This window comes from Chenopodium album, chromosome 25 (genome assembly GCF_948465745.1).
Source record: "Chenopodium album chromosome 25, dcCheAlbu1.1, whole genome shotgun sequence".
Classification (NCBI taxonomy): Eukaryota; Viridiplantae; Streptophyta; class Magnoliopsida; order Caryophyllales; family Amaranthaceae; genus Chenopodium; species Chenopodium album.
In genome coordinates this window covers 17782385-17926563 of record NC_137858.1, presented here as the reverse complement: position 1 = coordinate 17926563, position 144179 = coordinate 17782385, and the positions used below count along the sequence as shown (strand labels likewise).

The 144179-nt window shown below is 36.5% G+C and overlaps 6 protein-coding genes across 7 annotated transcripts; 2 read left to right on the top strand and 4 right to left on the bottom strand.

Annotated features, from left to right (window-relative positions):
* Positions 1-11874: 11874 nt before the first annotated feature.
* Positions 11875-18663, bottom strand: LOC145613825 (putative transcription factor KAN4). Its single transcript, XM_081668872.1, has 6 exons — positions 18079-18663; positions 17771-17847; positions 17484-17532; positions 17094-17253; positions 12161-12233; positions 11875-12030 (listed from the first exon to the last, which is right to left on the bottom strand). The coding sequence occupies exons 1-6, from the start codon at positions 18575-18577 to the stop codon at positions 11875-11877; spliced, it is 1014 nt and encodes a 337-aa protein (XP_081524998.1). The 5' UTR covers positions 18578-18663.
* A 33706-nt stretch (positions 18664-52369) lies between these two features.
* Positions 52370-68128, top strand: LOC145615014 (uncharacterized). Its single transcript, XM_081670095.1, has 7 exons — positions 52370-52528; positions 54223-54292; positions 54387-54446; positions 55616-55730; positions 66318-66433; positions 66783-66907; positions 67606-68128. Exons 1-7 carry the CDS (start codon positions 52452-52454, stop codon positions 67727-67729), a joined length of 687 nt encoding a protein of 228 aa, XP_081526221.1. The 5' UTR covers positions 52370-52451; the 3' UTR covers positions 67730-68128.
* An 829-nt stretch (positions 68129-68957) lies between these two features.
* LOC145614797 (uncharacterized) lies at positions 68958-69859 on the bottom strand. Of its 2 annotated transcripts, none has more exons than XM_081669863.1 (2): positions 69701-69859; positions 68958-69497 (listed from the first exon to the last, which is right to left on the bottom strand). In XM_081669863.1, exon 2 carries the CDS (start codon positions 69476-69478, stop codon positions 69095-69097), a length of 384 nt encoding a protein of 127 aa, XP_081525989.1. In that variant the 5' UTR covers positions 69479-69497; positions 69701-69859; the 3' UTR covers positions 68958-69094. The 2 variants fall into 2 exon arrangements, with proteins under 2 accessions (XP_081525989.1, XP_081525990.1); XM_081669864.1 differs by having other exon boundaries at positions 69579-69703.
* Positions 69860-71847: 1988 nt separating this feature from the next.
* On the bottom strand, positions 71848-75384 carry LOC145614280 (uncharacterized). Its single transcript, XM_081669308.1, has 3 exons — positions 75220-75384; positions 72451-73960; positions 71848-72248 (listed from the first exon to the last, which is right to left on the bottom strand). The coding sequence occupies exon 2, from the start codon at positions 73868-73870 to the stop codon at positions 72488-72490; it is 1383 nt and encodes a 460-aa protein (XP_081525434.1). The 5' UTR covers positions 73871-73960; positions 75220-75384; the 3' UTR covers positions 71848-72248; positions 72451-72487.
* Positions 75385-79933: 4549 nt separating this feature from the next.
* On the top strand, positions 79934-81628 carry LOC145613824 (F-box protein SKIP23-like). The gene is made up of 2 exons (XM_081668871.1): positions 79934-80073; positions 80449-81628. The coding sequence occupies exon 2, from the start codon at positions 80486-80488 to the stop codon at positions 81626-81628; it is 1143 nt and encodes a 380-aa protein (XP_081524997.1). The 5' UTR covers positions 79934-80073; positions 80449-80485.
* A 35605-nt stretch (positions 81629-117233) lies between these two features.
* LOC145613822 (uncharacterized) lies at positions 117234-124144 on the bottom strand. Its single transcript, XM_081668869.1, has 2 exons — positions 123493-124144; positions 117234-117649 (listed from the first exon to the last, which is right to left on the bottom strand). The coding sequence occupies exons 1-2, from the start codon at positions 124142-124144 to the stop codon at positions 117234-117236; spliced, it is 1068 nt and encodes a 355-aa protein (XP_081524995.1).
* Positions 124145-144179: the final 20035 nt, after the last annotated feature.

The window sequence follows — 144179 nt, the reverse complement described above, 5'->3', positions numbered from 1 at the left end:
GAACACATACTATTGTGGAAAAATAGGTAACCTAATAAGCATATGCATATGTGACAATGCCAATTAAATCGCAGGAATACAATTCAAGAATCTTTCAAATCTCATCCACTCATCTCAATTAAATACCGATCACTCAAATCGATAAATAACCAAGAATCCTCCCCAGTGGAGTCGCCAAATTGTAGGAGTCGTTTGAAGTGCGCCTACGTTAAAGCATGTTGTGAATATGCTTGGCACTCATAGGAAGTGGGAATTGACATTACGATTAGGGACAAAGCAAAGTAGGGAGTCGCCAACAAGTTTTTAAGGAACTTGTAAACTGTTCACGGATCATAAAAGGCAACCACGAAAAGGGACAACGATAGGCAACAACGATTGACCCGTGAAGGTTACACCCCATTCATAATCCATGAGATTACTAACTCCATATGGTTCGGAACCACGAAAGGAGGATCGGGGATGATGGTACGAAGTGAGTCATGGAGTCACATTCGCCCGTATTGGCCTCTACTCGATTCTTATTGTGAAAAGTATTCATGCGATCTCAAAGGCATACAAACAAAGATTTAATTTGCTCTAAACTATTATTAAGCTAAATTGGTTGAATATTAATGCAACACATGATTCTAATTATTAGTGATCACTTGATTAAATAACAAGATTAAAAAGGAACCTAAACCGGTTGTCCAAATTATCTTATTAGTCGTGATTTTCAATTACATATTCCCTTTAACATGCAATATGATGATCATAAATAATAATAATAGAATCAACATTAATATTGAAAGCAATTCAACAATAATAGCGTTAGCCCAAATCAAATAAAAATAATCCTAATCATGATACTAGCAATAAGAAAATAAAATAAGTAATTAAATTAATTACTCACATTCCGCGCGTTCCTTTAAATTTCTACATCATGAATAAATTGTTAGTAACTTCAATAAAAAATAAATCAAATTGAAATTAAATTAACTAAAAAGTAGAGTTGATTTGGTCCAAACCCTCAGTTAATTATACCTTTCACGCCTTGGTTTAAGGACGGAACCTCATGTTAAATATGGACTCCTTGGAGTGCTTAGGGGAAGAATGATGTAATTAGGAATATAGGTTTGAGGCTTAGAATATAAGAGAAAGAGAAGAGAATGATTTTTGGTAGAAAAGAGAGAAAGAGAGAAGGATTTGATGATCAAGCTTGTTGATGATTGAAAAAGGGGAGATATAACCTCTATTTATAGGCAAAAAAGAGGGGTCGAATCAAGAAAAGATAAGAATTCGAATCGGATAAAACTCTTCCGATAGACAGCAGTTTTTGCGGTTTTTGTTTTTATCATATCTTTTGATCCAGAAATCAGAATAAGATGAATAAAATATAGTTGGAAAGCTCTTGAAGTCTAATTTCTAACTCAATTAGAACCAGATTAAAATATTATGTAGAATAAAAGATATGACCGAAATAGTGGGACGGTGTCAGTTTTGGATAGAGTTTCGTATTTCGCTCATATCTTTTTCGTTATAGCTCGGAATTAATATTATAATATATCATTGAAAAGATAATTTCAAGAGCTATCCAATCATATAAGAATTAGATAAAACTACGAAGCACGAAAATAATATCTGACTATCTTTGAACATCTTTCAATTCGAATAGATTTAGGACTTTCAAAAAGATTAGTTTTATTCAATTTTAAACTCTTTAATCTTATCTTTTCAAAAAGGATAATTAAGATCTTTTAGAAGCTTATAGAAGCTTCCAATTAATCCTAATTGGATTAGGAGTGGGATTAAATCCTTTGGACCCTCCACATGATCATTGGGTCGTAGGTAAGGTGGGCTTAGGTTCGGTTTGGACTCAGTTTAGTATTTTAGCCATAACTTATTCGTTATAACTCGGATTTGGGCTTATAATATATCGTTGGAAAGCTCTTTTGAAGCCCCATCTAACCATTTAACAATTGGACCCAGATTATGGACCAAAATAAACTGATCTAAACGTTTTTATAAAAAGGACACGAAATGAATGATTTTAATGGACACGAAATGAAATATTTTGGGTTTAAAGGCACGAAAAGAGGAAAATAAGTTATGATTTGGAAAAATGGGTTAGGAATTGGGTTGGTTTATGAAATGTATTGGGAATATGGATTTAAGCACTCCAAGGTTAAATACTCAACTCGACCAATAATGGCGGTGAAAGGTTGTTCATCATTGGGTTTGGTTTTGGGGAGATATTTTTAGGTGTCTACAGTTTACTTTTGTGATTTTTCAGTATATAGAAAACAATTGAGATTGTAGAATCTGAATTTCTTTTGGGTGGAATAGTATCTTATAGGACTGTCAATGTATCTATTTGAGCTACTTGAAATGATATAGAGTTCTTATCCCCTTATGAGTTTGCTACGTATATTGTATAGACATTTTGATTTACTTTTCATATTTTTGTATTTACTTTTTAAGTATTTTTATTTACTTTATAAGTAGTTTTATTTACTTTTACTTCAAATGTATAAGACTCACTAGCCTACTAGCTCAACCGGTAGAGCATTGTGCAATTGCACAAAGGATGTGGGTTCAAATCCCAAATTAGGTTCATTTGTCTACATGTTAGACTTCGCATTAAAGTTTAATTTATTTGTGTGTTTTACTAGATTTCTTTTTTTTTTTCTTTTGTTTACTTTTGTTAATATTTTATTTACTTTAAATTTCCAAACCTCTACACTTAATTAATATACTTTGTTTCTTATTTATTAGTTAAAATTATCTATAATTGTTTGATTAGTTTTCTACCAGAAAATAAAATTACTTGTATTTACTTATTACGTTGATTTATTTACTTTTGTATTGAAAAGCTTTACATTAATCTCAACTCATATGCTTCTCTCTTAGTTACAAACCGCTATCTTTTAGATATGAAAGATAATGACTCGGGTTTTTTGTTCTAATTAAAGTAACCATAGTCACTTTATTATTAAAAACCAAATAATTGTTCTTATCCCTTAAAGCTAATTTGCTTTACTTTTTAATCATTTTTGTCTACTTTTGAAATATATATTTTGAATAGCTTTAGTCTGTTATTTTTTATTTTCCAGAGTGTTTTATATTTTTTAAGATGTGAAAGGCAATGACTTGCATGGTTTTTGTGCTATAACAAAGTTTTCGTAGTCTTTTATCATTTCAAGTTAATTTATTGCTCGAATACTTTACAATTAATTTGATTTACTTTTTAGTTATTTTAATTTACTTTTAATACATCTTGAATAACTTTAAAATGTTTTCATATTACTTTTAGAGAACCTATGTAGGAATTGAACCTACAGCTCTATGCATCAACATAGTGCTCTACCGTTTGAGCTAATAGATTTAGTTTAACATTTTTTTATATTCAATTTAGATTCATTTTTATTTACATTAAACTCTTTTTTCTTTACTATAAAGGTAACGGTAGAAATGAATTAGGTGAGTGGCTTGGGGTTGGAATGGGTCTAGGGTCAAGTGACATGGACTTAAAGAATCTGCTTCAAGATGGCAACAAACTTCATGCCACAAGCATAAAAATCCAATATTAGGCCTCATGGGGGTGGAAAAAATATCTAGTTCACTAGAATAAAAATCCAGCCCTAAAACACTTCACACTCTCCTCTCCCCAATCTTACTGTCAGCTTATCCTACATTACTGCTGTAATAATAACCTACACCATACCATGACACCAACACACAACAACCCACAAGCATCTGCCCTTCTCTGAACCTTGCAAACCCCCAACCATCAATGCCACTGCAACAACCAGAGCAATAACAACAACACAGCTACTAGCTGCTACCCCCTTGCCAAGGTGCTATTGCAGCTGCTGCCGTGCCTGCCAAGGGTGCTGCTGCAGCTGCTGGCCTTACCAAGGGTGCTGCTGCAGCTTTTGCCCTGCATGCCAAGGGTGCTGCTGCAGCAGCTGGCCTTGCCAAGGATTTTTATGATACCCAAAACATCATGCAACAACAAACATCAAATATTCAACACCATAACCAGCAAATATACACCAAACCACCATCAAACCAGCAATATCTGTCAAATATCGATCATCAGATTAATTGAGCAAAGAAGAGACTTACAATCAAGCGATGAACATGCATAAATCGTGAAATTCCCCAAAACTCAAATTTGAACATAGCTTTGTCTTTGCCATTTCAGAACAACTACAATACACCCAATAGTGCCTCCCTTCAAGCTAATAATATTAGCAATTTATCATTCTTTATTAAGCCAACAATGAGGTAATTAAAACTTGATTGATAAAGACAAATAAACTTAGAGTCTTTTTAATTTACATTATCACATCAAAATACACTTGAGCTAATCTGATATGGTTGGATACAGTAAAGTGTATGGAACCTTAACCTTAATCGACTTACTTTTACTTAGTTTCTATCTACATTACAAAGTGATAATATGATTCATTGGGGCATTTTAACAAACAGTTGGTGTGCATTCAGTTAATATTTTTCTATATCTTAGATGAAATTAAACAAAAATTAGTGAAATACAAATACAAATATTAGTGAAAATACAAAATTAGTATATAATCCGGAATTACACTATTAAGAACCCTAAATTGACCCTACTAACAACAAAATAGACAAAAATAATAATTACATATATATACATATATACATATATACATAATATATATATATACATATATACATATACATATACATATATACATATACATATATACATATATACATATATATATATATACATATACATATATATATATATATATATATATATATATATATATATACATATACATATATACATATATATATATATATTCAATTCAAGTGATCGACAATAATAATTTTATTTGTGGACTAATATTCAACCAAAATAGATTAAACGAGTTTAGGGCTAATCTAAGGATTGAATGTTAGTTAGAAAGCGAACATGAATAGAGAAGAATAAAGTAGAGGCCTATTTTAGGGCGGGTTCTTTCTCTTTTAGATTGGATTTGTACCTTCATCCCCAGATATCCAGTTATGGATCCAGACCACTATGGAGTTAGAGATCTCATGGATCATCGTGAAGGGGTGTAACCTTCACCCTGTGACCAGTTTACAAATTCCTAAAATTTATTGGCAACTCTTTTGCTCTAGGTTCTTTCCCTTTGAACGCCACCATGCTTACGTGTATTTAGTCATATTCCTTACAGGGTTATACAATATTTTTAAGATATTCATTTGATAAGAAGAAAATTATTTTGGGTGTTTTTAGTCTCTCGGGAGAGTTACATCTCGAAAACTGGTCCGGTGGCACCTGTACCTGCAAAACAACAAAGACTCTGGGTGGTTGGGGATCCACCTTCGACGATCAAGTTAGAACGCATATATAGGAGAATGTAAAGAATGCGGAAAAGTAAAGTGAGATCTTCTCGGATTCCGAGATTATGTGATTACTCTAGTGAAAGAGAATGTAGGGTAGTGCAATAAATGAATGTGTCCCCAAAATGGGGGATATCTCCCTATTTACAAAGTCATGAGAATACGTGCTCATTAGGTCATTCTTACCTAATGGGTTGCGCCTTTGCGGCTTTCTCGGGGATTGGGCCCTAAAGGCCGCAATTCTAGCTAATATCTAAGGCTGACACGTGTCAGCTGGTAAGTAGCCCATGTTGGACCTGTCTAGGCTTGAAATGTGTCCCTCTCTGATTGGGCCACGTGTCTAGGGTATTTTTACACTAAACATTTGCCCCTCACAAGAGTGACGTGACAGGCCACATTGCGCCTATGACGAGGATGCACCTTTTACCCCTTTATAAATAGGGACTTCCTGAAGGATAAGGCGTTTCTTTCTTCCTGTGGTCTTAGCACCATGTTTCCAAAGGGTAGATTTACCATACATCCGGCAATTTGTCTCCTCTATTGATGCACTGACTGTTTTATCATTCTATTAAACTAACTGTATGTTCTCGTGTTTTTTTTGTAGAAGAAGCGCTAAACATGGTGGATGCCAACAAAACGTCTGCCAAGTCGGCTACCCGACTGAGGAAGGAGCAGCTGCTGCAGAAGAAGGCGGCCTTGGATGCCAAGGAGGCAAAGAAGGATGGGGTAAGGTACGTCTGCAATACTTTCTAGCTTTCTTACCTTAACTTAATTATTTGTCGGTTGTAACCCCTCTTCTTCCTTTGTAGAGTGGCAGTAGAGCCATTCCCCGCTTCATAAGCAAGATGCTCAATCGGCTAGGGGATGAACTGAATAAAACCCTGGCTAAGACAATAAAGAAGAATTCCTCACAATCTGTCTCTTTGGCCAACCCAGGTCGCTCTACAAACTGGTGTTAAAGGATCGGCTACAGTGAAAGCTCAGAATGCATTAAGAAATTGCTTATCGCCTCCACGGCGCTGAAGGGTGGCGAGCCACTCATTGTTGCAGTCGGCAAAGCAACGACAAAGAGGGGGAAACCTCTTAGCCAAATTCCTTTAAGTAAGGCTAATCGTATTGAACTTCCTTGGCTGTTTGACTTTATGCGAGTCAAGACTCGAGTCAGCCCCTCCGGAGGTTCGATCAGCAGTCGGCAAAGAATGGATACCACCTATGCTGCTTTCTCACCAAGTACTTCTTGTGCTGTAGATGCTTCCTCAGAGTCGTCTGATATCTAGGCGTTTGCCAAGAGGATGGTAGGGTCTCTGACCAAATCAGAGAAGAGCGTAGTGCCTGATCTGCAGGTGGTGGACTTTGACCGGATCCAGGGCATGCTGGCTGAGGTAACCTTAGAGTTCATTTTGCACTTCATTCATTTACCTTTCTTATTCAAGTGCTAATTTGCCGCCTGCTCCCTTTAAGCAATGCTGAGGGTAGACGGGCTAAGGGTCCCCTTCAGGCAGAGGTAAATGATGCTAAACAGAGGGCCTCTAAAGCTCTCAACTCAGCTGAATACAGAAATATAATGTGTGACATAGAAATTAAAGTAGTGGAGTTGAAACAGGAGGAGCTGGTCAAGAATTTGACGACTGTAGCAGACGTCGCCAACGCCAAAGCATCTAACCTTGAGTTGGAGTTAAAAAATGCCAAGTCTAATCTGAAGGCGTTGGAGCAGGCGAACAGGAGAATGCCCAGTTAAGGGAGGAGGCCATCCGGCTTAGGCTTGAGATTGTTCAAATGAGGAGCAATCACCAAGAGAAGCCTTCCAAGGAACAGAGCCGGCTGGTGGTGGAGAATGAGAGGGACACTGAGGCCCGCGTGAAACTTGCTTGGAAACTTCTCCACCTAGGCATTGACTTCGAGTATTTCAAGCTGAGGTATGATTACGCCACTGTGGTGTATGATGCTGAAGTCTTGAACGAGCAGGCACCGCCTCCATTCAAAGCATGGGCCTTGGAACAAGGCTTTGAGGTTTCTGATGGGGAAGAGGAGAAGGTAGAGGACCAAGCTGACCAGGTCCAAATTGAAGTCCTCCCCCCCCCCCCTAAGCAAACTGATGCAAACCTCACTGTTGGCCAATATACCAACCGGAGCAGACTCAGGAGCCTTAAGTTTTTTTTTTTTTTTTTTTTTTTTTTTTTTTTTTTTTGCGACAGTGTGCCAATCTTGTTTTCACCGGCTTGCGAGCTGTGTATGTTTGTATTTTACCGACTGAGGAGTCGGGTAACTCAACAATTTTTTCTTTTCTTGCTTTTCTCCGGATGTTTATCCGGTTAACAATATCACCAGGCCTTTTGGCTGGATTTGAATTAATGAAGTATGCCGACTGAGACGGTTTGTTCAATTTGTTTCAATTTTTGCACTTAAATTTATTTAAAGAAATTACTTTTAAATTTAATTACTATATAAATTCCTAAAAAAAAACCATAGAAAGTAGAATATAAAAATATTAGAAGATGTGAGTTTTGGCGAAAAAATCTATGCATATATACTTATTAATGATCATATATTGTCATGTCTTGTTTTTAGTCATTAACTTTTGTCTATCTCAATTGTACCCTTGAAGCAGATATTATGTATGCCGTACATAAACTTATAGTAGAAGATTGTATCTTTTTAAAAAGTATTACACAAAAATTATATTTTCCATATTAGTTAATGTCAATATAAAAAAAAAGGGTAAATGTCATTGCTATTTGTAAGGAATATTTCAAGCATTAACCCAAACTTGAACCCCACTGTGATCATACACTTAAGCATGGTGGCGTCCAAAGGGAAGAAAGCTAGAGCAAAAGAGTCGCCAACAAGTTTTAGGAACTTGTAAACCGTTCACAAGGTGAAGGTTACACCCCTTAACAATCCATGAGGTCGTAAACTCCAATAGGTCTGGAACCATGACTAGATGTTCGAGGATGAGGGTACGAATCCAATCTAAAGAGATTGAACCCGACCTAAAATAGGCCTCTACTTTATTCTTCTCATATTCATGTGCGTTTCTGACTAACATGCAATCATTAGGTTAACCCTAAACCTGTTTATCTGTGTTAGTTGAATATTAATGCACAAATAACACTATTATTGGCGATCACTTGAATTAAAATCATATTAGCCTAAACCAAATTATTAATTATCTTATTAAGCGTGATTTCAAGTACAAATTTCCTTTAAACCTGCAAAAAAGGCGTGATCAAGCAATAACAATAATATATCATCAAGCAACATGATAATAATAACAATCATAATAATGTCAATCATAAAGCTTAATAATAATAGGAAGATCCTAAGCATGATACTAACAAGCAGATGAATAACAAATCCTAGCATGTCACTAAACAATAAAGATCAAAGATTTAAACCCTAACATGATACTAGCATGATATTAGAAAGAATAGGAAGCAACCTAAACATGATACTAGAAAGCATTACAAACATCCTAACATGATACTAGGAATTAATATAAGCTAATAAGCATGCTTTCTACATCGAAATAATAGAAAAATAATTAAATTACTTATTTTGATGCCTCGTACCTCTTTCTAATAACAAAATACACGTGTTAGTAAACTTCAATAAAATATTAAACAATTAAATAATTGAAAAGAGTTTAGAAATTGGATTTGAGACCAATCCCTCAGAAATTATCAACCTTTCACGTCTAGGGCGAAAACAACTTCGAACTTGGCTAGGTGTGTCTAGAACTAATTTATGCGGTATGGTGTTTGTGAAAAAGCTAGTTTAGAAAAGCTAGCTTAGAAAAGCTAAAGGGAGAAAGAATAAGCTATATTGCTTAAGAGAGAGAATTAGAGAATTCTGGGTCATTGTTGATGATTGAAAACGAAGAGATATGACCTCTATTTATAGAGAAAATAGTTTGGAAATGATAGAAAAGACTTAGAATTCAAATCGGAATAAAATTGGTTCAATCGCAAAGCTGTCGCGCACGACAGAGCCTGTCGCCTGGCGCAGGTCTATCGTTTGACGCTCAAACAGTTTTTTGCGGATTTTGTTTTTATCATATTTTTTGATCCAGAAGTCCAAATAAGGCATATAATATGTCGTTGGAAATCTCTTAAATTCTATTTTCCAATTCAATTAGAATCAGATTAAAATATTTTGTAGATAAAAAGAAATGGCCGAAATAGTGAAAGGGTGTTAGTTTTGGATAGAGTTTCGTATTTCTTTTATATCTTTTTCGTTATAGCTCGGAATTACTATTATAATATATCATTGGAAATATAATTTCAAGATCTATCCAACCATATAAGATTTGGATAAAGATTATGAGGCACGATAATAATATCTGACTATATTCCATTTCGTATAGAACAAAGACTTAAAAAAGAGGAGTTTTGTTCAATTTCAAATTCTTTGATCATATCTTTTCAACAAGGATAATTAAAATCTTTTAAAAACTTATAGAAGCTTCTAATAAATCCTAATTAGTTTAGAAATAGGATTAAACCTTTGGACCCTCCTCATGATCATTGGGTCATAGGTAAAATCTGGTTTGGGCCCAGCTTAGTATTTTGGTCATAACTTCCTCATTATTCATCGGAATTGGGCTTATTATATATCATTGGAAAGGTCTTTTCAAGCCCCATCCAATTACACCATTATTGAACCCTTTTCATGGACCAAACTAGAATGGACTGTATATTTTTATAAATAGAGTAGATTTTCAAAAACAGAAAGAAGGTTATTTTTTATTTTTTTTATTAAAAACAACCGCATCACTAGACTTTTCACACTTGCACTTCGTTCGATAATCTAATGACGTGAAAATTATTCATCACTGGGTTTAGTTTTGGGGAGACACATTTGGGTGTCTACACTATTTATATAGTAATTAAATTTACAAATAATTTCTTTAAATAAATTATTTAATATTTTTTTAAAAAAAATACTAAGGACACACCAGAAACTAACATGTGTAATTATTGGTGTGTCTTTTAGTATATAGTTATTGATTGATTGATTAATTAATTGATTACATTGTACCTCACTTGCCTTATACCTTCACTCACCGGGTGAAAGTTCAAGGTTTCGCATATGAAGATTTTGAAGCACATTTTCTAAGACCCGAATTCTCCCATAATAGGGTGACATTGCCCAAACCCATCAGATGTGATATTAAGAGGCCGGTTTAGCTATTTTAATTGGTTTTTCGAGCTATTCATATAATAGGACTTGCATTACTTCATAATAAATACGAAGTATTCCTTTTCTTATTATTGTAGCATGGTTAGTATAGGCTCTTGGTGATGTCCAGTGTTCAGGCTTTGTTTTGGTGTGCTGGTGTTTTGTAGGCTGGTCTGCCATGCTTTTGTGGCATGTTCTTTGGTTTTTTAGTAAAATTTATTAATTGCCAAAAAAATTCCTCAAAACTTTTGTTTCTTACATGATGCACGGATCAAGTTTTATTCAATATCGTTTTAGAGGTAATTTTCATAATTAGGTCCTGTTCACATTTACTGAACTGAGCTGATATGAACTGATTGGAGTTGAACTGAACTGAACTGACTGGAGTTTAAATGAATATTTTATGAGAGAGGGAAATTAGGAGCTGAACTGAACTGAACTAATTGGAGCTGAACTGACTGTACTGAACTGATTGGAGATGAACTGAACTGAAATTAAGTAAATGTGAACAGGCCCTTAATTGTTCGTAATTCCAATCATTTAAGATCATTAATATTCAAAGATTCAATCTTTTATTATTTTGATTATATTTTCAATCATGTTTATTTAGGTAAATGGCTTAAAATATGGAATTTATATATTGCTGCGTTGAGTTTGAATTGTTTTATGCTATATCCTTATTCTTTGTTATAAATAACTGCTGGGTTTGATGAAATATATAAATTTGTAAACATTGTCAAGAGTTAGAAATATTGTGCTAGACTTGCAATAATAGGTTAAGCGAATCTAGTAAATTTAACCCACCCAAGACCCACTTATTTTTTTCCATTCCAAATTTCATTCAAAAAAAAATTATAAATGAACATGGCCTGTGGTAAACTGGTAATTAAGTAAAATTTTAACAAGGTGAATATGATGCAATAAGTATAACATAGTTGATAGTTAGATGCCTTAAAATGGTGTAGGTTTGTTTGGCTTCAACTTCTTGCTTGATCAATAGGTCAATATATATTACGTACTTTGTATTTTGGTCTTTTGGAAAAGACCTAAAAAGGGAAAAACATCATGTGTTCCACGCTTTATACTAACTAAGCTTGGGAAAGACCTAAAATATGTGTTATAATCATCAAATTCTGATAAACTTTACGGTAGCATAAGGAGCAAGTTAGTGAAAAATGTTCCAAGAACAAGGACCAATCGCCTCAACATATATAAGAACTACTACTAACTAATAAACACGACACTAACCCATCATCATCCATTAATCTTAACACTTTTTTTTTTTTTTTTTTTTTTTTTTTTTTTGAAGAAACATTAATCTCAACACTTAAGTAGATTGTTCTCGTTCGAACTCGGCCGTCCTAAGGTAAACTCTAAATTCAGCAAACTATGATCAGCTGATGAAAAACAGGCAGATGATCCAATCCTTTCTTGATCCATGTTTGATAATTTCACCCCATTTTTACAACCATTGACCTAGTAAAACACATAATTAGTAGTATATCAATCACATAATAAAACTCATACATAAAAATGTACAAAAATAAATTAATTTTGCATTATATATTCACAGTATTTAATGTAAAGTAATGAATGTAATGTCTACCTCAGTTTGAGAATATGGGCTGTTCAACAAGGGAATTCCGTCGTCTGCGTCTAAGGATGATAACCATGAACCTCTGCATATGTATAAATCGTACTATATCAATGTCATTGCATTATGAATGAATGAAAGAATGAATTAATAAATGATCAAGTCATCAACATCATATATCAGTAAACTTCATACAACTATTACTAAAAAATTGTACTGATTTATTCTGCACATACCTTATAGAGGAAATATAAATGTCCTATTAGAGTAAACTACCATTAATTAATACATACTATGGCTTTGTTGAAGGTGACGGTTTTGGGCTTGACCCAAGTCAAAGTAGAAACTGGCTTGTCAAAGATCACATCCCAGTATTACACATTTACACTCTCTTTTAGAGTTTTAGGGCATTATTTTCCATAAAGTTTTTTTTTTTTTTTTTTTTTTTTTTTTTTCAACAAGGTGCCTTTGTCAAGCTTAGCTCGATTATAGGAGAAAAAAATGCTTGCAATGTATCAAAAAATATTTCCTTTTAACTCATCTTCAAAGTTCAAATAATGCATTAATTGGATTTAATAGATCACTCTCTTTCTTATGCTCGATACTATAGTCAATGCGTATAGAGCACTAGATACAACCCGGCCCTTGACATGAAGAAAATTTCTCTTAGCAATTAAAAGCACAACTAAGTACTCCCTTAGTCCAAAAAAGTTGTGTTTCTTATCTTAATTAGCTACAGAGTCATTCGCAGATATAATAAGATTTGATAAATGCGGAATAGTATTATAAATCCATTTTAAAACAGTATAATTGGATCATCACTCTCACGCCCATCAATACTATGCGAGTTACAAGTAAGTGTTTACACGTAGCTATTGCTTTTGTAGCTATAGTTTTTATACGATGGAATCACATAATCTAAGCTAGTTGTCATTTGTCACGTCACTGGTTCAAGAGTGACATACTTTTTTCATGAACTTCTAGTTGTAACAATTTGACTAAATTAAATTATGAGACCTTTATTTTTTTTTTTCAGGCTATTACAACTAAAAGTAAACGAAAAACGTACTTGTACTATATAATTTTAGATAGAAGAAACACATACTTATGCATATACAAGATAAAATATGTGCAATAATTAATAATCCAAATATCCAAAGTGCTACCCTACATTAAATTTGCAAGCAATTTCCCACTTAAAAAAACCATTGAGATAGGGAGAAGTAAGACTAGCTTCATAGGATACCACCCGACAGTCCCGCAAAATCAAGTCAACAATTAACATTAAATACAAGACAACATTAGACGTTGCAATTTTTATTATTCGTTATTCACTCGTTCAAAGATTGATAATCTAGTAAAAAGCCTAAAAAATTTTAAAATTACTGCAACTTCTACAAAGTTATTACATTGAGATTCGAGCTAAACTACTACTTGACTTTTTATTTTCCGGACTTAGGGATCTGGACATTCATAAATCTGACGGATGGGAATAAACAAAGAGGATAATAATAATAGTTTAATTATTGTTATTATTATGTGGAAGAATAAAACAAAAAAGAACAAACACTTTATACACCTAAAAATCATAGATATGATCCCTTTTTCTTCTCCAAATTCAATGTTAGAGAAAAGATTTTTATTGAAAGATTAAATTCTAAATTCTAAATTAATGATTTTTTTTTTTTCTCATCTCTATTTATTACACCATTAACAAAGAGAGACATAATATGTTGGACCCAAAAACAATCACCACCACCAAGACAATTCTTGTGTATAGTGCTGTCAAATTTCAAACCGAAACCGTTTAACTGCCCGAAACCGACCGACCCAAATGAGAACCGAACCGATTAAAAACCGATTTTTTTGAAACCGAAAACCGACCCGAACCGTATTTTAGTAAACCCGAAACCGAATCGACCCGAATAATGTTAAACCGTATAAGAACCGAACCCGTTAACAAACCGAACCAAATATAAACCGAACTGAAAGAAAACCGAACCGAAAAAGAACCGAACTGTATCTAACCCGAAACCGATTCCAACCCGAAACCGTTTAAACTGGCAAAAAAACCGTTTACACCGAACCGTTAGCAAACTGCTACCCGTTTGCACCGAACCATTTAAAAACCGAACTGAATGTAAACCGAACTGGTTATAAACCGAACCGTTTATGAACCTAACCGCTTCTAAATCGAACCGTTTACAAACTTTTTTATATAATTAAATGGATTTTTTTTTTGACGGCCGGGAATATAGTTAAATGGATTAAATATTAGAATATTTTTTTTAAAATAGCAAGGCAAATCATTCATTAAGGTCTTAAGGTTAATCAGTGTTCACAAACAAGAGCAAAACAAGCCTCAGGTAGGGCGTAGGGGTGTTCAAATCCGGGTACCCGCTTTTTCGAGTAGTTCAAAAGTCGGCCCATGTCCCGACCCGAGAAAATCAGGTACATGGGGTACCCGATTTTATTAAATCCATTCTACTGAGATTATAATTAATTAAAACAAAATTATAAAAATAATACTAACAGGCAGACCAGCAACAATTACAAAGCCATATAATCCAAAAATCCAAAAAAATGAAGGATCTTGTAATATTTTATCATAGGAAAACCACATTAACAATTAATAATGAACATCTTCCTTAAAACTCATAGCTAAACTGGACCCATCTCAAACCATGAAAACATCTAAATTAACACTACAACTTGCAGTCATCGTCATGTGCTTGTTTGCGGCGAGATCTTGTACTCACGCAGTCACCGGCTTGCCGTTGCGGTAGGATATCCGTCGGACGTCATTTGACTATGTGAGAAAGGGAATGAGGGATGATTGTGGTCGACGGCAAAACTATAATGATTTTGGGGGTTTCAAAACTAGAAGAAATCAAGAAATTCGCTTGTCTGTCAAAGAATACACAAGAAATGAAGTAGAATTAGAGATAGGAGAGAGAGAGAGAGGAACAGCAAGAGAGGGAGAGAGAGAGAGAGAGAGAGAGAGAGGAACGGCGGAGAGAGAGAGAGAGGGGAAGATTGATAAGTGATAACCCTAATTCCTAATTGGGTTTCAAAAGGGTTTCATGTAAATCTAACCATTGATTTTTTAATCTATGGTTGAGAGTGGTGATCCGTGTGTGTTGTGGGAGAAAGAATCTAACCATTGATTTTTTAATCTATGGTTGAGAGTGGGGATCCGTGTGTGTTTGTGTGTTGTACATTCATCTACAAAAATATTATTCCCTCAATTCTTTAGTATTTTTTTTGCCCCATTTGATCGGGATCAGTGCCCAAGACACGTATTAAAACATCTACTGGTATATCTTTATTTTCATACACGTAAAAATTATAAAAACGTTATATTAATAAAATGTATAAATAGATAAATTTATAAAGATCACTAATGAGTCTATAACTTTGTACTAATACATACGAATAACGATGATACGAATATTTAACTATGAGATGGTTAGATGTCATGTGTTAATAATGTGTACATATGATCGGTTGAACTAATCAATATTACCTTGTTAATTAGTCATTAGTGTTTTCTTTCATTATACAAATCAAAGCACTTTGTAATATCTTCATAATTTCATGAAAATATATAATGATAAATGAGTCATAATTATCAGTCTTGTTGACTAATCAAGTATCGAATTACCAAATTGCAAATTTTCATTTCACAAGAAGTCAAGAACTCATCAAATCATGATTATGATACTATGCGTAGTATATAAATGATTAAATAAGAAGCATATAATAACCTAATTGTAAAACAATAATACATTAATACACTAACTCTTATAATCTACTTCGTAATAAACTAGTAAAATCAGTATGACTAAACTTGAAACAGAACATAGTATGTATTTATAAAATCAATGAGAATTTGTTTATAATATGATGCCTAAATAAGAAATGATTCGCGACTTGCCGACTTTATATAAAACTTGTGAACGCAAAAGGTTAGCAAGTACTATCAAATTTCAAACCAAAACCAATTAACTACCCGAATCCAAACAACTCGATAAACAATTTATTTTTTGAAACCGAAAACCGACCCGAACCGTAATTTAGTAAACTTGAAATGGAACCGATAAGAATAACGTTAAAGTGGTTAAACCATCAAAGAACCGAACCAGTTATAAACTGAACCGAAAAAAAACCGAACCAATTAAAAACTGAACCGAAAAAGATTCAAACCAGTTATAAACTGAACCAAAAAAGAACCGAACTGTTTCTGACCCGAAACCGTTTCCAACCCGAAACTGTTTGAACCTGGATAAAAACCGTTTACACCGCACCGTTAACAAACCGCAACCCGCCTGCACCGAACCGTTTACTACCCGGACTGTTTACAACCCGAACCGAATTAAAACCGCTTAAGAATAAACCGAAACCGAATCGAACTGATAACTATTTAAACCGAACCAAAACCGACCCGTGAGACAATTAAACCGATTCCAAACCGACCCGATTAACTACCGAACCGATTTCAAACCGAACCGAAACCGAACTGTCAAACCGTTTTGACAGTGCTACTTGTGTATATATGTACATTGTGTCTATTATGTCTATATGTGTTTGCATTCTTATTGTGTTTCCACTTTTTGTGGGTTTTACTCTTTTTGACCCATTAAAGGAAAATTAATTTATTTTGTTATTAAAATGAAAAATACAGTACCAAAAGCTCAAAGTATTCAACCCTAATATCAAATATAATATAGACTAAAAAAGTTAGTGAGGAAGTACATTTTCTATTCTCTACTCTATAGCAAGTGTCCACTCCCTATAATTACGTGTTTATTCCAAAGGTACCCTTAAAGAAACTCGTACACTCCACAATATGCAAAATACTTCTTATCACATAAATGTCACGACATAGTGGTATACAGAGATTGATTAATCACTACTCGATAAAGATGAAAAAAAAAATACTTACAAATTTGATGTTGGTGGAGGAGGTGATGGGTTGAGAGAATTAGAAGGATTGGAATCAGCTTTTTCACAAGAAAATCCTCTCTCTATTATTCCTTCTTGATCATCAAACATCCCTGACCTTTGGTTTGAGCCCATTATGTCTCCCTCATGTAATGTTAGACCTGCAAATTCAACCCCATTTTTTTCTTAGCTTTAATAAATTAGTCAGAAAACAAAAAAAAAATAAAAAATAAAAAATAAAAAAAAATTAATAATTATAATAATTATGTTCCCTTGGACTAAAATGTACTGAATGATATATAGAACTAACAGTCTATTTTTCAAAGAAATATAAGTAGGAAATAGAATAATAATACAAGAGAATGAGTACTAAAAAGAAATTCCAAATCACCTGATGATGATAATGTGGCTTTGTCAGTGCTCTTCACTGTTCTATACATCTACATGTAAATACACCAACAAATAGAACAAATTATTTCTAGAAATTTAAACCCAAGAAAATAAGAATAAAAAGGGTCCACGTTATAAAGATTATTTAGATTTTTTTCTTTCTATACTTGATTTTTCTTGTTTTTCACTTCCTTGTTTTCACCCTCCCACTAAAAATGTAATGAATAATCTTATTTTCATGAAAACATTTACAAAGTACAATCTTACTTAATTTTTCTAATATCTCACCTGTAAATGACTCTTGACATGAGCTAAGGTTAAATCCTTCACATTCATCAACTCGAGCACTGATTTTGGCGTAGCTCCTGATGATGATCAAATTCAACAAAAGAAAAAAATGATAATAAGATAACGATTAATTTTCATTATTTACAGATACAAAGCTAAACCGTTTTTGTTTAGCTTTGTATCTGTAGAAAAACCATTTTTGCTTTGAATCTACGACACATAGATACAAAGCAAAAATGGTTTTTACTTGATTTTATTAATCAAGTTTTTAATTATTGTGATATGATCGAAAAAGAAGGCAAGCTTACTTTCATGGCCACCAAGCAATTGAACAGCATGAACAAAATGAGCATGAAGAGTAGTAGTCCATCTCATCCTAGGAGCTCTAACACTCCTCTTAACGCCACAAATCGACGTCGCCATCCTCGAGTTCCGTTTGAATTCCCGGCCATAGATTTGAGGCTGATGATTAAGCTGATGGTGAAGACGATGATTATAAAAATTACTACTACTATTACCATTATTATTACCACTATACCCTCTAAATGATGACATACTCAAACCATTAAAATGACTCATGTGATCAAACCCTAAGCTCAAAATAGGCTGATCATTACTGATGATATTATTATTGTCATCGGTTATCTCACGACAGTTCATCTCACTACCTGCACTACTACTCCCCGACTCCGTAGTCGTAGAGCTCCGGTCACTGTAAAAGGTGACCGCCTTCGTAACAGCCGAGTCATCATCGGCTGTTAGAGTAATCGAAGGCGGGCTAATTTGAAGTGAGAGATCCATGTTCATAACAACACAGATCTAATAGATCAATGAAAGAATAAAAAGGGAAGGAAAAAAAAAAAAAAAGAGTGGTTGGTTGGTATAAGAACTTAGGATAGATAGATGATAATTAGATCATGAGTGGCTTATGATTTGCATGGGTTTTTAAAAACTCCAAGAAAAAGAAAGGAGTTTTTAATTTTATTTATAAATTAATAGTATTTATAAATGTAAGTATAATAAATATGTTAACAGAGGAAAAGAATTGCAGAGGATGATGAAAGGTTTGAATAGAGAGAAAGGTGTATTTAAGGATTCAGAAAAATTGAGGTGAGCAAATAAAAAGAGTGACTAACAGAGAAAGAAAAAGAGAGGGGTATAAATGAATAGGTGTTGGTGGGTATTTTGTTATATTTAGTTTTTGGAAATTTCTGCAGAGGGAATGGGTTGGAATACGAGAAAACAAATGGGGTACTGTTCAATGGAATATTTTTCAAGGAATTTTCAATTTTTGAGAGACTTTTTTTTATTTATTATTATTATGAATACTTGTGTTTGTATGTTAAATTGTTAATGTTCTCATCATCATCAATTCATCTTAGTTATCCCTTTCGTAGCTCCCACTCCTAGTCATGTTCTCTTTCATTAATTTAACCATGGTGTTGTGCCCAACTTGGACCATTTTATGTTCTTATTGTGTACTTGTTACTAGGTTATTCTCGTGGGTGCAACGAGTGTATTCAATACGAGTGGATATTTGTATTATGTGAGTAGTGTTTTTGTAATTAATAATCATACCCGTATTTATACAAACTGTCTTACGGAGAATGATAATATAAATATAATAGGAAAAAAACTTTGATAATCTAATTTTTTATTCTTTCTACTAGAATTCTCGGTATTACATTTGGAATGAATACAATTTTCAATTGATAATTATATTGTCAACTAGGTACATTAACCTATGATGGTTATGTATAGCTTATGTGCAATGTTATAATGTATATATCAATGTATAATTTTAATAAATAGCCATCATATAATCAAAGTTTTCTAATTCTTTTTCAGAAATCAAATAAATGTAAACAAAAAAATACATAAAATAGGAGTATTTTATTATTAGTCACCAAATAACAAGTTTCAAATTCCTAGGTTTGTTTTGCTTTTTCTTCAAATAATATCAATACGTGGATCTAATTATCTACAATATCTTCTGTATGTAGTTGCCTCTAAATTTTGTAGTAATGCTTTGTTAATTAAGTTTGTACCGTACATTTTAGTTTATTTATTTATTTTTATTTTTTTCACTTTTTTATTTTTGTGTTTGGGAGTTTCATGTAAAACTTTAATCTCCTTCTACCCTCTGATATAAAAACTAAAAAAAAATAAAATAAAATGATTAAATTTTTGATATTATGACTTGTGTTAGTTGTTATCGATCTTGTTCTACCCGACTTGACTTAAATTAAGCTGGATGCGTTATAAATTTTAAGATATACTACGGTAGCTAACGCGCGAGATGCGCGCACATAGCTAGTCAAATCTAGAGACTCTTTCGGCTTGGTCTCAAAATCATAAATTTAGTTGTTGACAGATTTAATGACAAAAAAAATATGTAAACAACTATGTTTATGAGTATATAAATGTCCAAGACAACTAACATTAAAGCATGAGAGCAAATAAGTACATAATTAAATATTTTAGAGGGTATAATTGTCCAACACTATTCATTAAAAAAACTTGTATACATTAATGAGGGTAAATATGTAAATACACATTTTAAAGGGTATACTTGGCATTACACTATTCATAAGAGTAACTTTCTACTTTTTATAAGGTAGGGAAATGTTACAATTGTTTGTGACCACTATGGTTACATTAAGGGTGGAAATTCACCCACACTATAATTACATTATTGTTTAATGATATTTAAATCTCTAAATAACTTTCTTTTCAGTATCACAAAAAGTTAAAAAAAAAAAAAATTAAATAAATAAAACCTGTTTTTCAGTAATTCTCTAATTTTTTTTATAATTTCAAATGATACAATAAGTAAGGTAAAAAATGGCCAAAGAGAGGTGTATCTATTAAGACAAGTTTAAGTGATCAATTAAGAGAAATATATAATACATGTGAATTATTGAGCTTTCAATTTGTCAAAAAGAATAAAGAATGTAATACCTTTTTGTCCTAATTCCAAAAAGCCAATAATTCCATATGAAATGGAGATCTATTAGGTTAATTGTCGGAGGATTAATATAATGAGAAAATCATGCAAAGGTGATTTGATTTTGATTAATGCAAGAGAGATCATGATGATACTTTAATTAATATTCTAAAAGTATATTATACGTTGTTTAATTATAGTTTCCAAAGTTGTGGTCAGCGCCTGATGCGCTCTAGATTCTGATGCGCTCGGGAAGTGGAAGTCTTTTATCTGTTTGTGCGAGGACTTGGCTGTAGGAAGCATACTAGGAGTAATACTTTATATTATACACCTATATAAATTACTATAAAGTTTTTTATATGTATAATATTGTATTGATTGAGTACAAATTGCTAACTTAGAGTGAAGTATTTCTGAAATTATGCTTATTACACACGGTCAACATGTCTCACTTTGGGCTTGCTCTCAAGGTTGTCAAATGCTTGTGCTCTATATTCCTTATTCCTTGCGTTTGTCTCATTCTTTGGCTCTCTCTCTCTCTTCTACTTTCTATTATATAACTTTAATTCTCCCTTCATCCTTTTTAATTACTCTTTCTAACGACTGCATCTTCTTGACATCTTGGTACACCAATTAAGCCTAAAAATCAGGTTATATATAAGTACTTTATATACATATGGGATGCTACGTTCGTTTTATTTTTAAGTGTTACATTTGATCCATGCACGGTGCTAGCGAACTTTAAATTACCCATAATATTATTACAGTTAGAGTAAATCCGTGTGTTGAGATAAATATTGTTCTTTACTGCTAAATTATATGCACAAAAGCTTGAAACTCTTATTTCATCATAGTACCATATTTATACAACTCTCGTCCCTCCTTGAACAGTGAGGCAGAGATATTATTATATATTATACTAGGAAAACATAACATATTTTCCTAAGATAAGCTTAACAATATAACAAATAAATATATCTTTGCCTAACAATTATATTCTATCATATCTTTTCCTAATACCCCCCTCAAGTTGGAGCACTCGGGTCAAAGATGTCCAACTTGTCAAGGAGATAATCAAATTGATGTTTGTCCAAGACTTTCGTGAAAATGTCAGCTAGCTACTCTAATGTAGGAACTGAGTCGTGGATATATAAGACCATTTTGTATGGCGTCTCGATCAAAGTGGAATTCCACTTCGATGTGCTTTGTTCCCTCGTGGAAAACGGGGTTGTGAGCAACGTGTATAGCAGCTTGGCTGTCACAATAGATAGGAATAGCATGCGGATGCTGATCACCTAAGCTTAAGAGCAAGCCTTTTAACCATTTTACCTCACACGTCATGGCTGCCATGGAGCCATACTCAGCCTCGGCAAATGAAGTAGCCAGTGTGGGTTGTTTCTTGGTTTTCCACGCTGTAGGGAATATTTCAAGCATCACCCCTAACTTGAATCCCACTGTGATCATACACTTAAATATGGTGGCGTCCAAATGGAAACAAGAGCAAAAGAGTCGCCAACAAGTTTTAGGAACTTGTAAACCGTTCACAGGGTGAAGGTAACACCCCTTAACGATCAGTGAGATCGTCAACTCTAATAGGTCTAGAACCAAGACTGGTGTTCGGGGATGAGGGTACGAATCCAATCTAAAATAGAAAGAACCCGCCCTTATAAATAAGCCACTAATTCATTCTACTCGTATTCATGTACGCTTTCTGACTAACATGCAATCATTAGGTTAACCCTAAACATGTTTAATCTATGTTAGTTGAATATTAATGCACAAACAAATCTATTATTAGCCTAAACCAAATTATTAATTATTTTATTTAGCGTGATTTCAAGTACAAATTCTCTTTAACATGCGTAAAAGGCCTGATCAAGCAATAACAATAATATATATCAAGCAACATAATAACAATAATCATCATATTAAATATAATCATGATAATAAAGCTTAATAATAATAGCAAGACCCTAGGCATGATACTAACAAGATTAATAACAAATCCTAGCATATCACTAAACATTAAAGATCAAAGCTTTAGACCTAACATGGTACTAACAAGCTATTAGAAAGAATAAAAGGCACCCTAAACATGATTTTAGAAAGCAATAAAAACATCCTAACATGATACTAGGAATTAGTAAAATCTAAGCATGTTTTCTACAAGAATAGAGCAATAAGATTACATACTTTGATGCCTCGTACCTCTTTCTAATAGCAAAATACACGGGTTAGTAAACTTCAATAAAATAATAAATCAAAGGATTAAATTAAATAATTGAAAGAAAGGGTTAAAAAGTTTAGTCTGGATTTGGGACCAAACCCTCAGAAATTATCAACCTTTCACATCTAGGTCGAAGGCAACTTCGAACTTGGCTAGGTGTGTCTAGATCTAATGAGTGCGGTATTGTGTTTGTAAAAGCTAGTTTAGAAAGAGAGAGAGAAAGAAAGCTATATTGCTCAAGAGAGAAGAGAGAATTAGATGATTGTAGATGATTTCAAAACGGAGGTCCAGAGGCCCTATTTATAGGAAAATAGTCCAAAATCCAATAGAAAATAGTTAGAATTTGAAGAGGAATAAAACACCACTTCGTCGCCAAAGACAAGCTTTGTCGTCTGGCGACGAAATATCGTCGCCAGGCGACAGGCTTTGTCGCGAGGCGACGAAACTGTCGTCTTGCGACGAAAGTGGTTTTCAACGCGCTTTCAGTACGAAGTCCCCTTATCAATAAAATTGAGTCGTAAAGTCCGTATGAAGGCTAAAACTGTATTTTCATAAAAAACATTATTTTATTCCAAGTAAAAGTCGTATACGCAATTATCAATCCTAATCCTACTTGGATAAAAAAAGAAACTTCTAGATGATTCTAGAAGACTATAATCAATCCTACTAGCTTTAGGAATAATAATAGGCCCTCCCCTAGATCATTGGGCCGTATGTAAGAATCAAACCGGGCCTAATTTAGTATTTTGGCTATAACTTCCTCATTATTCATCGGAATTGGGCTTATAATATATCGTTGGAAAGCTCTTTTTGAGCCCTATCTAACTACGCTATTATTGGACCCTTGTCATGGACCAAACTAAACTGGATTGGCTATTTTCATAAACAAAGTAGGTTTTCGAAAACAGATAAAAAGATTTTAATAAAAATTAACCGCAACACTAGACTTTTCACACTTTCACTTCGTTGGATTATGGTTCAAAGCAAAAGGTATTCATCAATGGGTTTGGTTTTGGGGAGACACAAATGGGTGTCTACAGAAGCCCCCACTTCGACTGAGTTTGGAGAAACTTAGGTTTCGAAAACAAAAGTCAAAGTATCGATAGGGATGGAGAATGATTCAAAACGTTCTGCGACCCTAAATCATTCTTGCAACGCCGATACCTGCAAACTAGCGTTAGTTAAATAGGTAAAAGAGAGTTAAGAAACGTGTATCTTGCATCGTCGAGCACACGTCTCTGGAGTAACCGATTTTGCGACGATCTTTCTCAAGCTTGGGGATACCGTCTGAAGACTGCTACGCTTGTAACTGCCTCCAATTTTTGCTGTGATAATCTTCTACAAGCCAGGGAACACTATCGAAGATTGCTTCGCTTGAAACGACCTTCTACCATTTTGTGACATCTTTTGCAAGTTAGAGAACATGATCGAAGATAACTTCGCTTGAAGCTATCCTCAGTTGTTTGTGACAACTCTCCACATCCTAGGGAACGCCGTCTATCATTGTTGCTATATCTCGAGCTTTTTCTTGAATCATGGTGACAACCTCCACAATCTTAGCGAATGCCGTCGAAGATCGCCCATCTTGTGCCATCTTCTCAAATCTTAGTGACAACCTCTACAATCTTAGCGAACGTCGTCGAAGACCGCCCAACTCGTGTCATCTTCTCAAATTTGGATGACAACCTCAACAATCTTAGAGAATGCCGTCGAAGATCACCAATCTCGTGCCATCTTCTCAAATCTTGGTGACGATCTCCACAATCTTAGCGAACGTCGTCGAAGACCGCCCATCTCGTGTCATCTTCTCAAATTTGGATGACAACCTCCACAATCTTAGCGAATGCCGTTGAAGATCGCCCATCTCGTGCCATCTTCTCAAATCTTGGTGACAACCTCCACATTCTTAGCGAACGTCGTCGAAGACCGCCCATCTCGTGTCATCTTCTCAAATTTGGATGACAACCTCCACAATCTTAGCGAATGCCGTCAAAGATTTTACAGATCCTGTTGTTCATTGTTCAGTTTCGCTATGAACCTTCAACTTGGTTGACTCCTTTCAACCAAAATTCGTTCAAATCTTTTGTAAATTAAAGCTCTTCAACTCTAATTTACTGATCCATGTAATTTTTCCTCAAATCCGGGAATGTTCTTGCTCGTTCGCTCTTTGGAAGTGATAACTTCCTGTACCTTGTAGTAAACCTTATCCTTTAAGATTTTACCGAGTCTGAACTAATTTTCGTGGAGATATTCTATCTTGGGAAATTCGTGATTATGACCGATTATTGCTTGATTATCGTTAGGCCGATCATCAATCCAAATGCAATCCGACCGACTCTAGTTGACTTGCTAAGCTGATTGGGTCCTTTTGCTTCAAATCTTTTGTAAAGGTTACTTATCCTAGTATACCTGCATTTATATTTGGACTATAAGACTTTGCTCATCTTTTTAATTATCTTAGGGTTAACCTAAGACCTAATGTGTTGCTCGACTCATTGACTTGCCATAACTCGACTCAAAGTGTTTGACACATGTGTTAGACTCAATTCAAGGTGATATGACATGACATGACTCAACGTACATGAGTCGTGTGTGCATTATAGTGTGATCGTGCGACTCGAAACATGCAAAAAAGCAAAAAAATTCCTTCATTTTTGTGGAGGGTACCGACTTTCTCCCAAAAAAGAAAGACGCAAAAGAATCGAAGTAAAGTGTTACGATGCATGTTGAATGAGCTTAAACAAATATATGCGTTTGATACTATTTCTCAAATTTCAAGGATTAATTCATCCTAGGCTATCCTAGTTGACTTGATAATGAAAGTATTTAGGTAACTTAGGCATAGAGGCTAAGCACTTCATACTTTGTGATGCAATGATAATTATAATTGACGAGTATTGAGTGATTTTGTTATATCAAGCTAAGGCATGGTTCAAAGTTATGTTAAGATTTCATGACAAAGGGTTCCTAATGGGAAGGACTATTTGGTCATGTATATGTGCAGTGTGTGAAAGTGACACTAAGGCTAAGCTGCAAAGGCTAAGTGTGCGAAAAAAAAAATATTATTTTAAGAAGAGTAAAATAATGATGACTCTTAGGCTAGGTAAGCTAACAATGTAGGGATCAAGCACCCAAGTCTAGCTCTAAATGAATAGGGATGAGCATTGGAGATCCCTTGACATGATCATAGCGTGAGTGTGTGAATGTGAATATGAATGCATTTTTATTACGGCCGCACCTCAATGTGAGATTGCCTACGTATCCGTTAGGAATCAGGCCAAACGTAGCTCTAACCGAACCTCGCACAAGTGTGTGTATACCTCAAAAAGGTATTTTTAAGGGTTGTAGCGTGGTTAGGCTAAAGGTTAAAGAAGAAGGGGATAAAGGCTCAAGACCCATAATAAGCCCCCAAGGTGTGTAACCTTGCTTTTGAATCTTCTTATTTTTATGCTTGAGGTTTTCTCACTTTTCTATTTATTTTTGCTATCTTTCTTTTTTTCTTTTGCATTTTTTTGTATTTTGATAAGTGTTGTCAATCCCGATCATGCGGTCTATCACTCACTTGGCATTCATGTTTCTTAGGCACGGTACCGAGCACTCGATAAGAGACGCAATCTGAGACGTGTTCTTATCAAAGATATTTTCATATCAGAGACATTGGAACACTTACCCTTTTGTACACTTTTATTATTTTTATTTGCTTATTTTTGCTATTTTAATCTTTTGAATCACTTAAGCGTTTGTTCTTTGAAAATTGCATAAGTTGTACACCATCCCATCCCAAGGTTATGTAGATGTGGGTTGAAGAAAGAAAGGTCTATCGTTAGACGAGGCTCAAAGTGGTTTATCAAGAAAGAATTGTATATTTGAAGGGTGAGAGGTGATATAATATGGCTACAAGAAGTGCCTCTAATCATGGGTATACCCTGTGCTTAATTCGGCCTTTTTTATGTTTTTTTTTTGGATTGACGAGGGTCGGAACTAGGTCGTTGAAGCTAATTCTACCCTAGGCCAAACAAAATTTGTAATCTCTCAACACACCCTTACACAAGTATAATGGTAAGTTGAGGGTCGAACCCAAAGGAATGGTGGGCGATTATCTATTATCAAGGGTCAAGCTATTCCGAAGTAGAGTGGTAGGGTGTGAATGCTAGGACAAGAATGACTAAACAACGAATTGAAATCAAGTATGTAAAACGCTAGGGCTAGGATCCGCATGTAATCGTAACGGATTCAACTAATTGGGAGGTGAAAGTGACTAAGTCAAGCAATGTGAGGGAAGACCAATCATGCAACCAAAAGAGCATATCAAGCTATTTTCCTAGAGGTCTAACTAGCGTCAACTACGATAAACTCTAGCTAGGAACGTCACAAGACACCTCAATCGTTAAATGCAAGCAACAAATCAATGGTCCGTATCAATGTGAACTTACAATGCAATCTAGCTAGTGCAACAAATCAATGGTTCATATCAATGTGAACTTACAATGCAATCTAGTGCAACAATCAAAGTTAGCTACTCTTTAATTAATCACACACATGCATATGATCATCAACCAAATTTAATCACATCATCAACCAAATTTAATCACATCATCAACTCCATCAATTTTCCCCAATCAGCATTAATCCATTACTCATACATGCTTCACCATTACCCTAGCAAGAAATTTACTCACTAGCCATAGAAATTAAGATCAAAACAACACTAAGCAACAAATTCAACATGATCAAATCAAACAATCTAAAATCAAATCACAAATCAATCAAACTTCAATCAAACTTGAACATTCAACAAAACAATTGAAATCAAACTAAAGATCAAACTAAAGATTGAATTAAAGAAAAGGAATTCTTACAAACTTGATCAAAGATCAAAGGAAATGAAGAAAGCTTCAATCATCAACAATCCACCATGAAATTCTCTCTCTAAAAACCTAGAGTTTCTCTCTCCAAAAATCCAACCTAAACTAATTCTAATTCTATTCTAATTCTTCTCTAATGATTTTCTCCCTAAAAATAGAAGGAAAGACTATATATAGAAAAGATACAAAAGAAGAGTTAGTTAGATCGTCCAAAAGAAACCCGGAAAGGCACGGTCGCATCAAGGAAGAGGCGCGGCCGCGGGGAAATGGGTACAGAACAGGGACCCAGGCAGGCGCGGCCGCACCACCCTGGTGCACGGCCGCACCACCCTCGTGCGCGGCCGCACCTGGCAGCAGGGGAAGCCTCCTTCTTCTTCGTCCTAGCTCATCCTCGTGCGCTCGTCTTGGTGATGATGATGAACACTAAGGTAGGCAGTCTTGAAATAGCTTCTTTGGTGGGTTCATGCCAAAGATGATGCCCCCACCGCATACATGCACCGATCTCATGAACTTGCTCCTTGCATTCCTTCAAAGTTGAGCTCCAAATGACAAGTAAGAGGCATCCAAAATGATGAGAAATATGAGAGGAATGCTCAGGAATCCTCGGAACACGATCACAACCTGAAAATACACAAAAACAAGCAAATAAAAGGGAAAAAGACCAAATAAACTAAGAAAAGCACAAAGATAGAAAACTAACTATGCAATGCACAAACTAAAGAAATAAAGAACAAAACTAAGAAAAACTAAAGAAAAGAGCTATAAAAGAGCATGATATTCATCCTAAAAGAAGCCAAATGAGTGCCATAAATGACACTCATCAAATTCCCCCAAGCTAAACTTTTGCTCGTCTTCGAGCAAAACAAAGCAAGAAAGAATAAGGATGAAAGACTTATTAAAAAAGAAAAAAAAAAGACTCAAGATGGGAATATACACTAAGACTCACTATCGTAGGAATCACGGTTGTTTTTAGCTACAACAAGCCATTTTAAACCCCTAGATTGCCCTAGAGGACGAGTAATGCTCTCGTAAGGGTATTCTAAGAGTTTACCCATAACTCTCCCCCAACATCCGAGAGGCGAAACCATAAAAAGAAAAGAAAAGGGATGAGGGAAAACAAAACCTATGCGAATTGGACTTACAAAAAGACTACACAACAAGTGAATGAACATCTTTCTCAAATAATCAAGGTATGCACGTTCCAAGATATCCAAGGTTGATTGAAACATAGAGTATGTTAAGCGTAGGAACTAGACATCACAATCCACGTTCATCCCATTCAATCATACCGCACTCTCCCCACTAGTCTCAAATTTCCCCTTACTGAGCATCCCAATGATTCCTCGAAGGAACCGGAAAAAGAGATTTATTTAGGCTACTCGACAATCTTGACTATGCATCCCCTTTCCTTAGGCAATGACCCATGATTCCCTCACCCGAATAGTGACTCAACTTTCTAGGTCGAAAGGGCTTTCCCAAAGGTTGTAACGTAAGGCATAAAGGGTGAAGGTAGGCTAAAATTTAAAATTTGGCGGTTTTCCTAAAAAGTGAAGCAAAAGGGTGATCATTCCTCAACATCACGATCAAGAAATCACCAAACAAAAACAACACCCCCAAGCGTATTCAAAGCTATACTCACAAGAAATATGTACATAAAGCGTAAATGCTTCCCCCCCAAGCTTAAATGAAGCATTGTCCTCAATGCTTAGAAGGAGAAAAGAATACATCAAAATATTTTTGAATTTTTCACTTTTTCAATTTTTTGGTTTTTCTTTTAATATGCTTTGTCCTTGCCTTTTTCTAATTTGGACGGATTTTTATGTATGCACTTATTTGTCCATGCCTTTTATAAAGTAGGATACGGCTTTTACTCATACTCATTTATTTGCCATTATTCACAAAGAAGATAAAATCACAAGCTTGCATCAATGGAACCACACATCCCAACTTTATCACCACAAACTCCATCAAGAATGATCAATTGCTTCACAAAAACAAGAAAAGAAAGAAAATGAAACAAAAGGCCAAAGATCCAAAGATGTGGCTTGAAAAGAAGGAAATAGGCTCAAATGGTTTCAAGAAAGCAAATGTAAACCCAAAAACAAAGATGAAACAAACTATCCTAAAAATGAAAAATACCACCCCGAAAAGATGCCTTTGTCCTCCCTAGATAGCTCGGTCTCGGGTTTAAGAATCATAAATCAAGCTTTATAGATTAGGTTTGCAATAGTCAAGGATCCACACCACTCATACAAATTAGGTTGAAAGCTTGAAAAACAATGAACTTCACATGGTTGTAGCAAAAACTCACTAGTGGTGTCAAATCAACTAGAGGGAGCAACTACCAAGCATGCCACAAACAAGTAGAATCCGGCTTCATGATCCTCCTAGTTCAAACAAACTACCTTAGCATACACCTATCCTAGAGTCAACCAAGCATACTCTCAAACCGTGCATACCTTTACTACCTAGGAAGAAATTCATTCAAAAGACAAAGTCCAATGTACAAAGTCCAATTCATAAGGAAAACAAAAATAGAAAACAAGCCTCAAAATCATACCATAAACCAAGACAAGAATAAAGGAAAAATAAGGGAAAAAAATAATAAAAGGAAAAGAAAAGAAAAGGAAATCCATAGATAAGGGAAGAATAGGAAAAATGGAGAAAGGAACTAGAAAGCAAGTTAAACACATATATCCCAATCGACATACAAGTGATCGAATGACAACATCGTCATCGATGCCAAACACATTAAGTGTTAACAAGCAATCATCCTCGAACCGTTCAACTTCCCCTAAACTAAACCTAATCTATGCATCCAAAGAAAATAAAGAGAAAAATTAGAAAGATCTCACCGGGATATCCATGCTTAGCTAGTAAAGAAAGGCGATAGAAAGAACCACCTTTGTTGCGCTCCAAAATCATAAGCATCATCATAAAGCCATGCGAGAACAAGAAAAGCAAAAGAAGCTCAATCACATCAAAAGCCGCAAAGCACCTTTCATTGCTCGTGCTTACTTTGATGAAATCCTACTCCAAGAATCCAACCTATAAATCTAAAAGAAAAACAAGTGAAAGAAAGAAAAGAAACTAAAAGAAAGAAAATTATGAAAAAGTGAAAATAGAAATAAAAGGGTTAGAAATCTCCGGTTGCCTCCCGGGAAGCTCTTGCATCAAGAACTCATCCTCTTTACTTATCCAAGTGTTTTGGATGTTGATCATAATCTAACGATCTATTACTTAGATTCAAGTTGATTGGTACATTTTACTTCCCATGCTCTAAGCATGTAAGTCGTGTAACGATTCCATATTGTAGCACACATGATGGATTCAATTGCAAAATTATTCCCAATTTTATTCCATTCATGTGACATTTTAGCTCATTTAGTTTCACCCAGTTTGTCTTGCTAAACTTTTTGCTATGTGATACGATTCCAAACATTTACTTAGTTTTATACGTATGGGTTAAAAGCCTTTCAAAGTCCTTCATGTTGAACACGGTAAACTCCTCTACACGTTTAAACACTTTATCAAGTCTATACAATAGATCTTAATTCCCAATATATACTAAGTATCGCCTTTTGCTTGGTCCATTGTCAAAAATACTTTCAAATCTAAGCATTTAGCATTTGATAGTCATTTCATAGTAGTGTTCGTTAACTTCTTTGTTGGACCTTTACTTAATTGACTTTTGCTCCCACTAAGCTGCTTATTCATAAGAATTTTTTTGTTTCTCCATAACCAATCCTTCAATTAACTTTGTGAGAAAACACGTTCCAATTCCTTCATCAATACTTCCCTCAATCCCACTATGGAATTCTTGAGCTCGCATTCAAATCTAGCATTATTTAGATTTTCAAAAACCCTTAGACTATTTTCATAGTCTCTTCCAAAATCTTATTTTAGGAAGGCGGTTTCTGTATCTATTTTGCTATATTTCATGTGCAATTTAGCCTGAATAATCTAAAAAAGACTTAAGCATTCCAATTGGTGAATAGGATTTTAAAATCAACTCCGTGAATTTAATTGTATCCTTTTCAACCAATCTAGCTATGTATGCATATACATTTCCATATTTGTTAGTTTTCTCCTTGAAAACTAATTTACGATTGATGGGTCATTACCCTTCATGCAAATTTAATCAAGTTTTAAACATGATTTTCAAACATGGAGTCTATTTTGGATTTTATGGCCTCTAACCAGTATTCGGAATTTGGATTTGTCGCAGCTAATTTACAAGACACTATTCCCTTACCATCTAATAGTAAATAGTATGCTTGTAAGTCTTAGGTTCATTTTTTACTTAATAGAAACTTATAGGATTCAATCCAAGCCTTTGGTGAATAGCATCAAACGCTGAGTTTTAAGGTGCTTTTAAAGACCTTTGATTATATTGATCTTACTCCAATACTTTGAAATTTTTATGAGTATTGAATTCTCTTTTAAGGCACTTGTAAAGTCCTTTTGAGTATATTCTCAGGAAGCTCTTCTAAAGTCTTTCGAGATTCTCAGTTCTAGTTTGTTGCTAATCTCAATGGTCATCAAGTTAATTTTCCTCCTACTTGTCGTTTTGGAAATGAAAGGAATGGTGTCCTTCGAACAAGTGTATTATTCAGATAGAGGGTTCAGAATCAATTACGGAGTTAATTATCTAGTGAAGTCAAGTGATCGAAAAGTCGTGCTAGAGGCCATCTTCGAGTAAGATTAATTAAATTATTCTCACATCTTTACCTAACTAAACCCTTCGAGTCACACCCAAGTGTGCAACCAAACTAAGGGGACAAATTAAGCCGAAGATTTTAATACGTCAAACAAGATGATTCGTATTCTGACGTCGGATTCCGAGCTTAGAGCGTCGAAGCCGAACATCAAACGTCGAGTTAAATTCTAAGACTTAACGAGACGTACAAATAAATTCATACAACAATATTAAAGTCAAAATGCATAGCCATAGCCTCGCATCGGCCTAGCGGTATGAGGGCTAGGCTAGCACATGCTGCCGCAAGCAAGCCACACGCACCAGCAGCCCGCAAAGGTGTGTGGGCTTGCAAGTGCAGCACCAGCAAGCACCAGCATGGCGAGCTCGTAGCAAGCTTACTGGCAAGGCACGCCTGCAAGCCCGCAGCAAGTTATGGCTTGCATGGCATGCTGGTTAGCCCGCCAAGGCAACCAATCACGCATAGCAGCCCATCAGCGTGCGTGGACCTACAATGCATGCTGGCAGGCCCATGGCAAGTGGCGCGCGCTTACGGCCTAACCGTGGGCTTGCGGTTTTGGTTGGAGGCCCCAATCGAGTCAGCATGGCCTTAGGGTATGGTGATTGGTGGATTAGGTAACTTGGGGAACAACGAGGCCATGTGGTCCTCCCTTATGGTCCTCACCTAATAACTCCCATATGATTGCCACTTGTTGCTTGACTATTTGTTGAATCTATTTAAGGAATTAAAGTAAATACTAGCTTTTCTCAACTTTGCAAAGTCTCACATTGATTGTAAATCAAAAGGGGTGGAGATCATTCTCCTATAAATAAGGTTGAGTGCTTGTCTTCTTAAACACACGAGTTTTGTGAGTTTGGGAGGGCATTTTCACAATAAAGGGGAGTGAAGAGTGTGTGAGCACTAGTTATGAATTCCATATACACTTGTGGTTAGCTTTGTTTGACAATTGTTAGGGTGGATGAGTTGTTTGATGGATTTGATTAGTTGACTTTGATGCATTTTTGTTGGATTTTCCATGAATTAATTATGCTAGGTTTTAGTTGATTTTGGGGTGAAATATGTTTTATTGGTTCATTGATGAGATCCTTGCTTTGGGACAAGCAAATGTTTAGCTTGGGGGAGTTTGTTGTGTCTATTTTATATAGTGATTTACCCCCTACTTAGGAGTATTTTTGGCTCTACGAAGCCACTTATGTTACTAATATGCATTTTCCACTGTTTTCGTAGCTTAGTTTTGGTATCATTTTATAGGAAATTGCAGGTTTGGAGCTTTTCCCGGACTTATTGGAGCCACTACGAGCATAGGATTAGGATTGCATCCATATAACCCCATTTCGAAGCCCAAGACCGCGTTGTAGTAGTCGAACTGGTGACTAAGGGCTCGGTGAAGAAGAAGAGTTCGAGGCATTGGACCAATTATAAAGACCCGAAGAGGAAATGCGGACTGGGCTAAGAAATAGCCCTATTGAAGAGTCCATGTTGCCCGAGAGCTCGCCCAACCGGGGAAGCCCTAGCCCTGAGGCGCGCCCAGCCGGTCGAGGCAAATAGAAGGAAGCACCCCTCTACCCTGATGAGCGCCCAACTGGGCGCAATGTTAGAAGCCCATCGCCCAAAAGCGGGCCCGACCGGGCGAGATGGCGCTCGACCAGGCCCGTGTTGTTAAAGGATGTTTAGCGGTTTTTAATCTTTGTTTAAGCTTAGGATTACTAGCTGAAGTATAAGTACAATTTTGTTAAGTGAGATTGAGAACGTCTTTCCAATAGTTAATTTCAGATTTTAGTTTTTAAGCTTTTGGTTAATACTTTTGTTCTCTCAACACTTTTGGTTTATGCAATTTTATATTTCCATTTATTTTGGTAGCGATTTCTTCCCCTTTTATTTTCAGTAATTTAATTGCTTTGATTGATCGATCATGTCTTGTTTTATTGCTTGTTTAGTTTAGATTTAATTATGTGTGAGTAGTTTGATTTCTAGGTTTCTTGGAATCCATAAATTATATGAAGGGGTAATATATTATTATTAATTATCAATGATTGATTAGTTTTTTATTGATTAATTTAATGTTATGCAATTAGATTTGGCCAGGTTTAATTGTATGAGTTATGCAATATTGATTCGAGATTCGACAGTTGAAAATTGATGTTTGGGCTTAGTTTCAGTAGGCATGTTAATTTATAAATTGTTAAGTTAAGATTCGAGAGATGTGATTTATTACCGGTAGATTAATTCTGTGATTGTAATACGTAGCGAAAGCCCGTTATGATCTAATTAATTGATGCATTGATGATTGATTGTTATGTTTTACCTTGAAATATTATTTATTGGTGAACTTATGATCCTTGGCTTTGTTCAATTGATTTCTCCACAGTATTATCTACTTTATTTATATATTTTACCTTATTTTAATTCCCATAAAAATATTTTGGTTACTTGATGATTTAGATTATAAGTATTATTTAGCAATAGAAAGACTTGTTTCCTTGTGGATTCGACCTTACTTCCCTATCTACTTTAGTTCGAGGACTTAGGTAATTCTTTTGATTAGGTGATACGACTAGATCCTGTCAGTTTTCAGGTGTGGGGCTGGTGTAAGGGGGTTGTTGGAGGTGGAGCTATGGTGGTGTTGGATGGGAGGGGAGAGAAAAGGAAAAAAAACAAAAAAAAAACCAATCATAGAGTGACACATGTCATGGGTAACTTATCTATAATATTATTAAAACTGAAAAGAACAACATGTAACTGCCACGTGTCACATATGACTTGGCGCCACATGAGCACTATGTGTCATCATTCATTACCCTAAACTCTTCATATGTGTAACCTTTCCGTTGGTACCACCCAGGTTTTGACTTTTCCCAGCGGTACCACGTTTTTTTTTTTTTTTTAACTTCCTGGTGATACACCTCAGTTTTTGACTTCTCGATAGAGGAAATAATTGTCTCGTTAACAACTATCCCTAAATCAAATAAAATTTATAACACTCAACTAACCTAATACGAGTGTATGGCAAGAAGAGGGGTCAAACCACAGGGAACAAATAAACACTACCTAATGTTATCAACAACAAAGCTAGTCCAAAATAAAGGAACATAAACTAAAAGTCTAAACAAACTAAAACTAGAGATAAAACATTAAGGGAAACGGTCTAGGAGTAGCAATCACTCAAGCATAACAAAGGCATAGAAGTTGAATTAATTATGAACTAAACATGCTCGAATATCGAAGTAAGGTCCAATAATCTAGCCACCTTCCGGGGTTAATTGGCTTCTCCTAACATAGCCTCTATGCTTCCACATTAGAACCATATACTAGGAGGTACTATCAAATAACAATCGATATAAATGAACCTGGCTAAGTCAACTTCCGTTTCATGTTAGCAAAGATTCACTCCCAATCAACTAACAACATGCATTTTGCAAGTAGATTTAAGAATATCAAGCATATAAAGACTTTAATCACAAATAAATCAATTCCAAACCCTAGAACATGCTCAAGATCCAACTACACCACAACCATCCCCTTAATGGGGGAATTACTCACTAATCATGATAACAACAAGATTAATCAACAAATAATCAAGAATCAACATGATTAACAAGCAATACCAACAACAAAAATAATAATCAAAATAAAGTAAATAAAATAGAGGAGAGAGAGTTAGAGATTCTCATTGATTGAAGATGAAAGTCTACAAACAAGATGATCAATCTTCTTCTTCAAAATCCAAGCTCAACAATGGTGAAATCCTCACTTTCTCTCTCTACACTACTCTAATTCTAAGCTAAACCTAGAGAGAGAAGCTCTCCTAAAACTAATTAACAAATAGAATAATTGATTTGTCAATAATTACCCCAAAATTGGGTATTTATACAAAGCTAATAAAATGAAAGAGAAATAGAAAAATAAAGAAATAAAAAGAGAAAATAAAAACCAAAAATAAAAAGGAAACAAAATCCTCTAATTAAATCCCCCAAAACTGACCCTTCTTTTTCATCTTTCATTTGGCTGCTCTGTGATCTTCATCGCCACCGCATCACACCATCATCATCCCAAATTGAAGATCAACGGTAATCACCAAGCTTCACTTTTTGATCTCATTTATTATCACGTGTGAAGCTCGTGAAATGGTTCGATTGAACCAAGGGTAAGTGCGGCCAAACTATGGGCTAGTTCGATCGAACCATGGGTGTGTTCAACCACACCTCTAAAAATCAGAAAAGTTCGAATGATTCTAATTGTTTTTGCCCTTTCACTTTGACCGAACTCTTCAATGGTTTGCCCGAACTTGATTAATTTGCCCTTTGCTTTGATTTTTTGCAATTGTAGGGGAGCTGTTTTGTGCGATTTGTTGCGAAGCTGGAGATGGGAGGTTGCTGCAGGTACGACACGGTGAAGGGCTGCTGTAATTAAGGGTGATTGGTGGTGTTGCTGACTGATTGTGGGGCTGCTGTAAATTGGTGGTTGCATTAATGAAATTGGGTGGTCTAGGTTGAAGCTCGTGTTGGTCAGGTGAATTGCTTGGGTTTATGTGGGCTGGAATTGGTGTGCCAAGGTGGTTTGATTCAGTTTAAGTGGTAAAGGAGGCACGAGTAGCGGTGCGGGGCTGCTGTTGTTGCGGTTTGTGGGTGCAGGTGGTGATGTGCGTGGTTGTTGTTGGCTCGAGAATGCTGGATGCGAATTGGAGCAGGGCAGGAAGGAGATGGGGAGCTGATGTGAGCTGTTTTGATGTGGTGGAGGTTAAGAAAGAGGCGGGGTGAAGGATAGGAGGTGATTAGTGGATGGCTGATGATGTGATTTCACGGGCAAGTTTGTTTACTTGACTCGGACCCGAAGCTCCAAATGTTTCTTAACAGGGTAAAGTCGTATCCCCTAATCAAAAGTATTACCTAAGTCCTCTAACTAATGCAGATAGGGAAGTAGGTCGAATCCACAGGGAAACAAGTCTTTCTACTCCTAATTAATTATTATAATCTAAATTATCAAGGTAACCAACATTATTGTGATTAAAAGACTATACTACGAAGAATATGATCAGGGAAAATAAAGTAGGAGAAATCAAATAAAAAAGGCCTAGGGCATAGGTTCACTAATAAACAATATTCCAGGTTAAAACATAACAATCAATCATCAATGCATCAATTAATCAGATCATAAGGGATTTCGCTACGTATTACAATCACAGAGTTAATTTACCGGTATTAAATCTCATCTTTCGAATCTCGACCTAACCATTTATAAATTAGTCTACCTATTGAAACTAAGCCTAAACATCAATTCTCATCTCTCGAATCTCGAATCAATATTACTAAACTCATACAATTTAACCTGGCCAAATCTAATTGCATAGCATTAAAACAATCAGTAGGAAATCAATTAAGCATTGACAGTCAACAACCATAAATTACCCCTTCATATCATTTATTAGATCCCCATAAACCCTAAAAAGTAAACTACTCGGACATAATTAAAAATAAACTAAACAAAGCAATTAAACCAGTCATAAAGGATTAAAGGAATAAAAATATTGAAATTAATAAAGAAGAAATCGTTACCGAATCGACGGAATTACAAAGTGGAGTCAAGAACAAAAGTAAGTGTTTTAGAGAAATCTAGAGAGAGAAAATAATCTAAGTAGAGAGATAACAAGAAGTAAAGAGTGTGTAAAAGAAGTACTAAACTTGCTTAACAAAATCGTATTTATACTAAGCAAGAAATTCTAATCTAAAACAAACTAATCCGGAGCTTAAACTCCTAACAAAGACACGCGCCCGGTCGGGCGGTGGCCCGCCTTTTTCTTCAAGGGAAAGCTTCTCGCGCCCGGTCGGGCGCGAGCTCGGGCATGGGAAGCTGCTACAACAATGTCCACCCCGCCCAGTCGGGCGCGCCTTCGGGCGGGTGCTCTCCTGGCCGGGCAAGGCCACTTGGGCATCTTGGACTCCTCGTTTGGGCTCGTAACTCTGGCCCAAACCAAATATCATCCTTGGGGCTTTGAATCGCTTGGTCCAATTGCCTCGGAATCTCAAGTACCGAGCCCTTAATCACCGGTTCGATAACTCTAACCGGCCTTGGGCTACGAAGGATGGTCGTGCTCCTCCAATGCTCGTAGTCGCTCTATAAGATCTCGGAAAAATGCTCTAAAAGTGCAATTTCGTACAAAACTCAACCAAAACTACGAAAACACTAGAAAACACCAATTAGTAATAAAAGTGGCTCTAAAGAGCCAAAAACACTACTAATTATGACCAAGGGACGGGGGTAAAATACTATATAAATTAGACATATCAAACTCCCCCAAGCCAAACCTTTGCATGTCCCTAAGCAAAGAGCTCATCAATGAACATATAAAACATGCCTCACCCCAAGTAATCAAATCAAGCACAAACGATTCAAGGCAAATCTAATGAACATGCTTCAATTTCAATCAATCTCACTCATCCAATCACTCATCCTCCCCAACAATTGTCAAATAGAGAAAACCATATGAGCATATATAATTCAAGACTAGTGCTCACACACTCAACTCTCATTTTTGTGCCGAGTAAAAGATGTACTCGATCGCTCTCCAACCCAACCCCTTTATGTGAACAATGCCCTCCCAAACTCACACACTCGTGTGTTTAAAGAGATAAGCACTCAACCTAAATAGTCGACTCGGAATATGTCAAGTCATAACTTGCATTGATAAGCAACACTTTCACATCTACACAACTCTACACACAAGGTCGGAATGTCTATAAAGCTTGTAATGTAAAGTTAGGGTAAAGGGTAGGATATATTTAGGAATATGTGAGAGAAAAGCTATGCATTAAGGGAGCCAAATCCTAATAAACCCATGATCAAAATAAATAATGATCAACATCTCCAACATAACTAACTCTAACAAAAATCCATCAAATACAACTCCAAACATATCAAACTATCCTAACACTTACAATTTCACTCAAAAAAATATAACAATGTAGAACTCGGGTGAAAAACAAACTTGAATTTTTTCATTGAAACCCAATTTTTTTTTTCTTTCTTTCTTTTACTTTGATCAACCTTCACTTAGAACATTTGAACATATGACAAATTTTTCTTTTTTGCTCTTTTTTTTTCTTTTTTTTTCTTTTGAAGTTCACGTTTTTTTTCAACATTTTTTTTTCTTGAACTTCTTTTTTTTCATACCATCATACTTTATTTTTTCAAGATAATTCAAATTTCAAACTCATCAAAACAAAATATGATCAAGAACAAATAACTTCTCAAAACCCACCCAAATTGTGCAAATAATAAGCACACTACAAACTCCCTCACCTTACTCACTAATAGCTCCCCCAAGCCAAGCTTGGGACTAGTAACCAACGGGGCTAAATAGGCTTGTAATGTAACACCCCCGATTTACTAACTAATAATAAACAATAAATAGAGGAAAATTAGACAACCTTTAAATAAAATTGCGGAAGCATACACCTAAATCAGAGGTATTACCGCCACACTCGACGACCTGTCAAGTGTTAAGGCTTACAAAATCCCAATAATTACAACCCAATAAATCTAAGTGAGCTATTTATACAACTTTATAAACTCATTATAGCATACTAATCGATCACTTGAGCTCCTTTAGCTACGATCACTTGATCAACCTGCTAAGACAGTCTTGTCTGCTCACCATTAAGGACAAATTCCAAAATAGATCGTCGCAGGGCCACCATAAGAAAAAGACATGGCCGCAAACACAAGTAGCACAACAAAATAACACACACGTCAGCAAAAAGCTGAGTAATCACCATATATAAGAATACAGAGTATAATAGAATAATTAACATTACTAGCTCAATTAAATAATGTAGTTCAAAACTACATAACACATTGTACTCTGAAAATAACCTTGAATAATAATACGAACCTTTACTCAATTAACTGATCATACCCAATAAGTGTGCCATGCTCTTTGTTCTATACCTAGCCTTGGACATGGGTAATTCGAATAAAACCAACAAGTATAAAAACTTGAATACTCCCAATAACCAGAAAACACCTTGAACCAGACCACATACGGGCCAATTCCCACTATAGGGGACCATAGAAAAATAAATAATAAAGATTGTACCTCATTCTTAACTCATGATCATTATCTCATTACCAAACATGCCAAGGACTAAGGTCTATAACGCCGAGCCTCAAACCAATAACAAAATAATCACTCTCAACCTTTTGATCTCATACATTGATCAAATAACCATTCACAAATTAATAGATTATATCTCAACAATGGCACAGATTCCCAAATTAAATAACATAACAATTTGATTCATAAATATCTCAACTCTTAGGGAAATAATACTAGCACCCAAAAGTAATTAATTCTCAACCCAAAATAATACTCTGCATTAATAACTCAAAAACCTCGAAACAATACTCCCTAAAACAACAACATTAAAAACCCTAGAAATAAAACACAATCAATCAATACAACAATTAAAATATACAATACAACAACCAAACACATATATATAAATTTTGATCATACAAATAACAAATCATAAAATTTACATACAATAATATGGAATACAATTAATGCAAACAATATAATAATATATAATCAAACAACTCTAAGAATTAAGGTTTGTGTGATTACCTAGTAATTAAAGGGGCTCAACTAGGTTCTACGCCTCCACTTACTTGCGGTAATCTTCTCATATACATCAATACATGACACATACAACACCAATAAACTATGATGATAGTTGTAAAAATAATGTCACTAGTATCCAAATTGTGCATGACAGTGATTGAAGAAAAACAATTCCATTAGTGCTCTTGCTACCCAATATTCACACGCCAATCAAGATTGAGCTTCAACAACAAAATATGAAGGAGTAAATCTAAAGGGCAACGAAAATAAACGGCAAGCGGAAACAGAAGATATGTGCAAGGTTTTATATAATTATAGCTTCTAGGGTTTAAAGATATATATACTAGTATATGATAAAAAAAAAAAAAAAAAATAGAACAGTATGTTTAAGATAAAATAAGATTCATAAAACTAAAATACTTGTAAAATAACATTTTCTTTTTTGAATAAAAAAAAATTATTAGATAAGATTATGAAATATTCGGGTATTACAATCTAACATCCTTAAAACAAGTTTCGTCCCCGAAACTTAAAATAGAAAATTTTAGGGTATTACAATCTACCCTCCTTAAAACAAGTTTCGTCCTCGAAACTTAAAATACATAAATAATTTTGTAAAATTGAAAGAGAGTAAAAACTAAACTAAAGTTTTCTTAATAGAATATATAAATAGAGTACTGAAATATTAGGGGTATTACATACTATCCCCCTTAAAAAGGAGTTCGCCCCCGAACTCAAAATTAGTCACATAAAAAACACATAACAAGCACAAGCATATAGAGAAACACACTTGAAACAGCTTAACCTATGTCAATTTTAATCCTAATTCTTAATTAACAGGTTCATCCCTAAATAAAAACCACGCTGGGATATGAAGATCCCTGCGTAAACTTCAGGAACGGTAAGGCTCTGATACCAATTTGTAACACCCCCGATTTACTAACTAATAATAAACAATAAATAGAGGAAAATTAGACAACCTTTAAATAAAATTGCGGAAGCATACACCTAAATCAGAGGTATTACCGCCACACTCGACGACCTGTCAAGTGTTAAGGCTTACAAAATCCCAATAATTACAACCCAATAAATCTAAGTGAGCTATTTATACAACTTTATAAACTCATTATAGCATACTAATCGATCACTTGAGCTCCTTTAGCTACGATCACTTGATCAACCTGCTAAGACAGTCTTGTCTGCTCACCATTAAGGACAAATTCCAAAATAGATCGTCGCAGGGCCACCATAAGAAAAAGACATGGCCGCAAACACAAGTAGCACAACAAAATAACACACACGTCAGCAAAAAGCTGAGTAATCACCATATATAAGAATACAGAGTATAATAGAATAATTAACATTACTAGCTCAATTAAATAATGTAGTTCAAAACTACATAACACATTGTACTCTGAAAATAACCTTGAATAATAATACGAACCTTTACTCAATTAACTGATCATACCCAATAAGTGTGCCATGCTCTTTGTTCTATACCTAGCCTTGGACATGGGTAATTCGAATAAAACCAACAAGTATAAAAACTTGAATACTCCCAATAACCAGAAAACACCTTGAACCAGACCACATACGGGCCAATTCCCACTATAGGGGACCATAGAAAAATAAATAATAAAGATTGTACCTCATTCTTAACTCATGATCATTATCTCATTACCAAACATGCCAAGGACTAAGGTCTATAACGCCGAGCCTCAAACCAATAACAAAATAATCACTCTCAACCTTTTGATCTCATACATTGATCAAATAACCATTCACAAATTAATAGATTATATCTCAACAATGGCACAGATTCCCAAATTAAATAACATAACAATTTGATTCATAAATATCTCAACTCTTAGGGAAATAATACTAGCACCCAAAAGTAATTAATTCTCAACCCAAAATAATACTCTGCATTAATAACTCAAAAACCTCGAAACAATACTCCCTAAAACAACAACATTAAAAACCCTAGAAATAAAACACAATCAATCAATACAACAATTAAAATATACAATACAACAACCAAACACATATATATAAATTTTGATCATACAAATAACAAATCATAAAATTTACATACAATAATATGGAATACAATTAATGCAAACAATATAATAATATATAATCAAACAACTCTAAGAATTAAGGTTTGTGTGATTACCTAGTAATTAAAGGGGCTCAACTAGGTTCTACGCCTCCACTTACTTGCGGTAATCTTCTCATATACATCAATACATGACACATACAACACCAATAAACTATGATGATAGTTGTAAAAATAATGTCACTAGTATCCAAATTGTGCATGACAGTGATTGAAGAAAAACAATTCCATTAGTGCTCTTGCTACCCAATATTCACACGCCAATCAAGATTGAGCTTCAACAACAAAATATGAAGGAGTAAATCTAAAGGGCAACGAAAATAAACGGCAAGCGGAAACAGAAGATATGTGCAAGGTTTTATATAATTATAGCTTCTAGGGTTTAAAGATATATATACTAGTATATGATAAAAAAAAAAAAAAAAAATAGAACAGTATGTTTAAGATAAAATAAGATTCATAAAACTAAAATACTTGTAAAATAACATTTTCTTTTTTGAATAAAAAAAAATTATTAGATAAGATTATGAAATATTCGGGTATTACATGTAATGTGGCTATAAACAACAAAAAGTCAAGGCAACAACATGGGTAGCAAGAAGGGAACAAATGTATCTAAAATCATGTGAAGGCCACCTAAAAGAATGAACACCTTCGTCCTCCACATGTGCATAATAGTGAGCCATGAAACATTACTCATAGTTGCAAACCAATACTCAAATTCATTGACATACCAGGAACTAACACACATTCTAACCAAATCAACTAGTCAAGCACTATATTCACAAGTAGTTGGACAAAATTGACGCAAGTTTAGGCATCCAAGCAATTAAACTTCAAATCATGACCAACAAATCCACAATGCTCATCATCGTATACCAAGAAACAAAACAATTTTTCAAGTATGGGGAATAGGGAAACATGCTTTACAATTCATTGGAACGTATTTTCGTATTTTTTTTTCAGACAGGGTAAAGTCGTATCCCCTAATCAAAAGTATTACCTAAGTCCTCTAACTAATGCAGATAGGGAAGTAGGGTCGAATCCACAGGGAAACAAGTCTTTCTACTCCAAATTAATTTTTATAATCTAAATTATCAAGGTAACCAATATTATTGTGATTAAAAGACTATACTACAAAGAATATGATCAGGGAAAATAAAGTAGGATAAATCAAATATTAAAAGGCCTTAGGCATAGGTTCACTAATAAACAATATTCCAGGGTAAAACATAACAATCAATCATCAACGCATCAATTAATCAGATCATAAGGGCTTTCGCTACGTATTACAATCACAGAGTTAATTTACCGGTATTAAATCTCATCTTTCGAATCTCGACCTAACCATTTATAAATTAGTCTGCCTATTGAAACTAAGCCTAAACGTCAATTCTCATCTCTCGAATCTCGAATCAATATTGCTAAACTCATACAATTAAATCTGGCCAAATCTAATTACATAGCATTAAAACAATCAATAGGAAATCAATTAAGCATTGACAGTCAACAACCATAAATTACCCCTTCATATTATTTATTAGATCCCCATAAACCCTAGAAAGTAAACTACTCAGACATAATTTAAAATAAACTAAACAAAGCAATTAAACCAGTCGTAAAGGATTAAAGGAATAAAATAACTGAAATTAATAAAGAAGAAATCGTTACCAAATCGACGGAATTACAAAGTAGAGTCAAGAACAAAAGTAAGTGTTTGAGAGAAATCTAGAGAGAGAAAATAATCTAAGTAGAGAGATAACAAGAAGTAAAGAGTGTGTAAAAGAAGTACGAAACAAGCTTAACAAAATCGTATCTATACTAAGCAAGAAATTCTAAGCTAAAACAAACTAATCCGAAGCTTAAATTCCTAACAAAGACACGCGTCCGGTCGGGTGCCACACCTCCTGACCGGGCCCGCCTTTTTCTTCAAGGGAAAGCTTCTCGCGCCCGGTCGGGCGTGGGAAGCTGCTGCAACAATGTCCGCCCCGCCCAGTAAGGCACGCCTTCGGGCGAGTGCTCTCCTGGCCGGGCAAGGCCACTAAGGCATCTTGGACTCCTCGTTTGGGCTCGTAACTCCGGCCCAAACCAAATATCATCCTTGGGGCTTTGAATCGCTTGGCAATTGCCTCGGAATCTCAAGCACCGAGCCCTTAATCACCGGTTCGATAACTCTAAGCGGCCTTGGGCTATGAAGGATGGTCGTGCTCCTCCAATGCTCGTAGTCGCTCCATAAAATCTCGGGAAAATGCTCTAAAAGTGCAATTCCCTACAAAACTCAACCAAAACTATGAAACACTATAAAACACCAATTAGTAATAAAAGTGGCTCTAAAGAGCCAAAAACACTTCTAATTATGACCAAGGGACGGGGGTAAAATACTATATAAATTAAACATATCATTTCTCCAAATAATAACACGTGCCTCAACCCGAACCGCACCTACACACACCAAACAAAACGAGAGGAGAAACTGAGACAAATAGAATAAAATAAAAATAATTAAAATAGAAATAAATAAACCAAAATAAAAATAAGAGAAATAAAACTAAACTAATAAAATTAAATAAAACTATACAAGCAAATAAAGTAAAATAAAATAACAAAATAAACATAAAGCTAATTAAAACTAAGAAAGTAACAAAGAAAAGAAACGAATTAAAGTAAATCGAAAGCATATAAAATACGAAAATAAACTATAAACCAATTAAATAAAGAAATTAAATTAAAACATACTAAAACTAAGAAATAAACTAGAAACTTTATTAAAAACAAAACAAGAGAATAAAAGGGAAAATAAAATAAACACAAAAAAGAAACTAAACACTATCACGAAGAGTGACATAAATGTCACTCATCACTTCTTAACTGACGTGATTAAGTCTGTTAATCAGACGTTAATAACTTAGTAATTCTGTAGATTAGGTGTAATATAAACTAAAAAGACTTATATGCCCCCATTTAATTGCTTTCCCTCCAACTTTTCCCCCTTAAAATGTCTGTTATTTCCCACCAAAAACGTTCACCCTATGACTTCCATATAAATGCGCCGCTTGTTCTTGTCTTCTCCATTTTGCTTTCCCTCCATTGCAGCAATTTTTTTCTCTTCTCTTTTCTTCTCTCTACTTCATGTTCTGTATGTCTCTGACATGGCTAGTTCTGCAGGTACTAGTTCAGCTTCTGGCAGGAGTTATGGAAGATCCATGTGGGTCAAACGCATTCAATGCAACTGTAATCCACCAAGGCATTGTGGTTGTTCATGTGGGTTTCTGAAGAACAAATGATGGGAAGTCTTGATGAATCATCTGATGTGAAAGTGTTAAGAGAGGAATTTATTGATTTTATCGAAAGAGCGTATGAGTTTGCAAGCTACGTTTACATGGTTGTTAGGATTGCTCTTGTCATGTACCTGATCCTACTCTTTGTATCTCTGAAATGAGATTTGTGTACTGTGCCTTTTAGTTATGCCATGTAATTGTTAGATTATGAATAGTTAAAGGTTGTATTTTGTGGGTTAATAAATGGAAATATCAAGTAATTGACATTTAGCTGTGTTTCTTGATTATGAGTTCTTTTACTTTCCATTGAATGCAAATAAGGACAAAATCAAAATTTAAGGACAACTTAAAATAGACAAAATGGTCAAAGTTGGCTATATTCATATATATCATAAATAGAGATAATTTCAGATGTTTGGGAACATTGGTAAAAACACATATGCGCCAACTAGACAAATTAAGTTAAAAAAACCCAAGATAACTAAAACAAAACCAAATGTTTCAATGCCAAAAAAACCAACTGCTAATCTACTGCTCTGTAGCACTCAAAAGCTTTGAGAATTTGAGTTTTCTTGAGACATGTTGTCTGGCTGGCTAGGCATTTGTGATGATGTCAAAATTGTTGCTGCATCAGTTAACTGTTTGCCTTTCTTTTCCTATGCTTTCTTGGAAGATGCTGCAGACTTAGTTCCTGGTTGATCAGTGGCTACAAAATTATTTGTTTCTTTTGTTGCCTTAGCTGCATTTAATTGGTCTCTGACCCTTGGGTTTGGTTCAGGTGCCTTCAACTCTTTCCCAGTTAAGCCTCCCTTGCAGGTTGCTTTATTATGCCCAAAGCAACCACACTTTGAGCATTTCACTGTTTTGCTTCTCTTGACTGGTTGGACTTCTCTTTCTTCCCTTTTTCTATTCCTACTTGGTCTTCCAATTCCCCTTTTCATCTTAGGTGGCATGATAATTCTGCCTGAGTCATCAGCTGGCCATTGGTCTGTGTTTGGTATTAGGTTAATGCAAACATTGTATGCTTTCTTATATGTCTTAGAGTCCAAGAGCTAACAAAGTCATGTGGGTCCAACTATGCATTAATTAGGGCCCTAATGGCATGCCTACATGGCACTCCTGAAAGTTGCCATGCACCACAAGAACAAATTTTCTTGTTAAGGCTCAAAGGGAACTGAGATCTACCCTCATGGATTTCATACTCACCAGGGCTGGACTTAAAAGCTCTGCAGTTTTAGCTTGCCTTCCCTATCTGTTTCACCAGTTTCACAATTTTTGGGAAAATGTCCTCATCTTTCAAAGACCTTGCATTCTCAAGCCTTGTTGCAATTCTCACCATACAGACCCTCCTTATTCCTGCATAATTGTACATAATTAGAAATGATTGTCTTGGTTATACTTGCATTATCATAAGCACAAAACAAAGTTATGCAAATTTGTTACCTTCTAGTAGAGTTAATACAGGCCTACACCTGTTAACTCCAAGTGTGGAGTTAACAGGTGTAGACAAAATTGGATGTGTTGGTCTCATTGCAGAAATTAGGGTAAAATTTGTGCTTACTCCACTTGGACTGTTCTCCCAATTCTGCAAACCAACTCATGACATCATCACCTCCCTCTTTCTTCAGCTTCTCCATAGCTTTTCTAAATGTGAAAGCTGAAGTTGCATTGAATGCTCTCCAAACAACACATACATCATAAGGCCAGGGAACTTCTTTTTGTAATTCCTACTGAGGTATCTACATCAGAACCTTCTGTCAGCTTCTGGCCATACATTGTCTAAGGCTAATTCTACTCCCTAAAACAATAATGAACAAGATTAGTATGCTCTAATATACAAATGTTATCCTAAACAGCAAAAAATTCAATTAAAACTTAAGTACTTGCCTTTTGCCTATCAGAAATGATAGTCCAATGCTCCCTTGAAGATTCTTTAACAATTTTGCTCAAATGCCAGAAGAAATAGCTCCATGACTCCTTGTCTTCTTGACTCACAATAGCATAGGCTATGAGAAAGATCTCATTATTGCCATCTATTCCTACAGCAGATAGCAATATTCCCCCATAATTACCTTTTATTAGGTGTGTTCCATCTACACTAATCAAAGGCCTAACACCACTAAGAAGCCCTCTCCATTGTCTAGTGAAGGAAATGAAGATGCTTGTGAATTGCAGTTGCTTAGACAGAGACTCAGCTTCTTGCCATGCACAAAATGCTAAGGTGTTTGGGTTTGTCTCAGTGCACATTTTTGCATACATAGACAACAATGAATATGACTCATCATGGCCTCAAGAGAGCTGCTCAAATACATAACTCTTTAACCTATACAAAGTAGACTGTCTCATGTAGATGCCATATCTTTGGAATAGAAGTTCATTTAAATCTTTCCCAGGAATGTCAGGGTTAGCTCTGATGTCTTCCATAACTTTCTGGGAAGCCCATTTAACATTGCATATGGGGTTGTATGTCTCTAAACCTCTGCAAGTGTGTAAATTGGGCCAAATCTTCTTAATTGCCCAAGTTCTTCCATCTGAAAGCCTACTTGCATGCAACCTCCAGTCACAACATTAAGATTGGCACACTGTTGTATACCTCTTTATGTCTGCATACTCCACATTAATTGTAAATCTCTCTTGTACAGCAAAGTCCTTAAGTGTATCCTTAAAGTGTGCCTTATCAGTGAATATCATCCATGGCCTTAGTACTATCTTCCCAAAATTAACATCTTCATACATCTCCCCATTCTTGTAAAGTCTCTTAAAGTAATCCTCATCATCTTCATCATCTAAAACTCAAACCATTTCCCAGGTTTCCAGTTATCCTTGATTTTAGGAATCCTTTGAAACTGAACCAATTCATCTGCAGGCACATCACCCTTTGGTGCTACTTCTCCTTTACTATCTTCATCTGAATCACTTTGCACCACAAAGTCCATTTTTGTTCTCACTTTTGAACCAAACTTAGGGCCCTCCATCTAATTCTCATTCAAACTCAAACTATTGCCTCCCTCCCGACTCTCATTCAAACCAGATGAATCACTCTGAGCAACAAACTCCATCTTTCTTCTCCCCTTTAAACCATAAGTAGGGTCCTCAACTTCTGCCTCAGTCACACCAATTCTAAGTCCCTCCACCTGACTAGACTCCAAACCAAAACCTACACCAAGCATTCTTCTCTTAATAACAGTGCTGCCAACCCTTACCCCCTTCCTATATGCTGTGGTTCTAGGAAGTTTATTTGCGAAAACAGAGCTCTGAGATGAATTTAGCAATGGTTCAACACTAGGAGCAGCTGTGTCAGTGACTGGAATAGGTGAAAATCTAGGGCTTCTTCTCAAAGTTAAGGTCTTGAACACAGTATTTGGTGACCTAGGAGATGGTGGTTGCGTTGGGGTTGATTTGGTGGCAGCACTCTTCTTACTCTTTGTAGCCTTAGCCTTCTTTGACTTTTCTATCCTCTCCATAGTCTTCTCAAACTCAATTCTACCCTTGTGTACTCAGCCTCAGTTTGTTGGACACTTGGCTCATCTATTGGTGAATTGATATCAGCATACCTAGGTGGAGATGACTCATTTACAAATAAATCTTCCAAGGAAGGCTAAGAGGGTTCAATTAGTGAGGGCTCAGTTTGTGATGGTTCTGTTTGGGGGTGGATTCATCTGAGGGAGTTGATCAATATAGGGTGTTTCAGTGTGAGAAGGTTGATCAACAAGGGGTGGAATTGAATAGTTTGAGAGTTCCTTAACTTCTTGGTCATTTTATTCTAGACAGTTGGTTTCTTGGCAAACCCAACCCAAATATGATACACATCACACTCACCAAGGGTATGAATCATGTCTTAAAGGCCTCCTTACATCAGGAGGCCCAAAATCCTAGGAAAGCCGCAAAACGGCGCCCTCTTAGGACACGTGTCCTAATCTGATTACGCAGCCAATCAGAGTCCAAATTCCTTGGTCACTTACCATAAGGGGCACAAATTCCAACCCCTATGAATACCCCAATCATTGATGATGGGAGGGGGGATTGTGACATATCATTACAAAAGAGCACAAAAGCTCCAACTTCTCTCTACTTTCTCTCTCTAAATTTATTCCGTTTCCGGTCACTAACTTGATCGTCGGAGGCGAATCTCCGATCACCGAAGATTCGTTGTTTTGCAGGTGTCCGAGTCCCGTTGCCAGGTAAAGCGTGACCAGTATCCCGAGGGATTCCAAAAAACCCCGAAACACATGCAATAGTTTTTGTATTTTAAAAATTTTATATTTAACGGTTTTCTTAGTGATGAACTTTTATATTTACTAGGGCAGCTATCGCGCGCGATGCGCGCGCATAGCTAGTCATATCTAGAAGCTCTTTCGGATTGTTTTAAAATCACAAATTTAGTTTTTGGTAGAATCTAATATATATATATAAAGGGGAGTTTTTTCCCGAGTTTTTAGAGAGCCACGTAGGATCTAATTTTCTTAGCGCGCCATGTAGGATTATAAATCTTAGTAATAGCCAATTAAATAAGAGATTATTAATTTCTTTTAGAATTAAATAATTCAAATGCCACGTAAGCAAAATTAGCGAATAGGATTTTTAAGTTTAAAATAATTAAATTTTAAATATTATCTTTTAATATTAGGAATTTTATCTAAATATATAACAAATTTTAGCTAATAAATACAAAAAAAAAATAAAAAAAATAATCAAACAAACCGTGCATCGCACGGGCTTCATCTAGGATTTTTTATATAAACTAGCTATTGTGATTTTATCACCCATTACACAACTTTCATCACATAGCCCGAGTTTTTAGAGCGCCACCTAGGATTTTTATTTTTAAAAAATTATTAGAGCGCCACATATGATAAATATTTTTAAAACGCTACAATAGGATTATGCCACCTAAGATTAGTTAAAGTGCCGCATAAGCATAATTGACCAATGAGATTTTAATGGTTACATTAATTAAATACGAAATATTATCTTATGAAATTAGGAATTTTATCTAATATTTAAAAATAAAAATACGAAAAAATGATATATTACATACAACTAATAAATACGGAGTAACAAATGTAATTACATAAATATAAAAAATATTTTTTAAAAAAATATAAACGAACCGTGCATCGCACGGGCTTCATCTATAAATTTTAGAGAGCCACGTAGGATTTAATTATCTTAACACGCCATGTAGGATTATAAATTTTAGTTGTAGCCAATTAAATAAGAGATAATTAATTTATTTTAGAATTACTTAATTCAAATGTCATGTAAGCAAAATTGACGAATGATATTTTTTAGTTTAAATTAATTAATATAAAATATTATCTTTTGATTTTAGGAATTTTATCTAAATGTGCAACAGAATTTAGCACATAAATATAAAAAAAAATTAAAAAAAATTCAAACAAAACGTGCATCGCACGGGCTTCATCTAGTTAAAATATGTAAACAACTATGTTTATGGGTATAAATGTCCAATACAACTAACATTAATGCATGAGAACAAATAAGTACATAATTAAATATTTTAGAGGGTATAATTGTCAAAACACTATTCATTAAAAAAAACTTATACATATTAATGAGGGTATACATGTAAATACACATTTTAAAGGGTATAATTGGCATTACACTATTCATAAGAGTAATTTTCTACTTTTTATAAGGTAGGGAATGGTTTTTTTGTAGTGATAAATAGTGTTGAAATTTTTTTTTGTTTAGACTTTTTTCGATAGTTTTTTTAATTTATTTTTTATTTTATTTTATTTTTTTTTTAAGACTGATAATTTTAAAAAGTACTGTAGGTTACATTTGTATGGTAAAATCTGAAAAATAGAAAAACCTTACTTCAATTCCATCTTCTTCTGTAGAGTACATATTCCAGACTTAGATTGAGAGAGAAAAAGTTTGAGAAAGATGACGATGTTTCATTTCTTCAATTGTGCGATTTTGACATTCGGTCCTCACTTCGTTTATTATTCTGCCACTCCTTTGTAAGTCCAATTTATCCCTAATCATAGTTATTTCTTTATCTTCTCAATCAATTCTTTTTTGGATCATATATACTTTGCAATCCTAGATCTTGTATTTTTTGCTATCAAATTTGACTTATATTTTTGATGATTTGTTACAATGATTAGCATTGTATAAATTTTGTTTTTCGTATAATCTGTATTTGCATTAGCTTTGGTTAAAGTTGTGGATCTGCTAATATGCAACACATTGATCGATTGACCTAAACCCTTGTTAGAATTGAAAAAACAAAAATAAAAAATTTGGTATAATTAAATTCTTGTTGGTCAATGTACTCTTCAGTATGATTTTGCTCAATTAAGGGTTTCTTTGTAGAAGATTTTGTTTCAATTTATGTTCTATTATTGGCTATTAATGCGTTAATTTGCTAAACCCCATTGAATTGCTTTCTGAATGTACGCTTTTGGACTTATTTACAGATAGTGAGTTGAGTTCCCATACTCGTTCTCAAACCCCTAGTTAGGTAATTACACTAGTATAGACGATTAGTTGTTATATACGAGTAGTTATGAGCAATTTCGGATTGACTTCTTTTGGTTTCACAGTCCTCTATGCTGAGGTAATAAACCATAAAACAATGTTTGAAATATGTATTCCACTGCTTTGCATTTGCAAGTCATGGATGAATGACAAGTCGTGGTAACTGGCTTTGCAAATTTGAGCTATTGTGGATAGTCTTTGTTCAAGGGTTTTAGTACTAGAAGTTATACACAAGTTTCTGTGACTAACTTAACTAACATAGCACTTCCTACGTCCCATAAACATGTTGACACTCATCTTTGTACAAGGTTTTAGGTGATAAGTGGTTGTTTATAGTCTGATAGTCAATTGTTATTTTATTGAAAAAGTAGATTACACCTAGTGTTTGTGGGTTTGTTTAATAAAATTTTATTTTTTTGAACGAGAGAGGGTGCAGGGATTAAACAATTTATTATTGGGAAGAGAAATGTTTTAAAAACTGGTGGGTGTCATTCCTAAAATGGAATTGAAAAGAATATTCTAGGATTGATGAAAAAGGAAAATGTAGAGGGACTAATGAGATTTCAGCTCCGTATATTGCCACAATGTATTAGAGCTGTGCGTGTTGGCTAATACTATCTATGAGAATCTGATAAGAGCGCTGATGTGGAAATTGGAATTCCAAATTCATAAAGTGTTGGAACAACTTTGTGCTTTAGATCATGAATGTGTAATTTTTTTAGTTTCATGCTGGCCAGGTTGCTTTTGTGGTTGATTGAATCTGTGTTGCAAATGGCAAAGTTATATCTAGTGGCAAACAGTCAAAACATGGTTTTTTAAAACTGGAATCTGATTTCTGTAAGGGCATATAAAAAGTAGCCCAAAGAGGTGTTATTATCCGTATAAATTGGTAAATAGTTGACACCCTTACTATAGCATTTTTGTTTTGATAAGCTTAGTGGTTATATGATATGCTGGAATATAGAGCAAATAAAATATCATGGCAATTTCAAGTGCTTTAAAACAGCTTTTGTCGGAAATCAGAAGTCATTAGTTTGTTGTTAGTTCATTTTATGTTATCTATCAAGCATGCTAAACTATATAAGCAATTTGAACTGGGTGTAAGTATTTTTATCCAGCAAGGTTGCTGTGGTTGGATCTTGTATTAATTCTAGGGTGTTGCTGTTTTTAATAGATCCGAGTACGACACATTTGGAACTTCTGTCAAGACTGCTATTGTTTATCTCGTGACAGCTTTGGTGAAGGTTTGTTAACATAACCAGTAGCAGTTTCTCTTACTAGGCTATTTGTGGTTTTATTTATTGTTCTTGATTATTAATGCTTTCTATGACTTGGCAGCTTGTATGTTTGGCAACATTTCTCAAGGTATCAGATAGTGAAAACTTTGATCCATATCAGGTATGCTCTGCCTTATTCTTCCATAAGTTTAAGAATTTAATGAAAATACTTGTGCAGAGTTGTGCCCCTCTCTACTTTGTATTTATTTGAGGCACACTTATGCAAGGAAATATAGTTTGGGATACAAGAAAGTAGAGGGAAAGAACACCAATAATTTTATTTGTTTGTAGGGTTGGTTGATTGCATTCAAGCTTTTCAATATATTTCTTTTTTTCTAACTTTTTATTGATTAACGAGATTCATGTATATTAATAATGTAACATGTTTTGCAGTTATACATGAAACTATGAAAGTATTATGTATTCTTTGTGATTTTTTAAAAACTTATATTAATAACTTCATTGCTACCAACTTAAGAGATTCCATCATATAGCTTGATCTTCTTCTTGTCATGTCTTTTAGTTTTTATTTTCCAAGACATAACTTTCCCTATCTCTGTTGACCTACCCCCTCCTCTGCCCTTCTGTTATTAATCTCATCCTCTTAAATTCCCACTTCAATCAAACAAATTAGTGAAGAATCCTGTTTAATCTATATCTCCACTAAAATCATCGAAACACGAGGATTTAAGCCCAATTGGGTAAGAAAAAACAGGAATTTAATCTTGCAAGGGTTTAATTTAGGAGATTCTATTATTGTTAGTTTTTCTGATTACATATTGATGTGAGTTTAAGGTGGCAAATGTATCTTAGGAAGTGTATTGGTTTGTTTAAAAGCAAAGTGGAAGGGAAAGGGAAGGAAGAAGAAGGGGGAGGGAAAAGGTAAGATTACATTTCCCTCCAAATCTTTCCAGTATTGGAAGAATTTGGTATACCAAAGAAGGAAGGTAAATGAATCCTTCCATTTCCCTTCCCTTCCCTTCCCTTCCCTCCGTCCTACCAAGGGAGGATGAATCTCTTATTTCTCTTCTCTTCCTTTTCCTCTAATTTTCTCAATGCAAGTACTGTCAACAATTGTAACTGTGTATGATATTAATTAAAAACTACTGATGAATTGATGTTAATTAATTTTAAAATCTACTCTGCTACTGCAAAGATAATCAACTTGGATATTTAGTTTCTGAAATCTAAACACCAAATCTTAGATCTCTGCATTTTTCAGAAAGTTCCAATCGATATTAGATCTAAGTTTGATATAGGAAGCTAACTACTTTTGCATTTATTTTTCAGGAGCTATTAAAGGCTTCAATTGGTTTTATTGATGTTGCTGGTCTATACTTTGCGTTGACTCAACTAACACACAGGAACATCTCTCAAAATCACAAATTTCAAGCTGTTGGTCTTGGTTAGTTATATCACACTTTACTAGAATTCTGTCTTTCGATATTGTCTGCTCCATAACTTTGAATAAGATACTTATAGTTGATAGAATATCTTCTTAGTTTTAGAAGATCTTTGTGTTAGATGCTTTTTAGTGTTTATTGGCAAAAAATGTTTCAATTTATATAGTTTTTGCTTCAGCTTTCTCAATAATTCTTTGTTCTAAAAGATGTAGTCAAGCTGTGTATTGATTTAACAAATAGTAATGTTGGAGCCTACATTAAATATATGACTTTCACTAGGGTATGGATTTTTTTGTCCGACATATAAACATCTTGAATCACAAATCACACATTTGTGTAAAAATATAGGGAAAGAGGAGTAGGTTGCGAAATATGCTTATTGAGACCAGAATTTTCACAAACTTACCATTTGCTTCAGCTTGAATTCCTGAACTGGATATATCTGCTACATAAAAAAAACATATCTTATGCAATCAGAAATATGTTTCATGAATGCTATTATGACAGAAAGAAGGCAGATTAACAAAATCAACAAACAAGAACATAGATTTTATATGGGTCACTGATAATGAGTTAACTATGTCAATTGATCTTGAGGATAGTATGGATTACACAGTGATTAGGTTTAGGTTAAACCCTAGAATTTATGTAGTACTTCTGAAACAATAAACAAAATAAGCCAAATTATTGATCTGAGGATAATCCCGATCAATATTTTGGCTTATTTGTTTCTGAAACAATAAACAGAATTAACCATTTGCAGAATTATCCTAGGGAGTTTTTATTGTTCTCAAATCTCAAGGATGGTAAAGATCACCAAATAGTGGCAAGATCCACGTGATAGTCATTCGAACAGGGCTAATTTATTTAAAGCACAGTCTAATAAATGCTATATCTTTTGACTTGTGCCCTGTTTTAAAACACTGTCTTATTGAAATCTTTAACCTTGACAATTCTGGATCTTGGATACGTACCCATACTCCACTCGTACATGTGTTTGATCAACATATACTGATGCATTGGAAATATGTGAGGAAGGGTTTATCCTGCTTTGAGCATCTATTCTTATTCTCCTTGTAAATGCATAATAGTTCTTATATGTGGAATTTATATCCATCCCTTATTGGTGCTTACTGGCTTTGGATATAAAAGAACATTCTAGAGGCTACAGTCTCTCAAATTTAAAACTTATCAGGAAATGAAGGGGATTATAAATGTCTTAAATATAAAGTTTGATACTTTGAATTACAGTAAGAAGCTGATGATAGAAGGAAGAATCTCCAAGCTAAGTGAAAATAAAATTTAAATTATTGGAGAGCAACCCTTTCAGAAAATAAAATATTGGAGTATATTGTTACTGTAGTACTATCAGATTTTAGATAAAATGGAAATCGTCTTGTTCTTTGTTCTTACTGGCTTCCTTAGTCTTAAAAACCAATGTGATTGCTCTTTCCTCTCAAATCCTACCCCAAGTTACGCCTTTATTTGTGATCCCAGTTATGAGGTTCTCCATTCTCTTTCCTTTTTAAGAACCCACCTTTTTTGGGTAGAAAATCAGGTGTGTGGTATCCTGTGATCGGGCAGAAATTAGGTTGCTGGGTTTTAACACAAAATTACGTTGCAAATGATAAATAACTAAATTTAACCACCATCCCCATTACCCACCATAGTTAGGGTATTAAGAAAATCACGATGTTTTAAGAAAATATTGGGATCACAAACGACTCATGGAGGAAAGGGAGGATCAGTGAGAAAATTTCTCTTTGTTCCTCCTTAGCCAAAAATAATGGGCGATTAGTTAGGATTACAAAACTAATTTGGGTACTATGCCTCGTGGAGGACTCCTGTGGATTGTGGCATGTTTGTAATGACTCCTTTGATGAATATCACTTCTTTTTCCACATTATTTTATTTATTTATAGTAATTATTGAATTCCGAATAGGATTGCTCTTCAATCTACTCCCTTTCCTCCATAAGTTGTTTGGGATGTCAAAATTTTCCTAAAACCTCTAAAAATAGAAGCCATAACTAAGATGGAAAGTGGAGATGGCGGTTCTTTTTTTCCCTTTTTTTTTATATAAAAAAAATTGTTATTATTATGGTAGGATGGTGAGAATGATGTGGGGAATCAAGTTTTGTAAGGGATTTTGATAAGAAATTTGAGGTTTCAATGTTTGGACGGAAGGTTTAGTGAGGAGGTATTTTTAGAGAGATCGTTGAAGGTTTGGGTGAAAATGAAACAAGGGGGTTCATACCCTTTTTTTTTTCCTCGGCTTTTGCATTTCCTGCCCTTTGCCCCTCAGGTCTCATTTTTTAACAGATTCCCTTTTCTTGTGAATTACACCTAGTGGGTAATTATTCTTTCCCCTTTCTTGCTTGGCTTTATTTTTTAGCAAAACAAAAAAAAAAAATATATATATAAAAATAAATAAATAAATATAAATAAAAAATGCTTGTTTCCCATACCAATGGCTCTTGATTCTTCAAAAAAGTTTCACCCTACAACCATATGCACAATTCATCTTAAAATTGACACAATACCAAACAAGAAAGATATGAGATGTAGTGAAAGGATATGAATATTGGGTTGCCTCCCCTAGAACCGCTTATTTTTATTCGTCAGCTCGATTTTGTCATGCGATCAAACCAATTAGAAAGGAAAGCTTGCATCCTTTAGGGTGATGATGCAAAATCTTTACAAGGGATTCTTTCTGATATAGCTTCAAATGACGCCTGTTTGACTCATTAGACCAAATTTTTACTGACCCATGAGAATACACTTTCACCATAAAGAGAGGGCCACTCCATTTGGACTCTGAAAAGCTTGAGTCTTGAATTGAATGAGGAATTCTGTCGCCCACTTAAAAATCCTTTCTAAGTATGTGTTTGTCATGCGATTCCTTGAAATGTGCTTTGTAAGCTTGCCAAATCATACGCATTAATGCTATAGCTCCTCCAACTCATGTAAGTCCAGTATATGTTGCTCACACTTTGAGGCCAAGTACAAGGTCTTGATGTCCTAAGCTTTGTGTTCCAATCTTAAGGGCAAGTGGCACTCCTTTCAATAGATAATCTTATAGGGTTTTCTTGAATGCCGCTCTATAGGCCCAAAGAGGATTATCCAACTAATCGGACCAAGACTTTCGGTTTCTATTAATGGCCTTTTCTTAAGTGAACTTGATTTTCCCATCAGGTCTTGGTGTGGGTTGGTGTGGCGCGTGAGAAGAGGTGTGAGATTATGTGTGGCCTTCAGGTCTTGTGAAAGTGCAATTAATTATGAAAACTTTTTATATGCTATGAAATAAATATAAAGAAATGGCGCAAAAACTACTAAAAGAATAGTTAAAATGCAAAGAAAGAAATAAATTGTTGTTTAGCTATCGAATTATTAGAGGTAGAAACTAAATAAAAAGAAGATAGGAGTGGATTGTGGTGATGTGATATTAAAATGGCCTAAATATAGTAATAAATTGTTCTTATCACTCTGGTAAGAGGAGACAATAGAGATTGCTGTGAAGGAGAGATCATCATTGAAGTTTGTCTATTACGAACTGGAAAGAGCTAGTGTGTTCTCAAATGAGGTTTATGTAATTTTTTTTTGTTGACAAAGAATTCTTAGAGGATCTGGGATGAAACCTCTAATCACATGGTCTTGCAAGAGTTGATTGATTGGTAGCAATATAAGCTTTGTTACTTGGGCAAGGTAGACAAGGTAGCCATGTCCAACATAGATACATGTCCAAGCATTTGACTTGGCTAATTTTGTGAAAACATTCCATGATTGTGAACTAAAAGTGATTTGTCCAAGTGTCATATCCATGTCCGAGTGAGGGTTTGACACGGTTACTTGAAATGAAATGAAGAGTCTTGAGTAACATAGAAAATAAAACATCTGTAGGCCAAAAGTTGCTATACATGCTAAATGCAACCTTATCACCTATCTCAAGGTTTAAGCTCCAATATTAGTTATATTTAAATCTGTATCATTTGGATATTGTGAAATCTGATATGAAGCCTGTCTGAATCATTTTCATGGCTAGTAAAATTATAATTTTATGAAAGTCTCTCTGAATTGGTTAATTGTTAGGATTGAGGTTAGACATATATAGATACTGTCAAAGACCGATTTTCACACGATTGTATTATATTAATTAAACACGACTTAGGGGTAAGCTTGAGTAGTTTGATTAATGATTAAAAAAGTCAAAGGATTACAAGATAACAATAGCTTGAGGCTATTACTCTCTAAGTAGCTTTAGGCCACAACTCTCATGAGAATTCTACACAATTTCTGGATGAACGGCTACTACTAACTAGTTTACCATTTATACTCAAGCACTAACATACCCTAAAACTAATACTAGTTGACTTACAAGGCTTAGGGAACATCACCCTTTTTGCCATGGTTACAAAAGTGGTGTCTCATCCTTTTCAAGCTTGTCTCTTTCCCAATTTGGCTTCCTTGACAATTGCTACTGCATCTCTTGCTCCCCTATTTCTGTTGCTTGCTCCTGCTGGTTACCGTTGAATTTGATTTGCTTGTGCTCTTGACCCAACTCACGAGTTTGACCCTTCTTGGACCTTCGGTGATAAACCTTAATGGGTTGGCCAACTTTGGGTCTATCACATTACCCGCCGCCTCGAGATTCACCTTGTCCTCAAGGTGGAAAGTCGGAAAACGCTCAGCAATGGTGGTGCCGTCCTCCCAAGTAGCCTCAAAGTGCGGTAACCCCTGCCACTTAATTAAAACCTCAACCTTGCCTTCCAAACTGTCAGCAGATTTCCGAACATCCAAAACCTCTTCAGGGACCACCACTAACTCCATATCCTCTGTCAATTGCTCCGGGATGGTTGGGTGGACTTGAGTAGACCCGACCGCCCTCTTGAGCTGGGAGATGTGGAAGACGGGGTGGATCTTACAATTGGAAGGAAAGTCCAATCGATAAGCCACCTTGCCCACCTTACCAATGACCTTAAACGGCCCATAGAAGCGAGCTCCGAGCTTCTCATTAGGACGTCTGGCGAGAGATTTCTGGCGATACGGTTGTAATTTCAAAAACACCTCATCCCCTGTTTCGAATTCCTCATCACGCCTCTTTCTATCCGCATAATCTTTCATAATCTGTTGAGCTTTCAGCAAGTTTACCCGCATATCATCGAGCATCCTGTCCCTCTCTTGTAACCACTCTTCCAATTGATCGACCGGAGTCTGACCATTTCCCACGCGCCACAACTTTGGCGGATCCCTCCCATACACCACCTTAAATGGCGTCATTTTGGTGGAAGTATGCGGAGAAGTATTGTATGCGAATTCCGCCCAATGAAGCCACTTCGCCCACTGCCGTGGCCGACCGGCGATAAAGCACCGGAGATATGTCTCTAGCCCCTTGTTTACTATCTCCGTTTGGCCATCGGATTGTGGGTGATACGCCGTACTCCGCCTCAATTGAGTTCCTTGGAGACGAAATAGCTCCCTCCAAAATATGCTCATAAACACCCTATCACGATCTGATACAATTGTCGCCGGAAACCCGTGCAATCGCACCACCTCACGCACAAAATGATCAGCCACCCTAAGTGCGTTGAACGGATGTTTTAAGCCAATAAAATGGCTGTATTTGGACAGTCTGTCCACAACCACCAACACCGCGTCAATCCCCTTTGACACCAGCAAACCCTCTACGAAATCCATTGAGATGTCCTCCCAAATCGCCACCGGAATCGGCAGCGGCTGCAGTAAACCAAGGGGAGTGCGCTGCACCGCCTTATTCCTCTGACAAACATCGCACCGCCGCACATACTCCGCCACCACGCGGCGCATTCCCACCCAGAACCAGTCCGCGGCAAGGCGGAGGTACGTCTTGACCTCCCCTTCATGGCCGCCTGAAGCAGTATCGTGATACTCATGGAGGAGCAACGGAATGAATTTGGAGGATTTGGGTAAAACGATCCTTCCTTTGTACAGAACCTTCTGACCTTCTAAATAAAAACCAACTGGGCTATTCTCCCCTTTCTCAAGGCCCAAACGCAACTGGGCTAGCCAAGAGTCCAACTTCATCTCTTCTTCTAATTCCTTCCAGTTTACAGTTTGTGAATGTATCAATGTGCAAAGCTGAACCTTTCCTTGATCCCTCCTCGAAAGTGCATCGGCCACTCGATTTGAAGCCCCGGGTCGATATTGTATTTCAAAATCAAATCCTACCAACTTCCGCATCCACTTTTGATACTCACCACCCACCTCTCGTTGTTGTGTGAGGTAACGGAGACTTTGTTGGTCGGTTCTCACCATAAAGTGTCTCCCTAGAAGATAATGCTTCCACCTTATAATAGCCAAACATATGGCCATAAGCTCTTTCTCATAGATGGATTTCTCCCTAGCTCTCACCCCAAGCAACTTGCTAAAGTAGGCTATGGGTTTCCCCTCTTGCATCATCACGGCTCCTACTCCAAACCCGGAAGCATCGGTTTCTACTACAAACTCCCTAGTAAAGTCGGGCATTGCTAGCACCGGAGCCTTGATCATGGCACTCTTAAGTGCCTCAAAGGCACGAGTAGCCTCCATATTCCACCCAAAACAATCCTTCTTGAGTTGTGATGTAAGAGGGCCCGCAATTTGTGCATAATTCGCCACAAACTTGCGATAATACCCCGTCAACCCCAGGAATCCCCTTAGCTCTCTCAAATTCTTGGGAGTTTCCCACTTCAATATAGCATTCACCTTCTCTCCATCCATTGCCACGCCCCTAACCGAGATCACATTGCCAAGATAGGCCACCTCCTTTCTCCCAAATTCACATTTTTTAAGGTTAGCATACAACTTATTTTCGGCTAGCCTCCCCAACACCACCTTCACATGCTCTTCATGCTCCTTCTCACTCTTACTATAAATCAAGATATCATCAAAAAACACCAACACAAACTTTCTCAAGAATGGCCGAAAGACATCATTCATTAAAGATTGAAAAGTAGCCGGAGCATTAGTTAAGCCAAAAGGCATAACCAAAAACTCATAGTGCCCTTCGTGAGTTCTAAAGGCGGTCTTATGAGTGTCTTCGGGTTTCACCCGAATTTGATGATAGCCGGATTTTAATTCCAACTTGGAGAAGATACTAGCACCATGTAGCTCATCAAGGAGCTCATCAATGACGGGGATCGGATATTTATCCGGCACCGTCTCCTTGTTGAAGGCGCGGTAATCCACACAAAACCGCCAAGAGCCATCCTTTTTCTTCACAAGTAGCACCGGGCTACTAAAAGGGCTCGTCGATGGCCTAATTATGCCGGCATCCATCATTTCTCTAATAAGCTTTTCAATTTCATCTTTTTGCACTTGAGGATATCTATAGGGCCTTACACTCACGGGGTTACTCCCTTTCTTCAATGTGATAGCATGTTCATGTCCTCGGTCGGGTGGAAGGCCGGAGGGCATCTCGAACACCCCCTTATACTCGCTCAACACCTCCCTCAAAAATGATGGGATTGCCTTCTCCTCATTCGGCCCCTCCTCCTTCTCAACTTGGCTTATCTCCACTAGTAACCCACCCTTGTTCTTGCAAATGGACCGAAACATAGCCTTGAGTGACACCCTTGACTTCTCTAAAGTCGGATCACCAACCAATGTCACCGGAACACCGCCCACACTAAACTTCATGATGTGTGTTTTCCAATTGGTCGTCACCGTCCCCAACTTCTCAAGCCATTGCACCCCTAATATCACATCCGAATTGCCCAAGCTGAGGGGTAAAAATTCTTCCACTAAAATTATGCCTCCACTCAAAATAATTTTCACTCCCTTACACACCCCACTACCTCTCACTGTTTCCCCATTCCCTAATGACACATCAAATTCCCCTCCCTTCTCTAATGGTAATCCTAACTCCTCCACCAAACTAAGTGACACGAAATTGTGTGTAGCCCCGGGGTCAATCATGACAATCACCTCTCTTCTTTGTATTATCCCTCTAAGTTTCATGGTTTTGGGGTTAGTGAGTCCCACAACCGAACACAATGTCACTCCTACACTCTCCTCCGCCACTTCCTCTTCCTCGGTGTCCTCCTCTTCCAACAACGGCCCATCGGAAACCATCAACACACTCAACTCCTTCCGCTTACACCTATGCCCAATTCCCCAACGCTCATCACAACGGAAGCACAACCCTTTTGCTCTTCGTTCTTGCAATTCACTCTCGGTCAGCCTTCGTGGTTCATTGCTCACCCTCGACACCCCACTACTGCTGGGTCGTGTAAAATTAACAGACCCTTGTGATTCACTTAGTCTGGGCCAAGATTTTGCTGCCAGCATTTGTTGGGAGCCCATAAGTAGAAATCAATCCTCCTCCCCCTCTACTGACCGTACCCCCTGAACTTGGGCCAGATGAGCTCGGCCTAGTTCTCCACGACCCAACTCCTCCTTTCCCCTTGCTGACCCGATTCCTTTCTTCTACCTTGCCCGCCAGATCCATGGCCCGTTCGAGTGTATCCGGATCCAGCAACCGGAGCTCCGCCTTAATTTCCTCTTTAAGGCCATTTATAAATTGACCCCTCATTATCTCCTTAGGGATATCCTCCAAAGGGAAAGCAAGCTCGATAAACTTCCTCCTATATTCTTCCACGGTGGTCGTCTGTTCGACCGCCAACCACTGCTCTTGGAGTGTTCCGGCATGGGTAGGCCGAAACTCCTTCAACAACCTACACCGTAGATCCGTCCAATGGGCGAAGGGCCGCCTTCGGTTTTCCCAATGATACCACTGTAGCGCCGGTCCGTCCATCGCCACCACCGCGGCGGTGACACGATCGGCGTCGGAGAGTTGGTAAAAATCGAAATACATCTTCGCTCTCATGATCCAATTATCCGGATCCTTCCCCTCAAACACGGGCATGTCAATTTTTCGGTGTTTCCACCGCCCCCCATCGCCGCCGCCTTCATCTACCCATCCCCGTGGTTCTCTCTCCCTCCATTCCGGCATCCCAAACTCCCCTCTAATAGGCAATTGTCTCTCTCTGTTCTGGCTGTTCTCTCCGATGATGGGTTGCACCACCGGAGACAGGGTGGCTCAGTCCTGGGTACTCCTGTTGCGGCGGCGGTCATGGCAGCCCGCACCTCTTCTCTGAACTTGTCGTTCTCCTTCTTCGCCATTGTAGCCCGGAGTTCCTGGTCATCGCGAAAACGATCAATTCGCCCCTCTAAGCGAATTATGTCATCCTCCTGTCTCTTCTTCTCCACTTCAAACAGAGCAGCAAAGTTTTCGGTGATGACTTTCTGCGCGTCTAGCATGGCTTTACTTACTGCCTCGCCCACCACCCGTCCGAGTGATTCCTCCTGGCGAGAGAGTTTGTCTTCAATGGATTTAAGCCGCGACTCGACTTCATCCAGCCTTCCTTTGTCGCGTCGGCGCGCTGACTCAGTGACGGACCTCCGGCCATACTGCCTGCTCTGATACCAAGTTGTCAAAGACCGATTTTCACACGATTGTATTATATTAATTAAACACGATTTAGGGGTAAGCTTGAGTAGTTTGATTGATGATTAAAAAAGTCAAAGGATTACAAGATAACAATAGCTTGAGGCTATTACTCTCTAAGTAGCTTTAGGCCACAACTCTCATGAGAATTCTACACAATTTCTGGATGAACGGCTACTACTAACTAGTTTACCATTTATACTCAAGCACTAACATACCCTAAAACTAATACTAGTTGACTTACAAGGCTTAGGGAACATCACCCTTTTTGCCATGGTTACAAAAGTGGTGTCTCATCCTTTTCAAGCTTGTCTCTTTCCCAATTTGGCTTCCTTGACAATTGCTACTGCATCTCTTGCTCCCCTATTTCTGTTGCTTGCTCCTGCTGGTTACCGTTGAATTTGATTTGCTTGTGCTCTTGACCCAACTCACGAGTTTGACCCTTCTTGGACCTTCGGTGATAAACCTTAATGGGCTGGCCCAACTTTGGGTCTATCACAGATACATATAGTTTTCCATAACAAGTTCAAAGAGAGCAAGACTTCAACCAGGCGATTGGTTGCTGCTAGCAGCACTACTTAACTACAATCTTTAAGATGAAAAGTTAGCTTAACCAGCTCAACAGTTGGCTTTTCCAAATGAAACAATTTGAACTTGTTAGTTGTGATTGTTAAAGAATGGTTATCCTACTGATAATTAGAGTTTCCATATTCAGTTCAAATACTTAGCCATAGCAATCTGGCTGACTGTCCAGGTGCCTATTAAAATACTGTCATTGTGTTGTGGTCATCCTCTGCAGTCTATTGAAGCTGTCCATTTGTGTAGACTCATAATATTTTCACGATTTCTAGAGGATATGTGGAAAATTATATCCCTTTATTTAGCATCTAAGGTCCCAAAACCTAGTTTCCCAAGCTGATATTCGGCCTATAGTATAAGGTGGTTATTGGATTTCTTATTGTGTAACTGAAAATGCTGTTAATGTCCTGATTGTGTAACTTTCCTGTAGCGGATGCAGCATTGCATAGCAGTCTTTCTGTTGTCTTTATTGTGGCTGGTGATACATTTGATATTTGGATTGAAAATCTGCTTTTGGTTTTTGATTGGTTACTTCGTTCAACCTGCAGGCTGGGCTTTTGCAGATGCTGTTTTGCATAGGTTAGTGCCTCTTTGGGTGGGTGCTAGAGGATTGGAATTCACATGGGATTACGTCCTGCAGGGTCTTGAAGCGAATGCTAATCTGGTATAATTTCAATTTTTTTACTTTGAAATATATGCATTGCAAAAGTTTAGATTAAAGTATAAGCTTCCTTATCCCATGGATTTTGAAATAGAAATCAAACATTCCGTGACAAGTGCCATGTTCATTTTATTCTAAATAACTTTAAGGAACAGTACAATGCCCTTCATTGGTTTGGGAATACAGTGGTGTCATATTGGTCTTGGGAAATCTGTGAAGACTGATAGCGGAGAGGTTGAAGTGGTTGACAGAAAGGGGCAGTGTTGTGGAGGATTTGTTATTGAAATGACCTTTCATTGCTTTTCTCTGCTTTTCACCATCATTTCTATGCTGATTCATAATTCTTCTTCAGGTGTTGTGTATCTCTCTGGCTGCATTAGGGTCCTTGATGTGGCTCAGGAAAAACAAGCCAAAGACACTGATACCTATAATATACTTGTGTGCTGGGATAGTGGCTACCATGCCATCCATCACAAGGTTTGTTTCATATACTTTTTTTAGATTTAAAAAGTGCATAATATGGCATTAATCTGTCTTGCTGCAACAAATTTTAACCACCTATCCATATTAACTTACCTAAAAATGTTTGGGAGATAATTGCCTTATTATCCATTGAAATCTTTCATAAAAAAAATTTGAAATCAATAAAAAAATGACTTATTGTTCCAATGTTTGCAACCCTAAGAACCTTGTAATAAAACAAGGTTGTCTCCCAATACTAAGTGGTGGAGTCAGCTGAGGAAGTGGCAACATTTATACAAAGATCATGCGGTAAACTATTAATACAAAAATCAGGATACTGTATGATGAGTATGAAATAGCAGGTGGCTCCAGAAGCATCCTAGGGTTTGAATCTACATAAAACTCCACTTGAAAGCCTTATGCTTATAGTGATGTCAAACTCAGGATCAATGTAATTCCTAGAAGCATAACACTATTGAGTTTTCTTGTATATCACTTGTAATGAATTAGAAGCCTAGTCTCCATTAGCCTGTGTAGACTACTTTGCAACATTCTTTTTCATGTAGTGCTTTAAAAAATCAGAAACTCAAGCTGATGTACATCGCATAAACCCTTATATTGCCAATGCTTGCTGACTGCTGCCATGTTGATGCTATAACTTTTCAGTGATATATTATGCTAACTCTTTCGTATTTTACTACACTGAATTTCAGTTATTTGCGTCGAGGTCTGGGATGGAAATTCCCAGAAGTTGTTGGCTTTCAGCTGGGCACTTCTTTGGTGATTGCTTTTATTAGCTGGCAACTCTTTGCAGCATGTCAAAGACCATCATTTTGATATTAATCAGATACCAATTATTCTACCCAGTTGGTACCATGATTCAGCCAGGGGAACTGATTTCCAGAAGACAAGCCTTTTTGACATGTTTTCTACTTTAGTTTCGGAGTTTTTTTTTATCACATTGGCTTGGTAGCATTTTTACTTAGTCCCTGCTGCCACTAAGCTTTTTTCAGCGACTGGAAGCTCCGTTCAGGATGAGACATTTGTTTAAAGATGGAAGATGAATGGGCCTTTTTTCTAAAAGCATTTGGTGTTTGAAAGATTTTGTAACAGAAATATACACAATGTATTTGGAAGTGATTCAGTAGAAATGGTACTCAGCTTAATGTTTAATCTGCCCATTAAGGAGGCATAATGTTTATTCAATTGATGTAATTTATTTTGTTTTTTCTTCGACGTAGTGACTTGTATCTGGTTCTGGGATCTCTGTTGCAGAACTGTGCGTTGCGTTTTACTAGGCCACCAGCCTGATCAGCATCATACTTCTAAGTAGGCTGTGAGTTGTATCTTGAATCTGAGACATGTGTGGCCAAATGAGGGAGCACTAAATGAGCATTATTTAATTGCCTCCAGCCTGCTGGGAGGGGTTTGCCAATTGAATCAATATATGCAGTATCATAATTGAATTATACTTGAAATGATGCGGATACTCAGCTTCATTGTCACTTTGTCAGGTACTCAGGTGAGGACATTTACAGAACAATGCAATGAACGAAGACTGTTAATGTCCCAAACAAAAATCAAAGTATAAACAGCTGTACAGTGTTATTTGGTGTTATCACGCTTGTTATAGGTACAGTGGCATCAATCTGCTCTTAATTATTGTGACACTATGCTTACAAACTGTCAGGTGTGACATTTAAAGTCTCAATTGCCTCTACATCATGATTAAAATTTGGTTGGTAACTGGTAAGTTGGGAAGTGATTCAATGACTATTTACTGAAGGATTGGATAGGAAATTGGTTGATTAGCCGGCCATACTAGCTGCTGATCGACTCTCAGCGATTGGCAATTCTAAGGCGATTTACTAAAATGTTTAGAATTGAACTAGTAAGGCAATGAAAGCAAGACATATTCTTCAGTTTGAATAACCTCTGCAAAGAATTGGCGATAAATTTTCGAAGAATACAGCAACTTTCGAGAGACTGGTGAATGATAAAACAAATTGCGTAGACATAATTACCTGAAAGAATAAAACTTTCAAAAGGAAAATGTAACACTATATGAAGGAAAAATAATGTGGGAGTTTGAGGTTTGTAATTGAACTTACAAATTGAACACCAGTTCCCAATTCATGAGATTGAGGGGGCAAAGGTACAATTTTATATAGCTACATTCAAAGTTGAATTATGGAATAAAAATTACTCAGCTTCCTCTACGGAAGCCTCGATTCGCAGAAGCACAAAACCAACAGCCACACCAACGAGTGTAAGTCCATTCATAATAGCAGCAATCCTGAAAATCTCAGCTGCAGCATTGCAGGTAGAAGTCAAAGCACCACCTGATCTTCCTTTCTTGCTTGAAGTACTCCTCAATGAGCTCACAACGTTGGCGAAACACTGCTCGGTGCAGACTGCCTGACCGAGACCAAGCACGGTATTGTTCGCCTTCAGACCACCGTAGGAGTTAAGTCCACTCATGTACACCACCTTGTTCATCTTTCTCTGAACCCTGCTGCCTGATATTGTAGCAACAGCCGGAACTGCTGCCGAGGAGAAGGTTGTTGATGCTGCTGCTGTTGCCATTTTTAGCTAGCCCCTTGATCTGAAAACAGGAATTAAACTTATATATTATTGCAAGAACTCTGTACAAATATTATGAAGTAACAAGAAAAAGAATCTATACAATGGAAACTTATGGTTTGTAAGAAATTGACAGCTGAATGTGGAGCTAATTATTTGGTTAATAAACTACACATCATTAAAAATAACAATTTAATGAGGTTGGGTTTATGGTAGTAAACAGACCTTTTTGTGTCAGATTGAGAGATGATGCAAAAAATGGAGAAAATGAGGGAGTGGACTAAGTAATGAAGAGTGTGGTGAAGGTGGGTTTGGATAAGGTAAGATGATATTTGGATGGCTGATAGAATTGAGCTCAAGATTTTGAGCACCAAAAGAAAGTTGGTGGGGTACACTTGAATGCATGGTTCTAGAGATTTACCTTGTTAGGAAATATTGATTTGGAGTACCTAATATAAAAGAAAAATAATACCGGTAATATTATAGTTTTAGCAAGTCTTAGGGGGAATGATTTTGGCACACCCCTATGTGAGAGCACAGTATTCTATGCTCTTCTCACATAGGGGTGTGCCTAAATCAATTCCCAAGTCTTAGCCATATTATTTTTTTTTTTTTTTTTTTTTTTTTTTTTTTTTTTTTTTTTTTTTTTGAGAAAGGGTTAGCCATATATTAGGATGACCTTGTTTAGTTACAAGTAATATGACCAACTATATGGGATTACCACATTTTTTATCATAAGAAAAACCTTATTTTATTCAAAAGTATAACCCTTGGTTTATTATACAAATAATATCAACTAATTATATAAAAAAGGAAAATGTTATGCATAGCCTTTAGGGCTACATATAAGCATTAAATATGCACTAGAAAATTGTGTAAAGTTAGGAAATCATGAAAATATAAACACTAATTAAACTGATTTATTATAAAAATCACCGTTTAATTAATTATAAAAAAAAATTATTAATTATAAAAAAAAAAAACCCATAATGAAAGCAGCAACTTTCTTACAGTGTGGCTAGCCACCATGGGGTTATCCGATTAATTTTATAGAGGTTACTCTGTTACAGTTATAGTGTTATTTAATGTAGGTGGTACTCTGTCAGTGTTGTAGGCATTGCTTTATTATTTATGAGTTATTGAATAAGTATAATATTAAGGGGTTACTCTATCAGTAGAACGGAGGTTATTCTGTCAGTATAATAGGGGTACTCTTTTATTTACAAATGGCCACACGGTATAGTCAGCCGCACACAAAACGCGTTGTAATAAAGTAATAAATAATATGTAGATATTATCTTATTCACCTCTATCTCGGATTACAAATCATGAGATTACATTGTAGACAGAGTCACTTACTTTTTAGCAAAAATAGGTACTAGAGTACTTTGACAAATTTCAATTTTTTTTAATAAAAAGATGTAGATCATTGAGTAAGATTAGCGCTAAATTTTAAGACTCCAATTTTGATGAAGCAATCAAGCAAATACTTGTCAGTCGTGTGATATAATGTACCGTAGTAAATTTGATTCAATTCTAGGTGTGCGTGTGTAAAATCAAAGAGGTTAACGAAAATGTCATACTACCAGCAGAATTTCTTAGCATTAAGGGAAAAAAAAACATAGAAGCAATCATAATACTTTTTTATTTTTTTTTAATGATTGCAGTACTGTTTTTGATAACCGAAGTAATGTGATAATGTAGCCAGGAGCAAAGTTCAATTATGCTGAGATGATGACACAGACATATGAAGTCGCAAAAGATTGCTTGGAAACTAATTACTATTCCGTATGTTGTAAAGAGAACCATTGAAGCTTTGCTTCCTCTCGAGTTATCGGATTCACCAAGGATCATCAACGTTTCCTATTCTATAGGGAAGTTTAAGGTATATATTTCTTTTTTTTTTTTGGCATATAAACATCATCTTCTGAGAAAAATACCCATCGATTAACTCGTACTTTCTTTTCTCCCCATAATATACCATATGAGATAATCAAAGGATTCTTAGGTGATGCTGATAGCCATACAGAAGAACAAGTGGACGAGGTTTTAAACGAGTTGCAGAGAGCCTTTAAGGACGGTTCATTCAAAGAGAAGGGATGGCCTTCTACCATGGCAGCCTAAATACTGTCAAAGGCAGCTTTGAATGCATATACAAGAATATTGGCTAAGAAATACCCGTCAATTATCAACTGTGTTTGTCCTGGCTTTTTTAAGACAAATATCAACGGAAACTTGGGACATTAACAGTTGAAGAAGGGGGCGCAAGTACAGAGATTAACATTGCTGCCCCATGGTTCACATTCTGGTCTTTTCTTTGTATGAAATGAAGTTTCTTCATACGAATAAAATAAATTACATATTCAAACCGATTTCAGATCAAATGATTGTCATCACTACTACAAAAATCAATGTAAACCATAACAAATGTATATATATTTTACATTACATATCTACAAGTTTACTATTCATGCTTATCCGACAACAGCTTTTGGCACGCTGTCTTGTAACTTTCTGATCTCTTTTTGTACATTTTGTCTGACTGAAAACATAACAGTCTATAAGTCACTTACACAGGTAATTGATCAAAAAAACTAATAAGAACACCCTTATTTCTGTTCTTTCATGGCAGTGTGAATGTTATAAACCTTATCACAACTTCTATCCCACAAATAAAAAACCACTCCAAGCTGATTACTAGCATTGTGTAACTTGTGTTGCATTTCCCACGCAATGTTCCCTTACTGAGTTCAATTTCCCAATCATAGATTCACTGAGAGCATGTGGACAAAAATTTAATGTCAAACACGAGAATATGATGTCAGCCTAAGTATAGAAAGAGAGTTACACTGAAGAGAGAATTGACAGATGAATATCATCACTACTTTAGAACTAAAAGCATCAACTAGAAGTAAAATCTACTCCATACTAGCTTTCTGCAAAAGAGTATGCGTTTTTTACTTTAATTACATTACCTAAAAAGAAGAGATGAGCGAGTCATGGGGATCTTCATCACTTGGAGACCAAGAAGACCTCAGGCGTACTAGATTTTGGTGTGTTAGCATTGGAAGAAGAAGTGACTAAAGCAGCAGCCTTAGCAGTAGCGCGAGCACGGTTGTCAAGCTGAACAAGGCTTTGTGTAGCCAGGATAGCCTGTGGAGCTAGGTCATGAGAAGCCCTGGCATAAAGACGCCTCACTGCCACAGAAGCAGCGTCCTTAACCTCCTGGTTATTCAGAGGAGCAGGAGCCAGCAGACAGTGACCCAGTATCCTAAGCAATGGCTGCAATAGCTCCCAGGGCAGTAAAATTCTCACCCCTTCTTGTTCCTGCCCGTGTCCCTGTCCCCCAGAAGAAGAATTTGACATCTGGGAGTGATTGGTATTGTTGCCATTGATATCCAACCTAGAAATAACCTCTGAAAGGATAATTTCACTTCCTGATGTTCCATTTTGGTGAGGTTGAGGGTGTTGAGCAATGATACCTCCAATAGTACTAGACCTACTAGTGGTGCTTATAGTGGAGGAAACAACAAGGTCCTCACTGACAGAGACAGCATCGTCATCATCATCCAGTCGATTAGCAGTTGTAGTAGGAGTATTGCAATGGAAGTCAAGAGAATGAGCACAGGGACAATCACTGCCAGCCCACGAAGCAGCAAAACGGCAAAGATCTATCTTAGACCAAAGAGGCATTTGGGAGATGTGTTTGAAAAAGCAATGGAAGGCTACCCCAACAATGGTAGCACGCTTTGTGGACTGGATCCCAATTTGGGGCTCTAGAGGTGGTGAGATAACCCCAACTCCAATTTCAACTCCAATTCCAGACACACCAGAAGGAGGAGAAGAAGAAGAGGATGATCTGGAAAAATTATTTTTATTAACAGGAGAGTGAGGTTGAGGAGATGGGGTGTGATAGAGGGAAGGATGGTGAGCAAGGTAAGCAGGGGAAGGGATGGAAACGAGGATGGGTTTGCCAGCACGAGCCTTAACCTCAGAAGAGTAGAGAGCCAAGAGAACGGCTTCAAAGCCTGCAAGTGAAGGGGAGCCGAGGGCGGAAGGGGAGGTGGTGGAAAAGGTGTGAATGCGAGATAGATAGAGTCCAGCAATGAGAGGCACCAAGGAAATCACCACAAGGCGGAAGTCTGATTCAGAGTCGTCAGAAGACTGGAGGAAGGTGTCATAGAGCCATTGACAGAGAGGATCATTACCAGATCCAGAGAGAGCAGATGACACAGCAGAGTAGGTTTCATAGGAGTCCAGAAGGGATCGAGCAGGTTGATCAGAATCAACCAGGGAAGAGAGAGAATCACTGGATGAAAATGAAGGAGGGAGGAGAGAAAGAAGGGCTTGGATTCGGGAGCGAGCTTTGGACACTGACTCCCACCATGATTCCATTGGATCCTATTCCGCAACTAGTATATATGATGTTACTACTACTGCCGCTGTTGATGTTGATTGAAATGGGAAATCTAAATTAGCCACAAACTGCAAAATAACAGCAACGGAAAGGGAAAAAAAACAAAATGAATTATTCACAATTGAATCACGAGGTTGAGGTAGCAATCAAAATTACAAGAGACAAACAAAAAAAGATCACATAGTGTCTCATAATTACACCCTATGGCCCCTATCTGTCTAATAAGCACTAAGCACTTGACAAACAAGGTTAGATATCATCACACTCAATTAACAAACTCCCTCTAAACCTAAAAGAACACGGAATAGACAGTAAAATCAGATTCTTCAAATACGAACCAGTAAGTTGTTGCTTACTAGGTGCAAGTGTGATAACAAGAATTTTAACCGAAAATCCTATAAAACCATAAAATTTGTAGCTCCATGAGAGGTAAAAAGTAGAAATTGAGAGGTCAACAAAACCTTCAAGATTCAAAAAAGTTTTCGATACAAAATGATGTATTACCTTAATTACCTTCCTCCCTCTTGGTCCCTCTCCCTAGTCCCTACCAATGTAACATCCCTCATGGTGCATACATTCCTTGTACCGATAATGACGGACATAGATGCTTAGCTCAAAGATATTAAATTAACCCTTCATCATATAAACCCAATAAAAAGAAAAACATCGACTAAAGTGCTAGTTGCATCCGAAAATCCCCACTCGATAACAACACAACAGTAACAGCTTAGTGCTTTCAGTGTAGATCAGGGGATAGAGATGACTAAGTCAGAGTAGTTAATTCTTAATTTATGTTCTCATCCTCTTACATTTGTGTTCTAGCACAGGGTCAATCCTTCTCAAAGGACCATCTAACGACGGAGTTTACGAGTGGGCAAAGTCCCTTCCTCATCCACCTAGAGTCTACCACACCACGAAACAAGTCGATTGCCATCATCGTCTATGACACCCATCCATTTCTATTTTAAAGAAATTACATTACTTTTTAGTTTACAAATTTCTCTTGTTCATTCATGATTCTCATTGTAATTCATGCTTGATTAAAGGGTTGACAATGCATAGTTGAAAATCAACACCAGAAGAGGTCTAACATTAAAGGATTTTGCAATATATTAGCAACAAAATCTGATTCAATCATCAAACATATCACATAATTTTAATTTAATTATAAAATTTCTAGCAACATTATGATCTTTCATAATCTTAGTATTTAGTTGAGATTTTGGAACCATACACTTACTGCATTGACAATTAAATTAGGTCAAAGATGAACCCTAGATTGTGAAATTGATAGGATGATTGCTAAAAGAAACAACAACGAAGTTACCTAACAAGCAGCTGGGAACAAATGGTTTGAAATGGAGAACGTCAACTGCGATGTTCAGTGCGCTTCAATGGAGATCTGCGAGACAGAGAGAGGGGGAAGCAAGAGGAGGAATCACTATGTTTATTTTTTCTACAGAGCAATTCAATGGGTCGGAGCTTTTTTCTTTTTTTTTTTTTTTTTTTTTTTTTTGATGTAATGCTATAAAATAAAATGAAAAACAAATCTAAATTACATGACTAGGGGATCCTACGCGCGCGGTATAGGTAGTGTTTCATGTTGAGTTATTGCAATTAGTCTTAATACTTTATGCATGTTTGCATATATTGTATTATAACTATTTGTACATATGCAATTGATATGTTGAATGTCATGTATCTTAGCAATGCTCAAAACTTTAGCAAATTACTCTAGAATTAGTGAAGGTGTTGTATAAAGTATTGAGTTCTAGACATGGAAATGTTTGCTATATTTAAAGTACAGATTGAAATGGTTCAATTAGCTAGACATCACATGTCTATATTTTTCTTGTATTCATATAAGATACCAATACACCTCACTTTAAGTTTTAATCGGTTAAAGTTATGATCGTAATAATTACAGTTTATGTCATTTAACAATGATTGCCTTGTAAATAATTTATTTTACAGAGTAAATTAATATTATAAGTCATTAATTTATTTTGTTAAAGTTACAAAAATAATGAAGTTATTTTCTTGAATCGGCAAAAAAAATGCAGTGGACAAAATGGACCAAGTAACCTCAAAAACTAAGGGTCTGTTCTCATACGATTATTTTCAATTCGGCTCCTAATTTCCTTCTCTCATAAAATATTCATTTCAGTTCAATTTAGTTCAGATCAGCTCTAATAAGTTCAGTTCAGTTAGTTCACATATCTTAATGCTTTCGGAATCAATGAACATAGTATGTCCTAAGTCGGTAGCAAGATCAAAAGGCTCCAAGAGCCCTGGATAAAGATTGAAATCTTGAACTAATCAAAAATCTCGATCAATTCAGTTCAACTCAGTTCAATCAATGAGAACAGACACTAAGTTAAGTGGAGAAATAAGGTCCAAGGATTAATAACAGTAGATGTTGAGTGATTGACTGTGTGAAATTGTCAATCAAGTTCATTCACAATTCAAATTTCTACCAAGCTAGTCTTCTGTTCAAATGAGTAAAAACTTGGGCAATTATTACTTGGACCTTAAGAGTCACCAAACTAACTAAACTACCTCAATGGCATTAATATCGAAATCTCTTGAATAACTTTCTGGTTATTGTATTTGACCAACCTTTGTCTTAGCTTCTAGTTTTTTTTTTTTTTAATTTTTTTATTTTATTTTAATAACTACTCATATGATCTTTCGGATTTCACTTTCATGAACTTTTTAAAATGAACCAATACCCTTGTAAACTTATATCAAAATCATGGAAATCGGTTTTCTCTTTCTGTCCGAAATATAACCGATTCACCAACCCACACTTGAGCCTGATTTCTCATATATCAATTTCAGTTTCAACACAGTTGCTTTTGCACTATATTGGACAAATGCTTGCTTCCATAGTTCCTTGTGCTTCATATAGGAAAGAATGTAAAATCAAAACCTCTCATAATCATACTTATGAAGGTTAGATTTTTATTAAAAAAAAAAATACTTATGAAGGTTAGAATAATTAAAGCAATCCTAAATTGATTATACTGACAAGTGAGCAATTAAATTAACGATAAAACCCATGTTGTGAAATTGATCAATAATAACAAATTAGCAATAAAATAAATACATTGATTATTCATAAACTACTCATACAACATTAATGGGGATATAAAGGTAATTAAACATTTTTAGGGTTAAAAATGTCCTAACACTATTCATAAGAGTATTTTCCCACTTTTTATATAAAAAAAAAATAAAAAAAATAAAAATAAATATATATAAATAAGGTAGGGATATTGTTTAAAAAAGGGTAATAATAAGACTCAAACCATTATATTTAGGGTGTGTTTTTTTTTTATTTTAAAAAAAAAAATTTATATTTTTTTTTCTTCTATTTAGGGTGTATTCTATTCACCTAATTTTCACTTATCATAACTTAACTTAACTTATGTGAACTTAAGCCATGTTCTATTCACCTTAAAAAAATAATATTAAGTAAAATTAATTTCAATTTAGTAAAAATAAGTTTAGTTCAGTAAAATTAAGTTCAGTTCAGTAAAAATAATTTCAGCTAAGTAAAAATAAGTTCAGTTTAGTAAAATTAAGTTTTCTTAAAGAAGAATTATAATAGAAAATCAGTAAAAAAAAATAATTTCAGTTCAGCAAAAATAATTTCAGTTCAATAGAATTAATTTAAGTTCAGTAAAAATAATTTAAGTTCAGCAAATATAATTTTGTTTCTGTAAAAATAATTTCAGTTCAGCAAAAATAAGGTGAAGAGAACGGGGCCTTATTAACTTATTTTAGTTGTAATTTGAAGTTGGGTAACCCTTATCAGAACTTATTTCTCCTAAACAGAACTTATTTGAACTTATTATACCTGAAATAAGTAAAAATAAGGTGAACAAAACAGACCCTTAATCCTTCTCGTTTTTACTTTTCGATCTATTATGATGGATGCTTTCAAAATATGAGATTTTACTTTTTTTTTTGGTGACAAAATAGGAGAATTGACGAGCATTGATCTAGGAATTTTAAACCATATTTTTATAATTATTTTGAAAAGTTTTTTGTTTTTACTCCATAGTTGCATATACGATGGACATAAAAAGTCAAAGACTCACAAATCAGTTTATCTACCGAGAAAAAAAAGGATGTAATTCTTTTTCAAAAGTAAAAGGGTCGGGGCAATAATGATATGTCTCGATCCGACCCACCCCACTTAAATTTTAATGTGACTCGCTATTTCTCTAACCCTTTAAGAATTGACCCACCCCGCCCATTCAAACACGACCTATTCAGCAGGTTCATTGACAATATCTATGGTAAATTTACAATACTTGTCTTATTGGTTCATTTCATTTATTCAAATCTTTTTGAACTTATACTTTAGAAAAGTGGTGTACATCCCTATTCTATATTGGTAGTTTTGTAACCAGGTTCATAATTAATAATTGAATTTAGGGTTTAAGAAATTGAGGTATTTGGAACAATTGATCGTATTATCTAATTTAAGGTTAATGTAAAGGTCGTTTTGTCATTTCATAAAAGTTTTTTGGTCGAAAATTGTATGAAATCTCCAATCGGAGATTTTTGCCGGAAAACCAAAAGTGGTAGTGCCACTCAAAGTTTTTGTGTTTTTGTGATTGTTTTTTATAAAAAAATTTAAATGATAATTGTTCTCCAAAGTGGTCATTAAAATGATAGTTGTTAGCAAAATCTTATATACTTCCTCCGTTCTGTTAATATTGCAACAAGGAGGAAATTACGCATCCCGAAACTCCTTTTATATGCTAAATATCTATAATTGTGTAAGAGTAAAAATTATAAAAATTTGATATTGTGAAAGTATTTTATGAGACGAATCCAACAAGATCCCACTTGACTATATTTTGCTTAACGTATAACTCATATTATATGGTCAAACAAGAGTGATGAATAGTGCAAAAAGTCCATTGTTGCAATATTAATAGAACGGAGGAAGTATAATTTAAGAGTTTTTTTTTCCAACTTTCATTCATTGCACTCCAAATACCCATTCTTGCAATTCTAGCCCTTCTTTTTTTTTTTTTTTTGAAAAAAAATAACCAATAACCACCATTTTCACTCATAACTACCCATATCACTCAATTAAAATCTAGCCCTCTATTTAATTTAATTTTATTTTTTTTAAAAAAAAACCAATAACCACCCTTTACTAACTATCACTTCTACTATTTTTTTTTCTCTATACTATATATACAGATATACTACATTACTACATATATTCCGTGCATGAGCACGGATACACTCTAGTCTACAATATAATTGTAGAGTCAATTCACCACAATCCCCCAAATCCCCGATCCTCAAATTATGTTGATCACACTTTTTTTTTTTTAACTATTACTCCTTCCGTCCCTAAATTACATTCCTCTTTGGAAATTTACACGGGAATTAAGGAGGGAAGAATAAGACAAATAACAATAATTAGATATGCAATGGGAAATACAAATATAGATTAGTTATTACTCATGACATGTCATCAATCCTTTGCAAAAAAAAGGACCAATCACATGCTCCTAATTGAAAATTTTTAACCAATCATATTCATTGTAATTTGACACAAGGATTATGAGTAAGATTAGGTAAGGATGAGTGAGAAAGCATTAAATGTAAAACAGAAAAAGAGAGTTGATTTACTTAAAAAAACTTACCAAAAATAGAAAGGAGGAATGTAATTTTGGAATACCAAAAATAGAAAGGAGGAATGTAATTTAGGGACGGAGGGAGTATTATTTTTAAAATTTTTTTTGTAAACACCAATAACTACCTTACCCATTCACTATTTTAAAATTTTATTATAACCACCAACATTTCACTTCAGGTAATTTCTTTTTATGTGTAAATGTGTAATGTATCTTCTGTTCTAGTTTCCTTAATTTAAAGGGTTTTTGACAAAATTTTCTACAAGTGTATTCTGTATTGTGTGTGGGGTAGGGGCTAGTAAGGCAATTTGAAAACACACTTTATAAAAAAGTAAAGGATGAAAAAACCATTTGCCTTCCCTCCAAATTCACAATTTCTCCCAACTATTCCTCAATAACCCTAATTTAGATTTCCAAGTAAAAATTAGGAAGTTGAAAGATGAGGAAATGAGGTCAAATTCGTTGCTTCTTCCCTTGCAAATTATCTGAGGAGAATTTGAAGTTGTAATTAGGTAATGACGTCTTCCAAAACTCTCATTATTTGCTTGCTTCCACTTCATTTTCACTTCTAATTTGAATTTCCCATAATTTTCATTCTCATTGCTTTTCATTTGTTTTTGTATGAATTGCATGCCAATTTAGCTTTTGAACCCATTTTTGTGTATCTGTATTATCAGCTTTTCATTTTTTTTTTGTTGGCTTTTAATTCCTTGAATTTATAATTGTTCTTTTTATATATTGCCTGAAATTAGTGCTACATCAATATCCCAATGCCATGACAAAATTGAGTCTTTGCTTGGTTCCCATTTCATATTTACAAACCACAATTTTATGAATATGTTGCAACATCTGATATATGGTGTATCTTTGGTTTATGAATTATGAAGGGGTACATTGAACACTGGTGTTTAAGAAGCATTATTAATGGACCCAACTAACTTCACCAAAATGAGCCGTGGGCAAGAATTTTGGTCGGAATTGCCCCCGGAGTTGTTGTCAAAAGTTGCTGAATGCCTCAAGAGTCGATCGGACACCCAGAACTTCCGGGCAGTTTGTAAGGCATGGAAGAGATCAATCACTTTACATGATCTCACCTCAAAGAATATATTATCCCCTATCTTTCCCTACTCTCTAGCAACCTGTGCTGGTAGTTGGTTAGATGATAGTGGTCCTTTCTCACCGGTTCTAGTAGCGAGTTATGTTTTACTCTTTCGATCAACCCTCGATCCTAAGCTCCCACCCTGGTTTTTCACTGCTGAAGAGTTGCACCCTGGAAAGCTGTTTGTCAGCAGATTGCTCTCACCAATCGCCATTAGAATGTTGCCTGTTGGTTTCCCAAAAATTTTGGATTTATCGTACATTCAAGTATGTGAGATGGCTGTGTTCCACAGGTTGAGGTTTGTTGATGCCCCTAGGGATATGTTTGGGAAGAAGGGTCTTCCTGATTTCAACGGTAAAAGGGTGGTTTTGTTTGTAAATCCTAATTGTAGTAAAAGTTACCCTACAATTGGTGATTGTACTGCCATTATTTTACATCATAGAGGGGCTTTATGTGCAATAAGGCTTAAAGACAAGCAAGAATTGGATGTGAGTTTCCAGGGAACCTTTCTAGAGGTGAGGAACTTTCATGATGTAATTAATTTTAAAGGAAAGATTTATGCCATTGATCGCAGAGGTAGAGTCTATAAGATGGATTACGATACCTTATCATTGTCACTCTTCATAGAAAATCCATTGCCTGAGTCTTCAACCAAAATTAGACGTCTAGCTGTGTCAACTGATAATCAAGAACTGTATTTAATATATAGATGGTGTAAGCGTGGAACAAGAGATGGAATAGCTTTTACCATTTATAAGTTAAACGAGGGCGAGACAAAATGGGATGAAGTTGAAGGCATTGGTGATGATAAAATACTATTTGTAACTTTTGATGGGAGCTTCTTTGCCTCAGCAGAGGATTTTCAAGGATGGAAAGGCAATTGCATTGTCTTTTATAGAGGTTGTTTCACATCATACGAAGTTTTACATTTTATCATCTTTCTTTTGATAGTTCATTATTTCTTTTGATCCGTATCATCAAATAACCTATCAAACCAAGTTTTACAGTTGTAGACACTTAAAAAGGTCTCCCCAAAACCAAACCCAATAATGAACAACCTTTCATCACCATTATTGGTCGGGTTGAGTATTTAATTTTGGAGTGCTTAAACCAACCCAATTCAAAGCCCATTTCCCCAAACCATAACTTTTTTTTCTTCCTTTTCTGCCTTTAAACCCAAAATAATTCATTTCGTATCCCTTAAAATCATTCATTTCGTGTCCTTTTCACTAAAAAGTATATACCAGTTTATTACTGTAACACCCCGTCTAAAACATAAGGCATGACGTTAGCGGAAATAACGCCGAGACGGAAATGTCACTCTAAAGGTTACCAAAAATAAAGAAAATGATTAAAATATCTGAGATAAATAAAGTAAAGTGAAAGAAATCCCAAATGAACAATAAATACTTCCAACGAGGGAAAACAATCCTCAAATCTAATAATCCCAAAAGAGTAGGTCCAAAGATAACTAAAGCAAGTCTATAAAACTGCTAGGAAATAAAGTAAACACTCTGCTCTCAGCCCAGACTCAACAGGAACTACTCTTCACCTGCAAATAACATTAAGGTTCCACAATCAGTGGGGAGTAACTAGCAGTTCTCCCAATACTTGTAGAAATACAAAGCTAAGTACAGAAAAGCTTAGACACTAGCACAAAACTTAACAACATGCGGGAACATCAACTCAAATAATAATTACCAGTTAAACTCGAGGAAAAAAAAAAAATAAATAAATAAAACATGGAATCATGATTATAATACAGATCAAGCATATAAATATAACAACGTAAGAAAAATATTACCACAAGAATTCAGAATTTATATAGCAACTCAAAACAAATAGTAACTCACATAGACGATAATTAACCCTTGTAAAGGTCCCTTCCCAAAACAATAGTATCTTTAAAATTAAATAAATTTTAACCCTTTTGAAAATAAGATTTATAGTGAGGCAAGCATATAAAATATGAACGCCGGTGAAATCCGCAGCCCACCATCAAAGGTTTGTCAGGGCGAACCTACAGACGATTCCGCAGCCGTCTGCGTCTGAGAATGGCCAAACTCCCAGTTTTCCTACTCGAATTCCGCAGCCCGAGTAGTTCCGGACGACAACAATTAACCTAGAAAATACATCTCGAATTCCGCAACCCAAGATGTTGGCATGTTCCAACCATTGAATTCCGCAGCCCAATGGTTGTCTTACACTCACAAAAATATATAAAATTTATAAACATACTTCTTAAAAATCATTTAAACACATTTAGGGATCATCAACCCCAATTTAAAGTACTGCAGGTCTTTACTCCTAAGACTAAAATTAAACAAAAAAGCCCTTCCAAAGAGTTTAACTTCAAAATTTTTCAAAATATATAAAATAACTCATATATCATACTAAGGTGTCACTCTTATTGTCTGGATTTGGGTACGAAGCTAATTATAACAAAATATCACAATACACTCCGTACACAACCCTTGGCGAAGCAGTGCTAAAAACAGTGTTATTCTACTTTAAAGCACAACGACGTCGACAACTTACTTGACACTTAAAAAAAAACCATTTTCTTAAACTCCAAAAAAAACACTCAAAATATAAAAAAAATCAACATTGATCCTTGGTCACAATTTCCATCATTATACCAGCCCATTTAAACATATAGTAAGTTATCCAACTCTATACAACAATATAAAAGATAGAATTATATGAATTTAATAAAAATTAATTTACTCATAATATAATTCTAACACTTAAATCAATTAACTATACATGAAGGATTTCCTTAACAACTTAATATTGAACTGCTAGCCTTCGGCCACCATCAAGCATGACAACTGTTAAAGTATTTTGCTTAATTACAACCAGCCCCTGATTACACCATTAGCTAAACATGAAATTAATCAATCTAAGCATGCCACACTTAGTCAAAAGATCATAATAAACTATACAAACTTGAAACAGTAACAATGATATAGCATGGAGTATATTAGTTTAGCCTTAGGTGAATAAAATGGAGCATGATTAACAATAAACTAGTTTAAGATAAACAAAGTATGCTTTGGGAACCTAAACATGAAAACAAGGCTACAAAAATACACTTGAAACTGAATAGTAACTCACGCACAAACAAACGAGAATGGGCAGCATACATTCATACCAAAGTTCACACATAATTCATGCTCAACCGAAGGAACTAACAACAGGATCTCTACCCAATTTCATTTATAATTGAACATGATCAACCAACAATATATATAGACATGATAAACAAGCAGCCATATCACACGCAAATCACCACGCAAAACAGATTACAATTTGATTCGAACCCACAGTCGAAACTCGAATCACAAATCCTATAAAACGTACCTAATCTCTCCTAAACCCAACCTTGATTTCTAAAGCAAAGGAATAATGCTATTTACCTCGATAAACCTCCGATAAAACCCAAGAAACCAAAAAAACCCAATACGAACTAGTCCTCTTGATGATCTTGAAAACCTATACAAAACAAGGTTGAAATAAACTAGATGTATGTATAACAAACCATACACGAGGGAACGAAAAAGGAAAGGGTTTAACCCATTAAACTTACTTATTTTTCACAGCCAAATCAAGAGGGAAAGTATGACGATCCTTGCAACAATAAAACCCAGCAACAGTTTCACAAGAATTGAGGAAGAAGGAGATGTATCATGGAGGTGAATGAAGGAAGAGTGCAAGTATTTTTTTGAGGGTTGATTCTCACGGTCAATGAGAAAGGAAACTGATGACTATTTTCTTAATGAGGGCAGCAACTATAATGGGTTTTGGGAGTTATAAGAGGCAAGAGAATATAAAGTGAAGGCAGGAATTAAGGGGAGCATTAACTTGGCAATTAAAGAGTCAAATAAAAGAATCCAATATCTAACTTTCAAAACCAACTCAAATACTTGTATACTACTCCAATCCCACGCCAAAATCAGCCCAACACCTCCCAAGTTATAGCCCAAACATCGAAAATTGGTTCAGTCCATAAAAGTAACCTCGGTATAATTCGCCTCAACCGGCTCAACTAAAAACCGTAAATAATTAATTAACAAGTAGTATTTCAAATTAGTTTTACACTCTTATCAATCATAAATTAAAAGTGTTATAATTTGAATAGAAAATAACATTATACACATAATAATTCAAAATTTACTAGTTCAAAAAAAATATGGGGTGTTACAACCACCCCTCCTTATAAAAGTTTCGTCCTCGAAACTTTAAGACACAACATATCAATTACAAATACAAACAAGTAATAATAGAGAGGTGTGTTTTAAGCTAAAGCTCATTACCTTGGTTAAATAATTCTGGATACTTGAGCTTCATCGACTCCTCGGTCTCCCAAGTAGCCTCTTCATACTTTTGGCTTCTCCAAAGTACTTTTACTAAAGGGACCACTTTCCTTCGAAGAGTGTGGTCTTGACGATCGAGAATTTTAACTGGCCGCTCCTCAAAAGTCAAATTCGGCTCAATAGTAACCGACTCAACTGGAATCACATGGGAAGGATCACTACGATACCTTCGTAATTGCGACACATGAAAAACATCGTGAACCTTTGAGAGATTCGGCGGCATTGCCAATCGATAAGCCACTTCCCCAATTCTTTCCAAAACCTCGTAAGGACCAACATATTTCGGACTTAGCTTGCCCTTTTGCCCAAAACGCATCACCCCCTTCATCGGATATACCTTCAACAGAACCTTGTCCCCAACCTCGTAAGAAATTGGCTTGCGACGCAGATCCGCATAAGATTTTTGCCTATCTTGGGCAGCCTTCATTTTTGAACGGATCACCCTTACCTGCTCCACGGTTTCCTGAATCAGATCTGGGCCCAAAACTAGAGAATCACTTATGTCGCTCCAGCAACTAGGACTACGACACTTCCTACCATACAAAGCCTCATATGGAGCCATCTGAATACTCGCATGATAACTATTATTGTAGGAAAATTCTACCAGACTCAACGATTTGACCCAAGATTGCTGAAACTCAAGAGCACAAGCACGGAGCATATCTTCCAACGTCTGAATAGTTCTCTCTGTCTGACCATCAGTAGCAGCATGGAAAGCCGTGCTCAACTTCAGCTTTGTACCAAAGGCCTCTTGCAAAGCACCCCAAAAGTGCGACAAGAATCGTGGATCACGATCCGACACAATGTCTTTTGGAACACCATGAAGGCGAATGATCTCCTTAGCATAGGCTTCTGCTAACTTCTCCATTGACCAAGTGTGTCTCATAGGAATGAAATGAGCCACCTTAGTCAACCTATCCACAATAACCCACACGGCATTTTTCCCACCAGCAGCTTCGGGAAGACCCATTACAAAGTCCATAGATATAGAGTCGAACTTCCAAGCGGGAATCGGCAAAGGTTGCAACAAACCCCCGGGCCTTTGATGTTCAATCTTTACCTTTTGGCAAACTAAACAACGAGCCACAAACTCAGATATTTCCTTCTTCATACCAGGCCACCAAAAGTTCACCTTGAGATCCTTGTATAACTTTCCACCTCCCGGGTGAACAGAATACGGAGTGTTATGATCCTCTTCAAGGATCTTCTTCTTAAGACTAACATCATTCGAGACACACCATCGACCCATGAATTTCAAACTACCATCGGCACCAATCTCAAAATTCTCAGCTCGACCCTGTGCTTTAGCCTCACGAATCTTAGCTAACATCGGATCATCTACCTGCTTAGCCCTTAATTCTTGGAACAATTCTGGCTCAACACTCATAGAACCCAAGAATGAAGAGACGAACCCTTGCGGTACAACTTCAATATTTAGCTTTCAAAATTCTTCACACAACTCCTTAGACACGACCGTAGCGGCGTTTAAAGAATGTTTATTCTTGCGACTCAACGCATCCGCTACTTTATTGGCCTTTCCTTCACAATAGTCTAGAGTCACCTTGTAGTCTACAATTGTCTCTAACCACCTTCTTTGCCTCATATTAAGATCCCGTTGAGTAAAGATATACTTCAAACTCTGATGATCAGTATACACCTTACATGGAACCCCATACAAGTAGTGTCGCCACATATTTAGCGCGAACACAACAGCCGCAAGCTCGAGATCATGAGTTGGATAGTTCTTCTCATGAACCTTCAATTGTCTCGACGCATAAGCGATAACCTTACCCACTTGCATCAGAACACAACCTAACCCATTCTTCAAAGCATCACTATATACCTCAAACTCAATCCCTTCGGTAAGCAATGTTAGTACAGGTGCAGATGTCAACCTCTTTTTCAGCTCTTGGAATGCATTCTCGCAAACTTCGGACCACAAGAACTTGGAGTCCTTTCTCATTAGCTTTGTCAATGGCTGAGCAATTCTAGAGAAATCCTGTACGAACCTCCGATAGTAGCCAGCAAGGCCTAGAAAACTTCGAACCTCCGACACATTCTTCGGACTTTCCCACTCAACAACTGCTTTGATCTTAGAAGGATCCACCTTAACCACGTCCTTACTAATGACGTGGCCAAGGAAAGCAACCTCTTTTAACCAGAACTCACACTTAGAGAGCTTGGCGAACCACTTTTGTTTCCGAAGAACATCTAGAATTAGCCTCAAATGCCCTTCATGATCTTTCTCATTCTTAGAGTAGACAAGTATATCATCTATGAAGACCACGACGCACTTGTTAAGGTACTCATGAAATGATCTATTCATTTGATCCATGAAGATTGCAGGAGCATTTGTGAGACCAAAAGGCATCACTTCAAACTCATAGTGACCATACCTTGTACGGAAAGCAGTCTTTGGGATATCCTCCTTTTTCACGGGAATTTGATGATATCCAGACCTCAAATCGATCTTTGAGAAAACCCCTGCGCCTTTCAACTGATCGAACAAGTCTTCAATTCTGGGCAGAGGATACTTGTTCTTGATTGTCACCTTGTTCAATTCACGGTAGTCTATACATAGCCTCATACTGCCATCTTTCTTCTTGACAAACAAGACAAGAGCACCCCAAGGAGAGACACTCGGCCTAATAAAGCCCTTATCAATCAACTCTTGCAACTGAGTTTTCAATTCTTGCAATTCAGGAGGCGCCATTCTATATGGAGCCTTTGATATTGGGGCAGTACCAGGAACTAAATCGATATTGAACTCGACATCTCGTTCTGGAGGAATACCAGGCAATTCCTCAGGAAACACATCCGGATACTCCTGCACAATTGGTATACTCTCAAGCTTTTCTTCCAAAGATAGGTCCTTCACTACGCAAAGGAAGACCTCATCACCCTTTTGTCGCATCTTTCTCATTTTTAGAGCAGAAACAACCTTCACGCCTTTCTTCACCATGACACCTGAATAGGAGATTCGGTTTCCTTTAGGGCCACGAAGCGTCACCTTCTGATCGCGACAATGGATGGTTGCATGATATTTCGATAACCAATCCACCCCGAGAATCACATCAAACTCGATCATTGGAAACTCTTTCAGATCAGCAAAAAGCTTAGTCCCCAAGATATCGATAGGCACGTCTTTAAACTCATCATGGCACAGAAAATTCTCTCTAGAAGGGAGAGATATCAATGACTTTACAGGTGATCTACTAGTCAAATTAGCTTTAACAACAAAGTCACTAGCAATGAAAGACACAGTAGCTCCAGTATCAAACAACACATAAGCAGGTACAGAATTAATAAAGAATGTACCAGAGATCACATCCGGTTGCACGTCTGCTTCAGCCTGTGTCATCACATAGATGCGGTTTTTGACAGGAGCGGTAGGATCAACAGATTTAACAGCAGGAGGATAAGCAGCATTCGGGTTCTTAGGACACTTGAAGGACTTATGACCCACCTCCTTACAATAGTAACATACAATTGTAGACCCGTCACAATTCTTTCCTGGGTGATAGTCTTTTCCACATGTACGACACTTAGAGTGAGAACCCGACCTGAAACTCGAACTAGAACCAGATCCCTGCTAATAGTTGCCTCGGTTACCAGAGTCAATCTTTGGCTTCTTAGCCGAGGATTGAGAGAAAGTAACAACCGGTTTCTTCACACTCAAGCTCCTTGCAGCTTCCTCTTCCTGGATAGAGGCATGGATGCTAAGTGCAATCTCGTAGGCACCCTGAAAAGAACTTGCACCAGAACTAAGGACATGGGTCCTAACCTTAGGATCCATCTTCTTGATGTATCGTTTTACCCTCTCAGATTCTGAAGGCACAATAGAGGTGGCAAAACGGGACAACTCAGTGAACTTGTCTGTGTACTCCTGGATCGACATAGACCCTTGAGACAAAGACAAAAATTCTTCTTGCTTTTGCCAACGAAGCTCATCAGGATAAAATCTTTCCTTTAGCTTGGTAGCAAATTGTGCCCACCCAAAACTAGGCGCCGCCATGCACTCTTCACGAACTGTACTCCACCAGTTGCCGGCTTCCATTTTCAGATAATAAGAACCGATTGGCACCCTCTCTTGCGGAGGACAATTAGTTGTAGTGAACAACTTCTCCATCTCTCGGAGCCAACTTTCTAGAACCATTGGGTCAGCAGTTCCTTCATAGGTAGGTGGTCTATGACGGTCAAAACGATCAAAGACCGATTGCCCTTGATTAGGAGGAGGTGCCACCGTTCGATTTGCCAATGCTAAAATGGCATCCTCAATCGCCTTTCGCCTGCGTCGTGCAACAATCTTCTTAGGACTCATTCGTGGAGGCATTCTACAAAAAAAGAGCAGGCAGGTTAGCCCATAAAGCACATCAAGACTCAACACACAAGATGAAGAAGAAAAAAAAATAATAAATATACCCTTGGTTTCTTCCTGCCCAAATAACTCACTCATAAACTTCTTGAAAAGCCTAATATGTTAAACTTTGAGATAACAAGAACTACAGATTTCGTAGAAAACTGTAGCAACTCAATGAGAGTTTTAAGAATGTTTTGCTCTGATACCAACTGTAACACCCCGTCTAAAACATAAGGCATGACGTTAGCGGAAATAACGTCGAGACGGAAATGTCACTCTAAAGGTTACCAAAAATAAAGAAAATGATTAAAATATCTGAGATAAATAAAGTAAAGTGAAAGAAATCCCAAATGAACAATAAATACTTCCAACGAGGGAAAACAATCCTCAAATCTAATAATCCCAAAAGAGTAGGTCCAAAGATAACTAAAGCAAGTCTATAAAACTGCTAGGAAATAAAGTAAACACTCTGCTCTCAGCCCAGACTCAACAGGAACTACTCTTCACCTGCAAATAACATTAAGGTTCCACAATCAGTGGGGAGTAACTAGCAGTTCTCCCAATACTTGTAGAAATACAAAGCTAAGTACAGAAAAGCTTAGACACTAGCACAAAACTTAACAACATGCGGGAACATCAACTCAAATAATAATTACCAGTTAAACTCGAGGAAAAAAAAAATAAAATAAATAAAACATGGAATCATGATTATAATACAGATCAAGCATATAAATATAACAACGTAAGAAAAATATTACCACAAGAATTCAGAATTTATATAGCAACTCAAAACAAATAGTAACTCACATAGACGATAATTAACCCTTGTAAAGGTCCCTTCCCAAAACAATAGTATCTTTAAAATTAAATAAATTTTAACCCTTTTGAAAATAAGATTTATAGTGAGGCAAGCATATAAAATATGAACGCCGGTGAAATCCGCAGCCCACCATCAAAGGTTTGTCAGGGCGAACCTACAGACGATTCCGCAGCCGTCTGCGTCTGAGAATGGCCAAACTCCCAGTTTTCCTACTCGAATTCCGCAGCCCGAGTAGTTCCGGACGACAACAATTAACCTAGAAAATACATCTCGAATTCCGCAACCCAAGATGTTGGCATGTTCCAACCATTGAATTCCGCAGCCCAATGGTTGTCTTACACTCACAAAAATATATAAAATTTATAAACATACTTCTTAAAAATCATTTAAACACATTTAGGGATCATCAACCCCAATTTAAAGTACTGCAGGTCTTTACTCCTAAGACTAAAATTAAACAAAAAAGCCCTTCCAAAGAGTTTAACTTCAAAATTTTTCAAAATATATAAAATAACTCATATATCATACTAAGGTGTCACTCTTATTGTCTGGATTTGGGTACGAAGCTAATTATAACAAAATATCACAATACACTCCGTACACAACCCTTGGCGAAGCAGTGCTAAAAACAGTGTTATTCTACTTTAAAGCACAACGACGTCGACAACTTACTTGACACTTAAAAAAAAACCATTTTCTTAAACTCCAAAAAAAACACTCAAAATATAAAAAAAATCAACATTGATCCTTGGTCACAATTTCCATCATTATACCAGCCCATTTAAACATATAGTAAGTTATCCAACTCTATACAACAATATAAAAGATAGAATTATATGAATTTAATAAAAATTAATTTACTCATAATATAATTCTAACACTTAAATCAATTAACTATACATGAAGGATTTCCTTAACAACTTAATATTGAACTGCTAGCCTTCGGCCACCATCAAGCATGACAACTGTTAAAGTATTTTGCTTAATTACAACCAGCCCCTGATTACACCATTAGCTAAACATGAAATTAATCAATCTAAGCATGCCACACTTAGTCAAAAGATCATAATAAACTATACAAACTTGAAACAGTAACAATGATATAGCATGGAGTATATTAGTTTAGCCTTAGGTGAATAAAATGGAGCATGATTAACAATAAACTAGTTTAAGATAAACAAAGTATGCTTTGGGAACCTAAACATGAAAACAAGGCTACAAAAATACACTTGAAACTGAATAGTAACTCACGCACAAACAAACGAGAATGGGCAGCATACATTCATACCAAAGTTCACACATAATTCATGCTCAACCGAAGGAACTAACAACAGGATCTCTACCCAATTTCATTTATAATTGAACATGATCAACCAACAATATATATAGACATGATAAACAAGCAGCCATATCACACGCAAATCACCACGCAAAACAGATTACAATTTGATTCGAACCCACAGTCGAAACTCGAATCACAAATCCTATAAAACGTACCTAATCTCTCCTAAACCCAACCTTGATTTCTAAAGCAAAGGAATAATGCTATTTACCTCGATAAACCTCCGATAAAACCCAAGAAACCAAAAAAACCCAATACGAACTAGTCCTCTTGATGATCTTGAAAACCTATACAAAACAAGGTTGAAATAAACTAGATGTATGTATAACAAACCATACACGAGGGAACGAAAAAGGAAAGGGTTTAACCCATTAAACTTACTTATTTTTCACAGCCAAATCAAGAGGGAAAGTATGACGATCCTTGCAACAATAAAACCCAGCAACAGTTTCACAAGAATTGAGGAAGAAGGAGATGTATCATGGAGGTGAATGAAGGAAGAGTGCAAGTATTTTTTTGAGGGTTGATTCTCACGGTCAATGAGAAAGGAAACTGATGACTATTTTCTTAATGAGGGCAGCAACTATAATGGGTTTTGGGAGTTATAAGAGGCAAGAGAATATAAAGTGAAGGCAGGAATTAAGGGGAGCATTAACTTGGCAATTAAAGAGTCAAATAAAAGAATCCAATATCTAACTTTCAAAACCAACTCAAATACTTGTATACTACTCCAATCCCACGCCAAAATCAGCCCAACACCTCCCAAGTTATAGCCCAAACATCGAAAATTGGTTCAGTCCATAAAAGTAACCTCGGTATAATTCGCCTCAACCGGCTCAACTAAAAACCGTAAATAATTAATTAACAAGTAGTATTTCAAATTAGTTTTACACTCTTATCAATCATAAATTAAAAGTGTTATAATTTGAATAGAAAATAACATTATACACATAATAATTCAAAATTTACTAGTTCAAAAAAAATATGGGGTGTTACAACCACCCCTCCTTATAAAAGTTTCGTCCTCGAAACTTTAAGACACAACATATCAATTACAAATACAAACAAGTAATAATAGAGAGGTGTGTTTTAAGCTAAAGCTCATTACCTTGGTTAAATAATTCTGGATACTTGAGCTTCATCGACTCCTCGGTCTCCCAAGTAGCCTCTTCATACTTTTGGCTTCTCCAAAGTACTTTTACTAAAGGGACCACTTTCCTTCGAAGAGTGCGGTCTTGACGATCGAGAATTTTAACTGGCCGCTCCTCAAAAGTCAAATTCGGCTCAATAGTAACCGACTCAACTGGAATCACATGGGAAGGATCACTACGATACCTTCGTAATTGCGACACATGAAAAACATCGTGAACCTTTGAGAGATTCGGCGGCATTGCCAATCGATAAGCCACTTCCCCAATTCTTTCCAAAACCTCGTAAGGACCAACATATTTCGGACTTAGCTTGCCCTTTTGCCCAAAACGCATCACCCCCTTCATCGGATATACCTTCAACAGAACCTTGTCCCCAACCTCGTAAGAAATTGGCTTGCGACGCAGATCCGCATAAGATTTTTGCCTATCTTGGGCAGCCTTCATTTTTGAACGGATCACCCTTACCTGCTCCACGGTTTCCTGAATCAGATCTGGGCCCAAAACTAGAGAATCACTTATGTCGCTCCAGCAAGTAGGACTACGACACTTCCTACCATACAAAGCCTCATATGGAGCCATCTGAATACTCGCATGATAACTATTATTGTAGGAAAATTCTACCAGACTCAACGATTTGACCCAAGATTGCTGAAACTCAAGAGCACAAGCACGGAGCATATCTTCCAACGTCTGAATAGTTCTCTCTGTCTAACCATCAGTAGCAGCATGGAAAGCCGTGCTCAACTTCAGCTTTGTACCAAAGGCCTCTTGCAAAGCACCCCAAAAGTGCGACAAGAATCGTGGATCACGATCCGACACAATGTCTTTTGGAACACCATGAAGGCGAATGATCTCCTTAGCATAGGCTTCTGCTAACTTCTCCATTGACCAAGTGTGTCTCATAGGAATGAAATGAGCCACCTTAGTCAACCTATCCACAATAACCCACACGGCATTTTTCCCACCAGCAGCTTCGGGAAGACCCATTACAAAGTCCATAGATATAGAGTCGAACTTCCAAGCGGGAATCGGCAAAGGTTGCAACAAACCCCCGGGCCTTTGATGTTCAATCTTTACCTTTTGGCAAACTAAACAACGAGCCACAAACTCAGATATTTCCTTCTTCATACCAGGCCACCAAAAGTTCACCTTGAGATCCTTGTATAACTTTCCACCTCCCGGGTGAACAGAATACGGAGTGTTATGATCCTCTTCAAGGATCTTCTTCTTAAGACTAACATCATTCGAGACACACCATCGACCCATGAATTTCAAACTACCATCGGCACCAATCTCAAAATTCTCAGCTCGACCCTGTGCTTTAGCCTCACGAATCTTAGCTAACATCGGATCATCTACCTGCTTAGCCCTTAATTCTTGGAACAATTCTGGCTCAACACTCATAGAACCCAAGAATGAAGAGACGAACCCTTGCGGTACAACTTCAATATTTAGCTTTCAAAATTCTTCACACAACTCCTTAGACACGACCGTAGCGGCGTTTAAAGAATGTTTATTCTTGCGACTCAACGCATCCGCTACTTTATTGGCCTTTCCTTCACAATAGTCTAGAGTCACCTTGTAGTCTACAATTGTCTCTAACCACCTTCTTTGCCTCATATTAAGATCCCGTTGAGTAAAGATATACTTCAAACTCTGATGATCAGTATACACCTTACATGGAACCCCATACAAGTAGTGTCGCCACATATTTAGCGCGAACACAACAGCCGCAAGCTCGAGATCATGAGTTGGATAGTTCTTCTCATGAACCTTCAATTGTCTCGACGCATAAGCGATAACCTTACCCACTTGCATCAGAACACAACCTAACCCATTCTTCAAAGCATCACTATATACCTCAAACTCAATCCCTTCGGTAAGCAATGTTAGTACAGGTGCAGATGTCAACCTCTTTTTCAGCTCTTGGAATGCATTCTCGCAAACTTCGGACCACAAGAACTTGGAGTCCTTTCTCATTAGCTTTGTCAATGGCTGAGCAATTCTAGAGAAATCCTGTACGAACCTCCGATAGTAGCCAGCAAGGCCTAGAAAACTTCGAACCTCCGACACATTCTTCGGACTTTCCCACTCAACAACTGCTTTGATCTTAGAAGGATCCACCTTAACCACGTCCTTACTAATGACGTGGCCAAGGAAAGCAACCTCTTTTAACCAGAACTCACACTTAGAGAGCTTGGCGAACCACTTTTGTTTCCGAAGAACATCTAGAATTAGCCTCAAATGCCCTTCATGATCTTTCTCATTCTTAGAGTAGACAAGTATATCATCTATGAAGACCACGACGCACTTGTTAAGGTACTCATGAAATGATCTATTCATTTGATCCATGAAGATTGCAGGAGCATTTGTGAGACCAAAAGGCATCACTTCAAACTCATAGTGACCATACCTTGTACGGAAAGCAGTCTTTGGGATATCCTCCTTTTTCACGGGAATTTGATGATATCCAGACCTCAAATCGATCTTTGAGAAAACCCCTGCGCCTTTCAACTGATCGAACAAGTCTTCAATTCTGGGCAGAGGATACTTGTTCTTGATTGTCACCTTGTTCAATTCACGGTAGTCTATACATAGCCTCATACTGCCATCTTTCTTCTTGACAAACAAGACAAGAGCACCCCAAGGAGAGACACTCGGCCTAATAAAGCCCTTATCAATCAACTCTTGCAACTGAGTTTTCAATTCTTGCAATTCAGGAGGCGCCATTCTATATGGAGCCTTTGATATTGGGGCAGTACCAGGAACTAAATCGATATTGAACTCGACATCTCGTTCTGGAGGAATACCAGGCAATTCCTCAGGAAACACATCCGGATACTCCTGCACAATTGGTATACTCTCAAGCTTTTCTTCCAAAGATAGGTCCTTCACTACGCAAAGGAAGACCTCATCACCCTTTTGTCGCATCTTTCTCATTTTTAGAGCAGAAACAACCTTCACGCCTTTCTTCACCATGACACCTGAATAGGAGATTCGGTTTCCTTTAGGGCCACGAAGCGTCACCTTCTGATCGCGACAATGGATGGTTGCATGATATTTCGATAACCAATCCACCCCGAGAATCACATCAAACTCGATCATTGGAAACTCTTTCAGATCAGCAAAAAGCTTAGTCCCCAAGATATCGATAGGCACGTCTTTAAACTCATCATGGCACAGAAAATTCTCTCTAGAAGGGAGAGATATCAATGACTTTACAGGTGATCTACTAGTCAAATTAGCTTTAACAACAAAGTCACTAGCAATGAAAGACACAGTAGCTCCAGTATCAAACAACACATAAGCAGGTACAGAATTAATAAAGAATGTACCAGAGATCACATCCGGTTGCACGTCTGCTTCAGCCTGTGTCATCACATAGATGCGGTTTTTGACAGGAGCGGTAGGATCAACAGATTTAACAGCAGGAGGATAAGCAGCATTCGGGTTCTTAGGACACTTGAAGGACTTATGACCCACCTCCTTACAATAGTAACATACAATTGTAGACCCGTCACAATTCTTTCCTGGGTGATAGTCTTTTCCACATGTACGACACTTAGAGTGAGAACCCGACCTGAAACTCGAACTAGAACCAGATCCCTGCTAATAGTTGCCTCGGTTACCAGAGTCAATCTTTGGCTTCTTAGCCGAGGATTGAGAGAAAGTAACAACCGGTTTCTTCACACTCAAGCTCCTTGCAGCTTCCTCTTCCTGGATAGAGGCATGGATGCTAAGTGCAATCTCGTAGGCACCCTGAAAAGAACTTGCACCAGAACTAAGGACATGGGTCCTAACCTTAGGATCCATCTTCTTGATGTATCGTTTTACCCTCTCAGATTCTGAAGGCACAATAGAGGTGGCAAAACGGGACAACTCAGTGAACTTGTCTGTGTACTCCTGGATCGACATAGACCCTTGAGACAAAGACAAAAATTCTTCTTGCTTTTGCCAACGAAGCTCATCAGGATAAAATCTTTCCTTTAGCTTGGTAGCAAATTGTGCCCACCCAAAACTAGGCGCCGCCATGCACTCTTCACGAACTGTACTCCACCAGTTGCCGGCTTCCATTTTCAGATAATAAGAACCGATTGGCACCCTCTCTTGCGGAGGACAATTAGTTGTAGTGAACAACTTCTCCATCTCTCGGAGCCAACTTTCTAGAACCATTGGGTCAGCAGTTCCTTCATAGGTAGGTGGTCTATGACGGTCAAAACGATCAAAGACCGATTGCCCTTGATTAGGAGGAGGTGCCACCGTTCGATTTGCCAATGCTAAAATGGCATCCTCAATCGCCTTTCGCCTGCGTCGTGCAACAATCTTCTTAGGACTCATTCGTGGAGGCATTCTACAAAAAAAGAGCAGGCAGGTTAGCCCATAAAGCACATCAAGACTCAACACACAAGATGAAGAAGAAAAAAAAATAATAAATATACCCTTGGTTTCTTCCTGCCCAAATAACTCACTCATAAACTTCTTGAAAAGCCTAATATGTTAAACTTTGAGATAACAAGAACTACAGATTTCGTAGAAAACTGTAGCAACTCAATGAGAGTTTTAAGAATGTTTTGCTCTGATACCAACTGTAACACCCCGTCTAAAACATAAGGCATGACGTTAGCGGAAATAACGTCGAGACGGAAATGTCACTCTAAAGGTTACCAAAAATAAAGAAAATGATTAAAATATCTGAGATAAATAAAGTAAAGTGAAAGAAATCCCAAATGAACAATAAATACTTCCAACGAGGGAAAACAATCCTCAAATCTAATAATCCCAAAAGAGTAGGTCCAAAGATAACTAAAGCAAGTCTATAAAACTGCTAGGAAATAAAGTAAACACTCTGCTCTCAGCCCAGACTCAACAGGAACTACTCTTCACCTGCAAATAACATTAAGGTTCCACAATCAGTGGGGAGTAACTAGCAGTTCTCCCAATACTTGTAGAAATACAAAGCTAAGTACAGAAAAGCTTAGACACTAGCACAAAACTTAACAACATGCGGGAACATCAACTCAAATAATAATTACCAGTTAAACTCGAGGAAAAAAAAAATAAAATAAATAAAACATGGAATCATGATTATAATACAGATCAAGCATATAAATATAACAACGTAAGAAAAATATTACCACAAGAATTCAGAATTTATATAGCAACTCAAAACAAATAGTAACTCACATAGACGATAATTAACCCTTGTAAAGGTCCCTTCCCAAAACAATAGTATCTTTAAAATTAAATAAATTTTAACCCTTTTGAAAATAAGATTTATAGTGAGGCAAGCATATAAAATATGAACGCCGGTGAAATCCGCAGCCCACCATCAAAGGTTTGTCAGGGCGAACCTACAGACGATTCCGCAGCCGTCTGCGTCTGAGAATGGCCAAACTCCCAGTTTTCCTACTCGAATTCCGCAGCCCGAGTAGTTCCGGACGACAACAATTAACCTAGAAAATACATCTCGAATTCCGCAACCCAAGATGTTGGCATGTTCCAACCATTGAATTCCGCAGCCCAATGGTTGTCTTACACTCACAAAAATATATAAAATTTATAAACATACTTCTTAAAAATCATTTAAACACATTTAGGGATCATCAACCCCAATTTAAAGTACTGCAGGTCTTTACTCCTAAGACTAAAATTAAACAAAAAAGCCCTTCCAAAGAGTTTAACTTCAAAATTTTTCAAAATATATAAAATAACTCATATATCATACTAAGGTGTCACTCTTATTGTCTGGATTTGGGTACGAAGCTAATTATAACAAAATATCACAATACACTCCGTACACAACCCTTGGCGAAGCAGTGCTAAAAACAGTGTTATTCTACTTTAAAGCACAACGACGTCGACAACTTACTTGACACTTAAAAAAAAACCATTTTCTTAAACTCCAAAAAAAACACTCAAAATATAAAAAAAATCAACATTGATCCTTGGTCACAATTTCCATCATTATACCAGCCCATTTAAACATATAGTAAGTTATCCAACTCTATACAACAATATAAAAGATAGAATTATATGAATTTAATAAAAATTAATTTACTCATAATATAATTCTAACACTTAAATCAATTAACTATACATGAAGGATTTCCTTAACAACTTAATATTGAACTGCTAGCCTTCGGCCACCATCAAGCATGACAACTGTTAAAGTATTTTGCTTAATTACAACCAGCCCCTGATTACACCATTAGCTAAACATGAAATTAATCAATCTAAGCATGCCACACTTAGTCAAAAGATCATAATAAACTATACAAACTTGAAACAGTAACAATGATATAGCATGGAGTATATTAGTTTAGCCTTAGGTGAATAAAATGGAGCATGATTAACAATAAACTAGTTTAAGATAAACAAAGTATGCTTTGGGAACCTAAACATGAAAACAAGGCTACAAAAATACACTTGAAACTGAATAGTAACTCACGCACAAACAAACGAGAATGGGCAGCATACATTCATACCAAAGTTCACACATAATTCATGCTCAACCGAAGGAACTAACAACAGGATCTCTACCCAATTTCATTTATAATTGAACATGATCAACCAACAATATATATAGACATGATAAACAAGCAGCCATATCACACGCAAATCACCACGCAAAACAGATTACAATTTGATTCGAACCCACAGTCGAAACTCGAATCACAAATCCTATAAAACGTACCTAATCTCTCCTAAACCCAACCTTGATTTCTAAAGCAAAGGAATAATGCTATTTACCTCGATAAACCTCCGATAAAACCCAAGAAACCAAAAAAACCCAATACGAACTAGTCCTCTTGATGATCTTGAAAACCTATACAAAACAAGGTTGAAATAAACTAGATGTATGTATAACAAACCATACACGAGGGAACGAAAAAGGAAAGGGTTTAACCCATTAAACTTACTTATTTTTCACAGCCAAATCAAGAGGGAAAGTATGACGATCCTTGCAACAATAAAACCCAGCAACAGTTTCACAAGAATTGAGGAAGAAGGAGATGTATCATGGAGGTGAATGAAGGAAGAGTGCAAGTATTTTTTTGAGGGTTGATTCTCACGGTCAATGAGAAAGGAAACTGATGACTATTTTCTTAATGAGGGCAGCAACTATAATGGGTTTTGGGAGTTATAAGAGGCAAGAGAATATAAAGTGAAGGCAGGAATTAAGGGGAGCATTAACTTGGCAATTAAAGAGTCAAATAAAAGAATCCAATATCTAACTTTCAAAACCAACTCAAATACTTGTATACTACTCCAATCCCACGCCAAAATCAGCCCAACACCTCCCAAGTTATAGCCCAAACATCGAAAATTGGTTCAGTCCATAAAAGTAACCTCGGTATAATTCGCCTCAACCGGCTCAACTAAAAACCGTAAATAATTAATTAACAAGTAGTATTTCAAATTAGTTTTACACTCTTATCAATCATAAATTAAAAGTGTTATAATTTGAATAGAAAATAACATTATACACATAATAATTCAAAATTTACTAGTTCAAAAAAAATATGGGGTGTTACAACCACCCCTCCTTATAAAAGTTTCGTCCTCGAAACTTTAAGACACAACATATCAATTACAAATACAAACAAGTAATAATAGAGAGGTGTGTTTTAAGCTAAAGCTCATTACCTTGGTTAAATAATTCTGGATACTTGAGCTTCATCGACTCCTCGGTCTCCCAAGTAGCCTCTTCATACTTTTGGCTTCTCCAAAGTACTTTTACTAAAGGGACCACTTTCCTTCGAAGAGTGCGGTCTTGACGATCGAGAATTTTAACTGGCCGCTCCTCAAAAGTCAAATTCGGCTCAATAGTAACCGACTCAACTGGAATCACATGGGAAGGATCACTACGATACCTTCGTAATTGCGACACATGAAAAACATCGTGAACCTTTGAGAGATTCGGCGGCATTGCCAATCGATAAGCCACTTCCCCAATTCTTTCCAAAACCTCGTAAGGACCAACATATTTCGGACTTAGCTTGCCCTTTTGCCCAAAACGCATCACCCCCTTCATCGGATATACCTTCAACAGAACCTTGTCCCCAACCTCGTAAGAAATTGGCTTGCGACGCAGATCCGCATAAGATTTTTGCCTATCTTGGGCAGCCTTCATTTTTGAACGGATCACCCTTACCTGCTCCACGGTTTCCTGAATCAGATCTGGGCCCAAAACTAGAGAATCACTTATGTCGCTCCAGCAAGTAGGACTACGACACTTCCTACCATACAAAGCCTCATATGGAGCCATATGAATACTCGCATGATAACTATTATTGTAGGAAAATTCTACCAGACTCAACGATTTGACCCAAGATTGCTGAAACTCAAGAGCACAAGCACGGAGCATATCTTCCAACATCTGAATAGTTCTCTCTGTCTGACCATCAGTAGCAGCATGGAAAGCCGTGCTCAACTTCAGCTTTGTACCAAAGGCCTCTTGCAAAGCACCCCAAAAGTGCGACAAGAATCGTGGATCACGATCCGACACAATGTCTTTTGGAACACCATGAAGGCGAATGATCTCCTTAGCATAGGCTTCTGCTAACTTCTCCATTGACCAAGTGTGTCTCATAGGAATGAAATGAGCCACCTTAGTCAACCTATCCACAATAACCCACACGGCATTTTTCCCACCAGCAGCTTCGGGAAGACCCATTACAAAGTCCATAGATATAGAGTCGAACTTCCAAGCGGGAATCGGCAAAGGTTGCAACAAACCCCCGGGCCTTTGATGTTCAATCTTTACCTTTTGGCAAACTAAACAACGAGCCACAAACTCAGATATTTCCTTCTTCATACCAGGCCACCAAAAGTTCACCTTGAGATCCTTGTATAACTTTCCACCTCCCGGGTGAACTGAATACGGAGTGTTATGATCCTCTTCAAGGATCTTCTTCTTAAGACTAACATCATTCGAGACACACCATCGACCCATGAATTTCAAACTACCATCGGCACCAATCTCAAAATTCTCAGCTCGACCCTGTGCTTTAGCCTCACGAATCTTAGCTAACATCGGATCATCTACCTGCTTAGCCCTTAATTCTTGGAACAATTCTGGCTCAACACTCATAGAACCCAAGAATGAAGAGACGAACCCTTGCGGTACAACTTCAATATTTAGCTTTCAAAATTCTTCACACAACTCCTTAGACACGACCATAGCGGCGTTTAAAGAATGTTTATTCTTGCGACTCAACGCATCCGCTACTTTATTGGCCTTTCCTTCACAATAGTCTAGAGTCACCTTGTAGTCTACAATTGTCTCTAACCACCTTCTTTGCCTCATATTAAGATCCCGTTGAGTAAAGATATACTTCAAACTCTGATGATCAGTATACACCTTACATGGAACCCCATACAAGTAGTGTCGCCACATATTTAGCGCGAACACAACAGCCGCAAGCTCGAGATCATGAGTTGGATAGTTCTTCTCATGAACCTTCAATTGTCTCGACGCATAAGCGATAACCTTACCCACTTGCATCAGAACACAACCTAACCCATTCTTCAAAGCATCACTATATACCTCAAACTCAATCCCTTCGGTAAGCAATGTTAGTACAGGTGCAGATGTCAACCTCTTTTTCAGCTCTTGGAATGCATTCTCGCAAACTTCGGACCACAAGAACTTGGAGTCCTTTCTCATTAGCTTTGTCAATGGCTGAGCAATTCTAGAGAAATCCTGTACGAACCTCCGATAGTAGCCAGCAAGGCCTAGAAAACTTCGAACCTCCGACACATTCTTCGGACTTTCCCACTCAACAACTGCTTTGATCTTAGAAGGATCCACCTTAACCACGTCCTTACTAATGACGTGGCCAAGGAAAGCAACCTCTTTTAACCAGAACTCACACTTAGAGAGCTTGGCGAACCACTTTTGTTTCCGAAGAACATCTAGAATTAGCCTCAAATGCCCTTCATGATCTTTCTCATTCTTAGAGTAGACAAGTATATCATCTATGAAGACCACGACGCACTTGTTAAGGTACTCATGAAATGATCTATTCATTTGATCCATGAAGATTGCAGGAGCATTTGTGAGACCAAAAGGCATCACTTCAAACTCATAGTGACCATACCTTGTACGGAAAGCAGTCTTTGGGATATCCTCCTTTTTCACGGGAATTTGATGATATCCAGACCTCAAATCGATCTTTGAGAAAACCCCTGCGCCTTTCAACTGATCGAACAAGTCTTCAATTCTGGGCAGAGGATACTTGTTCTTGATTGTCACCTTGTTCAATTCACGGTAGTCTATACATAGCCTCATACTGCCATCTTTCTTCTTGACAAACAAGACAAGAGCACCCCAAGGAGAGACACTCGGCCTAATAAAGCCCTTATCAATCAACTCTTGCAACTGAGTTTTCAATTCTTGCAATTCAGGAGGCGCCATTCTATATGGAGCCTTTGATATTGGGGCAGTACCAGGAACTAAATCGATATTGAACTCGACATCTCGTTCTGGAGGAATACCAGGCAATTCCTCAGGAAACACATCCGGATACTCCTGCACAATTGGTATACTCTCAAGCTTTTCTTCCAAAGATAGGTCCTTCACTACGCAAAGGAAGACCTCATCACCCTTTTGTCGCATCTTTCTCATTTTTAGAGCAGAAACAACCTTCACGCCTTTCTTCACCATGACACCTGAATAGGAGATTCGGTTTCCTTTAGGGCCACGAAGCGTCACCTTCTGATCGCGACAATGGATGGTTGCATGATATTTCGATAACCAATCCACCCCGAGAATCACATCAAACTCGATCATTGGAAACTCTTTCAGATCAGCAAAAAGCTTAGTCCCTAAGATATCGATAGGCACGTCTTTAAACTCATCATGGCACAGAAAATTCTCTCTAGAAGGGAGAGATATCAATGACTTTACAGGTGATCTACTAGTCAAATTAGCTTTAACAACAAAGTCACTAGCAATGAAAGACACAGTAGCTCCAGTATCAAACAACACATAAGCAGGTACAGAATTAATAAAGAATGTACCAGAGATCACATCCGGTTGCACGTCTGCTTCAGCCTGTGTCATCACATAGATGCGGTTTTTGACAGGAGCGGTAGGATCAACAGATTTAACAGCAGGAGGATAAGCAGCATTCGGGTTCTTAGGACACTTGAAGGACTTATGACCCACCTCCTTACAATAGTAACATACAATTGTAGACCCGTCACAATTCTTTCCTGGGTGATAGTCTTTTCCACATGTACGACACTTAGAGTGAGAACCCGACCTGAAACTCGAACTAGAACCAGATCCCTGCTAATAGTTGCCTCGGTTACCAGAGTCAATCTTTGGCTTCTTAGCCGAGGATTGAGAGAAAGTAACAACCGGTTTCTTCACACTCAAGCTCCTTGCAGCTTCCTCTTCCTGGATAGAGGCATGGATGCTAAGTGCAATCTCGTAGGCACCCTGAAAAGAACTTGCACCAGAACTAAGGACATGGGTCCTAACCTTAGGATCCATCTTCTTGATGTATCGTTTTACCCTCTCAGATTCTGAAGGCACAATAGAGGTGGCAAAACGGGACAACTCAGTGAACTTGTCTGTGTACTCCTGGATCGACATAGACCCTTGAGACAAAGACAAAAATTCTTCTTGCTTTTGCCAACGAAGCTCATCAGGATAAAATCTTTCCTTTAGCTTGGTAGCAAATTGTGCCCACCCAAAACTAGGCGCCGCCATGCACTCTTCACGAACTGTACTCCACCAGTTGTCGGCTTCCATTTTCAGATAATAAGAACCGATTGGCACCCTCTCTTGCGGAGGACAATTAGTTGTAGTGAACAACTTCTCCATCTCTCGGAGCCAACTTTCTAGAACCATTGGGTCAGCAGTTCCTTCATAGGTAGGTGGTCTATGACGGTCAAAACGATCAAAGACCGATTGCCCTTGATTAGGAGGAGGTGCCACCGTTCGATTTGCCAATGCTAAAATGGCATCCTCAATCGCCTTTCGCCTGCGTCGTGCAACAATCTTCTTAGGACTCATTCGTGGAGGCATTCTACAAAAAAAGAGCAGGCAGGTTAGCCCATAAAGCACATCAAGACTAACCACACAAGATGAAGAAGAAAAAAAAAAAAAAAATATACCCTTGGTTTCTTCCTGCCCAAATAACTCACTCATAAACTTCTTGAAAAGCCTAATATGTTAAACTTTGAGATAACAAGAACTACAGATTTCGTAGAAAACTGTAGCAACTCAATGAGAGTTTTAAGAATGTTTTGCTCTGATACCAACTGTAACACCCCGTCTAAAACATAAGGCATGACGTTAGCGGAAATAACGTCGAGACGGAAATGTCACTCTAAAGGTTACCAAAAATAAAGAAAATGATTAAAATATCTGAGATAAATAAAGTAAAGTGAAAGAAATCCCAAATGAACAATAAATACTTCCAACGAGGGAAAACAATCCTCAAATCTAATAATCCCAAAAGAGTAGGTCCAAAGATAACTAAAGCAAGTCTATAAAACTGCTAGGAAATAAAGTAAACACTCTGCTCTCAGCCCAGACTCAACAGGAACTACTCTTCACCTGCAAATAACATTAAGGTTCCACAATCAGTGGGGAGTAACTAGCAGTTCTCCCAATACTTGTAGAAATACAAAGCTAAGTACAGAAAAGCTTAGACACTAGCACAAAACTTAACAACATGCGGGAACATCAACTCAAATAATAATTACCAGTTAAACTCGAGGAAAAAAAAAATAAAATAAATAAAACATGGAATCATGATTATAATACAGATCAAGCATATAAATATAACAACGTAAGAAAAATATTACCACAAGAATTCAGAATTTATATAGCAACTCAAAACAAATAGTAACTCACATAGACGATAATTAACCCTTGTAAAGGTCCCTTCCCAAAACAATAGTATCTTTAAAATTAAATAAATTTTAACCCTTTTGAAAATAAGATTTATAGTGAGGCAAGCATATAAAATATGAACGCCGGTGAAATCCGCAGCCCACCATCAAAGGTTTGTCAGGGCGAACCTACAGACGATTCCGCAGCCGTCTGCGTCTGAGAATGGCCAAACTCCCAGTTTTCCTACTCGAATTCCGCAGCCCGAGTAGTTCCGGACGACAACAATTAACCTAGAAAATACATCTCGAATTCCGCAACCCAAGATGTTGGCATGTTCCAACCATTGAATTCCGCAGCCCAATGGTTGTCTTACACTCACAAAAATATATAAAATTTATAAACATACTTCTTAAAAATCATTTAAACACATTTAGGGATCATCAACCCCAATTTAAAGTACTGCAGGTCTTTACTCCTAAGACTAAAATTAAACAAAAAAGCCCTTCCAAAGAGTTTAACTTCAAAATTTTTCAAAATATATAAAATAACTCATATATCATACTAAGGTGTCACTCTTATTGTCTGGATTTGGGTACGAAGCTAATTATAACAAAATATCACAATACACTCCGTACACAACCCTTGGCGAAGCAGTGCTAAAAACAGTGTTATTCTACTTTAAAGCACAACGACGTCGACAACTTACTTGACACTTAAAAAAAACCATTTTCTTAAACTCCAAAAAAAACACTCAAAATATAAAAAAAATCAACATTGATCCTTGGTCACAATTTCCATCATTATACCAGCCCATTTAAACATATAGTAAGTTATCCAACTCTATACAACAATATAAAAGATAGAATTATATGAATTTAATAAAAATTAATTTACTCATAATATAATTCTAACACTTAAATCAATTAACTATACATGAAGGATTTCCTTAACAACTTAATATTGAACTGCTAGCCTTCGGCCACCATCAAGCATGACAACTGTTAAAGTATTTTGCTTAATTACAACCAGCCCATGATTACACCATTAGCTAAACATGAAATTAATCAATCTAAGCATGCCACACTTAGTCAAAAGATCATAATAAACTATACAAACTTGAAACAGTAACAATGATATAGCATGGAGTATATTAGTTTAGCCTTAGGTGAATAAAATGGAGCATGATTAACAATAAACTAGTTTAAGATAAACAAAGTATGCTTTGGGAACCTAAACATGAAAACAAGGCTACAAAAATACACTTGAAACTGAATAGTAACTCACGCACAAACAAACGAGAATGGGCAGCATACATTCATACCAAAGTTCACACATAATTCATGCTCAACCGAAGGAACTAACAACAGGATCTCTACCCAATTTCATTTATAATTGAACATGATCAACCAACAATATATATAGACATGATAAACAAGCAGCCATATCACACGCAAATCACCACGCAAAACAGATTACAATTTGATTCGAACCCACAGTCGAAACTCGAATCACAAATCCTATAAAACGTACCTAATCTCTCCTAAACCCAACCTTGATTTCTAAAGCAAAGGAATAATGCTATTTACCTCGATAAACCTCCGATAAAACCCAAGAAACCAAAAAAACCCAATACGAACTAGTCCTCTTGATGATCTTGAAAACCTATACAAAACAAGGTTGAAATAAACTAGATGTATGTATAACAAACCATACACGAGGGAACGAAAAAGGAAAGGGTTTAACCCATTAAACTTACTTATTTTTCACAGCCAAATCAAGAGGGAAAGTATGACAATCCTTGCAACAATAAAACCCAGCAACAGTTTGACAAGAATTGAGGAAGAAGGAGATGTATCATGGAGGTGAATGAAGGAAGAGTGCAAGTATTTTTTTGAGGGTTGATTCTCACGGTCAATGAGAAAGGAAACTGATGACTATTTTCTTAATGAGGGCAGCAACTATAATGGGTTTTGGGAGTTATAAGAGGCAAGAGAATATAAAGTGAAGGCAGGAATTAAGGGGAGCATTAACTTGGCAATTAAAGAGTCAAATAAAAGAATCCAATATCTAACTTTCAAAACCAACTCAAATACTTGTATACTACTCCAATCCCACGCCAAAATCAGCCCAACACCTCCCAAGTTATAGCCCAAACATCGAAAATTGGTTCAGTCCATAAAAGTAACCTCGGTATAATTCGCCTCAACCGGCTCAACTAAAAACCGTAAATAATTAATTAACAAGTAGTATTTCAAATTAGTTTTACACTCTTATCAATCATAAATTAAAAGTGTTATAATTTGAATAGAAAATAACATTATACACATAATAATTCAAAATTTACTAGTTCAAAAAAAATATGGGGTGTTACAACCACCCCTCCTTATAAAAGTTTCATCCTCGAAACTTTAAGACACAACATATCAATTACAAATACAAACAAGTAATAATAGAGAGGTGTGTTTTAAGCTAAAGCTCATTACCTTGGTTAAATAATTCTGGATACTTGAGCTTCATCGACTCCTCGGTCTCCCAAGTAGCCTCTTCATACTTTTGGCTTCTCCAAAGTACTTTTACTAAAGGGACCACTTTCCTTCGAAGAGTGCGGTCTTGACGATCGAGAATTTTAACTGGCCGCTCCTCAAAAGTCAAATTCGGCTCAATAGTAACCGACTCAACTGGAATCACATGGGAAGGATCACTACGATACCTTCGTAATTGCGACACATGAAAAACATCGTGAACCTTTGAGAGATTCGGCGGCATTGCCAATCGATAAGCCACTTCCCCAATTCTTTCCAAAACCTCGTAAGGACCAACATATTTCGGACTTAGCTTGCCCTTTTGCCCAAAACGCATCACCCCCTTCATCGGATATACCTTCAACAGAACCTTGTCCCCAACCTCGTAAGAAATTGGCTTGCGACGCAGATCCGCATAAGATTTTTGCCTATCTTGGGCAGCCTTCATTTTTGAACGGATCACCCTTACCTGCTCCACGGTTTCCTGAATCAGATCTGGGCCCAAAACTAGAGAATCACTTATGTCGCTCCAGCAAGTAGGACTACGACACTTCCTACCATACAAAGCCTCATATGGAGCCATCTGAATACTCGCATGATAACTATTATTGTAGGAAAATTCTACCAGACTCAACGATTTGACCCAAGATTGCTGAAACTCAAGAGCACAAGCACGGAGCATATCTTCCAACGTCTGAATAGTTCTCTCTGTCTGACCATCAGTAGCAGCATGGAAAGCCGTGCTCAACTTCAGCTTTGTACCAAAGGCCTCTTGCAAAGCACCCCAAAAGTGCGACAAGAATCGTGGATCACGATCCGACACAATGTCTTTTGGAACACCATGAAGGCGAATGATCTCCTTAGCATAGGCTTCTGCTAACTTCTCCATTGACCAAGTGTGTCTCATAGGAATGAAATGAGCCACCTTAGTCAACCTATCCACAATAACCCACACGGCATTTTTCCCACCAGCAGCTTCGGGAAGACCCATTACAAAGTCCATAGATATAGAGTCGAACTTCCAAGCGGGAATCGGCAAAGGTTGCAACAAACCCCCGGGCCTTTGATGTTCAATCTTTACCTTTTGGCAAACTAAACAACGAGCCACAAACTCAGATATTTCCTTCTTCATACCAGGCCACCAAAAGTTCACCTTGAGATCCTTGTATAACTTTCCACCTCCCGGGTGAACAGAATACGGAGTGTTATGATCCTCTTCAAGGATCTTCTTCTTAAGACTAACATCATTCGAGACACACCATCGACCCATGAATTTCAAACTACCATCGGCACCAATCTCAAAATTCTCAGCTCGACCCTGTGCTTTAGCCTCACGAATCTTAGCTAACATCGGATCATCTACCTGCTTAGCCCTTAATTCTTGGAACAATTCTGGCTCAACACTCATAGAACCCAAGAATGAAGAGACGAACCCTTGCGGTACAACTTCAATATTTAGCTTTCAAAATTCTTCACACAACTCCTTAGACACGACCGTAGCGGCGTTTAAAGAATGTTTATTCTTGCGACTCAACGCATCCGCTACTTTATTGGCCTTTCCTTCACAATAGTCTAGAGTCACCTTGTAGTCTACAATTGTCTCTAACCACCTTCTTTGCCTCATATTAAGATCCCGTTGAGTAAAGATATACTTCAAACTCTGATGATCAGTATACACCTTACATGGAACCCCATACAAGTAGTGTCGCCACATATTTAGCGCGAACACAACAGCCGCAAGCTCGAGATCATGAGTTGGATAGTTCTTCTCATGAACCTTCAATTGTCTCGACGCATAAGCGATAACCTTACCCACTTGCATCAGAACACAACCTAACCCATTCTTCAAAGCATCACTATATACCTCAAACTCAATCCCTTCGGTAAGCAATGTTAGTACAGGTGCAGATGTCAACCTCTTTTTCAGCTCTTGGAATGCATTCTCGCAAACTTCGGACCACAAGAACTTGGAGTCCTTTCTCATTAGCTTTGTCAATGGCTGAGAAATTCTAGAGAAATCCTGTACGAACCTCCGATAGTAGCCAGCAAGGCCTAGAAAACTTCGAACCTCCGACACATTCTTCGGACTTTCCCACTCAACAACTGCTTTGATCTTAGAAGGATCCACCTTAACCACGTCCTTACTAATGACGTGGCCAAGGAAAGCAACCTCTTTTAACCAGAACTCACACTTAGAGAGCTTGGCGAACCACTTTTGTTTCCGAAGAACATCTAGAATTAGCCTCAAATGCCCTTCATGATCTTTCTCATTCTTAGAGTAGACAAGTATATCATCTATGAAGACCACGACGCACTTGTTAAGGTACTCATGAAATGATCTATTCATTTGATCCATGAAGATTGCAGGAGCATTTGTGAGACCAAAAGGCATCACTTCAAACTCATAGTGACCATACCTTGTACGGAAAGCAGTCTTTGGGATATCCTCCTTTTTCACGGGAATTTGATAATATCCAGACCTCAAATCGATCTTTGAGAAAACCCCTGCGCCTTTCAACTGATCGAACAAGTCTTCAGTTCTGGGCAGAGGATACTTGTTCTTGATTGTCACCTTGTTCAATTCACGGTAGTCTATACATAGCCTCATACTACCATCTTTCTTCTTGACAAACAAGACAGGAGCACCCCAAGGAGAGACACTCGGCCTAATAAAGCCCTTATCAATCAACTCTTGCAACTGAGTTTTCAATTCTTGCAATTCAGGAGGCGCCATTCTATATGGAGCCTTTGATATTGGGGCAGTACCAGGAACTAAATCGATATTGAACTCGACATCTCGTTCTGGAGGAATACCAGGCAATTCCTCAGGAAACACATCCGGATACTCCTGCACAATTGGTATACTCTCAAGCTTTTCTTCCAAAGATAGGTCCTTCACTACGCAAAGGAAGACCTCATCACCCTTTTGTCGCATCTTTCTCATTTTTAGAGCAGAAACAACCTTCACGCCTTTCTTCACCATGACACCTGAATAGGAGATTCGGTTTCCTTTAGGGCCACGAAGCGTCACCTTCTGATCGCGACAATGGATGGTTGCATGATATTTCGATAACCAATCCACCCCGAGAATCACATCAAACTCGATCATTGGAAACTCTTTCAGATCAGCAAAAAGCTTAGTCCCTAAGATATCGATAGGCACGTCTTTAAACTCATCATGGCACAGAAAATTCTCTCTAGAAGGGAGAGATATCAATGACTTTACAGGTGATCTACTAGTCAAATTAGCTTTAACAACAAAGTCACTAGCAATGAAAGACACAGTAGCTCCAGTATCAAACAACACATAAGCAGGTACAGAATTAATAAAGAATGTACCAGAGATCACATCCGGTTGCACGTCTGCTTCAGCCTGTGTCATCACATAGATGCGGTTTTTGACAGGAGCGGTAGGATCAACAGATTTAACAGCAGGAGGATAAGCAGCATTCGGGTTCTTAGGACACTTGAAGGACTTATGACCCACCTCCTTACAATAGTAACATACAATTGTAGACCCGTCACAATTCTTTCCTGGGTGATAGTCTTTTCCACATGTACGACACTTAGAGTGAGAACCCGACCTGAAACTCGAACTAGAACTAGATCCCTGCTAATAGTTGCCTCGGTTACCAGAGTCAATCTTTGGCTTCTTAGCCGAGGATTGAGAGAAAGTAACAACCGGTTTCTTCACACTCAAGCTCCTTGCAGCTTCCTCTTCCTGGATAGAGGCATGGATGCTAAGTGCAATCTCGTAGGCACCCTGAAAAGAACTTGCACCAGAACTAAGGACATGGGTCCTAACCTTAGGATCCATCTTCTTGATGTATCGTTTTACCCTCTCAGATTCTGAAGGCACAATAGAGGTGGCAAAACGGGACAACTCAGTGAACTTGTCTGTGTACTCCTGGATCGACATAGACCCTTGAGACAAAGACAAAAATTCTTCTTGCTTTTGCCAACGAAGCTCATCAGGATAAAATCTTTCCTTTAGCTTGGTAGCAAATTGTGCCCACCCAAAACTAGGCGCCGCCATGCACTCTTCACGAACTGTACTCCACCAGTTGTCGGCTTCCATTTTCAGATAATAAGAACCGATTGGCACCCTCTCTTGCGGAGGACAATTAGTTGCAGTGAACAACTTCTCCATCTCTCGGAGCCAACTTTCTAGAACCATTGGGTCAGCAGTTCCTTCATAGGTAGGTGGTCTATGACGGTCAAAACGATCAAAGACCGATTGCCCTTGATTAGGAGGAGGTGCCACCGTTCGATTTGCCAATGCTAAAATGGCATCCTCAATCGCCTTTCGCCTGCGTCGTGCAACAATCTTCTTAGGACTCATTCGTGGAGGCATTCTACAAAAAAAGAGCAGGCAGGTTAGCCCATAAAGCACATCAAGACTAACCACACAAGATGAAGAAGAAAAAAAAATAATAAATATACCCTTGGTTTCTTCCTGCCCAAATAACTCACTCATAAACTTCTTGAAAAGCCTAATATGTTAAACTTTGAGATAACAAGAACTACAGATTTCGTAGAAAACTGTAGCAACTCAATGAGAGTTTTAAGAATGTTTTGCTCTGATACCAACTGTAACACCCCGTCTAAAACATAAGGCATGACGTTAGCGGAAATAACGTCGAGACGGAAATGTCACTCTAAAGGTTACCAAAAATAAAGAAAATGATTAAAATATCTGAGATAAATAAAGTAAAGTGAAAGAAATCCCAAATGAACAATAAATACTTCCAACGAGGGAAAACAATCCTCAAATCTAATAATCCCAAAAGAGTAGGTCCAAAGATAACTAAAGCAAGTCTATAAAACTGCTAGGAAATAAAGTAAACACTCTGCTCTCAGCCCAGACTCAACAGGAACTACTCTTCACCTGCAAATAACATTAAGGTTCCACAATCAGTGGGGAGTAACTAGCAGTTCTCCCAATACTTGTAGAAATACAAAGCTAAGTACAGAAAAGCTTAGACACTAGCACAAAACTTAACAACATGCGGGAACATCAACTCAAATAATAATTACCAGTTAAACTCGAGGAAAAAAAAATAAAATAAATAAAACATGGAATCATGATTATAATACAGATGAAGCATATAAATATAACAACGTAAGAAAAATATTACCACAAGAATTCAGAATTTATATAGCAACTCAAAACAAATAGTAACTCACATAGACGATAATTAACCCTTGTAAAGGTCCCTTCCCAAAACAATAGTATCTTTAAAATTAAATAAATTTTAACCCTTTTGAAAATAAGATTTATAGTGAGGCAAGCATATAAAATATGAACGACGGTGAAATCCGCAGCCCACCATCAAAGGTTTGTCAGGGCGAACCTACAGACGATTCCGCAGCCGTCTGCGTCTGAGAATGGCCAAACTCCCAGTTTTCCTACTCGAATTCCGCAGCCCGAGTAGTTCCGGACGACAACAATTAACCTAGAAAATACATCTCGAATTCCGCAACCCAAGATGTTGGCATGTTCCAACCATTGAATTCCGCAGCCCAATGGTTGTCTTACACTCACAAAAATATATAAAATTTATAAACATACTTCTTAAAAATCATTTAAACACATTTAGGGATCATCAACCCCAATTTAAAGTACTGCAGGTCTTTACTCCTAAGACTAAAATTAAACAAAAAAGCCCTTCCAAAGAGTTTAACTTCAAAATTTTTCAAAATATATAAAATAACTCATATATCATACTAAGGTGTCACTCTTATTGTCTGGATTTGGGTACGAAGCTAATTATAACAAAATATCACAATACACTCCGTACACAACCCTTGGCGAAGCAGTGCTAAAAACAGTGTTATTCTACTTTAAAGCACAACGACGTCGACAACTTACTTGACACTTAAAAAAAACCATTTTCTTAAACTCCAAAAAAAACACTCAAAATATAAAAAAAATCAACATTGATCCTTGGTCACAATTTCCATCATTATACCAGCCCATTTAAACATATAGTAAGTTATCCAACTCTATACAACAATATAAAAGATAGAATTATATGAATTTAATAAAAATTAATTTACTCATAATATAATTCTAACACTTAAATCAATTAACTAAACATGAAGGATTTCCTTAACAACTTAATATTGAACTGCTAGCCTTCGGCCACCATCAAGCATGACAACTGTTAAAGTATTTTGCTTAATTACAACCAGCCCATGATTACACCATTAGCTAAACATGAAATTAATCAATCTAAGCATGCCACACTTAGTCAAAAGATCATAATAAACTATACAAACTTGAAACAGTAACAATGATATAGCATGGAGTATATTAGTTTAGCCTTAGGTGAATAAAATGGAGCATGATTAACAATAAACTAGTTTAAGATAAACAAAGTATGCTTTGGGAACCTAAACATGAAAACAAGGCTACAAAAATACACTTGAAACTGAATAGTAACTCACGCACAAACAAACGAGAATGGGCAGCATACATTCATACCAAAGTTCACACATAATTCATGCTCAACCGAAGGAACTAACAACAGGATCTCTACCCAATTTCATTTATAATTGAACATGATCAACCAACAATATATATAGACATGATAAACAAGCAGCCATATCACACGCAAATCACCATGCAAAACAGATTACAATTTGATTCGAACCCACAGTCGAAACTCGAATCACAAATCCTATAAAACGTACCTAATCTCTCCTAAACCCAACCTTGATTTCTAAAGCAAAGGAATAATGCTAGTTACCTCGATAAACCTCCGATAAAACCCAAGAAACCAAAAAAACCCAATACGAACTAGTCCTCTTGATGATCTTGAAAACCTATACAAAACAAGGTTGAAATAAACTAGATGTATGTATAACAAACCATACACGAGGGAACGAAAAAGGAAAGGGTTTAACCCATTAAACTTACTTATTTTTCACAGCCAAATCAAGAGGGAAAGTATGACGATCCTTGCAACAATAAAACCTAGCAACAGTTTCACAAGAATTGAGGAAGAAGGAGATGTATCATGGAGGTGAATGAAGGAAGAGTGCAAGTATTTTTTTGAGGGTTGATTCTCACGGTCAATGAGAAAGGAAACTGATGACTATTTTCTTAATGAGGGCAGCAACTATAATGGGTTTTGGGAGTTATAAGAGGCAAGAGAATATAAAGTGAAGGCAGGAATTAAGGGGAGCATTAACTTGGCAATTAAAGAGTCAAATAAAAGAATCCAATATCTAACTTTCAAAACCAACTCAAATACTTGTATACTACTCCAATCCCACGCCAAAATCAGCCCAACACCTCCCAAGTTATAGCCCAAACATCGAAAATTGGTTCAGTCCATAAAAGTAACCTCGGTATAATTCGCCTCAACCGGCTCAACTAAAAACCGTAAATAATTAATTAACAAGTAGTATTTCAAATTAGTTTTACACTCTTATCAATCATAAATTAAAAGTGTTATAATTTGAATAGAAAATAACATTATACACATAATAATTCAAAATTTACTAGTTCAAAAAAAATATGGGGTGTTACAACCACCCCTCCTTATAAAAGTTTCGTCCTCGAAACTTTAAGACACAACATATCAATTACAAATACAAACAAGTAATAATAGAGAGGTGTGTTTTAAGCTAAAGCTCATTACCTTGGTTAAATAATTCTGGATACTTGAGCTTCATCGACTCCTCGGTCTCCCAAGTAGCCTCTTCATACTTTTGGCTTCTCCAAAGTACTTTTACTAAAGGGACCACTTTCCTTCGAAGAGTGCGGTCTTGACGATCGAGAATTTTAACTGGCCGCTCCTCAAAAGTCAAATTCGGCTCAATAGTAACCGACTCAACTGGAATCACATGGGAAGGATCACTACGATACCTTCGTAATTGCGACACATGAAAAACATCGTGAACCTTTGAGAGATTCGGCGGCATTGCCAATCGATAAGCCACTTCCCCAATTCTTTCCAAAACCTCGTAAGGACCAACATATTTCGGACTTAGCTTGCCCTTTTGCCCAAAACGCATCACCCCCTTCATCGGATATACCTTCAACAGAACCTTGTCCCCAACCTCGTAAGAAATTGGCTTGCGACGCAGATCCGCATAAGATTTTTGCCTATCTTGGGCAGCCTTCATTTTTGAACGGATCACCCTTACCTGCTCCACGGTTTCCTGAATCAGATCTGGCCCAAAACTAGAGAATCACTTATGTCGCTCCAGCAAGTAGGACTACGACACTTCCTACCATACAAAGCCTCATATGGAGCCATCTGAATACTCGCATGATAACTATTATTGTAGGAAAATTCTACCAGACTCAACGATTTGACCCAAGATTGCTGAAACTCAAGAGCACAAGCACGGAGCATATCTTCCAACGTCTGAATAGTTCTCTCTGTCTGACCATCAGTAGCAGCATGGAAAGCCGTGCTCAACTTCAGCTTTGTACCAAAGGCCTCTTGCAAAGCACCCCAAAAGTGCGACAAGAATCGTGGATCACGATCCGACACAATGTCTTTTGGAACACCATGAAGGCGAATGATCTCCTTAGCATAGGCTTCTGCTAACTTCTCCATTGACCAAGTGTGTCTCATAGGAATAAAATGAGCCACCTTAGTCAACCTATCCACAATAACCCACACGGCATTTTTCCCACCAGCAGCTTCGGGAAGACCCATTACAAAGTCCATAGATATAGAGTCGAACTTCCAAGCGGGAATCGGCAAAGGTTGCAACAAACCCCCGGGCCTTTGATGTTCAGTCTTTACCTTTTGGCAAACTAAACAACGAGCCACAAACTCAGATATTTCCTTCTTCATACCAGGCCACCAAAAGTTCACCTTGAGATCCTTGTATAACTTTCCACCTCCCGGGTGAACAGAATACGGAGTGTTATGATCCTCTTCAAGGATCTTCTTCTTAAGACTAACATCATTCGAGACACACCATCGACCCATGAATTTCAAACTACCATTGGCACCAATCTCAAAATTCTCAGCTCGACCCTGTGCTTTAGCCTCACGAATCTTAGCTAACATCGGATCATCTACCTGCTTAGCCCTTAATTCTTGGAACAATTCTGGCTCAACACTCATAGAACCCAAGAATGAAGAGACGAACCCTTGCGGTACAACTTCAATATTTAGCTTTCAAAATTCTTCACACAACTCCTTAGACACGACCATAGCGGCGTTTAAAGAATGTTTATTCTTGCGACTCAACGCATCCGCTACTTTATTGGCCTTTCCTTCACAATAGTCTAGAGTCACCTTGTAGTCTACAATTGTCTCTAACCACCTTCTTTGCTTCATATTAAGATCCCGTTGAGTAAAGATATACTTCAAACTCTGATGATCAGTATACACCTTACATGGAACCCCATACAAGTAGTGTCGCCACATATTTAGCGCGAACACAACAGCCGCAAGCTCGAGATCATGAGTTGGATAGTTCTTCTCATGAACCTTCAATTGTCTCGACGCATAAGCGATAACCTTACCCACTTGCATCAGAACACAACCTAACCCATTCTTCAAAGCATCACTATATACCTCAAACTCAATCCCTTCGGTAAGTGTAGGGAATATTTCAAGCATTATGATAACCCCAAACTTGAACCCCACTGTGATCATACACTAAAGTACGGTGGCGTTCCAAAGGGAAAGACAAAGAGCAAAAAGAGTCGCCAACAAGTTTTAAGGAACTTGTACCCAAAAGACAATCCAAAGGACCGTCAAATACTCCATAAGGTCTTGAACCAAACAGGGTCCGGGGATGAGGGTACGAATCCAATCTACAAAAGAAAGGACCCGCCCTATAAAATAGGCCTCTACTTTGTTCTGCTCGTATTCATGCGCGCTTTTCGAATAACATACAAACATTATATTAATCCTACCCTGTTTATCTATGTTGGTTGAATATTAATGCACAAATAAGACTATTATTGGCGATCACTTGAGTTAAAATCACATTAGCCTAAACCAAATTATTAATTATCTTATTAAGCGTGATTTCAAGTACAAATTCCCTTTAAACCTGCATAAAAGGCGTGATCAAGCAATAACAATATAACATAAAATAAATATCAAGCAACATAATAATAATCAATAATAAATAATAACGATGATGATAGCATGATAAGGCATAATAAAGCTTGATAATAATAGCAAGATCCTAGGCATGATACTAACAAGATTAATAACAAATCCTAGCATGTCACTAAGCAATAAAGATCAAAGTTTTAACCCTAACATGGTACTAACATGCTATTAGAAATAATAAAGGCACCCTAAACATGATACTAGAAAGCATTAAATAACATCCTAACATGATACTAGAAAGCATTAAAAGCATCCTAACATGATACTAGGAATATTAAACAATAATAAGCATGCAATCTACATTGTGAAAGAAATAGAGAGTAAGCTAATCTACTTACTTTGAAGCCTCGTACCTCTTTCTAATAACAAAATACACAAGTTAGTAAACTTCAATGAAAATAAATAAAGAATAATTAAATAATCAAATTGGAATCAAATTGAATAACGTTTTGACTAGTTTTGGACCAAACCCTCAGAAATTATCAACCTTTCACGTCTAGGACGAAGGCAACTTCGAACTTGGCTAAGAGATTCAAGATCTTGTGAATGCGGAATATTTTATTTAAAAAAAGGTTGTTTAGAAAGAGAGAGAAAGAAAAGAAAATATTGCTCAAGAAAGAAAAGAGAGAATTAAGGAAGAATTGAATGAGAATTGACTGTTGATGATTGTGAATGATTTCTGAAAACAGGAATTCGGACCCTATTTATAATGAAAAATAGTCCGGAAAAACATAGAATCTGATAAGGAATAAAACTCCACGCTGTCGCCAGGACTAGACTCTGTCGCGACGCGACAGTGTCTGTCGCGAGGCGACAGGGTTTGTCGCCACAAATTTATCTTGTCGCCAGGCGACAGAGTCTGTCGCGAGGCGACAAGCCTGTCGTTTCGCGACAAGACAGTTTTTTGCGGATTTTGTTTTAATCATATCTTTTGATCTAGAAGTCCAAATAAGTCATATAATATGTCGTTGGAAAGCTCTTGAAGTCTACTTTCTAATGCAATTAGAATCAGATTAAAATCTTTTGTAGATAAAAATATATGGACGAAATAGTGAAAGGGTGTCAGTTTTGGATAGAGTTTCGTATATCTTTAATATCTTTTTCGTTATAGCTCGGATTTATTATTATAATATATCATTGGAAAGATAATTTCAAGATCTATCCAACCATAAAAAATTTGGATAAAAAATATGAGGCACGAAAATAATATCTGACTATCTTTGAACATCTTTAAATCCGAATAGAATTAGGAAAGTTTTAAAAAGGAAAGTTTATATTTAAATCAAATTCTATGATATTATCTTTTCAAAAAAGGATAACTAAGATATTTTAGAAACTTATAGAAGATTCTAATCAATCCTAATTAGTTTAGGAATAGGATTAAACCTTTGGACCCTCCACATGATCATTGGGTCGTAGGTAAAATCCGGTTTGGGCCCAGTTTAGTATTTTGGCCATAACTTCCTCATTATTCATCGGAATTGGGCTTATAATATATCGTTGGAAAGGTCTTTTCAAGCCCCATCCAACTACACCATTATTGGACCCTTATCATGGACCAAAATAAACTGAAATGGACGTTTTTATAAAATAAAGTGGGTTTTCGAAAACAGAAAGAAGGATTTTAATAAAAACTAACCGCAACACTTGACTTTTCACACTTTCACCTCATTCGATTATAGTTCGACGCAAAAGGTATTCATCACTGGGTTTGGTTTTGGGGAGACACAAATGGGTGTCTACAGAAGCCCCCACTTTGACTGAGTTTGGAGAAACTTATGTTTCGAAAACGAAAGTCAAAGTATCGATAGGGACGGAGAATGATTCAAAATGTTCTGCAATTCCAAATCATTCTTATAACGCCGATACCTGCAAACTATCATTAGTTAAAACAGATAAAAGAGTTAAGAAACGCGTATCTTGCACCGTCGAGCACACGTCTCTAGAGTAATCGTTTTGCTGTTGTATCTCGTATGTTGTTTGTGACAACCTCCACTGTGCCTCGTGAATGCCATCTTTGAAGATAACCATATGTCGCCGTCTTCAATATTCTTGATCCTCCACAGTATCTCGGGAACATCATCGAAAATAACTATATGTCGTCATCTCCTGGGTGTGGCCATATGTCGCCACAGCAGTATGTCGCCGCTATAGACAATCTCTTCTTTACCTTGAGGGACCGCCGAAGGTGGCCTTGCTTCGCCATCTCCAATATTTGTGACAACTCTCCACATCCTAGGGAACGCTGTCTATCATTGCTGCTACATCTCGAGCTTTTCCTTGAATCATGGTGACAACTTTCACAATCTTAGCGAATGTCGTCACAGACCGCTTCATCACGAACCGCTCTTCTTAAATCTAGGTGACAACCTCCACAATCTTAGCGAATGTTGTCGAAGATCGCCCATCTCGTGCTATCTTCTCAAATCTTGATGACAACTTCCACAATCTTAGCGAAGGTCGTCGAAGATCGCCCATCTCGTGCTATCTTCTCAAAATCAAGTGATAACTTCCTCAATCTTAGCGAAAGCTATCAAAGACCGCTTCATCTCGAACCGTTCTTCTCTAATCTAATAATAACCTCCCCAATCATAGTGAAAGCTATTGAAGGCCGCTTCATCTTGAATCGTTCTTCTCAAATAATAACCTCCCCAATCATAGTGAAAGCTATTGAAGGTCGCTTCATCTCAAACCGTCCTTCGTAAATCCAAGTAATAGACTCTTTTCAATCTTAAAGCCCCCCTGTTGAAGGCTCCGTCATCTCGAATCTTCAAATCTTCTTCCATCCTAGGAATTGAAATCGTTGTGAACCGTTATTTTGGTGCTTGCAATGAGCCAATACTTAGGTGCTTTAAGTTAAGTGAGACGATCTTTTGTCAGGTCGATCACTCATTGTGATTGTAATCGAGCCGACTACTAAATCATGTCAAATTGCTTAGAGGGGCTAACTGGCGTACCAAGGAACCCAAACTTCTACACTAGGTCCATATGACCACATCATGAAGCCACGTGACCTGTCGCCGCACCAGCGCAAGCCAAAAGTGCCTATCGCCGCGATATTGCTCCGAACTTTCAATTTGGTCGTTTCCTTACAACCAAATATGCTCAAATCTTTTGCAAACTAAGGCTCTTCACCTATGATTTACTGATCCATATATTTTTTGCTCAAACTCTTCTCATCTTGGAAGAATCTCATATATCTATATTCGCGGTTTTTCGAAAAAATCCGGGAATGTTCTTGCTCGCTGGAATGTACCTGCATCTATATTTCAGACTATAGGACTTTTCTCATCTTTTATTATCTTAGGGTTGACCTAAGACTTAGTGTTGCTTGACTCATTGATTTGACATGACTCAACTCAAAGCGTTTGACACATGTGTTAGACTCAACTCGATGTGATATGACACAACATGACTCAATGTACATGACTCGAAAATGCAAAAAAGCAAAAATTATTTTCCGTCATTTTTGTGGAGGGTACCGAATTTCTCCCGAAAAAGAAAGACGCGAAAAAGAATCGAAGTGTTTAATGGTGCATGTTGAATGAGCTTAATCAAGTATATACATTTGATACTATCCCTCAAGGTGTATGGATTAATTCATCCTAAACTATCTTAGTTGACTCGATTATGAAAGTATTTAAGTAACTTAGGAACGGAGGCTAAATGCTTCATACTTTGATACAATGATGATTATAAGTGATGAGTGATGAATGATTTGACAAAGCTGTTTCAACGTTATGTTAAGACTTCATGACAAAGGGTTCCTAATTGGAAGTCTATTTAGTCATGTATCTGTGATGTGTGTGAAAGTGACACTAAATTTAGGCTGCAAAGGCTAAGTGTATGGAAAAGTATTATTTGATAAGAGTCAAATAATGATGACTCTTAGGCTAGGTAGGTTAATGATGTAAGGATCAAGCCCCCAAGTCTAGCTCTAAGTAAATAGGGATGAGCATTGGAAATCCCTTGATATGATCATGGTGTAAGTGTGTGAATGTGAAAATGAATGCATTTTTATTATGGCCGCACCTCAATATGAGGTTGCCTACGTATCCGTTAGGAATCAGGCCGAACGTAGCTCTAGCCGAACCTCGCACAAGTGTGTGTATACCTCAAGAAGGTCTTTTTAAGGATTGTAACGTGGTTAGGCTAAAGGTTAGAGAAGAAGGGGATAAAGGCTCAAGACCCTAAATAAGCCCCCAAGGTGTGCAACCTTGCTTTTGAATCTTTGTATTTTTATGCTTGAGGTTTTTTCTCACTTATGAGCTTTCTTTCTTTTTTTTTATTATTTTTTGCTCTTTTCTTTTTTTTTTTTTGCTTTTGCATTTTTATTTTTATAAGTGTGGGAAATCCGATCATGCGGTCTATCACTCACTTGGCATTCATGTTTCTCAGGCACGGTACCGAGCACTCGATAAGAAACGCAATCTGAGACATGTTCTTATCAAAGATATTTTTATATCATAGACATTGGAACACTTGCCCTTTTGTACACTTTTATTTATTTTTGCTTATTTTTATTTTACTCTTTTGAAATCACTCAAGCTTTCATATTTAGAACTTGCATAAGTTACACACCATCCCATCCCAAGGTTAGTAGATGTGGGTTGAAAAAAGAAAGGTCTATCGTTAGACGAGGCTCAAAGTGGTTTATCAAGAAAAGGATTATATATTTAAAGGGTGAGAGATAATATGATATGGCTACAAGGGGTGCCTCAAATCATTGGTATACCTTGTGCTTAATTCGGCGTTTTTTTTTTTTTTTTTTTTTTTTTAATAATGCAATGATCATATGCAAGAAATTAAAATGCTCATTTTATTAAAGGGAAACAAAATAAAAAAAACCTATGTAATAAATCTAAGGTAGACAAAGGGTGCCTATGCTAGACTTATTGGGGAAAGGTTTGAAAAAAGAAGAAGAAAGCATGAAATCTTAGTGAGAAGCTTGCCTTGTGTTTTGTCTCATCATTACTCCTTTTTTTATTATTATTATTGTCAATCACATGACTCGAACTCGATTCAACATGCATAGATGGGAAGAGATCATGAAAGAATGAAGGGAGTGATATATGTGGAGAAAGTATGTAGAGAGTAGGAAGATGATGTAGATGAAGAAATATGGAAGAAAGTATGTGGAGAATAGAAAGAAGATGTAGATGAAGAAATATTGAAGAAATAGGAATAGAATGGACCCCCACTCAAATGACGGAAAAACGACTCATGCATGAACCTAAGACATGGTCATAGTGTGACAAACATGTTATGTGTGTGCTAAGACTAATGAGTGTAGGTGACATGTTAAGACCTCTTGCAAAGGCCTCTTGCAAAGCACCCCAAAAGTGCGACAAGAATCGTGGATCACGATCCGACACAATGTCTTTTGGAACACCATGAAGGCGAATGATCTCCTTAGCATAGGCTTCTGCTAACTTCTCCATTGACCAAGTGTGTCTCATAGGAATAAAATGAGCCACCTTAGTCAACCTATCCACAATAACCCACACGGCATTTTTCCCACCAGCAGCTTCGGGAAGACCCATTACAAAGTCCATAGATATAGAGTCGAACTTCCAAGCGGGAATCGGCAAAGGTTGCAACAAACCCCCGGGCCTTTGATGTTCAGTCTTTACCTTTTGGCAAACTAAACAACGAGCCACAAACTCAGATATTTCCTTCTTCATACCAGGCCACCAAAAGTTCACCTTGAGATCCTTGTATAACTTTCCACCTCCCGGGTGAACAGAATACGGAGTGTTATGATCCTCTTCAAGGATCTTCTTCTTAAGACTAACATCATTCGAGACACACCATCGACCCATGAATTTCAAACTACCATTGGCACCAATCTCAAAATTCTCAGCTCGACCCTGTGCTTTAGCCTCACGAATCTTAGCTAACATCGGATCATCTACCTGCTTAGCCCTTAATTCTTGGAACAATTCTGGCTCAACACTCATAGAACCCAAGAATGAAGAGACGAACCCTTGCGGTACAACTTCAATATTTAGCTTTCAAAATTCTTCACACAACTCCTTAGACACGACCATAGCGGCGTTTAAAGAATGTTTATTCTTGCGACTCAACGCATCCGCTACTTTATTGGCCTTTCCTTCACAATAGTCTAGAGTCACCTTGTAGTCTACAATTGTCTCTAACCACCTTCTTTGCTTCATATTAAGATCCCGTTGAGTAAAGATATACTTCAAACTCTGATGATCAGTATACACCTTACATGGAACCCCATACAAGTAGTGTCGCCACATATTTAGCGCGAACACAACAGCCGCAAGCTCGAGATCATGAGTTGGATAGTTCTTCTCATGAACCTTCAATTGTCTCGACGCATAAGCGATAACCTTACCCACTTGCATCAGAACACAACCTAACCCATTCTTCAAAGCATCACTATATACCTCAAACTCAATCCCTTCGGTAAGTGTAGGGAATATTTCAAGCATTATGATAACCCCAAACTTGAACCCCACTGTGATCATACACTAAAGTACGGTGGCGTTCCAAAGGGAAAGACAAAGAGCAAAAAGAGTCGCCAACAAGTTTTAAGGAACTTGTACCCAAAAGACAATCCAAAGGACCGTCAAATACTCCATAAGGTCTTGAACCAAACAGGGTCCGGGGATGAGGGTACGAATCCAATCTACAAAAGAAAGGACCCGCCCTATAAAATAGGCCTCTACTTTGTTCTGCTCGTATTCATGCGCGCTTTTCGAATAACATACAAACATTATATTAATCCTACCCTGTTTATCTATGTTGGTTGAATATTAATGCACAAATAAGACTATTATTGGCGATCACTTGAGTTAAAATCACATTAGCCTAAACCAAATTATTAATTATCTTATTAAGCGTGATTTCAAGTACAAATTCCCTTTAAACCTGCATAAAAGGCGTGATCAAGCAATAACAATATAACATAAAATAAATATCAAGCAACATAATAATAATCAATAATAAATAATAACGATGATGATAGCATGATAAGGCATAATAAAGCTTGATAATAATAGCAAGATCCTAGGCATGATACTAACAAGATTAATAACAAATCCTAGCATGTCACTAAGCAATAAAGATCAAAGTTTTAACCCTAACATGGTACTAACATGCTATTAGAAATAATAAAGGCACCCTAAACATGATACTAGAAAGCATTAAATAACATCCTAACATGATACTAGAAAGCATTAAAAGCATCCTAACATGATACTAGGAATATTAAACAATAATAAGCATGCAATCTACATTGTGAAAGAAATAGAGAGTAAGCTAATCTACTTACTTTGAAGCCTCGTACCTCTTTCTAATAACAAAATACACAAGTTAGTAAACTTCAATGAAAATAAATAAAGAATAATTAAATAATCAAATTGGAATCAAATTGAATAACGTTTTGACTAGTTTTGGACCAAACCCTCAGAAATTATCAACCTTTCACGTCTAGGACGAAGGCAACTTCGAACTTGGCTAAGAGATTCAAGATCTTGTGAATGCGGAATATTTTATTTAAAAAAAGGTTGTTTAGAAAGAGAGAGAAAGAAAAGAAAATATTGCTCAAGAAAGAAAAGAGAGAATTAAGGAAGAATTGAATGAGAATTGACTGTTGATGATTGTGAATGATTTCTGAAAACAGGAATTCGGACCCTATTTATAATGAAAAATAGTCCGGAAAAACATAGAATCTGATAAGGAATAAAACTCCACGCTGTCGCCAGGACTAGACTCTGTCGCGACGCGACAGTGTCTGTCGCGAGGCGACAGGGTTTGTCGCCACAAATTTATCTTGTCGCCAGGCGACAGAGTCTGTCGCGAGGCGACAAGCCTGTCGTTTCGCGACAAGACAGTTTTTTGCGGATTTTGTTTTAATCATATCTTTTGATCTAGAAGTCCAAATAAGTCATATAATATGTCGTTGGAAAGCTCTTGAAGTCTACTTTCTAATGCAATTAGAATCAGATTAAAATCTTTTGTAGATAAAAATATATGGACGAAATAGTGAAAGGGTGTCAGTTTTGGATAGAGTTTCGTATATCTTTAATATCTTTTTCGTTATAGCTCGGATTTATTATTATAATATATCATTGGAAAGATAATTTCAAGATCTATCCAACCATAAAAAATTTGGATAAAAAATATGAGGCACGAAAATAATATCTGACTATCTTTGAACATCTTTAAATCCGAATAGAATTAGGAAAGTTTTAAAAAGGAAAGTTTATATTTAAATCAAATTCTATGATATTATCTTTTCAAAAAAGGATAACTAAGATATTTTAGAAACTTATAGAAGATTCTAATCAATCCTAATTAGTTTAGGAATAGGATTAAACCTTTGGACCCTCCACATGATCATTGGGTCGTAGGTAAAATCCGGTTTGGGCCCAGTTTAGTATTTTGGCCATAACTTCCTCATTATTCATCGGAATTGGGCTTATAATATATCGTTGGAAAGGTCTTTTCAAGCCCCATCCAACTACACCATTATTGGACCCTTATCATGGACCAAAATAAACTGAAATGGACGTTTTTATAAAATAAAGTGGGTTTTCGAAAACAGAAAGAAGGATTTTAATAAAAACTAACCGCAACACTTGACTTTTCACACTTTCACCTCATTCGATTATAGTTCGACGCAAAAGGTATTCATCACTGGGTTTGGTTTTGGGGAGACACAAATGGGTGTCTACAGTAAGCAATGTTAGTACAGGTGCAGATGTCAACCTCTTTTTCAGCTCTTGGAATGCATTCTCGCAAACTTCGGACCACAAGAACTTGGAGTCCTTTCTCATTAGCTTTGTCAATGGATGAGCAATTCTAGAGAAATCCTGTACGAACCTCCGATAGTAGCCAGCAAGGCCTAGAAAACTTCGAACCTCCGACACATTCTTCGGACTTTCCCACTCAACAACTGCTTTGATCTTAGAAGGATCCACCTTAACCACGTCCTTACTAATGACGTGGCCAAGGAAAGCAACCTCTTTTAACCAGAACTCACACTTAGAGAGCTTGGCGAACCACTTTTGTTTCCGAAGAACATCTAGAATTAGCCTCAAATGCCCTTCATGATCTTTCTCATTCTTAGAGTAGAAAAGTATATCATCTATGAAGACCACGACGCACTTGTTAAGGTACTCATGAAATGATCTATTCATTTGATCCATGAAGATTGCAGGAGCATTTGTGAGACCAAAAGGCATCACTTCAAACTCATAGTGACCATACCTTGTACGGAAAGCAGTCTTTGGGATATCCTCCTTTTTCACGGGAATTTGATGATATCCAGACCTCAAATCGATCTTTGAGAAAACCCCTGCGCCTTTCAACTGATCGAACAAGTCTTCAATTCTGGGCAGAGGATACTTGTTCTTGATTGTCACCTTGTTCAATTCACGGTAGTCTATACATAGCCTCATACTACCATCTTTCTTCTTGACAAACAAGACAGGAGCACCCCAAGGAGAGACACTCGGCCTAATAAAGCCCTTATCAATCAACTCTTGCAACTGAGTTTTCAATTCTTGCAATTCAGGAGGCGCCATTCTATATGGAGCCTTTGATATTGGGGCAGTACCAGGAACTAAATCGATATTGAACTCGACATCTCGTTCTGGAGGAATACCAGGCAATTCCTCAGGAAACACATCCGGATACTCCTGCACAATTGGTATACTCTCAAGCTTTTCTTCCAAAGATAGGTCCTTCACTACACAAAGGAAGACCTCATCACCCTTTTGTCGCATCTTTCTCATTTTTAGAGCAGAAACAACCTTCACGCCTTTCTTCACCATGACACCTGAATAGGAGATTCGGTTTCCTTTAGGGCCACGAAGCGTCACCTTCTGATCGCGACAATGGATGGTTGCATGATATTTCGATAACCAATCCACCCCGAGAATCACATCAAACTCGATCATTGGAAACTCTTTCAGATCAGCAAAAAGCTTAGTCCCCAAGATATCGATAGGCACGTCTTTAAACTCATCATGGCACAGAAAATTCTCTCTAGAAGGGAGAGATATCAATGACTTTACAGGTGATCTACTAGTCAAATTAGCTTTAACAACAAAGTCACTAGCAATGAAAGACACAGTAGCTCCAGTATCAAACAACACATAAGCAGGTACAGAATTAATAAAGAATGTACCAGAGATCACATCCGGTTGCACGTCTGCTTCAGCCTGTGTCATCACATAGATGCGGTTTTTGACAGGAGCGGTAGGATCAACAGATTTAACAGCAGGAGGATAAGAAGCATTCGGGTTCTTAGGACACTTGAAGGACTTATGACCCACCTCCTTACAATAGTAACATACAATTGTAGACCCGTCACAATTCTTTCCTGGGTGATAGTCTTTTCCACATGTACGACACTTAGAGTGAGAACCCGACCTGAAACTCGAACTAGAACCAGATCCCTGCTAATAGTTGCCTCGGTTACCAGAGTCAATCTTTGGCTTCTTAGCCAAGGATTGAGAGAAAGTAACAACCGGTTTCTTCACACTCAAGCTCCTTGCAGCTTCCTCTTCCTGAATAGAGGCATGGATGTTAAGTGCAATCTCGTAGGCACCCTGAAAAGAACTTGCACCAGAACTAAGGACATGGGTCCTAACCTTAGGATCCATCTTCTTGATGTATCGTTTTACCCTCTCAGATTCTGAAGGCACAATAGAGGTGGCAAAACGGGACAACTCAGTGAACTTGTCTGTGTACTCCTGGATCGACATAGACCCTTGAGACAAAGACAAAAATTCTTCTTGCTTTTGCCAACGAATCTCATCAGGATAAAATCTTTCCTTTAGCTTGGTAGCAAATTGTGCCCACCCAAAACTAGGCGCCTCCATGCACTCTTCACGAACTGTACTCCACCAGTTGTCGGCTTCCATTTTCAGATAATAAGAACCGATTGGCACCCTCTCTTGCGGAGGACAATTAGTTGCAGTGAACAACTTCTCCATCTCTCGGAGCCAACTTTCTAGAACCATTGGGTCAGCAGTTCCTTCATAGGTAGGTGGTCTATGACGGTCAAAACGATCAAAGACCGATTGCCCTTGATTAGGAGGAGGTGCCACCGTTCGATTTGCCAATGCTAAAATGGCATCCTCAATCGCCTTTCGCCTGCGTCGTGCAACAATCTTCTTAGGACTCATTCGTGGAGGCATTCTACAAAAAAAGAGCAGGCAGGTTAGCCCATAAAGCACATCAAGACTCAACACCTGCAAATAACATTAAGGTTCCACAATCAGTGGGGAGTAACTAGCAGTTCTCCCAATACTTGTAGAAATACAAAGCTAAGTACAGAAAAGCTTAGACACTAGCACAAAACTTAACAACATGCGGGAACATCAACTCAAATAATAATTACCAGTTAAACTCGAGGAAAAAAAAAATAAAATAAATAAAACATGGAATCATGATTATAATACAGATCAAGCATATAAATATAACAACGTAAGAAAAATATTACCACAAGAATTCAGAATTTATATAGCAACTCAAAACAAATAGTAACTCACATAGACGATAATTAACCCTTGTAAAGGTCCCTTCCCAAAACAATAGTATCTTTAAAATTAAATAAATTTTAACCCTTTTGAAAATAAGATTTATAGTGAGGCAAGCATATAAAATATGAACGCCGGTGAAATCCGCAGCCCACCATCAAAGGTTTGTCAGGGCGAACCTACAGACGATTCCGCAGCCGTCTGCGTCTGAGAATGGCCAAACTCCCAGTTTTCCTACTCGAATTCCGCAGCCCGAGTAGTTCCGGACGACAACAATTAACCTAGAAAATACATCTCGAATTCCGCAACCCAAGATGTTGGCATGTTCCAACCATTGAATTCCGCAGCCCAATGGTTGTCTTACACTCACAAAAATATATAAAATTTATAAACATACTTCTTAAAAATCATTTAAACACATTTAGGGATCATCAACCCCAATTTAAAGTACTGCAGGTCTTTACTCCTAAGACTAAAATTAAACAAAAAAGCCCTTCCAAAGAGTTTAACTTCAAAATTTTTCAAAATATATAAAATAACTCATATATCATACTAAGGTGTCACTCTTATTGTCTGGATTTGGGTACGAAGCTAATTATAACAAAATATCACAATACACTCCGTACACAACCCTTGGCGAAGCAGTGCTAAAAACAGTGTTATTCTACTTTAAAGCACAACGACGTCGACAACTTACTTGACACTTAAAAAACACCATTTTCTTAAACTCCAAAAAAAACACTCAAAATATAAAAAAAATCAACATTGATCCTTGGTCACAATTTCCATCATTATACCAGCCCATTTAAACATATAGTAAGTTATCCAACTCTATACAACAATATAAAAGATAGAATTATATGAATTTAATAAAAATTAATTTACTCATAATATAATTCTAACACTTAAATCAATTAACTATACATGAAGGATTTCCTTAACAACTTAATATTGAACTGCTAGCCTTCGGCCACCATCAAGCATGACAACTGTTAAAGTATTTTGCTTAATTACAACCAGCCCATGATTACACCATTAGCTAAACATGAAATTAATCAATCTAAGCATGCCACACTTAGTCAAAAGATCATAATAAACTATACAAACTTGAAACAGTAACAATGATATAGCATGGAGTATATTAGTTTAGCCTTAGGTGAATAAAATGGAACATGATTAACAATAAACTAGTTTAAGATAAACAAAGTATGCTTTGGGAACCTAAACATGAAAACAAGGCTACAAAAATACACTTGAAACTGAATAGTAACTCACGCACAAACAAACGAGAATGGGCAGCATACATTCATACCAAAGTTCACACATAATTCATGCTCAACCGAAGGAACTAACAACAGGATCTCTACCCAATTTCATTTATAATTGAACATGATCAACCAACAATATATATAGACATGATAAACAAGCAGCCATATCACACGCAAATCACCACGCAAAACAGATTACAATTTGATTCGAACCCACAGTCGAAACTCGAATCACAAATCCTATAAAACGTACCTAATCTCTCCTAAACCCAACCTTGATTTCTAAAGCAAAGGAATAATGCTAGTTACCTTGATAAACCTCCGATAAAACCCAAGAAACCAAAAAAACCCAATACGAACTAGTCCTCTTGATGATCTTGAAAACCTATACAAAACAAGGTTGAAATAAACTAGATGTATGTATAACAAACCATACACGAGGGAACGAAAAAGGAAAGGGTTTAACCCATTAAACTTACTTATTTTTCACAGCCAAATCAAGAGGGAAAGTATGACGATCCTTGCAACAATAAAACCCAGCAACAGTTTCACAAGAATTGAGGAAGAAGGAGATGTATCATGGAGGTGAATGAAGGAAGAGTGCAAGTATTTTTTTGAGGGTTGATTCTCACGGTCAATGAGAAAGGAAACTGATGACTATTTTCTTAATGAGGGCAGCAACTATAATGGGTTTTGGGAGTTATAAGAGGCAAGAGAATATAAAGTGAAGGCAGGAATTAAGGGGAGCATTAACTTGGCAATTAAAGAGTCAAATAAAAGAATCCAATATCTAAATTTCAAAACCAACTCAAATACTTGTATACTACTCCAATCCCACGCCAAAATCAGCCCAACACCTCCCAAGTTATAGCCCAAACATCGAAAATTGGTTCAGTCCATAAAAGTAACCTCGGTATAATTCGCCTCAACCGGCTCAACTAAAAACCGTAAATAATTAATTAACAAGTAGTATTTCAAATTAGTTTTACACTCTTATCAATCATAAATTAAAAGTGTTATAATTTGAATAGAAAATAACATTATACACATAATAATTCAAAATTTACTAGTTCAAAAAAAATATGGGGTGTTACAATTTTGGTCCATAATTTGGGCCAAAGATTGAATATTTGAATGGGGCTTGAAAAAAGAATTACAACGATATATTATAAGCCCAAATATGAGTTCTAACGAATAAGTTGTGGCCAAAATACTAAACTGAGCCTAAGGCGAACCTAAGCCCACCTTACCTACGACCCAATGATCATGTGGAAGGTCCAAAGGCTTTAATCTCATTCCTAAACTAATTAGGATTAATTATCCTTTTTGAAAAGATAAGATTAAAGAGTTTGAAATTGAATAAAAATCCTCTTTTTGAAAGTCCTAATTCTATTTGAATTGAAAGACGTTCAAAGATAGTCAGATATGATTTTTTTGCCTCATATTTTTTATCCAAAACTTATATGGTTGGATATCCCTTGAAATTATCTTTCAATGATATATCATAACATTAATTTCGAGATATAACGAAAACGATATAAAAGAAATACGAAACTCTATCCAATACTGACACCGTCCCACTATTTCGGTCATATCTTTTATCATACAAAATAATTTAATCTTATTCTGATTGGTTTAGAAAGTAGACTTCAAGAGCTTTCTAACGGCATATTATTTATCTTATTCCAATTTTTGGATTAAAAAATATGATAAAAACAAAATGATGCCTATCGCAAAAGTTTTATTCCTATTCGAAATCGGATCTTTTCTTGATTCTTCGACCCTTCTTATTTTCTTTATAACTAGAGGTCAAGTCACCCATTTTCAATCATTAACAAGCTTGATCATCAAATCATTCTCTCTTCCACTCTTATGCACCAAAAATCATTCTCTCTTCTCCCTCTTATGCTTTAGCCTAAACCTAGCCTCCCTATTCTGCCACAATACCTCCCCTAAACACTCCAAGGAGTCCATTTTGACCCAAAGTTCTATACTCAAACCAAAGCGTTAAAGGTAGAATTAACTGAGGGTTTGGACCAAATCAACTCTACTTTTATTTTATTTAATTGTTTCAATTTGATTTATTATTTATTGAAGTTACTAACAGTTTATTCACGATGTAGCAATTCAAGGAAATGCTGAAAGTGAGTAATTATTTCACTTAATTACTCTTATTTTTATTCTTTAATACTAGTATCATGGTTAGGGTTATTATTATTTGATTTGGACTAACATTATTATGGTTAAATTGCTATGTTGATGTTATTCTATTGTTATTATGATCATCATATTGCATGTTAAAGGGAATATGTAATTGAATATAACGTCGAATAAGATAATTTGGACAACTGGTTTAGGTTCCCTTTTAATCTTGTTGTTAATCGAAGTGATTACAATATTTTAGAATTATATGTTGCATTAATATTCAACCAATTTAGCTTAATAATAATTTGGAGCAAATTGAATCTTTGCTTGTATGCCTTTGAGATCGCAGGAATACTTTTCATAATAAGAATTGAGTAGAGGCTAATATGGGAGAACGTGAATCCATGACTCACTTCGTACCATCATCCCCGATCCTCCTTTCGTGGTTCGAAACCATATGGAGTTAGTAGTCTCATGGATTATGAATGGGGTGTAACCTTCACGGGTCAATCATTGTTTACTATCATTGTCCCTTAATCTTGGTTGCCTTAGCTGATCTGTGAACGGTTTACAAGTTCCTTACAAACTTGTTGGCAGCTCCCTACTTTCCTTGTCCCTAATCGTAATTGTCAATTCCCACTTCCTATGAGTGCCAAGCATAGTCACAACATGCTCTACGTAGGCGCGCTTTGAACAACGCCTACAATTTGGCGACTCCACTGGGGAGGATTCTTGGTTATTTATCAATTTGAGTCATCGGTATTTAATTAATATGAGTGGATGAGACTTGAAAGATTCTTGAATTGTATTCCTACGATTTAATTGACATTGTCACATATGCATATGCATTTTAGCTTACCTTTTTTTGCCACGATAGTACGTGTTCTACGTATGTGGCTAGCCCGGGGGAATTAAGCTCTATCGACCCGAAAACACTCTTGGAAAAAAAAGGTTCATCCGAGTTTTTAAATCCACCCAAACCATGGAGTTGAGTTAGATTTCATCATGAACACGCGGAGCCGCCCGTTGGCATACACCATCAAGGGAGGCTTCCTTGCTAACGCGTCCAAACTCTTAACCATGGTACCCTTTGACACCTAAAAGCTTGACCATAGTGCGTGGAGCATAGAACTTGACTTTAGGTTGCGAACTTCATTGCATCATGCGTGACAATGTGCTTATATGTGCACTTTTTATCGACTTTTTATTTATTTATTTATTTTTCTCTTATCAAACCCTTTTTTTTTATTAGAGTCGAGTAAGATATTTTTTTAATTTTTGAGTCTCCCAGATTTTTATTCCCTTATCCTGCACAAGTGTCAACTTGTGTTGGCCATAGTCGGAGTTCTAGAAATAGTTACGTGTCGTGCCACCTATGGATCTGTAGCCCTGAGTTTTATATTTCATTTGGCGTTAGTTTCGTCCCAAACAGAGTCACAAAACAAAAGTTATAACGGATATACTACAGTCTGTCCAGCTTAGGTGTCTTTTTAGCGTCCAACCTTCGTTTATTTTAAATTTGTTTTTTCTTTTTCTTTTCGTGTCAAGCTAGTCTTAGGAAATCTTCCAATCCTCTTAATCCTTTAATCCATGTCAACTTGTATAACATAAGAATGTAGATGACAAAGGAATAAACACGTCGTCTAATCCCTATCCCTAGATCAAATAAAATTTATAACCTAATACGAGTATATGGCAAGAAGAAGGGTCGAACCACAAGGAACGATTAAGAACTACCAAATGCTATCAACAACTAAGCTAGTCTGGGATAAAGGAAATTAAACTAAAGTCTAAACACACTAAAACAAGAAATACAACACTAAAGGAAATGGTTAAGAAATAGTATTCACTCAAGCATAACAAAGGCATAGAAGTTGAATTAATCATAAACTAAACATGCTTGAATATCGATATAAAGAGTCCAATCTAGCCACCTTTCGGGGTTAATTGACTTCTCCTAACATAGCCTCTATGCTTCCACATTAGAACCATATATTGGGAGGTGCAATCAAGTAACAATCGATACAAATGAACTTAGCTGAGTCAACTTCCGTTTCATGTAGCAAAGATTCACCTTTAATCAACTAACAACATGCACTTTGCAAGAAGATCAATAAACAATCAAGCATATAAAGAGTTTAATCACAAATAAATCACCTTCAAACCCTAAACATGCTCAAGATCCAACTACACCTCAACCATCCCCTTAATGGGGGAATTACTCACTAATCATGCTAATAATAAGATTAACCAACAAATAACCAAGTGTCATCATGATTAACAAGCAATACTAATAACTAAAACAAAATCAAATAGCAAGATAAAGAGAAAAGAGTAAAGAGATGCTCATTGATTGAAGTTGAAGGTCTACAAAGAGGTTGGTTAAGCTTCTTCTTCAAAATCCAAGATCAACAATGGAGAAACCCTCACTTTCTCTATCTAAAATACTCTAACCCTAATCTAAACCTAGAGAGAGAAGCTCTCCTAAAACTAATTAAGAAATAGAATAAATGATAATTGTCTAATTACCCAAAAATGGATATTTAAACAAAGCTAAAAAAAAATAGAAAATTAAAGAAAGAAAGAAAAGGAAAATAAAATAAAGAAATTTAATCTGTGGTTTATACACACGGTTGTACAATGCGCATCGTATACCCATTTTAAAACGACACCCCTCAACAAGTAAAACGCAAAATTAATATGTTCTTAAAAAGGCGGAAAGAACATCATTAACATTACAAAGAACATGCGAACTTTGAAGAACATTACGCTTGAAACAAAGAACACGTGAAATAAGGAGGTAATTTTGGGGAGTTACTGCCCACGTGCCCACAATAATTGTAAAAAAATCATTTGGTGAATATCATTTCCCAAAAAATCTCTCTCTCTAGAATTTATCTCTCTATATTCTCTCTAGAATTCTCAAAATTTCAAAACCCTAAGCTACAGGACCGATCAAATTCACAAGAATTAACCTCTCAAAATTCAAAATCCGTGCAATCAACTAAAGAATTTTGATATAATGGCCGATTCTAATGAGTTGTAAGTCAAAATTTCTGACATGCAATGGTTTTTGATTTTTTTTTTTAATTTTCTTTTTGTTTTTTGGCGAGTAACTATGGTGTTATAGTTCTTGATTTGGTTTTTTTTTTCGCTTTTTATTTGTATATTTTGTGTGATTGTAATTGTTTTTTTTTTTTGGTTCTTCAAATAACAGTATTGAACAAGAGAAGGTAAGCGAGAAGCAAATTGGAGACTCGAATGAACCTCAAAACACAGACAAATTGGAAGAGGTTGAAGATGATGCTACTCTTAATCAGTTTCTGCTAGGTAGTGGTAACAAACCGTACATTCCACCTGTTATTGGTCCAATTGTGGATCCCGCACTTCTAAGTGCAATTGCAGCAGAAGATGATACTTCCAAGTAAGATAAAGAAGTACTCTTTTGATTTTATCATATGTCCTTTTTGTTTTTTTGTTTTTTTTTATTTTTTAGACTTCAATGTACTGTCAACTTCATTAAAAATGGTAGATCTGTATGGTAGGGTCAATTTATAAAGTATTATTTAAGTGCATGTTCTCTATATGAAGGTATTATGTTCTTTTTTAAAGCGTTGTGTTCTTTTTTAGTTGAAAACAGTAGTAGCATTCAATTCACTGTTGATGTTCCCTGAATTACAGCATTATGTTCTGTTTAATAAGCAAATTTGTTCTTTTAGGTTCAATCTATGTGTGTGCATTCTTTATAAATTGTTTGTTATTCTTTAATGCATATGCTATGTGTGTTCTTCTTTTATGTAATGCATGCACTTTTGTGTAATAGTCATGTAAGTTCTTTATGGTTCAAGCAAGTTATGCTCTTTGTTTAGTGTTTTTTTTTATTTGGGTCACACAAGTACAACTTGTTTAAGCAAGTTATGCACTTTTCAGCTTATGTGTGTATAAATATTATGTAGGGATGTAGATTGTTAACCATTGGAAGTGAAGGATGAGAAGACAAAACAACAAAATGAGGAATAAGGTTCAAAGAAGAAGAAAGACTATCGTTTCAAACAGATTGCTACTAAAAAAAGGTGTGTAGATTCTATATAATGTTCTTTTTAATTAGTTTGTAAGTTTTTTTTCATTCAACACATGTTCTTTATGATTTCACATAATGTTCTTTGTGATTGCACATGACAGAGATATTAAAATATATGTGTTCTTTTTTTTCTGTTTTATTCTTTTGAAATTACAGGAAGAAAGTTGGTGAGCATACAGCTGAAGAAGAAAGCCAAAATGTTCACCCAGAAAAGAAAATAACACTGAAGAATATGAGGGCTCCAATGGGAGAGCTTTACTTTCCGGTTATGGAGAAGTCTGAAACTGGTGCTCCTCAATCAGCTTCACAGTCTAAGGTTCCAAGTACAATAGTGGAAGTCTCAAAGGACATTCCAAGAAAGAACAATAAGGATAAAGGACTTGTTGTTAGAGAGAAAAAAAAAACTGATGTAGCTGAAGTAGATGTGGGTGAACAAGGAGGAAAAAAGGAGGAATTTACAACATCCCAAAGGCACACTGTACAACCTTCGCTAAATTTAATAAGGGGGTTGGAGGATCAAGAAGAGAAGCTGCAGGCTATAAGGGATATGGGAATTGGAGGTATACTACACCTTGATATGCCTAGGAGCTCCCCTAACTTTAATGCCACATTGGTTCTGAATGTGGATGCTAATGAGGTGTGTATTGTGTGTGCTAGAAATAGGACAATAGACATCAAACATGTTGATGTTCATTTGGTGTATGGTTTACCTTTGGGAGGGAAAGTGATAGTTGAGGCTGCGAATGAGAATGAGGAGTTGATGATGGTGATGAGGGAATTGAAAGCATATCATAGTGGTAGTGTAGGGAATATTTCAAGTATCATAACCCTAAGCTTGAACCCCACTGTGATCATACACTTAAGTATGGTGGCGTCCAAAGGGAAAGAAAGAGAGCAAAAGAGCGCCAACAAGTTTTAGGAACTTGTAAACCAATCACGAGGTGAAGGTTACACCCCTTAACGATCCATGAGATCATCAACTCCATAAGGTCTTGAACCAAATAGGGCTCGGGGATGAGGGTACAAATCCAATCTACAAAAGAAGAGACCTGCCCTATAAAATAGGCCTCTACTTTATTCTACTCGTATTCATGTGCGCTTTTTGACTAACATGCAAACATTAGATTAACCCTAAACCTGTTTATCTATGTTGGTTGAATATTAATGCACAAATAAATCTATTATTGGCGATCACTTGAGTTAAAATCATATTAGCCTAAAAAAATTATTAATTATCTTATTAAGCGTGATTTCAAGCACAAGTTCTCTTTAAACAAGCATAAAAGGTGTGATCAAGCAATAACAATAATAAATCAAGCAACATAATAATAATAATAATCATGATAATAATATAGCTTAAATGATAATAGCAAGACCCTAGGCATGATACTAACAAGATTAATGACAAATCCTAGCATGTCACTAAGAATCAAAGATCAAAGCTTTAACCTAACATGATACTAACATGATAACATGATATTAGAAATAATAAAAGGCATCCTAAACATGATTCTAGAAAGCAATAAATAACATCCTAAAATGATACTAGAAATTAATAAATAATCAACATGCTTTCGACAAGAATAGAGCAATGAGATTACATACTTTGATGCCTCGTACCTCTTTATAATAACAAAATACACGCGTTAGTAAACTTCAATGAAAATAATGAAATTAAAGAATTAAATTAAATAAAGTTTAAACTGGATTTGGGACAAAACCCTCAGAAATTATCAACCTTGCACGTCTAGGGCGAAGGCAACTTCGAACTTGGCTAGATGTTTCTAATTCTTGTGTATGCGGTATTGTGTTTAAAAAAGGGTTGGTTTAGAAAGAGAGAGAAGAAATATCAAGTAAGCCTTGATGAGAGTTGATTATTGTTAAAAACGGAGGTCGAGGACCCTATTTATAAGAAAAATAGTCCGGAAAATCATAGAATTTGATAAGGAATAAAACTACACGTTGTCGCCAGAAATACACTCTGTCACGAGGCAACAGGGTCTGTCGCGAGGCGACAAGGTCTGTCGCCAGGCGATAGCCTGACTTTCACGCACTTTCCACGCGGAATCCGATCTTTAACCAAATTTGATCTACGGAATCCGTACAGAAGCTAAAAACGTATAATTAAAATAATAATATAATAATAAAATAATAATATTTTATTCCAAATAAAAATCCATCTTAATATAATTATTAATCCTAACTCTATAAGAATTTAAAAGAACCTTCTAGAAACTTCTAGAAAAGTATATTTAATCCTAATAATTTTAGGAATAATAATTACCATTGGGCCCTCCTCTAGATCATTGGGCCGTATGTAAATAACGAACAAACCGGGCCCAGTTTAGTATTTTGGCCATAACTTCCTCAATATTCATCGGAATTGGGTTTATAATATATCGTTGGAAAGGTCTTTGCGAGCCCCATCCAACTACACTATTATTGGACCCTTATTATGGACCAAACTAAACTGGATTGGCTATTTTTAATAAAATAGGTTATTTTCAAAAACAGAGAGAAGAGAATTTAATAAAAAAACTAAACCGCAACACTGAACTTTTCACACTTTCATCTCATTCGATTATGGTTTGACGTGAAAGGTTATTCATCACTGGGTTTGGTTTTGGGGAGACACAAATGGGTGTCTATAGGTAGAATTCCAAAATTCTCGATTTTGGCTGATGACTTGTTGGAACCAAATAACCCACCAGATGATAGATGGAAGAGGAGTTTTTTATTGCTAGTGATGAATTGTTGCATTAAGTCTGTGTCTAACACACAACCCTTATTCAAGTAATGTTCTTTATTGCCAAAGCTGATGTTCTTTTTTAGTAAATATATTGTTCTTTTAGCTAATTGTGTGTTATGTTCTTTTTATATACATATAATGTTCTTTATATTTCACTGTAATGTTCTTTATAATAATATATGTTTTACTTATTACATATTGTATGCTATGTTATTAATTTTAATTGATATGTGCTTTATTATTAAGTCTGACATGTTCTTTAGTATTATATATGATGTTCTTTCTTATATTTTGTTATTTTATTGGCTAGATTCATGCACACAGCTGTTGACACCAGTCAAATTTCAAGTTTTGATTTGTGTTCTTACACAATACAAAGCTTGTTTGAGAATGCTATTTACTATCAAGGAGATGTGAAGAGATACTTTCCTGGTCCACTACCATTCCTTGGTAGTTTTCACCTCTTATGATTTTATTTGTTATGTTCATTATATATAAATATTGTTAACAGGTTTGTTACTTTGATCGACTATAAAGGAATAATGTCTGTATGCCTAGACAAATTCCTTTAACCAAATAATGAGATAGTGATAAAATAGCAAAAAGAATTGCTATTGAGAGGAAGTTTGGCTTTGGGCTTGGCACACTGTTGGATAGAATTGATATCCAAGATGGGGGTGGCCAGCCTTTAGCTATTGAAGGCGTAGTGGAGCAACAACCACAGCAACAGCAATAACACATACAGTAGCAACAACAACAACGACAGGAACAACAACAACAGCAACAACAGGAATAGCAACAACAGCAGCGGCAACAAGTTCAAGAGGAACAACAACATCAACCTCAAGAACCTTCTAATTTACAGGTATGCATCCTCTAATATGATATATACACAATGTTTTTACACAGTTAGACATATGTTCTTTTTCAACTAATTGCATGTTCTTTTATTTTTTGTACAATGTTTTTTTTTTTGAACTAATTACATGTTCTTTTAATTTCTAAATAAACATGTGTTTTGATTTTCATAGTTCTTTAATGGTTTGACTTATGTTCTTTCTAGCTAATTACATGTTCTTTTATAATTTGTACAATGTTATTTTTTTAACTAATTACATGTTTTTTTTTTATTTTCTAAATTAACATGTGTTCTTCTAATTTTCAATGTTTTTTAATGGTTTGACTTATGTTCTTTTCCAACTAATTATATATTCTTTAATTTTCTGTACTATGTTCTTTATAGGAATATACCCAGTTGCTTCGCCAAGCAACAGAAACAATTGCTTTTGGCTTTGTGAACCTCTCCCAAATTCTGAAAATGGGAGAGAGGTTCCATAATAGACCATTGGATGGAGATACCACATTGTACAATGAAACTACAATGTGGTCCAAACTTTCTGGGCTTAAATTGTCAGAAGAAGTGAAAACCAATGAACCTTCTCAAAAGGTTGAGGGGAGATCCATACTTAGCCAAGATACAGAATTCTTTGCATCTGATTGGTTTGGTGAGATGATTGACAATGTTGTCAAGAATTCTGGTGTGAAAGTTATCACCATGGAGAAAGAGAAAGAAGGAGGTGAAGAGGAGGATTCTCAACCCACTGAGTTTGAGCCATTGGTGTTTAATGTGGTTACCCCGTTGACTACACCACCCCTATATACAGGTGATCTAGACCTGAAGCAGGCATTGAGCACATCAAGTCCTTTAAATTTGGGAAGCCAGCAATTTTCTGACATTGGTGAATTTGATTCAGTCTTCACTAAGCAGCAGTTGGAATCAAGTGCACCTACGGAGATGTTAGGTGGTCAAAAGACAGGGTAACTAATAATCCTAAAATGTGATTTTTGATTTGTGTAATTTATTTACTTAGATTTGAATGACTTGGAATACAAATTTGTAATATTTATGTATTATTTAGATGAATGTTGTAATGTTATTTATGATTTCCTAAATTGTTCTTTACAATTTCATATAATGTTCTCGATGTTGTCATATAATATTCTATAAAGTGTAATGTTCTGTTTGATTTCATATAATGTTCTCTAAGATTTTATGTGATGTTCTTTGGTATTTTATTTGATGTTCTTTATGGGTTCATATAATTTTAGGTATGGTTTTTTTTTTTTTTAATGATGTATAACATAATTAACTTTGAGTGTAAAAAGGGTGCCAGATGAAAGCAAGGATGAAGGTAAATTTGAGAAGGTGGTAGAAAATAAAGTAGCTGAAAATCAAAGGTATATACATATATACATGGACTTTAGAATTATTATGGGTTATTGTTGTTACTTAATATATATTTCTTTTTTTTTAATTATTTTACAACAATGTATACGTGCTTTTTATAGTGATGCAACTGAAAAAGAGATGGTTAAGGAAAAAAGACAGAAAGGAAAGGAGGAAAAGAAGGAAAAAAGGTATATGTTCTTCTATAAAAAACTGTATGTTCTTTATGGTTTCGTTTTTTGTTCTTTTTAATGCATGGATTATAATTTTTTTATTTAATTATTATACTGAATAGTATGATATTATATATGTGTGCATTTTTAGTGATGCAACTGCAAAAAAGGTAGATTGCAAAAAATAAAGACAGAAAGGAAAGGAAAATGTAGAGGTATATGTTCTATTTTATAAAACTATATGTTCTTTTTTAAATTAATGATTGTTCTTTCATATGAAATGTATGTTCTTTTACATAAAATTATTTTTGCAGTGTTTGTCCAGAACCTACTAAGAGAGCTAGGAAGTTGGGACAGGTTTACAGGTCTCCTTTCCTAGTGCAATATTCTCATTTGATAAAAGGAACAGATGAGTTCAAAGAAGCTTTACTGGAATATGTTTTTTCAGATGAACTTGATGAAGAGTATGATTTTATTCCTTGTACTAAACTTTGCTTTTTCATATGAACTTGATGAAAAACAAGCTTTATTGTCCTTATTTAATATTTTGTTTTTGTTTTCTTTTTATGTAGTGAGCTATTTTATGACGATGGATTTGCAATGTTGACAAGAAAATTGGTCAAAACAATGGGTAACAATGTATACATCTACAACGATATAGTTGATGCTTTTTGTCTCATCCTCAATGCAAAAAATTCTGCTGATGACAAAAAGAGGATTTTCTTCCCAAATGCAGCCATTGTAAGTGTAGTTCAATTGATTCTAATCCTTTTTTTAAAAGATATACTATTAATTTGATTCTAATCCTTTTTTTTTATAAAACATAGAACTTGTTATGCTTGAGTGAGGCGTATGTTTATGATGGTCAAGAAGCTACATATGGTATTAAATATGTTAAATTCGAAGAGATTATCATATTTTGGCTGATTGATTGCAATATTGAATCAGTTCAAGGATATCAGCTGGTAAGTCATATAATGTTCTTTAATTTTCAAGTAAAGTTCTTCTGATTTTATTAATTGTTCTTTTCATAGATTAGTTACATATGTTTTGTAACTTTCTTAACTATGTTCTTCTTATTTTGTTAAATGTTCTTTTAGATACATGTGTTGTTCTTTCACGATTATATCATGTTCTTTATAATATATTCAATGTTTTTTTTTTTTTTTTAAAAAGTACATGTTCTTTTATTTTCCTATTTCAGTTCTTTTTCCCAGTGTATGCGCATGACCACTTTTATGTGATGATCATAAATACAAAATCAAAGGCTGTGGAATTTCTGGATAATAGACCACTTGTAGAGGGTGTTCCTTTTTCAGAAAAGTACCATGACTTTCCAGAGAAATTGGTAAGGGTGTTCTTTAACTTTTATAAAAAAATGTGTGTTTTTAATTACAATATATAATGTTCTTTTTATCTAACTTTTATATTCTTTCGTTGTGTATGGTAGAGGCATGCCTTCTCATTGTACCTGAAGCAATATGGGATGAAGTTATGGGAAAAAGTCCTCAACTATGAAATAAAACTAGAGTGTACCCGTGCAAAATGCATAGGATATATATATAAGAAAAAATATATTTAAAATGTGGAAAGTTGAATTTAATGTTGTAATTTAGACTTGAGCTGTAATTATCGGTTTTGGACTGGTCGGTTCTGTTGAACCCTAATTAGTTCTGTTGTACAGAGTATTAATAATAACCGTATTAATAATGTGCTGACACCTGTTGTGCTATGCTAAAATATGATATTCTATACTTTGCTTAGAAGCTCAAAAAACAGGGTCTTACTATTTTATGTCGGTGTTTACGCAATGCTATTATGGGGTTTACT

Coding starts and splice junctions, on each gene's coding strand:
- LOC145614797 (XM_081669863.1), bottom strand. CDS start 69,478: ATGGCAACAGCAGCAGCATCAACAACCTTCTCCTCGGCAGCAGTTCCG.
- LOC145613825 (XM_081668872.1), bottom strand. CDS start 18,577: ATGAACATGGATCTCTCACTTCAAATTAGCCCGCCTTCGATTACTCTA. Junction 17,848..18,078: donor ATTGCTTGGTGGCCATGAAA/GTAAGCTTGCCT, acceptor GATCATCATCAG/GAGCTACGCCAAAATCAGTG. Junction 12,234..17,093: donor CCTCCACCAACATCAAATTT/GTAAGTATTTTT, acceptor ATACATATGCAG/AGGTTCATGGTTATCATCCT.
- LOC145613822 (XM_081668869.1), bottom strand. CDS start 124,144: ATGAGTGTTGAGCCAGAATTGTTCCAAGAATTAAGGGCTAAGCAGGTA. Junction 117,650..123,492: donor GCAAGAGGCCTTTGCAAGAG/GTCTTAACATGT, acceptor CACTTACCGAAG/GGATTGAGTTTGAGGTATAT.
- LOC145613824 (XM_081668871.1), top strand. CDS start 80,486: ATGGACCCAACTAACTTCACCAAAATGAGCCGTGGGCAAGAATTTTGG.
- LOC145614280 (XM_081669308.1), bottom strand. CDS start 73,870: ATGGAATCATGGTGGGAGTCAGTGTCCAAAGCTCGCTCCCGAATCCAA.
- LOC145615014 (XM_081670095.1), top strand. CDS start 52,452: ATGACGATGTTTCATTTCTTCAATTGTGCGATTTTGACATTCGGTCCT. Junction 54,293..54,386: donor TCGTGACAGCTTTGGTGAAG/GTTTGTTAACAT, acceptor ATGACTTGGCAG/CTTGTATGTTTGGCAACATT. Junction 66,908..67,605: donor ACCATGCCATCCATCACAAG/GTTTGTTTCATA, acceptor ACTGAATTTCAG/TTATTTGCGTCGAGGTCTGG.